This window comes from Eurosta solidaginis, chromosome 3 (genome assembly GCF_040869045.1).
Source record: "Eurosta solidaginis isolate ZX-2024a chromosome 3, ASM4086904v1, whole genome shotgun sequence".
Classification (NCBI taxonomy): Eukaryota; Metazoa; Arthropoda; class Insecta; order Diptera; family Tephritidae; genus Eurosta; species Eurosta solidaginis.
This window is the reverse complement of record NC_090321.1, coordinates 235,018,893-235,163,071: the sequence shown is the minus strand read 5'-3', so window position 1 is coordinate 235,163,071 and position 144,179 is coordinate 235,018,893.

The following is a 144,179-nucleotide window of genomic DNA, read 5'->3' as shown; positions in this document are numbered from 1 at the left end:
TGTATGTGTGCGACACCATCAGGTGGTAAATGTTTCAAACTCATTTAACTAAAGTGTATTGCAGCGGCAACAACATTGGCGACATTCGCTGTTTACTTACTTACTCTTAAGCATTTGTTTAAGTATATCTCCCACATATAAGCATACACACATATAGGGAATTTGTATATGTGTATGTGTGCGTGCTTGTTAACTCGTTGAAAATTTTGTTAGAGAAATTCTTGATTTTGCAAAACTACCACAAATACGCAAATAAGTTGATTTGCTTTTTGCATTCATTGCAGTTGGTGATGGTGGTGGTGGTGTAAAGAGTCAAGTGCAACACAAACACAGGGATGTTATGTACGCTTATCAACTGAAATTCGTTGCATGCAACGAATGATTTATTCTTTTTTGCTTTACTAAAATAAATGTAAAAGTATGCAGTTTACGTTCATGTTAAGTGTTTAGTTTAAGTATTTTGTGTTTGTATTTGTTGTCGTGTTCAAACATAAAAATGGTGGGGGGAAAATTGCTAATGGAAGATATGCTTTGGCATGTAAACGCTTTTTGGGTCAAGGTAAAAAGAAAGTGGCCGCATGCAATACTTTGTTGATATTATGAATTTATATTTCTAGTATTCCACTTGCACATGTGACTGAGAGGAGTTGAAAGTTAAAAAAAAATCAACTATTCTCACTTGGTCTTCTTTAGTTGGCGATTTAAAATATTTCGACTTAAATTAATAAAGCGCAAGAGTCGTAATTCCTTTAAGATAAAATAATAACACCTGGACGACTATGACATATACTGGAAAGTCAACATATAAATTTGTAAACTTTTTTAAAAAATACAGCATTAGCATAGTGTTCAAAATATCGAGCAATATAGGGCGAAAACCAGGAACTAACATTAACTCAGAGGACCCGTTTAGCAGCCACGGCGTATACAAGCTAACCTGCGGATGCCAACATAGTTACATAGGACAAACAGGGCGGCAAATAAGAACGAGGATCAGAACACACATTAGTCTAACTTCAGCAAACATCAATATAACAGTTAGGGTCTTTCACATACAAGCAAGAGACTGCCGTCTCAACGTACTCGAAAGCATAAAAACCTACAAACAGAAAACATTCGACGGTAGAATAATAAACGAACAGATAAACACAATTCCTGACACAATATCTGAGCCTTTAAAAGTTGTTTACAAGATACATAGAAATCACCCAGTTAAAACAGATAAACATACAATAACAACTAAATACAAAACAATAAATGCACCAAAACAACAAACACACAAAGAACGACTAGAATTTTAGCTGCAAATTGACCAGTAAAAACCACCCTCGTTTCTGAATGAACACATACACATATATATACACATCAATTTTGACAATACCTGCTTATGGACCTACGAACTATAAATGCAAGAAAAACTACAGCAATAGATCAGAACGAAAATTGACACTGAGGATGACACAACGCCGAAACCGGTTTGTCTCGAAACCAAATTTGACAATGGATGACGGAAAATCGTTCCCATATACAACATTTAAGATAACTTACGCTAGTCATAAATAGCATTGAAAATCACATCAAATCGTAATTGGGGGCTCCTATACAGCTATGAAAGAAGTTTAATTCCGAAATATTTACAAATCGAGCAGACCAGGTTCAATATGAGCTCCATTGTGTCCGTACCCGTAGCTCAGTAACGGTTCCAGCAGGTAAGGTTAGGCTGAGTGGTAGCCACCACGGCAGGAGAAGCTCACTTGCCTCACATAATGGTCCGTTGTGATACCACCTTAGGTAATGGTTATGCAAGCTATAGTCATTTAAAGAAACATAGCTTGGCAATGATGTAGTTTCAAGACGATTCCTCGTTAGGTCTCTTGGAGTTCAAAGTAAGCCTAGACTGAAATAGCAACGCCTAGTTCTGGCAAAAGGTAAACAGTCAAGCAGGAAGTGCCTCGATGATTTGACCTCGCCATCCTCTATGCAGCCATCGCAAGAGAGTGTTTGAGACTCCCATTAAACAGTGACTCATCAATGACTTTGGCACACCGCTTGCCTACTTTTGGTTAAAGGGGTTTTGCCACCCTGCAAGATCTAAAGGGGAGCAAATATTAATATTAAAATTGTTCGACGAAAACGAGATCCCTCATTCTCATACTAACCACGATTTCATCGCAGTTAAACTTGAAGTTTTAATGGCCACTTAGCTAGCAGAGTAGATATTAAGCTCTCTTACTGTAGTAGCGCTGGACAGCAACCCATCCACGGCATCTTTAGTTGTGTCAACCTGCGTATGGAAAATGCTATACTGATCAGGCAATTTAAACTTACGGCTTTCATCGAGTTATCGACAGAAAACAGATGAACTTTGATCCATGCGTTAAAGAGTAAAGAAATACACTGCACTTTACTTATCCCTTTCCCTACTCCTCTCTCGAGAGGCTCCTCCAAATCAAGCCAGTAAATTTGGTGAATGACGGAAAGTTTCAACGCCGGATTCATTTTCTCTTTGAGAGCACTTGGCAACACACATTAGGTACCAAGGCTAAACGACCAGCAATTAACACTATTAATAAGCACAAAATATCTGCGATTAAAAATCGACTCTAAATTCAACCGGCATGCATCGAGGAATGGGTACGGAAGATCTGCTTTGCTTTCTTCGCATGCGAGGTGGCGTTAGAAATGTGGTCGCAAGCCAAAAATGGTGGTATGGCTGTTTGAGGCAGTGGGGCGACCAGCGTTGAAGAATGGATCTATAGTGTGGTAGGAAGCTCTTGGTAAGAACAAAAATCTCACCAGCCTACAGAAAGTTTAGGGATTTGCGTACGCTGGTGTCACAGGAGCCTTCCATACCCGCCCCGGTGGCTTTAGATCCCATCTTAAACACGCTTCCGATAGACATGCACATATTATGTACGTCAATACACTGCAACGAGACTCAGGGAGTCTATGGGCCCGAGGGATACCTAGAAAGGGCTAAGCAGTATCTTTACCATACTTCCCCTAGGAATTTTTAGTTTTGAACAAGTAAGGAAGGCGAAGCTCGGGAAGCCCGAGATCGAATGGATGTTCCCTTATTTTTTCTGTTTTGTTTATTGATAATTTAATTTATTGTTCTGTAAATTGAATAGAATTTTGTACGCATATTTGGTGAAATTTTCTGTTAAAACATTTTATTCTTGTATTTTATTGTATCTTATTTTATATTATTGTATTGCTTTTACCGCTGATGATTGTTGCTTTGGTTACATTCAGAAGAAGCATGATTGGTGAACCAATTTTCAAAGTTGATATATGAGCAGGCATTCCTTTTGGTTCTAAGGAGTATAGAAATTCATTTGGATAATTCACAATTTTATCTTCATCTGTAACTGTGTCGATTGATTTATATTTAGTCACTTCGCCAGGAAATTGATTTTGTTAACATGATCATTTTTGGGAGCTAAGATAGTTCGTTCGCATAGCCAAAGCAAAAGCATTTAAATTTAAAATTCTTAATTCTGAAATATGAAAAACTTTCGTCTTGATCGAAGGAACCTCGAGCCAAAATTTGGTGATGATCGAAGTATAGCAAATACGTTTTCATAGGGAACACACACACAGAATTTGATTTTTATAGAAGTTGTAGGTAGACTGAAGCTAAACAATTTGTTTAACAGCGGCAGATTACTAAACGTCCAAAAGGCATAACAGCTAAACTCAACAATGCAGTCAAACTTTAGGTGTTAAAATAACTTAAGTTTGTACGGCAGCCATAGTTTTTCTTCATTGCGCATTTTACTGGAGGTTTTAGGATTTAACTTCACATAGCTCCTTACCAATTTTAATTATCCTACCATTACGACATCCAGATATATGCAGTATAATATATTACGCTTGGATGGGAGGTGCCACGCCCCCTTTTTCCCAATTCCATATTTTCTTGGTGGTGTTAAAGATTGAGCTCAAATAACTCCTTACTGATTTTCAATGTTCTGGCATGTATACCTTCAAAGGTATGCAGTACCAAAGATTCCATTTGTATGGGAGATGCGACGCCCCTTTTATATATCGAAATTCTTTTTAGCATAAAACCTTCCCGTTGTTCGAAGGAACCCATAACCAAAATTTCGTGATGATTGATGTGTGGGAAATACGATTCCATAGCGAACACACACACACGCAGAATTTGATTTTTGTATTTATATGGCTAAACCGGTTTGGGATTTCAAAATCAACTAACCATCATCTCTCGTTCCTGTATCTTTCCTAAACATTTCATGGCAATCAGTCGAGCCGTTCTCGAGTTATGGAGTGACAATCAAAATGTACACTTCTTTTTATATATATAGATACCACGAACAGTATTCCTGCCATGATTCCAAGGACTCTTGATTTCGCCCTGCAGAACTTTTTCATTTTCTTCTACTTAATATGGTAGGTGCCACACCCATTTTACAAAGTTTTTTCTAAAGCTATATTTTGCGACAAAAAACCAATCCAATCACCATATTTTATCCCTTTTTCGTATTTGGTAGAGAACTATGGCATTTTTTCATTTTTCGAAATTTTCGAAATGGAAAAGTGGGCGTGGTCATAGTCCGATTTCGTTCATTTTAAATAGCGATATGAGATGAGCGCACAGGAACATACATACAAAATTTCATTAAGATACCTCAAAATTTGCACAAGATATCGTGTTTACGGACAGACGGACGGCCGGACATGTCTAAATGAATTTCTTTTTTCGCCCAGATCACTTTGATATATAGGAGTCTATACATATATGTAATACTCCTATATTGCTAATAGAAAATGCTCGCAATATGTTTTGAATTCGAAATCAAACAAGACAGCCCATAAAATGTTTGTGATTGTAGCAGAATAAGTGTGACAAGAAAAATTTTTAATTTAGTTACATTCGATTATTGAATACAAAAACAAAAACGTTTCAACAGCAATATATCGACACTCTGATGTTTGGGATTGTACCTAGCCTTTTGTATCAATATAGGAGTATTACATATGTATGTATATGAGTGTATATCTATCTCGATTAGTTTATGCTGTTATGGATTACCGATATGTGAACAAAATTAATACACACTGTGAGTTCTGCTCAGCTCAAAGGGTGATCATCCGCGATGTCAGTACTAGCATTCGAAGTAGGAATGATGCATGGTTCTAACTGATAACGGCAAACCAAACTGCATGGATTGCTCAAAACTGGACTCTGATGTGAAAGCTGTAATTTATTCTCGTTCTCTAGAGATTGCCACATCATTCAAACATGCGTCATACTCTAGTGAGTTTCAAGCAAAAGTTCTCGCGATTTGGCAGACTTACAAAACTATGGAGTTCCGGAACCTAACTAGCAAATAGTCTATCTTTTTTGGCAGCCAGACAGCAATAAGGCACAAGTAGCACCGTAGGTTAGCTCAAAGCTAGTAGGGGCATGCAAGCAACATATAGCTGCCTTAACCGAAACTCTGTAAATATCCACTAGTTGGATTCTGGGACATAGGGGAAACGAGATGGCTGATGAGCTGGCACGTAGGGGCTCAGCGAAATAACCAGCATAGGAGTAGGGCGCGGCCAAGGAGTAGTTTCTAAATTTTAACCTGAACTAAGCTCAGCAAATCAGGAAGCAAATGAAGAGTACCACGGGCTGTACAATTTCAAGAGCTACATGGTCAGTATATGATGAGATGAGGACAAAAATTATACTAAGTAGATCAGAGTAGACACCCGTAAACTTGCAGCGGTATGCACCGGTCATTGAGCTTTAGGCACGCAAGCAGAAAATGATGGATATCCCGCAAAATTACACTTTTGGATAGCAAATCGATAACTTTTTGATAACTTGCCGATGCAGTTTAGATAAAAAATCCGTAACTTCTCGATAGTAAAGTCGATAACTTGTCGTTAATTTTTTGGTTGATCGCTGTTTTGATCTAAGTTGCGATATAGTACACCACTTCTTCAAACCATGATTACGTGTTCCCTCATATCCTGCTTACAATGTGTCCCCACATGACACCAACCATCTCTTCAATTGCAATGCGGAACTAACGCCTCTAACACCTCTCTCACTTTGGTCCACCTCTGTTGAAACTGCAAGTTTCCATGGATTCCCATTGATGAAAATTTGTGATTGGTCGCGCCTATTGAATAGGGCGATGATGAAGATGTTTCAACATCTTAATACTTAAGACATTTCCATCTCATAGCTGCATCTTCGTTAAGCCACTCATACTCAATATATTTATGTTCACATAATTCGAAATTGCACATCCCTTGTTCCAGTTCCAATTTTGTAATCTTACACTACTTTTTTATCATTTATCATTGCACTCCATCTTCTCATGGCATTCAAACAATCCGCATTTATAACAGCAGGGTGATTTGAAAAATGAAACATTTTACATCTGAGACTTGAGACACAAAGCGAACAAAGCCAAGTTGCTAGCACTGCAGGCACACAGAAAACCCACATACACACACAAGTAAGTAGGGATATGCATAAAAATATATTTGTCAGACGATTTTCGCATACATACATTAGTATATAAGTATTGCCAGCATAAAAAACGAAATTTAAATCGCTGTCGATGTTGGACATAATTTTAGCTTCTCTTACAAAAACACAAACACATTAGTGAATAAATAAATAAAATAAATAAATGAACGAATGCTCTCGAAAAATATAAGGAAATGAATAAAAGAAAAGTAATGTAAGAAAAAATGTCTACTAATGCATCGATGTGACAGCTGAGCGCATGACGCCGACGACTGTCAATGCAAATTGCAAAGAAAAGCACATGTGGATTTGCCCAATTTGAATTTAAATTTAAGTTTGAATTGTATAGAAGTGAGTGAGTGATAGTAAGGTGGTAGCTGTTAGACGACCTGACTTGACAACTAAAAGGCAATTTCCCTTACAAACGGAAAAATAGCAGGCGATTTCTATTTCAAATTCGTTCATTTAATTCTTCTATTTTTTTATACGATCCGGACCCGTGCGCATCTTTCGCAACAAATATAAAAGTCTCATATCAAATATCAACAGAAATCAGCTGTTCAATCAAACATATATAAGCTTACGTGCACTTGCGCTGCCATCTGGCCAATTTTAGCAACTGCCGGTAATGCAGTGTTAGTTCTAATCAAATATTCACAATAGTGCCATAGTACAAATAGATTTTTTTGTGTGCTCATAATCCTTTATTTTTAACAAATTATTTTAATGAAATATATCTAAACAAAAGCACTACGACTAATAATGCCCAAGGCACGAATTCCCATCTTTACAACCAAAACCGTATTTATAGATTTGGGTTACAAATAAGAGCAAAAATGGGACCTCTACATAAAAACAGCAATTGGAAATAATATATAAGATTCGGTTTAAAAAGAAAAGAATTTTGGGCAATAGTCTAGTTGAGGGGTTGACTGCTAATAAATAAAAAAAATAAATGTAAGGCGCGATAACCTCCGAAGAGATCTAAGGCCGAGCTTCTCTTCCAATTTGCGTCGCGCTCCTCATGATTTTCCCTACAAATTGGCCGGACGGGACCTACATGTTTTATGCCGACTCCGAACGGCATCTGCAAAGCAGATGAGTTTTCACTGAGAGCTTTTCATGGCAGAAATACACCCGGAGTGCTTGCCAAACACTGCCGAGGGGCGACCCCGCTTAGAAAAATTTTCTTCTAATTGAAAAATCTTATTTCTAAAATTTTGATGTTGCTCTGCCCGGGAGTTGAACCCAGGGCATACGGTGTGATAGGCGGAGCACGCTACCATCACACCACGGTGGCCGGTTGACTGCTAATACGCTACCAAAAATATCGAGAGAGGTTTCAAACGACGCGTCTAAACATCAGTATTAATAGTCCGAAGGTGGGAAATACAAATTTTAAGTCGTTCAAAACATATTAACGAAAAACCGAAAAAAGACCCGCGGGTACCTCCGAAATCGGGGGTGGTATCCATAGTATTTTTGCGCAGAACACATTTATGCGTTAGCGGCCTTCGGCCGCGCTTATACAAATAATTTAAATTATAATAAAAAATTACCTTGGGTGGGTCCAACACCGGTTTGGAGACCAAAAATATATGCGCGCAAAACAAATATGTTCACAGTTTTTTTGTGGGTTTCCGAAAATTTTGCAAGATATGAAAATCTTTGAAAAGTTTTATTTGGGTTTTTTCCAGTATATTTCAGTCAAGCAGGTTACTTGTTATAAGTCTCTTAAAATTCGATTTTTGATAATTTTGTTGTCCGAAGGCTGCTTGGATGTCCTCGGGGATGCGCCTTTTCGTGAGGATGACAATCTTCGTTTTTGCTCCTGCCAGCTTAAGACCATAATCAGCCATCCATCTTTTTACACTGCATATGACCTGGTTTAGTTTAAGCTGTCCCAGCTCGCATTTTCTTACATGTCCAATCGAAGAAGACTGTCATAAGTAATGCTCAAGATATCGCGGTCTAGTACCGAACCAAGAGCAACTCGGAACTTATATGTACAAAAAAATGTTGGTATTTTTGGGGCTTTTCTAGATTTCATGTTGTCTGTCTTGAAATTTTCTTCGTGAAATGGTTCCTTGTTGTGGTCTTCCTCGGTGACTTTTCCAACCTCTCTGAATGGCTGGGTGAGATAAACAACGTCCTTGATATGTTACATATTGTCCTTGCCCCTCTATATTCTTGCCCTCAGGGATCTCAACCCACTTCCTGGGAAAGTGCTTTCCAGCATCGCAGTTTGCTTTACTTGATGGCATCGCCTATAATTGGCACTTTGTTAGAGTAAAATTGATGGAGCTGCTCAACTTAATACTCAAAAAATTCCAGACAACTCTGTAGATCCTAAATCAGAATACGCCTCATTAACTTCGCATGCTAATTCAATTTTATGCAGCGGCATTACGATAGATTTTAGTTTGTGCCCTTTATGATAATAAAAACAGAAAATTTGGGAAATGCTACTCAAAAACCTGGGCATCTTAACGGAAATCTGATTGAAGAGAACCATCTCACAGGAACTTAAGAAGTAGTCGCAGTAAGCACAATTAAGGAATCCGGCACTTAAGAAATTAGCCGTGTGAAGAAAAGGAGATTAATAGGCCCGCAGAAACATACACAAAAGTCGTCGAATTATTATGCCAACAATTGCCCGGTGCCCCCGTTCCCAAAAACAAATACCGTGAACTTTCTGTTGAAGGAAGCTCTCTTACTTATGCATAACAAACCCCAGCAAACCCAATGTATGTGGTGCTCTTAATGTGTCTCCACATGACCATCTTTTCAATTAAAATGTGGAACCAACCACTCCAACAGCCTTATCTCTTTGGTCCAACCCTGTTAACAAGTTTTCTCAGAACTCCGTTAGAGGATATTGATGAAAATTTGTGAGGGAGCGCATCAATTTGATGGCGCGAAGCACTACTACAACAACATAACTTCACGTACGAACCTCAATCTATTGTAAGGCCGCTACATAAAATTAAATTAGCATGCGAAGTTAATGAGACATTTTCTGATCTGGACCCTACAGAAAAATCCGGAGTCCAACAAAGGTTTTGGAGAGTGTTATCGATGTGGATGGTCCTTGTCCGATATAGATCCGGTACGTTCCGGTCACACGTACCAATAAGGTACTAGCCCAACCATCTCAGGGACCATTAATATGACCACATGGAACCTTCTAGGCCATCCCGCCCTTCCACCCCCTTGGTTAGGTTAGGTGGTAGCTGCCCTGATAAGGATAGCTCACATGGACAACACGAAGGTCCGTTGTAATACCACATACACCAAAACTAACGGTGACTTAGATCTAGCTACTTAGAGAATCGTTGGGTAGCAACGATAGAGCTCCGAGTGATACCGATCTCCACTTTGGATAAATCCTCGGGAGATCCAAGTGAGTCGCGACCGAAGTTTGGTATTTTAGTCGCCTCTTACGACAGGCATACCGGCCGAGGGTATATTTTACGCCCCCTAACACGCTGAGGGTTGTTTAGGCATCGGCGTAGGACGCAATGATAACTCCTTCTGGCGGAGAAGGGAGTTCTATATGTAAAACTTACACAAAAGTCGGGATAGGACTCAGTCCGAAATTTATTTGTGTGCTGATAGCGTTTATGTCGGTTATGTGCTGATCATAGGTAAGTTGCAGGTTTGCTGTGGAATAAGGGAGCAGGACGGCTTCAAGTATCTTGACTACAAGCGATTGAAGAGCTATCGGACAGTTTGAACCTTCGACGTTAGCTGATTAAACAGACTTTAGTAGCTGTGCCACCCACGCCATTTTACATTTTTCATGAATGACGAAACTGGACAGAGACAAGTTAAAGACGAGCACCAGATATTTAAACCCTTTATAACCAAGTTTTTTAAGCATCGGCATGGCAATCCGTTCGAGCCTATTGCTTTATATGGCTTAGCAAGGTTTTATGGTTCCACTAACCTCTTTGGCGGTGTTGATAATAGGATCTGTGGATCGCTGTGGCTAATATCGCACATCTATATCAATAGGGAGCTAAGTCAAAAATTTTAACTTTGGAAGTTATGCATACTATCGGATTTCCCAATTCAATACCTAAAAATCTCTATATTAAATTATATTTTAGTTTTACTCATTACCAAGAGAAAGGTTGTCAAAAACTTAAAATTACTTTTATGTATATGGGGGATTGGCTAATCAAGCACACACACTGAAACTTGTAAAGAAGATGTACACCCTCTTTCTCTTAATTTTAAATACACAAGAAGCATTTGTACTTGCAAAAGTGCCCGAAACTTACCCTCTACATAAGTTCTATATTATATTTTTGTGTACATGCAAATGCACAGTCAAAGATTTAAAGTCAATCGGTTACCAAGTTCAGGGTTCAATTTACGGTCACAGTATAACGGCACTCAGCATATAGACAAAAGCTAAATGGATTATTTATAAAAAAAAATTCAAATGTGGCAGGTACATACAATTGTTGATGATCTTTGCTACTATTATTGTTGTTGCATACCCATTATATATGGATTTAACAGTTCACTGATGTCATTAAATGTCGACTGATGCAATCATACAAACAAACAAACAATGAACAGAGCACACCAGGCAATGAAAATAACAGCCAACAAATTTGAGCGAAGGCAGAATTGAAGCGGCAGTCAAATGACTTACGATCATACTCGCACACACTTAAACATATATTTTTTATCTCAGATCGCAAAAAACTGTTCCCGAAGCTGATATTTTCATTTAAAATAGTTATTTAATGACTACAATTTAAATAACTGTTAAATGCCGACACTGGTGGTACAACAATAACGCAGTTTTATGCGTAAATAATAGAAAGGGAATGGAAGAAAAAAAATAAAAGGAAGAGCAAAAAGGAGAGGAAAGGATAACAAATATTATGGACGAGTTATCGGATTGTTATCAACGGTTCGCGGGCGTAATATACATTTATTTTGGTTTGTTATCCAACTGCTATCGGTTTTATATCGAAATCTATCGATTTTTTAGCGAAGAGTTTCAATTTTTTATCGATAGCAAACGTTATAGATGACTTATCGGTTCAACATTGAAAAGTTATCAAAAATATATCGATATATTATCGAAAAAATATCGATTTTTTATTGAAAAGCTATAAATCCGTTATCGAACAAATATGGATTTGTTATCGAAAAGCTACCAATTCGTTTGCGCAAATATATCGATTTTTTATATACAATAATATCGATGATATTGAAAATTTTTGATTTTTTATGGAGAAACTGATTTCCTTTTCGATAACACATCGATAACTTTTAGATAACAAATCTATATTAAATCTATACTTTTGCGATAACAACACTATAACTTCTCGATAAATCCACAACACTTCGATAATAAAGCCATCATATACTGATAACTCTTCGTTACGAATTGTTATCGATAACAAGTCCATGAAAATAAATAGATAAAAAACACAAGGCCAATAACCTCCGAAAAGATTTATTGGCGGGAAGGCACCTACATGTTGCACGCCGATTCCGAACGGCATCTGCAAGGCAGATTAGTTTTAGTGAGAAGCTTTTCATGGCAAAATAACACTCGAAGGACCACGGCAGAGGGACGAGCCCGCTCAGAAAACCTATTTTCTCATTAAAAAAATGTGTTACTCAATTTTTGATGCTGCTTTGCTGGAGGATCGAACCCAGAGTATTCGGTGTGGAAGGCGGCCACCACACCACTGCCGCCGCATACTCCATAGTTATATCAAAATGGCTCGAATGATTCCAGGATGATCCTATAACGATTTCAAAATAATTCTCACATCATCCCGAAATAGTAACGAAATGCTCACGAACAAATCCAAAATAATCCTGAAATTATCTCAATATACTCCCCGAATTATCCCAACATTACGAAAAAAAAGTATGGAAATGATCACAAAACAATCCACGAACTGTCCAGAAATGATCTTAAAGAGGTTTTAGAAATAGTCCCTACATGATTCAAAAATATACGAAAATTAAAAATTTAAATTGGTTATTGAAAAAAACCAAAAAAACTGAAAAAATCTAAAATAAACATATCTCACTGAGCAAACCCTATTTTGTTCTTAGATATCGGTTGTTATCCGCGATAAACCGAATTGCTTTTTCTGGTTAACCGTTAAATGCAATCTCTGGGAAATGCATACCTAACTCACCTACAAATATAGTGCACATATGTATGTGTGTATAACTTATGCTACATATAGATAAGCTTCCTTTTTATACATTTGTAGATAGATAGATAGATAATTAATTGAGGATCGCACTGCGACCATTGGTCTATTGTGCCCTCAACTGCTTCACAGCACCTCATCCAAGCCGACTTCTCTGATGAACCCTAGCAGTTCACCTGGCTTGAGGGATTTGATGTGAGAGTGCTCTGGCCATGGTGAGCCCAAAAACTTAGCCCTACGTCTTGAGATTGCGTCACATTCCATGACTATATGTTCCGCCGTCTCCGCTGATCGATCACAAAATCGGCATGTGTTGTTCGATAGGATGTCCAGCTTCTGCATGTGGCTGTTCAGTCTGCAGTGCCCTGTAAGAATAGCTGTTAGGATCCTCAGGTTATCTTTCGACAGACCCATTAATGCTCTATATTGAGTTGTGTTGTAGCCCCCCAGCAGTAACTTAGATTGCCTCAAGCCTGGCATATTGCGCCAGTGTTCTTCCCTCTTATCCCTTTCTTCTAATAGTAGATGCCCTCTGATTTCCTGCGGGCCTACTGGCAGGAACGGCTCAGGACCAATAGGTCGTGTCATTGCTGCCTCCTTTGCCAGGCTGTCCGCTTGCTCATTGCCATCCACTCCCCGGTGGCCAGGAACCCAGGCCAACAACAGTTTGTTGTGTGCTCCTAGTCGATTTAGCTTTTCAACGCACTCAAGTACTAGTGCTGATTTTATTTCAGACGCCGAGATCGCCTTGAGGGCGGCCTGACTGTCACTGAGTATGGCAATTGTTTCGTTGGAGTATTCGCGCTGAAGGTTCAGGTCAGCACACTGGCTTATAGCGAACACTTCCGCTTGAAAAATGCTCGGGTGTGCTCCCAGAGGCGTTGATATCTTGGCTCTGGGTCTAATGACTCCAGATCCAATCCCCTCTGGCGTCTTCGAGCCATCTGTGTACCATACTATTTTATTTAGCTGATGAATGTACACAATTCTGCTTTCCTCCCACGTACCCTTGTCTCCCAATTCTACTTTGCACCTTCTCTCATAGACTATCTGCCTGAGGATATCATCTTCTCTCTCAATTCCTCCATGTTCCGGGACGATATAACTTTACCTATGCCCGAGCCCTCCTTAGCAATATTCAGGAGGGTTCTCTTGGCTGACTGCTCTATTGATATATGCAACGGGGTCAGATCAAGGATAGCCTCCAGCGCTGCTGTAGGGCATGTGCGCATAGCTCCCGTGATGCATACACATGCCAGTCGCTGAAGTTTTGACAGCGCTTGCCTCGTCGTCGCCCGAGTTGTTTTCGATGCCCAGGCTATCGAACCGTATATATATATATATACATTTGTAAGTCCCCGTTTGCAGGTCGCCCGCTTAACTTCACTCAACTTCAATTTCATAGTCTACTTAAATTTGGCTGTGGTGTCAATAATGTGATGTTGATTTCTCGCTGCCGCATTATTTTGGCCATTTATGCAGTTCGTTTGCTCTTCGTTCCTTTCGTTTGGTGTTGCTCGCGTGCATTTGTTGTAAATCACATTTGAATAGCATATAGATAGTATTGTTTTTTACATTCAAACCGCTTTTATGGCGATCTGTGGCCGCATCAGTTTTAGTTGTACTTGCACTTGCTAATGCCTTTAAATTCCATTCACACATACATGTGCATTTATGTATTTATGTGTCAGTGTGAAAATGGTCATTTTAATGCTATTGACAAACGTTTCATGTTATCTTTCGTCTGCATACATTAAAATAAGTCTGCTATCACAAGTTTCAATTATTTGCGGTTTTAAATGAGAAAACAAATGTATACATATAACAGGACCCTAACCACAAATTTAGTGTAAGCAACAAGAATAAAATTTCGCCAGAAAAAGGTTTTTAAGGAGCCACGCCTTATTTAAAACTCCAAAAAAAAAAATTTGGTTTAGCACATTCCTCGTGTAGTAACATAAATGTCAACATTGCCCTTTGACACTTTAAAATAAAATTGCTGCAACGCCTCGAGTTGTATTTACTTCCTTAATTATCGTCTAAGCGTTTAACCGGTTATAATCCTTCAACAAAGCGCACCAGTGCCTTCTTCGCTTTGCTAACTCACGCCAATACGTGAGTTTAAATCGGTTTCTACCTGGTCCATCCAACGGATTATGGGCTGCCCTCTTCCTGTGCTTCGGTAGGCTGATTCCGATAAAAATACTTTCTTAGCCGGAGCATCAGCTTTCATTCGCATAACAGGTTTTAGCCAGCGTAGCAGCTGTGTTTTAATTCATTTTGTTGCTGCCTGCGTGCAGCTGGTACAACTCGTCATTAAATCTTCTTCTGTACATGCCATTACCAACGCGTAGATGTTCGCAAATATTTCAAAAAACGTGTCTTTCGGACACACCCATATCCGCCTCGTTGTATTGTTGTTATCGTCCAAGCTTCGATAAATGCCTTGAATGGGCATGATTTTCGTCTCCAAGAGGGGAATTTACTTTTCAACTCTCTACCTCGTCCAAAGAAACACTTGTTAGCAAGAGTGGTTGAGGGTCCATAAGAGAAGAGAAAGTACACTCTATTGAAAACATCTCCCAGTCATAATTTTTGGCTCAGTTGTCCCTCCCATGTCAAGCCTGATTTTTTTATAATTAGCATTTAAACGTCTAAGCAATTTGGGCAGTGACGTAACAAGTCACACCAGTTATTTCGCTTTCACAATAACTTACGGCAATTGGGAGCACGAAGTGCTTTCAAGTATTCCTCCGCTAGCTCTTCGAGTTCAGTGAAAGTCTTCGTCTTCCTCTGCTTCCGATACGAATATGAATTTTTGAACAATTAGTAAAAATGTTCTACAAATCCTCTTCTAGTCTTAAACATTTTTATTTTTTACCCTCTCAAACGATTAGATTAGGGTCTTAGCAGTCGCGTTTATTTGCTTTGTTGTAAAGTTAGGTGCAAAATTGTATAGAAAATCTATCTATCTATCTATAAATCTTATAAAATAAAGTCGCTAAATGCCATGTATGCACATAACTTCACACAGAATACTCCGATTATAAAACGGTTTTTTTGCATTTGAAAGCTTAGCTACGTGAGATGGTACAGTTAATATAATTTGAAGATATATATTATAGGGGCGTGGCAAATTGCCAAAATGTAGCAAAAAATCATAAAATTTTTGTTTACACAGCTATAACTCATAAACGGATGGATGGATTTCAAAAATTCTACTTTTCAGTAAAACTTTGAAATATTTACCTTCGATCTGCATCAAAAAAAATACTTGATTCCTCTCTTATATCAGCCAAATTGTTTAAACAAAAGTAACATTTTTAGCAAAAAATGCGTATGTGTGTTTGTTCGCTGTGAACTGTCCGCGCTAATTTCTTTTGAGTGAGGCTTGATGCGACACATACATACATATATAGCAATCGCTACGTTATTTAACTTCGGGCGTAGGTTTATAGGCATGTATGAATGTACAAATGTATGTATTTTCATATCGTATCAGCTTGACATAGGTATGTACATACATATTTATGTAACATAAATGTTAATTGTTAATGCAACATAAATGGTTAAGAATACATACATCTATTGAAAAATAATCTTTCGTTAAAAATATTAAACATTTCCTTAAAATTCTTCAAAAAAGTTTTATTTTTTGGTATTTTTGCATGTATCAGTATCACTACATATTATAAAACAAAGTCGCTTTTTCTGTCCCATGTCCCGTTGAATGCTTAAACCTTTAAAACTACGCAACGGATTTTCATGCGCTTTTTTTTTAATAGATAAGATTGATTAAAGTTTGTAGATTGTATAATAACATCCATTAAAAAGTGGAAAAATACTGTTACTTTTGAAGTTTCTAATGTGATGTACATATTTATGTATTTATAACTCAAGAACGGATGAACAGATTTGGCTGAAAATTAGTGGAGGGGTAGCTTAGAACCAGGAGACAGACAGAGGATACTTTTTATCCCGTTCTGGATAGGGTCTAGAGATCACAACGTGGACCTGGGTAATCCTGTGATATGTTTGTAAAATGTGGGCATCAAATGGAAGCTGTTTATGGGTACTTTGATACGGGGTATTTTTCGTACCCGTGGGTGACTAGGGTCTCGAGATATGGGCCAAAATGTGTACCCGGGTACTCCTAGAATGTGTTTATAGAATATGGATAACAAATGAAAGCTGTTGATGAGTGCTTTAGTACAGGGTAATTTTCATATATGTTTGTGACTAGGGTCTTGAGATATAGGCCAAAACGTGGACCAAAGTAACACTAGGACGTGTTTTTACATTATGGGTATCAAATTGAAGCTGTTGATGTGTGCTTTAGTACAGAGTAATTTATACCGCTGGGTGACTAGGGTCTCGAGATATAGGCCAAAACGTGTACCCGGATACCCTTAGAATGTATGTGTAATATGGATATCAAATGAAAGCTATTGCTCAGAGCTTTAAAGTAATTTTCATTGTGATATTCGATTTAGTCGCATCAACCCGGCAAAACTGATAAATATGCATGCGAAGCCGAAAAAACCCATGAATTGATAATACCCACATACCTATTTACATGCGACCTATTCGATTTGTCTGAAATTTGGTATATAAATTTGCCTATATTAGTATTTATAATCCTTTTTTCTTGGAAGTAGCCCAGATACGGGCTGGTAATGCGATTAGGACTAGGATTGGGACTAAGACTCGGAGTGGGACTAGAACTCGGAATGGGACTGGAACAAAATACATACCACCCTGGGGGACTGGCAATAAGGGATGAAGAAGAATTGGAAAAACTTGAGAGAAGAAAAAAGGGGGAAGGAAACTGAGAAAGAGATAGAGTGAGACGAAGATATAGATAGATGAAGCGAAAAAGACGGATGGAGGAGTGAACAAAATGATTAAGAAGAAGTGAAGAGGGGAGGGCAGAGTTAGAGAGAAAAAGCTTATTAAAATGTATGCAGGTAGACCAAATTTAGGGCAGAACAACGTCTGACGGGTCTGCTAGTATTATAATAAAAGCAAAACTGACACAAAATTGTATTAAAAACAATGAAAGTCTACTAATATCGCTACTGAAACTTACACAATGCATCTAAATATTTTTCTGTGAATATTCACAAACACAAACATAAGCATATGATGCAGTATGTGCAAAAGCATACAAAGGGGGAATCCCTCCATCTTTGCATCTGATGAATGTATACAGATTTTTTGAGTAAACTATTTGTGTGTTGCATGATAACACATGCAAACAAAAATTTTTAACAAAAACAAATATATCTAATATATAGAGATTTATGTGCATTAGAGTAGAATATCACAACATTTTACAACAGACAGGCGTGTTGATTCAGTTTGACACTTAACAAATGGCAAACATATCCCGGTTGACTGGCTGCCTCATTGCCTCAATTTCACACATGCAAGTTCAATTTGGCTAACATATACATTAGGGTATTCATTATAACATAGAAGGCGAGCACTGGATGGAACGTGTCCCGAATATTGACCGGAATTGGTTGCTGAATTCGAATACCCTTCACCGAACAAGTATTCCTTCCTACATCCTTTCGGTTCAACCCCTTTCGGTTCAAACCCTATAGCTGATGCATACGATTAAGACCTTTGTCTCGCCTTGAACTTGCACTACAATCAGTGGGCCATTTTCCATAAATGTTTTCACTCATCTTTGATGGAGGCTTTTCGTTCGCCAACTATTCCACAAGTCCCGCGTGTGTGCCTTGTGTACCACGAGGTTTACCGTCGCGGTGATTATAGGCCTCGTCAGTTCCTACCAAAATATCGCGCAAAATAGTATCGAGCCGCTAACCCTTAACGGTATTGATCATTTTCTTAATTTTTAGCTTCCGTCAACGTCTTCTCATCATTATCATCATCATCAGCAACCTTTTTTTACCTTTAATTTTACCTTTACTGTGTTAGTAATACGCGTTACTGTAAACCATCTGGTACCTGTGCCTTAAGACAGGAAAATGTTCATTTTCTCGGACAACCAGACCGCGCTTAAGGCCTTGGAGTGATGTTCCGACAACACATAGTAGATCACTTAATGTTGCAGATGTCTCTACTGCATTTCAATATTAGCCTCGTACAGGTACCTGGACGCAGGAATACTGAAAGCAATCGTATAGCTAGCCATGAGGGGTATGACTTCCTTCTTCATCCTTATGATCTCGTCTGCTCTTCCTGAATGCGAGCCATATTCCCATCTATAAGGACGCACTAACACTTTTTTGAACTCTTATCAAGGATGGCGTCCCTGGTAAGCGTTCTCTCTGGTCATTTTCTGATTGGTACTCACACCGTTAGGGTGTACATCGAATCTTATGATTACTGTCACAGCTGCAGATATATTAAGGTGGATGAAAGCATGCAGAATTTTTTGTCCCACTGTCCGGCACCAAGTAGAAGAAGGTTTCTTGCTCTTTGTCAACATTTTTTTTTAATTAAAAGGCAAAGATTGCCAGTCCCGAAATAACGACGATGGTTATTGAGTCTACGAAGTTCGGTAGACAGTATTTGGTGGATTAGAGGTTACTTACTGTTTAGGACATCATAAAGGGGTATATTGGAGGCCATTAGTCGGTATGGAACTGGTATGGAACTTTACGACCCAGTCCTTACAACTTAACCTAACCTAAGCTTTTTGAAATTTGGAGACTTACTTTCTGAATAAAATTTGTATTAGAGAAATAGCTACCAAAAACAAGTAAGGAAGCCTAAGTTGGGGTATAATCGAACATTACATACTCAGCTGGGAGCTTTGGAGACAAAATAAAGGAAAATCACCATTTAGCAAAATGAACCTAGGGTAACCCTGGAATGTGTTTGTATGACATGTGTACCAAATTAAAGGTGTTGATGATTATTTAAAACGTAGTGGGCCTTAGTTCTATAGGTGGCCTTTTCGAGATATCGCAATAAGGGTGGACCAGGGGTTACTCTAGAATGTGATTGTACGATATGGGTATCAAATTAAAAGTATTAATGAGGGTTTTAAAAGGGAGTAGCCCTTAATTGTATATGTGAAGGCGTTTTCGAGATATCGACCAAAATGTGGATCAGGGTGACCCAGAACATCTTCTGTCGGGTACCGCTAATTTATTTATATATGTCATACCACGAACAGTATTCCTTCCAAGATTCCAAGGGCTTTTGATTTCGCCCTGCAGAACTTTTTCATTTTCTTCTACTTAATATGGTAGGTGTCACACCCATTTTACAAAGTTTTTTCTTAAGTTATGTTTTGCGTCAATAAACCAATCCAATTACCACGTTTCATCTCTTTTTTCATATCTGGTACAGAATTATGGCATTTTTTTCATTTGTCGTAATTTTCGATATCGGAAAAGTGGGCGTGGTCATATAGTCCGATTTCGGCCATTTGTTATACCAATACAAAGTGAGTTCAGATAAGTACGTGAACTGGGTTTAGTAAAGATATATCGATTTTTGCGCAAGTTATCGTGTTAACGGCCGAGCGGAAGGACAGACGGTCGACTGTGTATAAAAACTGGGCGTGGCTTCAACCGATTTCGCCCATTTTCACAGAAACTAGTTACCGTCATAGAATCTACGTCCGCACCAAATTTCACAGGGATTGGTAAATTTTTGTTCGACTGATGGCATTAAAAGTATTCTAGACGAATTAAATGAAAAAGGGCGGAGTTACGCCCATTTTGAAATTTTCTTTTATCTTTGTATTTTGCTGCACCATATCATTACTGGAGTCGAATGTTGATATAATTTACTTTTATAATGTAAAGATATTAAATTTTTTGTTAAAATTTGACTTAAAAAATTTTTTTTTTAAAGTGGGCTTGTTCGTCATCCGATTACGCTTATTTTTTTTTAGCACACATATAGTAGTAGGAGTAACGTGCCTACCAAATTTCATCATGATATCTTCAACGACTGCCAAATTACAGCTTGCAAAACCTTTAAATTACCTTCTTTTAAAAGTGGGCTGTGTCACGCCCATTGTACACAATATTTCTAATTTTCTATTTTGCGTCATAAGGTCAACGCACCTACCAGGTTTCATCTCTTTATCCGTCTTTGGTAATGAATTATCGCACTTTTTCGGTTTTACGAAATTTTCGATATCGAAAAAGTGGGCGTGGTTGTAGTCCGATCACCCATTTTCAATAGCGATCTGAGATGAGCGCTCATGAACCTACATACCAAATTTCATCAAGATACCTCAAAATTTACTCTAGTTATCGAGTTTACAGACGGACGGACAGACGGACGGACGGACGTACATGGCTAAATGAATTTCTTTTTTCACCCAGATCATTTTGATATATAGAAGTCTATATCTATCTCGATTAGTTTATGCCGTTACGGATTACCGTTATGCGAACAAAGTTAATATACTCTGTGAGCTCTGCTCAGCTGAGTATAAAAACAGCGTGAACAAAAGCAAACATTCCAATATACAAGCATGCGTACACACATACACACATTTATGCTTCCATTAGTGGCGTGACATGTATTTATATTTGTGTTAAAATTAGAATTTGCCAGTTGACAGCGACTGTGTAATATTTATTTTCAGCAAATGAAGTACAATATTAGCCTTAGCTTTCAGTGTCTTTCGCATGTCTGGATCTCTTCATCGTTTTAGTCATGCTGTGATCATTTACCTTATGTAGACACTGATATCTCTCCAGCTACCCTCTTCGTTTTACTAACACACTCGCCTACTTATATTTCTCTTATTTACATTCATACCCCCACACCTTTAAGGCTAACCGTTATCAGGCTACTCTACTCTTTACCACAACAAAATTTTTGACATCCTACGGCAAATTTAGTTTGGTTGCGCGATTTCATGCTGTGCAGCTTTTATTTTAAACTTTTTAACGCAAAATTTTTGATAAATTTCCTTTTTTAACTACACTAATAATAACAACAACGACAACATTGTGCAAAAAGTTAGCAATACAGTCACTTGTCTTTCGTTTAGCTTGGCGTTCGTGTGTGGTTTGTTTGTGTGCGTGTGAGTGAGTGTAAGTTGCATTGTGGCGTGAAAGTGTTACGTGCATGGCGTGTGAGCTTAGTAGCAAGAAAAGTATTTCAACTTTTTACCCTTTTAGTTTCGTTCATACACAGCAAGTCATTTTCATTTTCTTGAAACTTACATAAACATATATGTATGTATGTATGCATGAGCAGCATATATATATGTGTGCATATAAATAGCCATTTGTCATTTAAGAAAAGGCGAGTAGGAAATATGTATCATTACTTTTATTTTAGCGTTCTTCATATAGGGCCATGTAGAAGACTATTGAGGGTGTGGTCCATAGTAGAGATATACGCAGCCGATAAACACCGCCGCCGCCGCCGAATTTGGTCGTTTTTCGCACGCCGCTGCCGAATGTCTAAAATGTCGGCGGCGTCCGGCGCGTTACTATATTTTCTCGTTTAAGACTGTTTAGGCCATTTATTGCTCATGTCGAAAATTGGTCGGATATGGTCGAAAATTTTATCAACGGATGCGCATCACTGCTAGTTATAACTTCGCATCACCCAATTCACCAAGTTATTAAAACAAACCACTAAAAGAAAAGTTATATAATATTTTTATATGCTCAACTTACATATTTTTTTTTTTTTTTTTCAAAAAATTTATAATGAAGAATGAATTCAAATATAATGACTCACTTTTTAAAAAAAATCTATATTGCGATTGGCTGAAAGAATAAGCGAAATCAGTGATCCAAAATCCTTTAGTAGGTTCTAGGGGCATAAACACCCCTTTGAAATGTTCTTACCTCACACTTAAGTTGAGTATATATGTACGTATGAGAAGGCTTTGAAAATCACTTGGGCTTACATTAAAACATCTTTTGTTTATTTGCGAAACTATAGAAAGCGTCTGAAATGTTAATTTTGATTTTCACACTTCATCCTTCAACACCCAAGTCTCCCGGTTTGACATTTCCTAAAGTTGGCGGCCCTATCCAAAATAAGTCCCTTGGAGTGAATCACAGTGATTATAGCCTATCAACCAATATTAAATATCACCTACACGTTACGACTCCTTTTACAAAAGTGAATACGTAGGCAGATATATTTACCAGGTGAGGCTTTGTCCTTCGCAAGAACACTCAAAGTGGTGAAGTAAAAGCTTTCGCAAGACAGTCGAACTAATGACCGTGTGTGCTACTACCCTAACGTAGTGGACAGTCAAACTAGTCTGAAGCTACGCGGTAATCCATAATGACCTCTTGTATCATAAGGCCGGAAAACAACAGTTAACATCTTTCAATTTAAAATCGGTCGACTTTCATTTTAAAATATCGTTTTGATTTAACGATCTTGGTCTACATTTTAAAAATTTTATCCAGGGTCCTTGTAAATTTTATTTATGTAGATGCGCCGAGGATTATACGATTTTACCCATTCCGCAATGACATTCCGTGGCATCCTTTGCCGAATAGTCACTCCCTAACGTTTCAATGTGCTTCTCTGGTGTATCTCCGAGGCATAGCTCGACAAAAGCATCCATTGGAAAGTCTTCGGAGCTACGCCTAGAGCTTCTAGGAAAGTGAGTTCGGCGAAGGTACAAGTTCGAAGTCGCAGTCTTATAGCTTCTGTGCTGGCATATGGTGAGAGGGTCAGGAGGCGAGATTACAACTGGTAATCGGGATTGCTATGGTTCGCACATCGGGAATTGTAGCTCTTAAAAACAGCCGAAAAAACTGGAGGTGCACTGTGCCACGAGAGCTAGGAGTATTTATAGACCATTAATAGTAACCGTAAGTCGCCTTCGTGCGTGACCACCAAGGAGCCACAAATGACTGACTACGCTTTGAACCACATATACAGACAAAAGTGGGACTATTTTATGTATCTCTATTTCTTTTCAGCAGACGCAGCAGTACCAATTCCAAAGACCGGGGTTAGGTTCGAAGTCTCTCTGGCGTAAGTTAACGAGGGACAATCTCTCCGCAAGTAGCTACTCCTGAAAAATTTTCAACGGTCCCCGAGATCTTGAGGAAAAACCCCGGATTTTTCCGAAATGGCCAACATGTTGATTTCCTTAAATACATACAAACAAACCTTTCCTAAATATTATTTTTTTAAATAGAAAATCAAGCTTTTTAAAGTAAGTACACCGGCGTACGCCGGCCACGCTGCCGCCGCCGATAAAGTGATCGGCGTAAACCTCTAGTCCATAGACCCTTCACCATTCATTATTAATTGGCGTTTAGTCTCCAAATTTGACAAGGGATAACGGAAAATCGTTCCAATATACACCTTCTAAGCCCCTTTGCCGTTTCGCTTGCATGACTAGCTATACCTGTTTCGCAATAATTGGCGCCAATTAGGAGCACCAACGAAGGTCCATTCTTCCTACACCTGCCTCTCCCAAATCTCCCTTACTAACTGAGTTATCGACTGAAATATTTTCTTTGACGGAACGTCTTCGGCCATCCGCATAATATCACTTAGACAGTAAAGCCTGTGTTAAGCTCATACAGCTGATTATTAAACTTCCCTCAATACTCTTCGCCAGCTTCATGGACAGAATCATAAATCTTCTGGAGAACTTATTAACACTCCTCCTTTCTCGCCACTGTCGATGATTCTGGCCATATATCAGAACAGATACAATGAGCGACTTGCAGGAGGCGATTTTCGCTCGTCGAGAGAGGACTTTATATTTCAATTACCTACTCAATCCAAAGTAGCACTTTTTGGCAAAAGTAATTACCCGTTTGATCAAGCTAACATTGTTCCTGCTATCAATGCTGGCTCACAAATAGACGAAATCTCGAATATATATCTGTCAACAGTGACGTGGCTACCAAGTCGCGAATGGCCCGATTCTTTATTAAATGACAGCAAGTACTTTTTATTGTCCTCATTAACCGCAAGACTCAATACTCTTGCCTCTTTATCTTATCCAAAGAGGGCAAAACTCACGGCGCGTTTGTCCAATAATATCAATATGATCAGCATACGCCGGTAATTGTACGCTCTTATAATAGATTGTACCATCACGGTTATCTTCACTAGCATTGTGTTAAGGAACCTAGTCTGAATCTTTGTTTGGTATAGAAAAGTGCGGAGAGGAAGAATTCCAATATTTACGGAGCTGGTGGTGTTTCTAAGCGTCATTTGTCAGAGTGTTATAAACTTTGAACCTAAAGTTGAAACATTCAGGGAACTTAAATTCAGACAAAGCGGTTTCATTTCGCGCTACCAACGGCGGCTTTGAAGTTGACGAAAAGATGATAGTGCCAATTTACTTATCATGAATCTTCTCCATCATCTAGAGTATGGTCGATTGCAGATTAACCAGGTCTGAAGCCGCTCTAATAAGACCCAATCAGTTCGTCGACTGTGAGCTTCAGTACGCACAGTACACTATATAGAATCTTAAACCCGAAACTAAACAGGCTGATGCCACCGGTTCGGTTTCGGGATCACCATTCTTGTGGATTGAGTAGAGCACACCTAAATTAGCGCCTTGTAACTTGTCGGCCGGGATATTTCCATCCTCACTTCGTCATAGTCAGGGATAGGAATGTGTTTCCCATTATCGGCGATAAAAGTATCGGGTTTGTCTTCTCCCTCGCTGGCTAACAATGAGGAGCTGTGTTTCCACCACCACTTAGATACACTCTGCACCAGGTCGCCACAGTCATACACACAGAAATCTTCCCCGATCTTGAAACCTTTCGTCATCCTCCTAATTTTTTGTAGAATTTTCTTTTTAGTCAGTATCTGAAGCTCCTTGCACTCAAGCCAGACTAAAATTTTCTCCTTCCAAATAGGTGTGTCTCTTCCTTTTCGCCTCACTATAACACTCCATTAAACCGCACTTTGACGCGCTTGTACGCAGCATGGTCCTGCGGGCAGCATCCCTCTTCCTTCTTCGTCTCATGACAACGCTCCAGTGAACCTCGCGTTGCCGCACCCGCACCTAGCGTGGCCCAATAGGCAGCGTCCTTCTTTTCCGAACCACCACGACATTCCTCATACCAGTTGTTTTTTACGGGCTCGCTGGAAACCTAAGGTGTCAGCAGCGGCGGTACGTAATGATAGTGAAATATGCTCCTACTACTCGGCCACATCGTAAGGGTGGAAACTGCTCTTAGTCAGCAGGTATGAGAGCCAAGTGGAGTAATCATCATCTGTCTGTTTCGTGAGCAGATTTTCGACGGCAAACTTTCCTTGCGTCACTGCGCGCACTTTCTTCGCTGCACAGAGCCGTGTATGAATATTGGCTGCCACAAGTGTTCCGTTTCGATATTTGGACCTCATAGAGTGCGCACATCCATGACACTGGAACTATGCCTCCCGTCGATGATGACGTGATCGATTTGGTTTCGCGTTGTTCGATCATGAGACAGCCAAATAGCTTCATGCGTATTTTTGTGGCTCAATCTGGTACTGCAGATGTGGCGCCTAAATTTGTTTAGAGGCAAAGTTTTCTGACTGTAGGAGCAAATATTATTTCCCTACGCATTTTGGCCTTAACCCTTAGACTACTGGTGTCTTAAGTTGTCGTTAACCCTTTGTTGTTGTTTGACAGACCGCAAGGTAATGTATATGTGCCAAACACACAATTTGACTGAAAAGAAATAACTAATTTGATTTTGCATTCAGCTATTTGTGTCAGCTGTTCTTGAGATGCGACAGAGTTGCATTTATAACCAATATTTATAAGATAGGCACAGTTTCTACGCTGTGGTCTGACAGACCACAACCTGGAAAAACGCACATATAACACAAAACGATGTTATTCGCACAAAATTTGAAACAAACCATATTGTTCTATACTGGAATAGAAACTCCTCATAGAACTTTATAAAGTCATAAGACAGTTTGCGAAAAATGTTGGGGAACCCAAAAATTTTTATTAAAATTTTTGGAAATGGTATGTCAGACCACAACGCTAGTCCTAGGGTTAAAGTCACCCAGCATGATTTAATATCATGGTGGGGCAGTCATCGTATGCCTTTTCTAGTTTCTCATAGAAGGAGTCCTTATCCTTTTCGTTCGCATCGCTCGTTAAGAGTCGTGAACGTTAAGACTTGGCGGTAAAGGTTCTTTCCCACCACAGAATAAACACTTTGGGTCCATATTTTATTATATTAGTTTATATGGCCACTGTAGGAAGCGTTGCAAGACCATATCGTTCTTTCGCCTTGTCCCGTTTATATTGCTTGCTGTATGGCGCTGATATAGGCCGTTTCCTTGACAAGGACATAAACCAACCGAAACAGCCGGGTACCTTCTCCTAAAGTTCGGACATTCTAGGTGCATGCCCTCAAGCCCTGATCTTTAAAATCATAGTCTGTTAAATGTTTAACGTGGCCGTCATCACAAAAATTAGTTCTCACTTGGGACTGGTTGATATTATACTTTGGAAAGCATTTTTACATGGTAAGTCCCAAACCTAGCGCACAACCTAGGAACGGTATTCGGATTTTAGTCACCTCTGACGACAGGCATACCTACCGCGGGTAACCCCGAGGCCCCGTAACCCCAGGGGGTACCTGTAGAGATATAGTTAATCAATATGTAAGGTGCCACGTCCAGGTTCTCATTTTCCTGCAGGATTTGCTATTCGAAATTTAGTGTTCGTATTCTTGGATATGTTTGTAATTACTAACTGGAACTTTTAGTTGAGCTGAAATAAAATAATATATGAAATGCGTGTTTATTTGTCTACTTTCTTCATTCTAAAAAAATCGGATATGAAAAGTTTTACTGTTCAACACCAAAGATACAAAAAGAGACAGTGCGTAAAATAAAAATGACAACAACAACAGCAACATGGCATGTAATAAAAACCAAACCAGTAATGGAAATGCCAAGTGATTTTGGCCAAGAAAACCAAATGGCTAGGCTAAATAGAATAAGAAAGTAACAACAAATAAAACAAACAATATGCACATATGACAACAACAAATTAAAGAAAACTTAAGGATTGAAACAAGAATTAAAGTGTATTTAGATGAAAGGAAATGAGAGATGAAGGAAACATGCATGAGATGGTTATACTTGCCAAAAGTTCGAGCTCAAGTCGCACGCTAAAAGGAATATGAAGGAAGTTTTTGTTGTAAGTCCTCTGATGGAAAAGGTGATAAGAAGTAGGCACGAGTGAATGCAATGCAATGCTGCAGGCAGTCCAGCAATGAAATAAACAAGTAAAACTGGACTTGAGGAAAAAGCTGCTGTTAAGGTTTGTTAGGTGCATCAGGTCACACGTATAAATTAGTTAGGAACTAGTCTAGAAAGCGTCAAACTGGTTAGCGCTTGCAAATCTCTCACAAATTATCATTAATTATCATTAATTGGTTCACCTGGTCCTTCTCGAAGAGGGGGGTGCCCCTATTCCACTGCTTTCAAGGCAGATTTCTATAAGAGTAATATTTTGGGCAGCTGTTTTTTATTTCGCTATACTATGTTGGTGTATGCATAGAGCTCGTTTAGCTCATTATTAACTTTTCTTCGGTACACTCTGTCTCCAGCGCGTAGAGGCCAACAAATTTTCGAATGACTTTCCTCTGGATCACCTCTGCTGTGGACGCTGGTCATCAAACAACTTCTCAGGCGGTTCAATGAGGGACCCGGAAAACTTACGGCTTACGCAGATGATGTCCCCATTGTTATAAGTAAAACAAAGACTTCCACCGATTAGCTCTTTCATGGATCGGGCGCTTCAGGATATAAACACTTGGAAATCTAATGTCGGGTTGACAGGTAATACAGCGAATACGGATATAGTCTTGTTCACTAAGAGGTACAAGGTATCAAATTAAGACCAGGCCTAAGTCGGAAGAGGTGACCATATAGGCGATACCTTGCATAAATTGCCGTTGAAGCTCAACGTGGAGGAGAGAGTTAAGAAGGCCTAGACGGCACCTAAAATATGTAGAAAAGTGCTGGGGTGTAGGTTGGGTTTATAGCCCTCTCTCTCTCATTGGGTATTTACATCGATTTTAAAACCTATCCTATGGAGTCCCTGTTTGGTGGGGAGTCACACAAAAATTAACCACATTAAAAATTTTTGAAGGCTATAGCGTCATCAATTACAGGAAAAACAGACAACTTGATTGCTTATCTGCGCTTCGAGGGTGCCCTAAAAGCCAAAATAGAGGTAGATGGTTGGCGCAACTGGGCTCAAACGGCATACGAAGCGACGCATGCATTCCGGAGTAGTGTAAGAAGTAGGATCGTCAGTATACTGTGCTGATCCGGAAATAAAAAGATCCTACAAGCTGCCAGATCACTGTAGCGTTTTTCAAGCAGAAGTATTAGCCGTAACCAAAGCAGTAGAAACACTGGAAGAAAATAGTTTAAACGCAGCCGTACTAACTTTTATATTGACATCCAAACAGCATTAAGGCAACAATATCGCATAGCGCAGCATCTAAAAGTGTGTTAGATTGTAAGCAATCCCCGGAAAGGATCGGGACAGGGAAAAGCATACATATTTATTGGGTCCCAGGGCATATGCAAGTGGATGGGAATCAAGAAGCGGACGAACTATCTAAAAAAGAGGCATCCCTTGCAGCTTGCTCCGTAGACGTGCCAATCAGATTGGGCGAGATTGAAAGAAGACGAGAGGTATACATGATTGACCAAGCTAAAAAGGCGTGGGTCCGAGCGCGGGGCTGTAAAATGTCGAATATTATGTGTAGGTCTTACAACCTCAGACCAAAAAAGTTGATTCTATCATTAAAAAGAGAGGACTGTAGACTCATGACGGGTATTCTGATTGGACACAGCCTTTTGGCGCCTTGTGATTATTCTCAGCGTGCTTTGCACACAGAGTATATTAACATTGATTGGATAACGGTTGGTTGTACAGGTATAAAGGAATCGAGATAAATATAGACTTCCATATATCAAAATCATCAGTATCGAAAAAAAAATTAGATTGAGCCATGTCAGTCCGTCAGTCCGTCCATCCGTTCGCCCGTTAACACGATAACTTGAGTAAATATTGAGATATCTTCACCAAATTTGGCACACAAGCTTATCTGGACGCAGAATAGATTGGTATTGAAAATGAGAGAAATGGGATGATAACCACGCCCACTTTTTATATATATAACATTTTGGAAAACACAAAAAACCTGATTATTTAGTAAATAATACACCTAGAATGTTGAAATTTGACAGGTGGACTGACATTGATATTATGGATAAAAACTTGAAAACATTTTTTAAAATGGGCGTGGTATCATCCACTTGTGATAAAATAAATTTTATAAATATTATTAATCAAAAATCAAAAATCGTTAAACCTATCCTAACAAAATTCCGCGCAGAGGTTCCCTTTCCTATAAGGAATGCTTTGAAGAAAAATTAACGAAATCGGTTAGGGACCGCGCCCACTTTTATATAAAAGATTTTTAAAAGGGTCGTGGACGAATAAAATAAGCTATATCTTTGCAAAAAAGAGCTTTATATTAATTGTATTTCATTTCCCAAGTGGATTTATAACAATAAATAGTAACAACTTCAAATTAAAAAAAATGGGGGTGGCACCGCCACTTTTATGACTAAGCAATTTTCTATGTTTCGGGAGTCATAACTCGAAGAAAAATTAACGGATCATAATGAAATTGTGTACACATATTTTCCTTATAGCAGAAAATATGTCGAGTAAAAATGGACGGGATCGGTTAAAGACCACGGCAACTTAGATATAAAACAAATTTATAAGGGTCGTAGATTAGAATAATAAGCTATAACTTAGCAAAAGATAGTTTTGAATCAATGATATTTCACTTATCAAGTTTTATTGTTATATTTCTTTTAAACGGGTGGTGTCACGTGTTATGTAGAAAAGTGATTTATATATTTATTTACATATTTGTTTATTTATTACGACTCTTAGAGCCCAGATCAACAAGTAAAAGCATTAATTAACAATATGTACTATGTACGAAATTGAACTTAAATTAGTATCTGAATTTGAAACTTGAATTTGAATTTGAAACATGTAACACAAATTCATTCGAATCCTAATATTTATTTTATATTCATTGATTTCGCGTGAGCATATAATATTTTCTTAAATAAGTTGTTATCACAATTCTTAATATTTGCAGGTAATTCATTGAAGCATTTTAACCCTTTGTAAAAAAGACCATTTTCTCAGACTCCGTTTTGTAATTAGGTAATTTAAAATCATTTATCTGCCTCGTATTTCTGTCATTAAACTCGTAGTTAAATTTAATAATTATTTTTAGATAATCAGGCAAATTTCCGGTTTTTATGTTGTATATAAACTTCATACTGTGGAAAAATATTTGCTGTTTTACGCTCATCCAATTAAAATTTTGTAGCATATCTTTAATGGGGTATCAGAACGTTTACCTAATATAAAGCGCATAGCTTTATTCTGCATTTTTTGTACTTTACCGATTTGCGAATCCTTCAAGATAAAGAAAATAGTAGAACGATATATGAAGTATGGCTCAATTATGGACCTATATACTTTTGCTTTATAATAACTACTCAAGTTTTTACAGGTTCTTTGAATGAAATATATTTTTTTAGCTATTTTACCTATTATATAATCAACATGGCCATCAAATTTTAGTTTGCAATCTATTTGAATGCCGAGATATTTAATCCTCTGCACTTTTTCAATTTTAGTATTATTTATTTTAATAGTTTCAAAATGAGCAACATTCTTCCTAGTTATTACCATATATTTAGTTTTTTCAATATTAGTTTTTAGTCTGTTATCACACATCCAAATATAGAGAGCATTTAATCACTTTGCAGTTTTTCTCTTATTTCATGTTCATTCCTACCATTTATGGAAATTAGTTAGGCATCATCCGCAAATAATTTTATGGTACTGAATTTCAATATAGACTTAATAAATAAAATTGGAGCTAACACAGAGCCTTTATAATAGGTATATAAATCCTATATATATAGGAATATATAAGTAATCCAATCTTAACGTAAACTTCGTCCGATAATGCTGAACCAATTATTGTTCTTTGCTTACGATTTGTTAAGAAATTATCAAACCAATCTAATTCAATATCTTTAATACCAATGCTTGATAATTCTTCTAATAATATTTTCTGGTCAATAGTTTCAAAGGCTATTTTGAGATCAATGAAAACTGCAATGGTCGACTTTTTGTTATTAAGTTTTTCTCTCCATTCAGCTATAACCATGTTTAAAGCTGTTTCGCAAGAATGATTCTGTCGAAATCCTGACTGTTGTGGTATAAGTATCTTATTATTTTCTAGATATTGAACTAATTGATTTTTAACCACCAGCTCTAAAATTGTCTCATCCTCTGCTTTAATAGTATTTGCAACTTTTTCTATTGGGAATATAGTCGAGGTTTTCCAATTGGTTGGAAATATGCCACTGCTTAAACTTTCATTTATATTTGAGCATAGAAAAAACCTAAATATGATATTACATCTTTCACAACACCATCTGATAACCATTTTTTTTTTCACCTCTTTTGGATTTAAACTTTCTGACAGTTTTTACGACGTCATCCGTGTTAACTCGGTCAAATTTAAAAACACAATTAGTTAGACTAGGTATATTGGCATCCCTATCAAATACTTCTATATTGCTATAAATCTCTTGAATGCTATCCACAAAATATTTATTTAAATTGCTGGCAATTTGCGATTCATTATCATATATTAAGCTATTTATTACTATTTTCGTTATTGATGAAGTTTCCTTTCCCATACTTATTTCCTGTTTCAAATGTTTCCACATCTTTTTACTATCATGGCTATTGCTATTTATTTTATGTTCCATATATTTAATTTTTTTAATTTTCACAAGCTCTTTGTATTTTTTTGTTATGTTTCTGTACTCATCCCATTCTCCTGAAAATTGCGCCAGTTTTTACAGTTCAAATTTATATTTATTCATATTGGCTAATTAATTGTCATACCATTTATTCATTAATTTTAATTGAACAACTTTTTCATAAGTTAGATTTTGCATAACACTCAAAATATTGGTATTAATGATTGAAACTGTATTATCAAAACTTACTCTGTCAAAATTGCTAAAATCACATATGCGCAATTAATTTGTAAGTGATTCAATATTATAGTATTCCCATGACGTAATTTTTATAGAGCTACTCATTCTAAATTTAGGGCTTATTTTTATCTTAAACTAGCAGACCCGGCAGACGTTGCTGTGCCCCAAATTTGGCCTATCTGCATACATTTTAATAAGCTTTTTCCGTCTAACTCTGCCCTATCCCTCTGCACTTTTTCCTAATTTTTTATTCACTCCTCCCTGAGTCATCTCCATCTTCGTCTTATTCTATCTCTTTTTCAGTCTCCTCTCTTTTCTCTTCCCTCAAGTTTTTCTCCTTCTTCTTCATCTCTTATTGACAGTCCCAGAGGGTGGTATGTATTTTGTTCCAGTCCCATTCCGAGTCTCAGTCCCAGTCCCAGTCCGTCTTTGGTATACTTCCCGGAAAAAAGCATCATAAATACTTATATAGGCAAATTTATATACGAAATTTCAGGCAAATCGAATAGGACGTATGTAAATAGGTATGTGGGTATTATTAATTCTTGTCTTTATTTCGGCTTCGCATGCATATTTATCAGTTTTGCCTATTTGATGCCACTAAATCGAATATCACAATGAACTTTAGAGCTCTCAGCAACATTTTTCATTTGATATCCATAATACACACACATTCTAGGGGTATTTGGTATCCATATTGTTTTGGCCTATATCTCGAGACCCTAGTCACCCAGCGGCGTAAAACTTACTCTGTATTATAGCACACATCAACAGCTTCAATTTGATACCCATAATATAAAAACACATTCTAGGTGTATCCGTGTCCACGTTTTGGGCTATATCTCGAGACCCTAGCCTCCCAGTTGTATGAAAATTATCCTGGACTCTAGCACTCATCAACAGCTTTAATTTGATGTCCATATTGTATAAACACATTCTAGGGGTACCCGGGTACACGTTTTGATCTCAAGACCCCAGGCACGTAGCGAAAAAAAGGTAGAAGTTGGCCGATTCTCAGACCTACCCAATATGCTCACAAAATTTCATGAGAATCGGTTCAGCCATTTCGGAGGAGTTCAGCCTCCAAAACCGTGACAGAGGAATTTTATATATTAGATTGTATTGTTTCATGATCGGCGCGAATTTGGCGATCATCTAACTTTTCACACACTATGTCTTTAGTATTCGAAAAAAGTAAATCAATTTTTGTTTTGGATACATCGGTTATACGAGTATCAAAATCAATTGTTTAATACATACAGTATGATTTAAAAAGTTCAACTAATTGTATGCTATATGTTGACATATTATTTAAATTAATATTAAAATCGCCTACAAGAATGTTATTTATAGACAGCTCACTAGTACTACCTAAGACGGTACGTAAGTAGTTTATGAAATCCGCAGCGCTTGTGCTCGGTGAGTGATAAACGACACCGATTTGCCATTTTGGGTTAAAATGCTTTAATTTAATAAAAATACACCACATATTTTTGGCTATTGCTTTATTACACTTAATGCTATATTCGATGGAATCATGCACATACACCAGAACACCACCAGTATGCCTACTATGTGAATCACATCTGACTAGGTTATAAGTTTGTATGCTCAACTCCTGATTCGTTATTAAATTTGTGATAAATGTTTCAGCACACAGTATTACAGCTGGATTTTTAGTTTCAGTCAGTCTTTCCAATTCTGCTTTGTTCCCTAAAATACTATTCATATTGAGATACAGACAAATTAGATTGCTTCTATTTGATTGCTACTTTCTAGTTTTGGTTTTATCTGAAATGAAATGTACAAATGTTCGGTTACACCCGAACTTAGACACCTTTACTTGTTTTAAATTAGGCTTGGTCAGGGCTGGCGGACGTAGGAAGTACGGGTTGGAGGAGTAAATGATCGAGCACCTTTTATCCCATTCTCTGCGCTTGCAGGCTAAGACCCAAGCTATTAGGAGTGATGCAGCTGCCAGATCTAGAAGCAGCAAGTGGCATAAGTCCTAGAAAGTTCAATGCATTTTCCAAGAGGGCGGAGTTATCTTATAAAATAGGTCCTGGTTTTTGATAGGATTTGTCAGTTTGGTCGTTTAACAAACTTCCGGTAATCCTGTGGACTCATGCAGTCTATGTTATGTCCTCATGGACTGGCCAGTTCAATCTAACCTATCCTCTCTAGAACACTTCCATAACCGTCTCATCTATCCACGCTTCTGCCCCATATAGCAGGACGGCTATTATAAGTGATTGTAGAGCACGATTTTCGTTTGCCGAGAGGGGACCACGGTTTTCAATTTCTTACTCAGTTTAAGGTAGCATTTGCTGGCAAGAGTGACTCTTCGCTAGATTTCCAGACTGGAGTTGTTGTGTGTGTTAATTCTGGTTGCCAAATAAACAAAGTATTTCACCAAGGCGCATATGCGCTGACTCTTTGATTGATGACAGTTTGTACTTCGATTTGTTCTTATTGAGGTCACAAGGCACCACTTTTTATACCTCGGTAGGGCAGCGCTCGTCCCATCGGTGCGTTGACGCATATGAACGAGATACTAAAAAAACTGATTTTATTTTCACAGGCGTGAACGTCAGTACTTGGGCACAAGATCTCTCTCCCACCACGAATCTGACACCGAAACTGCGCTTTAGTATTTGCAAGGTCATTGCAGAAAAAGCCACAATTTTTAATCTTTTTTTTTCCTTGGACCAATCCCATTAAATTCCATTAAAGGAACTGACGTTCCTTGTGCATTCCCTCAAATAATAGTCCTTTAAACGTTTGCAGTGATAGTCATCAGTAAAGGGTTTTCTTTTTATGTGAGGCACTTTGTTGGTTGTCATTGGAGTGTAGAATTACATAACGGATCCCAAGCGCTGCACAAGGCCGCACAACGGGGGTGAAAGTATTACTTGTAAGGCGCGATAACCTCCGAAGAAATCTAAGGCCGAGCTTCTCTTCCAATTTGCTTCGTGCTTCTCTTGATTGTGCCTACAAATTGGCCGGACGGGACCTCCATGTTTTATGCCGACTCCGAACGGCATCTGCAAGGCACATGAGTTTTCACTGAGAGCTTTTCATGGCAGAAATACACCCGGAGCGCTTGCCAAACACTGTCGAGGGGCGACTTCGCTTAGAAAAATTTTCTTCTGATTGAAAAACCCTATTTATAAAATTTTGTTGTTGCTTTGTCCGGGGTGTGAACCCAGGGCAAACGGTGTGGTAGGCGGAGCACGCTACCATAACACCACGGTGGCCGCCTTGTATTACTTGTACGTTTATATATAGCGAGCCGCTTGGTCCAAAGCAGACGCCCGCTTGCAGACGCATTTTATGGTGTTCAGATGCTGTCACGCCAGGTTGTGGCCTTCTCACATTAGCTCACCACTAAAAGGATGTTCAGTGGCTACGCAGATAAAATTTATACCCGAGCTACCGGCAGTAGTGATCTGCTTAAACCCCATGCAAAATTTTGCTCTAGCCATTCTCTGGTGAATGGCGGTGAGCAGCTTTCTTCACTTGCATGGAAATACTGTTCTACTTTCCAATATTAATGGAAATTTATAAAGTCTGAATAGAGCCATAGAACTTGATATTTCTAGTTGGGCGGTAGTTTACAACTAGTATTTTTTGAATGCAAATATGGTCGAATATCTGTATGTATATATAAATATATAAGTCACTACGTGTATGTGTCCGGGATGAGTCGCAAAGGAGTACACGACCAATGCCAATTCCGAGCTCCTTGTATGAGTTGAACTGTTCCCTTTTGTTTTACCATGTCCCATGAAGAGACTAATTGTACCCATTTATACCTGAAAGGGATCGATAGGACCAATAAAACTTGGTACCCATATGGGAACATATAAAGACTAGTCTCTTTCCTTATCAAGAAGGAGGCAAATTGGTATTGTAGAAAAATATAACAAAAAGAAATTCTGCGATAATGAAACCTAGGATGCTGCTGTATTAGGCGCAGTATGCGGCAACGGATAGTAATGAAATAATTCGTTTCAATTCCATACAATTTTTTTCATTTTACCCATTCTGTTTCGTTTTTTTTATTGTTTCTTAAATTGTCTACATAACTTTCAAACTGACTAATCAAAAACTGTATTCAAAAGGGACTAGTGGGGATAAATTATGCCCCAATAAAGACAAAAGGGATCAGTCGCAGGGCACTCTATTTAGTTATTAATCACATGATTTTTTGCAGGGATATGTATACAAATGTACACACATTTGTACGTTTGTATTCTGCAAATTAAAACACAACAATTTCTTTTATACATCTTAATTTCACAAGAATGCTACCAAATGTTTGGCCATGCACTAACAACAAAAATATAATTAATGTAACAAATATTTTAGAATTGTGTTACATACATATCTGCAGATGAATTATCTGGCATATAGATTAAGCTAAAATGATAATAGACTCTGCATGGAGTATTTGAAGCTCTTTAAGGAAAACACTCACAAAACTTCCATACAAATGTAATATCACTTAATTTTGTACGCAAACATACATACACATGTACGTATATGTATCTACCTTGCAATTCACACATTTTTGAAGTTCTTTACATTTAACAAATTTTGTTATGTGAGATGTATATTAATTTAAATTTTCAAAAATATTTTTTCTCAAGTGAAAACATTGTTGAGATCTCAATTCATAAATCGGTTTATATGCAGCTGCTGGCCAAGTTAGTTAGCACTCAAGATTGCAAATTGTTATATGTACATACATACATATCTACACAAATATGAAAGATTAATTAAAATTTTATTTTGTATATATATTTGTTGTTATATTACCTTGTAGGTGGTTATATTTTAAATTTTTTGTAATGGAACTCTTAAGGAAGTAAGTTTGATGTATATTTATTTATACCCAGCTGTGCATACTGCACAGAGTATATCAGAGAGATATCCGAGAACAGAACGTGTATGATGGTTTCATCGTCCAAACCGATATTCCTAAATCTGCTATCACTGACGAGGCCTAATTTAAAAGAATATGGCGACAAAAAGCAGTCAGCTCCCTCTTTTTATTAAACGGTTTTACTTAGTTTGAGTTGACAGGCTGCACGGCCGCATGCACGGCCGCATGCACGGCCGTTGTGAACGAATCTTGTAATTGAAATTTAAGTAACTTCCCGATAAGCTACAAGCTTGAAACTTGGAATATAGTTCAGAACCCGATGACAATGCAATAATAAGAAAAAAATCGCCGCTAGGTGGCGCATGGATCGAGATATTCGCAAAATTCGTATTTGTGGTCCGATTTGGCTCATATTTGGAACACATAATACATGCAAGAATAGAAATCGACATGTAAAAAAATATCGCCGCTAGGTAGCGCATGGATCGAGATATTCACAAAAATCGTATTTGTGGTCCGATTTGGCTCAAATTTGGAACACTAATACATGCAAGAATAAAAGGCGACTTATGAAAAAAAAACGCCACTAGGTGGCGCAAGGATCGAGATATTCCCAAAAATCGTATTTGTGGTCCGATTTGGCTCATGCTTGGAACACATAATACATACAAGGATAGAAAGCGACCTATCACAAAAAATCGCCGCTAGGTGGCGCAAGGATCGAGATATTCACAAAAATCGTATTTGTGGTCCGATTTGATTTGGTCCATATTTGGAACACATAATACATACATGAATAGAAAGCGACCTATAATGCCCGATTTGGCTCAATTTGGAACAAATATTGCATACAGTCCAGTAAAAGTGACATTAAAATATTTTGGAGTTGGAGGAGGGACAAGCATACGTGGCGCAGAGTCGATTAAAGTCTTTAGGCTTATGTATTGAGGACTTAGGTTGTAACAAATTGTCAGGAAAGAGTCCTTGTAATAATGAGTCACTAAATGAACTAAATAGAATGAGAAATAATAGGCAATTAAATAAAGACTAAAAACTTGAAAATAAAATAATTTTAAAAAAAATTTTTAGTTAAACCATTTTATTGAAAACAATACTTACATGAAATAATAATAATACGAAAAGCTAGAAAATAATTAGGTAGGTCCTAGGTACTAGTCATCACACTCCTTATCAATCTAGGGCGTTGATCAGACAATTAAATAAAAGCGTTGCACCAGAACAGGTGGAAGGTGCAGAATGGCGAGCAGTACAGCATGCGTGGTTGTTTTGAAGGTCCCCGTTATTCTAAGCTTTGGTAGCCTGCAGACCCACTCCCTCTAGTTTTTTGAGGAAGCCTTTTCATCGTATTGTCGTACACCAAAAAACTCCATATTATAGAATGGCCATAAAAATCGGTGTAAGTATCCAACGAAAGAGATAGATGGCGACAGAGCCTATCTCCTCCACATTGAGTTTCCACGACAACTTACTATTTAAATTAATTCCTAGGCATTTGGTATAAATTTTCTCCTGCAGGGTTACCCTTCTTATATAAGTCCAAGTCCAGTTCGAGACCTTATATATCTTAGTCAACTAGACCGTATCCATCTTCTACGCATTGGTAATCAACCCATCATTAGCTGGATTTCGAGGTACATATGTATATCTTAAAGCGCTCGATCCATCAAACAGCTAATTTTTGGAAACCGTTTTGCATTTATGACAGCTGCAACGTCATTTGCGTACGCCGAAAGTATCACAGGGCCTTCGGATGACCGTCCTACCACTCGTAGCCTCACACACCCCCATTACTAGGTAATCTTCTTGCAATTTTGCATGCAGCGGATCCCTCTGTATAAGGTTAAACGTATTTCGGTCTTAATGAGACTATCCATGATAGTGTTAAAAGCCCCGGAAATGCTTATATTTTTAGGCTTTCTCTGCGTGCAATTCAGTGTCTACCAACTCGTCTATGGTGTACGAATGTTGAATGAATGAGATAAAAAAGCTTCTAAGAACCCACTTTTATTGGCGTAGTAGCGCCTTTTTTCAACAAATCATTTTCCAAAAAAATTTCTGGCGCTATAATACAAAAATAATTTGTCGAATCGAAAGGGTAACATGTAATGCAGTGGGGTATAATTTCCACTACCTAGGACATCGCCATGTTAACTTCGTCACTTGAAATCATGTAAAAGAGCCACAGGGCGAGTCTTTAAAAGGGCTCTGATGCACCAGTTCAGAACTAGACATTTTCCCCACAGGGTAGTTAACTCTCATTATTTCAAATACAATTTTGTTGCTAAAGTTAAAAACTGAGTATATAATTTTATGTTAAGCCCGAACAAAGGCTACCATAGATGTTGTTTAATATGCATTTGAATATTATCTAGCAAATTGGCAAACATTTTGTTACATATGTAGCATTCAAATCATTCCACTTATTAATTATAATATGCACTATGATATAAGAAATTTTCATTTGAAGAATTTCTGCAACTTTAATATGCAAGAAAATATATTCATCTAAAAACATAAATATGTATGAAATAGAGTTGTGTCGGATATCCCTTTATACTTTAGGTAGGGTTAGATTGAACTAGCCGGTGAATAAAGACCTCACATAGATGGAATGTGTTGACCTAGCGGGTTAAGTGGCTTAGAATATACCCGAAGTAGGTATGCCTTTTGTAGGAGGCGACCAAAATACCAAATTGATTCAAGAGGTTGTGTAGCGCAACCCTCTCAAGGGGTTGCCAGCGCAATATATAGCTTCTCCAACCCAATTGTCATCGTCACCTATCCATGGCGAATCCAGTTCTTTTAACAGCCGAGGCTCTGACGACGATGAACTCCTGATAGATCTAGGTGGTGGAAGGGCGGTATAGCCTAGAAGGTAGCATGTGGTCATACCCAATCGTTCCGAAGATGGTCGGGCTATGGTGCTTGTTATCGGAACGTACCGGATCTGCATCCAGCGAAGGACCATCAACATCGATAACACTTCACAAGGCCTTCGTGGGGAGTCCTTTTCGCTACAACAACAACAAAAACAGAAGGAATGTGTCCATAGTGTTATTAGAACTTGTTTGACGACTAAACAGAAAAATCCCATAACTCCGTTCTCTTTGCAAACACTAAAAGTTTTCTGAACCTAGCTTAATTGCTTCCTCGAGATCAGGCAACTCTGCTGCCTCTAGAAGTTTGAGCCTTGACCACGCGAGCGCAGGACATGAATACAGAACGCGTGCTTTACCGTATTTACCTGTAGCTCGGGCTTCCTACATCTGCTGTTACTTACTTAGTGTCCAGTTAGTATGCCCATCAAGAGATTTAAATATTCTTTTTTAGAGGCTTTACCGTAGTGGAGTTCGAACAAAAACTTATAAGTTTTGTAGCCACGCGTTCTGTTCACGAATTTTCTGCTCGATGGATAATACGGATTGCGAACTCTACCATCGATTCTTCTTGTGCTGCACACTCCTTTTCCAATTTATTGGCTTTTTTACTTTATATCCTTTTATCCTTCCGTTAATTTGTAAACACCGGTAAACAAACGTGTGATATGTTATGCCACTTCCGCTCACTTGCGCCAACCTGCGGGCTATATTAAGGCCCCAAGATCTCTTTCGACGCTCAGGCACGACACCATGTAATCCGTTCGCCCTATATTTAATAGCGCTATACAGTCATGGCCTGAAGCCTTGTTGCAGTTACTAGCATTATGTTTTTAGCCATAAGGTCTGCAAGTGGGATGTGCAGAATTGTATGCAATGCTGCAGTCATGATAGTTTTTAGGGTTCCCATAATATTTATAATTTATAATCTGCATACCCCTGTCCCTGGCTGTCCACCAAACAAGGATTACTTAGTAATTTATTTGCTTGACAATTGCCGTAAATCCCCAATAAGAGAAAGCTTGGGCGTTGGGCTCGCGTGCATTCTCGTATCCTCTTGCACACATATAGTGCTACGGAGGCTTTCTTAGCTCTCTCCTCCACATGGAGCTCCGATCACAGCTTACTGTCTAATATAATTCTTAAATATTTTGTGCTATAATTTTCTTGTCGTACTACTCATCCCAGCTTGGGCTTATTCCAATTGAGGACGGAATATGCGGTTTTTTCCGCATTGGTGATTAACCGAACTCCAAGGGGAAGGGGGCATCTTGCCCCGGGAGCTACTCACAGGGGGCGCCAAATGATCCGCAAAGCAGAAATTCCTCGATAATTTGTATTTTTATTATAACTGATTTCTGGAAAATATTGTTTTCTGGAAAAAAATTTTCTATACTAAAAAATGCATGCATATATCCGGAACACTTGCTACAGGTTGTGGAATAATCGATATATATATTTTTTTCTCATGTTCAACGTTACGATGGGAATTATTAAAAATGCTGTAACAAAAACTGTCAAACGTGAATCTGAAACACTATGAAGCGCCAGAATACAAGCGGTTAGCGCTATCGTCGATAGGCTAGAGAATGTAGTAGAACAATTAGTAGAGGACACTTACACCACAATGGACACCAGAGGCGAAGCTATGATCCTGTTGCGAAATAAACTGTGTTTTAATTTCATAACATAAGTTCATTTCTGGTATGAAATCCTAAGGAGAATTGATCGTGTGCAGCTCAGACTACAAGATCCAGGGATGAATTTTGGAGAAGCGTATGATGATCTTAAATCATTATCGACTGAACTATCTGAAATTTGAGTCACTCTCTGTGAAGAAGCAATAGAAAAAGCGAAGTCTCTTTGTGAAAGATGGGATACTGATATAGTAAAACGTGTAAGAAAGCGCCCAAAATGCCCGGAGAATCGGCTTGAGATGTTGGTCTTTCAGCAGAATATGAAATTTGTAGCGTTATGAAAAGTATTCTCAATCATCTCCAACAAGAAATACGCACAAGATTTACACGACTAAATGACCTTCATTTTAAATTTGGAATTCTCTTAGTCGTTGGAAATTTGTTAAACAAGGATAATAAAGATTTCGAAAGAAATTGTAAGAACTTGGGTGAATTTTATAATACAGATTTCGATGGAACAGAACTTCTTATAGAAATATGTGACTGTAAAATATTACTTCGCGGTAGAAAATAAATTGAACGTAAAACTCCGTTAGAATTACTTACTTTTATAATCTCGTATGGAGAAGATATTTTTCCAAACTTGCCACTAGGACTTCAAATGCTATTTACTATCTCAGTATCAATTGCTAACTGCGAACGTTCATTCAGCAAATTAAAACTGATTTTGACATATTTACGATCAACGATGGGGCAAGATCGTCTAGGTGACTTAATATTTTTAAGTGTGAAAAAAGAAAATTTTTGAATGATAAATTTTGGTGATATCATTGATATATTTGCTTCCTCAAAGGCAAGGAAAATCTTAACATAAATTTGTTATAATCATATTATTATTAAATATGTATTTGAGTCTACTTATAAATGATATCTTTAGCCTACGACTTTATTTCTTTATTTATTTTTGAATATATAAATTATCGTATTTGGAGTTTAAATGTTGTAACACAATTCTTCCGCATCATTTCCTAATGGGAAAATTAAGTTAAGTTGCACCTCAAGGTACTCTTCACCAATTTATGAGCATTTTGCGCTTATAAAATTAGGATTTAAGGGCGAATTAATGGTGAATTATAACCATAAAGCCGCCAACGTGGTGTGATGGTAGCGTGCTCCGCCTACCACACCGTATGCCCTGGGTTCACACAACGGTCAAAACAACATCAAAATTTTATAAATAAGGTTTTTCAATTAGAAGAAAAATTTTCTAAGCGGGGTCGCCCCTCGGCAGTGTTTGGCAAGCGCTTCGGGTGTATTTCTGCCATGAAAAGCTCTCAGTGAAAACTCATATGCCTTGCAGATGTCGTTCGGAGTCGGCATAAAACATGTAGGTCCCGTCCGGCCAATTTGTAGGGAAAATCAAGAGGAGCATGACGCAAATTGGAAGAGAAGCTTGGCCTTAGATCTCTCCGGAGGTTATCGCGCCTTAAATTTATTTTTTTTTATACTCAGTTGAGCAGAGCTCACAGAGTATATTAAGTTTGATTGGATGACGGTTGGTTGTACATATATAAAGGAATCGAGATAGATATAGACTTCCATATATCAAAATAATCAGGATCGAAAAAAAATTTGATTGAGCCATGTCCGTCCGTCCGTCCGTCCGTCCTTTAACACGATAACTTGAGTAAATTTTGAGGTATCTTGATGAAATTTGGTATGTAGGTTCCTGAGCACTCATCTCAGATCGCTATTTAAAATGAACGATATCGGACTATAACCACGCCCACTTTTTCGATATCGAAAATTTCGAAAAACCGAAAAAGTGCGATAATTCATTACAAAAGACCGATAAAGCGACAAAGCTTGGTAGATGAGTTGAACTTATGACGCAAAATAGAAAATTAGTAAAATTTTGGACAATGGGCGTGGCACCGCCCACTTTTGAAAGAAGGTAATTAAAAAATTTTGCAAGCTGTAATTTGGCAGTCGTTGAAGATATCATGATGAAATTTGGCAGGAACGTTACTCTTATTACTATATGTACGCTTAATAAAAATTAGCAAAATTGGAGAAGGACCACGCCCACTTTTAAAAAAAATTTTTTTTAAAGTAAAATTTTAACAAAAAATTTAATATCTTTACAGTATATAAGTAAATTATGTCAAGATTCAACTCCAGTAATGATATGGTGTAACAAAATACAAAAATAAAAGAAAATTTAAAAATGGGCGTGGCTCCGCCCTTTTTCATTTAATTTGTCTAGGATACTTTTAACGCCATAAGTCGAACAAAAATTAACCAATCCTTTTGAAATTTGGTAGGGGCATAGTTTTTATGGCATTAACTGTTTTCTGTGAAAATGGGCGAAATCAGTTGATGTCACGCCCAGTTTTTATACACAGTCGTCCGTCTGTCCTTCCGCATGGCCGTTAACACGATAACTTGTGCAAAAATCGATATATCTTTACTAAACTCAGTTCCCGTACTTATCTGAACTCACTTTATCTTGGTATGAAAAATGAACGAAATCCGACTATGACCACGCCCACTTTTTCGATATCGAAAATTACGAAAAATGAAAAAAATGCCATAATTCTACACCAAATACGAAAAAAGGGATGAAATATGGTAAGGTAATTGGATTGTTTTATTGACGCGAAATATAACTTTAGAAAAAACTTTATAAAATTGTTGTGACACCCACCATATTAAGTAGAAGAAAATGAAAAAGTTCTGCAGGACGAAATAAAAAATCCTTAAAATCTTGTCAGGTATTACATATATAAATAAAGTAGCGGTATCCAACAGATGATGTTCTGGGTCTCCCTGGTCCACATTTTGGTCGATATCTGGAAAACGCCTTCACATATACAACTACTACCACTCCCTTTTAAAACTCTCATTAATACCTTTAATTTGATACCCATATCGTCCAAACTCATTCTAGAGTCACCCCTGGTCCACCTTTATGGCGATATTTCGAAAAGGCGAACACCTATAGAACGAAGGCCCACTCCCTTTTAAAAATACTCATTAACACCTTTCATTTGATACCCATATCGTACAAACAAAGTCTAGAGTCACCCCTGGTCCCGAAAGGCCCACTCCCTCTTAAAATACCCATTAACTCCTTTCGTTTGATACCCATATTGCACAAGCGAATTCTAGAGTCACCCCTGGTCCACCTTTATGGCGATATCTCGAAAAGGGGTCCACCTATGGAACTAAGGATTACTCCCTTTTAAAATTCTCATTAACACCTTTCATTTGATACCCATATCGTACAAACGCATTCTAGAGTCAACCCTGATCCACCTTTATGGCTATATCCCTAAATGGCGTCCACCTATAGAACTATGGCTCACTCCCCCATAAAATACTCTTTAATGTCTTTCATTTGATACCCATGTCATACAAACACATTCCACGGTTTCCCTCGGTTCATTTTCCTACATGGTTATTTTCCCTTATTTTGTCACCATAGCTCTCAACTGAGTATGTAATGTTCGGTTACACCCGAACTTAACCTTCCTTACTTGTTTATAACCATAAAGCCACAACCAGATAAAACAGTTTATCACACCTACCTTATGGAAATCAATGTAATCGAGTTAGCGTTATGGTATGGCACCTTTGATCGATTACATTGATTTCCATAAGGTAGGTTAGATCAGCTGTTTTATCTGGTTATGGCTTTATGGTTATAAGTCACCATTAATTCGCCCTTTATTTGGCGAAGCTTAACAAACATTGTCAATGCGATTCTGTATGCTAAATTGGGCATGCAGCAGTGGCAATTTATAAAGTTGTTTAAGTGCATTTTATCATCATTACACATAATTAACTTTGTAGGATATTGCAAGCGGGATAAAAATTAAATTTTTGTCCAAACAATACTTTCACTAGCTTATGGGTATCACACTTTTCCTACTTTTATTGGTAGGAATTTTCATGCCTCCACATACGTACTCGCGTGTTTATAATGCGTTAAGCTGAGCTTTTTGCAATGTAGCTTTTATTGCAGTTTTGTGATGTCGAAAGTAATTTAGTTTTATTGCACTACTGAAATGAGCGTATGCAATATTATTTGATTTTTAGTTTGGAACACTTTGTATTTATGTAGGTGCATGTCCTTGACACTTCGATAATGAATGAAAATGTCAATTTTCCAAAATTAGTTTTGGGCTAAACTACAATCTGATAAGTACTTTAGTTGACAATTTTTTTGTCTAATTCATCACTACAGCCTTATTGCGATGACCTCTAATTGCAATGCTGTTTATTATTTATTTTTATTATTTCAATTAAGCAGTTATGAACATGAAACTTTTCGCAGTTTGCTATGGCCGCCGAGCCTAAGGGTTTCTCACTGAAAGAAAATACAGGTCTGTCAAAACACCGCTCTCAGAACCGATACGGGCTGTTTGTTTATGCCCCTGCATAGTAGGGCGAGAGTACCCCCCATTAAGGCGAGAAATGAAATGGTGAACAAACACTTTCTGTAAAATACACAGAAACCTGGGCATCCCGACTGACATCTATTAAAGGACTCCACCCACGTGTAATGCCATATAAAGTACTTGACGCCATTTACCTCCGAGGAGATTAACAGCTTCTCTTCCAATTTGTTTCGTGCTACATATTGCGTGACGATTCTGAACGGCATCTGCAAGGCAGATGTATTATCACTGGGAAGCTTTTCATGGGAGAAATACACTCAGAGTGCTTGCCAAACCATTGCCGAGGGGCAACTCCTCTAGAAAAATTTTTTTGTAACTGAAAAACTTTTTTTTTTAACGCCATAAGTCGATCAAAAGTCTTTGAAATCATTTAATGTTCGTGATATTTCTCTTTACATGTATCCCTAAAATATATGTCCACAAATTGGTATATAATGTTCGTTTTACTTCCTTACTTGTTTTTTATTAAACTCAAAACATACGATCACATTTAAAACAAAGTTTCTTCACTTTTGGTAAAAATTCCGAAGTACTCACTTGGATCGAGTATAGTCAATACCTTTTACTGAGTATTAGTACAAGCATCGATACTTTGATTCGAGTATTTTTTATGAGTACCGGTATCGATACTTTTTCTAAAAGTTCTATCACACCCATGGCAGTTCTGAGTACAGTATTTTGGCAGGCCTTCAGCCTTTTCCAGTGTATGTTTTTTAGACCAGCCGACCAGACTGACGAAGCGTAGCACATGTGCAGCTGGTTTCAAGCCTTGCAAGTTATTAGAGCTGTTCTATATCTTTTCCCCAAGTGCTGCCGGCAAGCGACCTGAGAATTTTCTTCCGGCTTTCTACTATCCTGTGGCGCCCCTGTTCAATTTCCTAGGTTTTGATGTTTCATTCCTAAATTAAACAGACGCTTGCGAACCATTCAGATTATTTGCGGCCTATATTTTAAGACAAGGAGGAAGGGTGAACTTTGTATGTCTTGAAGTAGTCGACCGTGGTTGACTGTGTCAAAAGCTTTTCACGGGTCAAGTGCTACAAGCATCGTCCTATGATGGGGGTTTTTGCCAGCTTAGTCTGTAATTTATCTAGTTTCAGGGAACCATGCTGACGGATAACTAAGAAAAGACTCGCAGTGAGATAAGAAAGTAGTATGGTGACGGTAACGTCTGATAACTGTCGATAAGATTGATTTATGAAAGTTTTATAACCTTCAGCATTTGCTTTTTTGAAGTTAATAAAAGTCTGCCATTCAGAGGTGATGAAGGGCAGGTGGTAGATTCTAAGGTAATTATTGGCTGCCTTTCAAGGTAGTTAAAACGTCCTACTCTGACGTTAAATATGTATGGCTGTGACAGTTCCCTCCGATTCGAGTGGGGGCATCGCTATTTATCAAGCAGAAAGTCGTATTGTTTATTTGCTGTTCCAGCTTCCTGCCCTTGGTGTCCACTGGATGGCCGAAATGCCAGAGGTAGTTAAAATCGCTAAAAATAACATGGCTTTCTCACAAAGTAGCGCACTAATATCAGACCGATTGCCCTTTGAAAAGCAGGTGGCTGAAAATATACAAATGTTACTTATTTCTAGTTTAACCTCACCTGACTTTCTAAGGTTGTATCCCTTCGGCTGATAAAGGTCAGTCGACACTCCGTGGGTTGGATGCCTTGTTGGATATAGGCCTTGTCTTTCCCGCTGTCCGACTGCTGCTGATGTACCTGGTGTTGATGAGTTGGTACATGTGTTTTGGTAGCACAGTGCTACGAATGCACCCATTGAAAGGTTTTCATTGCTAAGCCCAGAACCTCATTAAAGGTGGAAGCGGCCAAAGCATGAAGTACATTGGACTGATGTCGCAATCATAAATATTATTAGCTGGCATGCGGATCATATGGGGTGAAGGACCAGGAGTTGATGACTGCGTGTGCCGGAAAAGCAGTAATAATCCGGGGGCAGGTGCTGGTATCCGGCACTGCTTCTATCCATGCTACGTAGATTGTAGCGATGGCTTGAAGCAGCTGTGTGAGCTAGAGGCGCCATTTGGCGCGACGAGCAACAGCACGCAGTTGATGTGGCCTGCTGGCCAATATTGTTGCTAGAAGGTGGTGGAGGTACGCTTAAGTGTGAGTCGCGTGACGTTCTTGGACACCAGAGAGTCGCAAAAGTTTTGTACTGCAGCTGTAAAATGAATATTTCATTTTCCAAATAAAAAAAAAAATATCTTTGTTTTCTTTTTCAAATTTTACGATTTTTTATTGAAATAAAAAATATGTGTATCAGTTTTCTTGCTTTCTGCGTAATGAGTTTTTTTTTTCGTTTTATACATATTAATTAAACATAATCTAAATTACATACAATAATGTAATAATAATTAGCATTTTGCAGCTGCTTTTGATTTGTGTTTGTGAGACTTTATTCTATACTATATTATATAAGAATTAGAATTTTAAATAAATATAATCGATAATTAATCAAATTATTTTTTTTTTGTTTGTTTTTTTTTTTTTTTTGAATTATAATGTGACTAAATAATATTCCATTTTGAAATGTATCAGTATTACCATCACCGTATATAAGCTATTTGGTTTTTCACTTTTTGGGTACTAGTTTCTTTCTTCTATTTTATACTCTATATATAGTTTTTAATTTTTTTATATGCACAAATTTAAACCTTTAATTTTTTGCTTACGCTAGTTACATCTATGTTTTCCCGTCTTAGCACAATTTGTTGTTATCTCATCTCACTTTTATGTATTATCGTAAACACATAATTCACCATATTCACTTAACTATCTTACACACTTTAATATTTAAATTTTTATTTGTTAACAATTAGTTTAATTATATTAATTAATGCACAAAAAGCAGCAACAAACAAGCAGAAAACAAATTTCTTTACAACAAATTATTTGTTGGCCTTACAATTAAGTGTTAGTCTACAAATTTCAATTCAATTGGTAATTGGTACTAATTCATGTTGCAACAAATACTTAGTTAAAGAAAAAAATTACTTACACAACATATAAAATTTATTTTACATAATTTTCCATGCATGAGTTTTGATTTCATATAACACTGAATTGTAGTTAACAGTATTATGTAATTAGTTTTAATATTTATGTAATGGAGATGTGTTTTTTATGTGATATTTTTATATATACCGCAACGCAGCAACTATTAAATTATAAAAAAATTTGTATGAGAATTCTTAACCAAAATTTACTCACATAAATAGATCTATCTGGGCTACAATCGGTTATAGATACATAATTCATATGTAAGCATCGAGAACTAGATAAAATCCCCCGAAATCCCAAATACATATAAAGAACTTGTAATATAATAATGTTTTCAATTACGGTATTTATAATAAACAGCAGTTTTCAGAAATAAAAAATTTTTTTTTCAGCTCAATATGGATACACCCCTAAATATTCGTCGATCTATTCCTACTAGGTAGCTTGTTAATTAAACGGTGGCAGTACTATAAATACGCCTATGCCTAAAAGTATGCAACGAGTTTCCATACGCTGACAAAGAAATTTAACAGGCATGCTTAACCAACGAAACGATATCATTTCGTTACGATAATCAACGTTAATAAACGAAACGAAGTCATTTCGTTTCGTTTATTAACGTTAAGATCGTCAAATTAACGAAATGATTTCGTTTCGTTTTCTGCCATATCAAAACGAAATCAAATCGTTTATGTTGATTATTAATTTCAAACTATGCTGGCAAAGCTGATTGATGGCGGAGTCATTAAAGGTGAAAGCATTAGCCAAGCTGATTGCAACTTTTCTCATGAATTTTGACAGTACGAACATTTCTCAGAGTATTTTTGACATTACCACCAACGAATTACACAAACAAATTACATAGTGTTTGTGTGTGTATGTGCGCTCGTTGTTACCACCTTACGGCTTCACCATGGCTATAGCATTGCCAGCACAATTCAAACATAAAGTATCACGTTTTTGTTAACGTTTTTAACGTTAACGAAAGCTTTTCGTTTCGGTTAAAAACGAGATACAATTTATCTTGATAATTTCTTTATCGATAATATTTCGAAGTGTTTCAACGGAAACGGTGGAAATTTTTTGATAAACGATTAGCTTAACGTAAAGGTGCATCCCTGAAATTTAAGTAGGCTCTTATATGTGAACCACGGTTGCCAATTTCGTTCATTTGCACCAAAAATGGTCCTTTACCACCCCATTTGGATTGCGGTCCCTTTTTCCAATTTTGGTCCTTTTAGGGCAGTAACCAGGAGTTTGGTACTTTTCTTTCTTTTTCACTGAGGTCAACATTTATGATACTGCCCACAACATTTGCCACATTTTCATTAACTTCCATGGAATTCTTACCACAAAACTTGCTAAGTCAATAAAATATAGCAGAACAATGACATTTTACCTAGCAGATAATTTAGTAGAGGCATTAAAAAGAAAAGTGTTGGATCTTAGAGAAATTGCACCGACTAATCAGAAAACTGTTTTAGTGGCTAGTTATTCTAATAGGTTATCAAACACTTTTCGTCAGAGATTTTTTTTCAAAAGTCGTGCTAAAGAATTTTTTTTCAAATGCGCATGTGCCGCTAAGAAATTTGCCAGAGTTTGCCATTGATGGAGCGATTGATGGACGTCGAGTTAAATGAAATGAAAACTAAGCATAATAGTGAAACTAATCTGTTTTATGTTTGGTGTACTTGCCACTCACTTAATTTATGTTCAAACATAAATTGAAATATTGAGAGTTTGTTAAGAAATATGTCAACGCGCCAAACAAATTTAATTTTTTTTCTCTATTTAAGCATATTTGAGCTACACCAATAGTGTTTGGTACCTAGGTCATATACATATTGATATCTAAAGAATGTTTTAGATGTGATTAGTGTCAGCCACCCCTTGCTGCGGACTATTTGCGGAACTTTACGGGATCTCTACTTGTCTGCTTCGAATCTTTACGGCAGATCTTTGAAATCATGTTTTGATAAGAATGTTTTCGAAATTGATTCGGCTCAATTTATGGAATGCTTCTGACCCGTTTTGAGATGCTATGGGAATCATTTTGGAACAATCTTCAGAATCAGTCCCCCAGAATCTCAGAATCAGTCTTCAGAAACTGTCTCAGAAAGATTTCGAAGCTATTTCAGAATAATTTGCGCAATGTTTTCCGGATAATTTAGGCACTATTTGGGGGATCGTTTCGGCGACTTTTCGGGACTATATCTCGAACATTTCGTGAATTTTGTTTTAGTATTCGCGCAAAACAATTAAATTTAATAGCCCAATCAAATATTAAAATATTAAAGAATTTTATTTATGGGGAATATTCATTCAAAGTAAAAGCCTTACTCGTGGTAGAAACAAGAAGTATGTCCAAGTCTGTTGCTTTTATTGTACAGTCGTCTGCGTAGGAGGCTTGCGTGGTTCCGTGAAAAAGAGTTTGGGGTTTCGTTTTCTGCTCACTGTGCTATATATAAAGAAATGAGCGATTCAATTTCGCATCATTTGAAAACTTCGAATGATAAACATGTATATGATAAATCAATATAAACAGTGCTCACTTTAAAACTCTTCAATTGCCCGTTCATAAATGAGCCATATAATTATAAGTGAGGATGGATTGTGAAAAAAAAAAGATAAAAGTTGTATGACAATGCTCATGAGTTTTTAAAAAGAGAAGTATATTTTGAAATAAATAGTCATTCGAGCAAAAGCTTATTTCGATGATTTTCTGAGCCCCAATTTAAATCAACGAAAAAGCTATACATCTTAAAACTCATGCGAAAGAGGAAATAAATTCAGCTTATGCTTAAAACGTGTATATGCATTAGAAAAGTTAGACCATAAAATTTTTAAATTGTAAAAAACAAAAACTTATTCAAGTTTATATATATTTGTTGATCGTAGCAATAGTTGAGATATATACATACTTTGTTATTTGAATTATGGTGAAAAATATTTGGTATAGGTTATTTTTAACAAATAATAATAAATTTGCAATAAATATTTATTTAATATGCACCTTAAATTCACGTTATAATTTTTTTTTTTAAATATTTTGTCAATAAATTTTGAATTAGCTTGAAAGATGTATATGATTATCTACTACTTACATATATAAACAGCTTTTAAATTGTTTTCTAGATTTACTTAAGCATAAACAACTCATTATTCAATTTTAGTTAAAAACTATTATACAAGTATTTTTACATTGAAACTTACTATGTTACATACATATATATTTTCATTTTTACTTTATAATTTGCTCATTCCTATAAATATATATATATATATATATATATATATATATATATAGCAAATTTTTGCGCTAAAATGTTGTTTTTAAATGGTTTTTCTTATAATTATCATTCACAATATTCGCCACTTTTTTTTTTTTTCATTCAATTGCTATTATATTTTGATCTTTCCATGATTTCTTTGTATTTTCATTTCCTTTTGTATCTCTTATATGCCGTTAAAACTGTTGTTGTTTTTCTATCGTAATCTATATACTTTTTGTTTTCTTTCCATGCCTACACCACATTTGCTCGCACTACAAAAATAATCACTTCATTTTTATCACCTTACACTACCTCTCCCATTTCCTAGGAGTAGTTTTTAATTTTTTTTTCTTACTTTGTTCGGAAAGTACTCATCATCAAGTATTTAAATCTAATGTCTTATACTTCTCATATTCTATATATAAAATTTTAGAAACCCTTCAACTGTAGGATCTCTATCAATTATACAATGCTTTTTCTATTCTTAATATGCACATACATACTTAATTTACATTTCGCTTAAAAGTTAAATATATATATATATAACTTTTGCCTAAATTTACCTCATTACATTGAGTTGTTAATTTTCTTTAAGTAAATATTTTTTTCTATTAATCTTTTGTTTTAAATATTCCTTCTAGCATAATAATTCAGTTTGTTTTTGTAACATTTTTATTTCACATTATTTTTCGTAAAATTCGTACTTGTGGAAATTGTTTGATTACGTATCTCTGTGTGTCTTATCTTTTTTATGTGAGTACATACGTATGTTTTAAATATTTTTTTACCGTAAGTATGTATATATGAGTACATAAGACAAACACGAACGAAAGCTTGGGTAGATACTTATGTATATCTACCTCCGAGGTGCTATCACATTTACACAGCATCACATTTCCGAAAAGACTCACATTTCATCGTGTTCGGCCGGGGTACGTGTGCTCCTGGAGGTAGGTGGGCGCACCGGGGTCGATCTCAGTGGGAATAGGTGTATGGAATAGAAAATGAGCAAATAGACGAGATTTCTCGTTATAATATATGTGGTTTATTGTATAACTATATGAATTAGTTGGTTACAATATTACCTGAATTTATTGTGATCAGAACGGCAGAGATCGCTGGCAGCAGATGTGTACGCGTTGGCTGTTAGAATCCAAGAGGCCGGTTGTATAGCAAGCTACAACCATTGACCCGCAAAATCCTCCGTTTTGGAGGGGAAAGGCACCCACACATCAACCCCGACATGCATATGAATGAGTGATGACAAAAAGCACACATACACGTGCATGTACCTGCATGCACATGCATGAGGGTGATGGTGTGGGTGGTTGTAAATTAAGTCGAGTATCGAGTATCGATTTGCAGAGTTGCATTGGGGGGTCGCAATCAGATGCGGAAAAGTTAGGCATCCTGCCTAAACACATCGCATTTGGTCTGCATTTGCAATTCACACATCCGACATATGACATTTTCCTACCAAAGAAAACTCGGCAAGAACACAATCGTTAAACAACGTATCAAAATCTAAGTGCTGTACCAGAGTTATAAATAGCAGTTTCCACTAATTTTTTAAAGCAAAACTGACAGTTCTACTAGAAACTGCTTTGTACTTTTGATATTCTTCTCTTTTTTTATCCTACTATTGGTAAATCATTTACGTTAGTATCTTTTTTGGCAATGAATTGGTGTTCCCGCAGTTGAGTCTTGCGAAATGCGAATGAGATCAGTGTAAACTCTGGCAATTTATTTGACGGAAATCGCGTTGAACTGAACTGGGAAAAAATGTCATTTTTCATATAAAATGAAACTACTTTCATTTCAAATGAAATTAAAGTTTTTTCAAATCTAATGAAACTTTTATCGAATAAAATAAAACTTTTTTCGCTTCAAATAAAACTGCTTTTGGACTTAATAAGGTTTTTAACCATGCTTTTACATCCATCCAAAAGCTGTTGTTCTATTTAAAGTGTACTGCGTTAGCTGCATATATCGATTACTGTGTGGTATATAACCCTATCTCGGCTATTGAAAATAAAATATTTCAAATAAATTGTTTTTTAAATGCAACCCTTTAGACTTTCATTCAAAAATCGTATATCTCAGAAATTTAAAAAAAATCTATGTATCTAAATAGCCTTAATTCAATTGATTTTGACGTCAGATAGGGTGACAATGACACAAATTCTGTGACGGGGCTTTTTTGGGAAAAATATTCTGAAAGGATCCATTTTCCGACTGGCAGCAAATATAGGGTAATATTCTACGCAGCAGGCTTGGTATTAGGGTGGACCATATAAGAAAAAAATTTTCCGATAAGTAACAAAAGCTTCTTTGTATAAACATTACAGTGGCTATCAAAATACATAGGTATTTAGCAACCTAAAAGTATGCTACTGCTTTCAGCATAATCAGTTGGAAAGAGCTGCCAGGCATTTACAAATTTACATTACTGGTGGATTTATAAAAAAGAAAATCACTAACTTTTTTCGAATAATATTTTTCAAAAGAATGGAACGAGTCAATAAAAAATAAAAAAAAAGTATCAAAATATGTCAGCATTAAATGGTTAGGTATCCCAATTGAAATGTTGTCACACAAATACACATAAATACATACGTATACCTATAGTGATTTCATAGCTATACTAAATTTTTGTACACAGTAAAAACTCTTTAACTGATGCATAGTTGGGCACATCGCAAAAAATTTTTTATTTCCATTAACCTTGAATTTTAAGTGATAGTGGAAAATTTCTTTTCAAAACATTTAAGTTGCATTGTGCCCGAATTTGAGTCTTTGTTTGCTTGTCATAACAATTTTTTTTTTGTCTTGAATTTGTTTTTATCACTTTTTTGGGCTTATTTTTATAATTTTTTTTTTTTTAATATTTTATTAATTTTTTTTTTTGCATTTATGCGGAACACCTCGTTGACCAGTCTTTGAATTGTGTATTCTACAAATATAGTTTTAAGCTTTTTATCTTAAATTTTAAAAACACTTCCTTGTATGCGATTGTAAAAATGTCCTACCAACTGCGGCAATATATTTTCACGAAACACGTTTGATTTTATATTTTTTTAAATTGGTTGCATTTTGCTGAAGTGACTTTTTCGTAGTTGCCATGCTTTTAATTTAGTTGTATTTTTACCTGCCTAAATCTGAATATTGTATTACAGTACTTTTGATACTAAATACATATTTTTTACGTTCTTTCTCAAAAAAGTAGTAAATTTTTTATTTTTCGGTTTAAAAAATATAAGATGATTGTAGTTGTTATTTTTTTTTTTCAATTTTGACACATTTTGAAGATTTTTGTTGCTTTGAGTTGAAAGTTTTGTAATTTTGTTTTAAATAACTATTTTCTATTTATAAAAATGTTTGTTATTTTTGCATCAAAAATTGTTTAAGGTAATCAAATATAAATCTTAATTTTTTTCCAACAAAATTCGTTTTTGATGCAAACGTTAAACTAGCTCCAAGTAAATATTTTTTTTTTTTTTTCATTTTATTGTGAAATGCTTAGCGGTTTGACTTTGTTTTGTTTATTTGCAATTTGGCAGCAGAAAATTTTTTGGAAGTTTGCGAATAATAGCTATTGAATGCTATGTAAATTCTACACTCTTTTACTTTATGAAAAAGGAAGTAGAAAAATTCCACAAAGCACCAAATACTCAAAATTTTTATGGAAATAAAAAAAACATCAAATTTACATAAAACAATATATTAAGTCAATATTAAACTTTTACCTGGCAAAAAGTTTTACAAAATTTTCATTTACATACATTTATCGTTTATCTTAAATGTATACGCACACATACACATCAAAGCTTCAAAGCACTTTACCACAATTAAAAAAAAAACACACACATTTAACATTAAGGCAATGCATTATAATTTGTTTGTAAATTAAGCTACATAAATTTTTGGTTAAATAATTTCATATTACTATAATTAATAAATGCATTAATGCATACATACATACACACTGTGAATAAATGTCTACATAAAATATATTAATAAATAACCCTAAACTTACAGAAGCTCCTCTAATTGTATAGTATAAGTTTATTTTTTTTAAAATTATTTATGCTATACATTCTAATTGCCAGTTTGCATACACGTATCTACAAATATGCATAATAACAGTACTAACTTTTTATATTTCTCCATATCCAGCATTTTCTAAGCAATATTTTTTTCTAAATTTGTATATCGCTAGTTAAAATTTACGAATCAATAAGCTTTAGCAATGCTACTTAAATTTAGGAAATTTTTTTTACTATTTATATTGTTATTCACGCTCTATTAATACCTCAGTGGTGGCCAGCTTTTTGTACTTAAGTGGTCAGTAAGAAAAATCACACTTCAATGAAAATACCTGCCAAACACGAAAAAAAGGAAAAAGTAATGTTTTACACCTTTAGAAAAATGTTTTTTTCTGAGTGTAGACTCTTACACGGTTAGAAATATAAGCCTAAATTTAAAAAAATCATCAATTTAACCACTTTTTTTAAACATTTTTCTACTAAATTGGAAACCTCTCAATTACTTATTTGTTTTTTTAATTTTAACGATTTTAATTTAAAACTTATTTGAACAATAAGTTGTAACTATTAAAATTATTTTGAAACAAACCCTAAAAATAGAAACTTGTGGTAACTTCGTTTGGTTTGAACCAAAACCAAAAAGTTTTAAAAATCTTAAAATAAAAATTTGTATAAACTGCTGTAAACAAAAAAAAAAAATAAAAAATTTAATTTAAGTGATGCAAGTCACACTTTTTTTTTCGATTCTTTTTCTTTATACAGATAAGGTATATTTATATGAGTTCTTACAACTCAGCTGAGCAGAGCTCACAGAGTATATTAATTTTGTTCGCATAACGGTACCCCGTAACGGCATAAACCAATCGAGATAGATATAGACTTCCATGTATCAAAATGATCTGGGCGAAAAGAGAAATTCATTTAGCCATGTCCGCCCGTCTGTCTGTCCGTAAACACGATAACTTGAGTAAATTTTGAGGTATCTTAATGAAATTTGGTATGTATGTACCTGGGCACTCATCTCAGATCGTTTTTTGAAATGAACGATATCGGACTATACCCACGCCCACTTTTTCGATATTGAAAATTTCGAAAAACCGCGAAAGTGCGATAATTCATTATCAAAGACGGATAAAGCGATGAAACTTGGTAGGTGGGTTGACCTTATGACGCAGAATAGAAAGTTAGTAAAATTTTGGACAATGGGCGTGGCACCGCCCGCTTTTAAAAGAAGGTAATTTAAAAGTTTTGCAAGCTGTAATTTGGCAGCTGAGTGTGTAATGTTCAGTTACACCCGAACTTAGACGCCCTCACTTGTTTTGTTTTTGGAAGAGTTCTCTTGTTTAAGATTGAAACCCATTTCTGTGCATTCTCTTTTAGGAAGACCGGTATAATGTATATTTCAAACAAAACTTTGCTTGGCCATACTTATATGTAGTACAAGAAAGTTTTAATATTTAGGCTCACACTAATGACGGTGTAAATTCTATAAAATTTTCAATCTGTTTCACAAGCATGGCCACCATTGACTTTGTTGTTTGTGCACCTTTCTTTAACTCAAACGTATGTATAATTAAATGAAGCTTTTAAGCACCTATGCAACTCTTTATCGTTAAATTTTAAAATATATACACTACGATTACATATCTATATATAATCAACGTCTAAGGGCCGTTTTCACCATATTTGATTAAGTTAGAATTTAACTGAAGGGTGGCAGTACTTCCGATGACTGCATTAGACATTTTTAATTTCACTAACACCGGGTGACCCACCCTTAGCAAAAATAGATAATTATATAAGTATAAATAAGTATAAGAATTTCAACAAAACAGCTGACTTTAACTTACCTTTTTCTCCCGCATTTAACGGACAGTTATGCTTTAGTTAGCATGGCGAACACCGGAATTTCTATAACTAAACAAGTGCCTAACTGAAGATAGCGAAACGGCCTTGAATTAAATATATGTAGCTTTATCTCGATTGGCGGTCAGTACATTTAAGAAGAGCGCCATATATCAGAATAATTTGTTATTTTAGTGATTTGTTTGTTTTATTTTTTTTTAATTATATTTATTTTAATTGATGTTTCTTTGCTATTTTTTTTTATTACTATTTTTTTTTAATAATCTATCTTTCATTCTAATATTTTTCTTGTTATTTAGCTGGATCACAGAATTTAACATCACACAAACGATAATCGAATCGCTTTATCAATGTATACCATGTTCTGTTGGTTTCCATTCATGCAGCAAGGCGAATTCAGAATCCTATCAGCTGATTGCTTCTTCTTGATAATTTCGCAGCATGACGTTGGTACAACAAGGAGTCAGTTAATCGAAATCAATTCTGGTTTTATTTTGACTTGACACTTTTGTGTTCGACGAATTGGGTGGAATTCGCTTTGCCATCACTTTGTATAGATTTGCTTGTTCATGCAGTGAAGTGAAGCAAGGCGAATTCAGTAGAGGCGGTGTTATCCCAACAGCTGATTGCTTCTTCTTGATAATTTTCCATACAACGCCTTGTACTGCAACATGTCAGTTAACCGAAATCAATGAAAATTTTCTTTTGACTTGACATTTTTCTGCACGGCGAATTGGTTGAATTCGCTTTGCCACCACCTGGTATGGATTCGCCTTGGAAGTGAAGTGTACAATAGAATAATATAGAAAAGAGAAATCTAGAAAATAAATTAGTTAATAAAAAGCTAAAGCATTTGAAGAATGCCGCACAGTGGCTTTGATTGCACTGCAGGCGGAAAGAAACTCAATATGTAAAACTTTTTATAGGGTACAACTTTAACTTTTTTATACATATTTTTACAAAAGTATGTAGATGAAAGGAATGCAAAATTTTCTTCCAGAAAATTAAAAAATTTACCAGAGAGCTTTTTTCTAACTTGTTCAGCTACATTGATGCTTTCTTAAGTTAAGATTTGGCAAAACTACTACGAAAATTAAATTTTTACTTCAAAAAAATTAAAGGGGTATGCAGACTAGACTATTAATGCTTAGCATTACGGGAGCCCTGAAAACATTCCCGACGTCTGCACTGTATGCCATTTTTCACATTCCACCTGGAGACCTGGTAGCAAAGAACATAGCATTAACAACTGCAACCATGCTCGGTGCCTCGGTGAGCGCCGACCATACGGCCATAGTAGTATAGCGTCATCAATCACAAGACGAACAGAATACCTAATTCCCTATCTGCGCTTCGAGGGAGATTTTAAGGTCACAATAGAGGTGGAAAGTTGGCACAAGGGTGCTCAAATGGCGGACGAGGTGATACATGTGTACACAGATGGTTCCAAAGTAGCGGAAGGAGTAGGGTCTGCGGTATGCTGTGCTGATCCGGAAATATACAGATCCTATGGGCTGGGGGATTGCTGTAGCGTTTTCCAAGCGGAAATAGTAGCCGTAACCAAAGCAGTAGAAACCTTGGAAGAGAATAGCTTAAGCTGCAACCGTGTTAACTTTTATATTGACAGTCAAGCAGCAATTAAGGCATTAATCTCGCATAGCACAGCATCTAAATGCGTGTTAGAGAGTAAACAGTCCCTGGAGAGAAACAGGACAGGCAGAAGCATACACCTATATTGGGTCCCAGGGCATATGGGAATAGATGGGAATGAAAAAGCGGATGAACTAGCTAAAAAGGGGGCCTAACTTGAAGTGTTCTCCGTAGACGTCCCAATTAGACTGGGCGAGATTAAGCGAAGGCGAGAGGTGGACATGATCGACCAAGCAGGAAAGGCGTGGATTTAAGAGCGGGGCTGTAAAGTGTCAAAGATTATATGTAGGTCTTACAACCTTAGACTAAAAAATTGCCTCTCACATTAAAAAGAGAAGACTGTAGACCCATGACGGGTATTCTGACTGGACACTGCCTTCTGGCGTCACATGCCTTTAAATTAGGCTTGGTCAGTGATAGCAGATGTAGGAAGTGCGGGCTGGAGGAGGAAACGATCGAGCACGTCCTGTGCTCGTGCCCTGCGCTTGTCAGGCTAAGACTCCAGCTATTAGGAGTGATACAGCTGTCAGATCTAGAAGCAGCAGGTGGCTTAAGTCCTAGGAAGCTTCTAGTATTCGCCAAGAGGACGGAGTTATTTTATAACATAGGCCCTGGTTTTTGATATGGTTTTTCGGTTTGGTCGTTAAAACAAACTTCTGGTAACACTACGGACTCATTCAGTCTATGTGTGGTCCTCATGTACCGGCCAGTTCAACCTAACCTACTACGATTTATATGGCCATTTACTATATTTTTGCTCTATAGTAGTTCTATCAGGCCAACCTATTAACACGCATTGCCTTTGCTTAACTCACGAACACAAAGGACTTTTTTTTTGCTCTAAACGAAATAAGTGAGCGTTGCGACAATGTACAACATGTATGCAAACATCAAACCGAAATGTCACGGAGAAAAAAAAATTGAAAGCGCGCTAGCTCTTTACGCAGTAAATTAAATTTCGGTTACTCTCATACAATTTGTATGTGTATGAGACTATTTTGACAGAAAACTGTCGCATTGCGGTTTTATTAAGATGGCCTGTAAGCAAAGGCCTTTTGCCTGTATGCAAAGCAAGCAGTGAATCAGTATTCCATTGTGTACGCATACGGCCGAGTGATAGAAAGAGATACAGGATGAAACTTAGGGCCTCATTCTCTATTACGAAACGAACGCTCGTTTCGCCACAGAGACGAATGGCTAGTGTATTTTTACTGTGTTAAACGATGGCAACATATCATTTGACAATTACTTTCGCCCTCCTGTTTGACATAAAGTAAGAAAATTAAAGGCCGAACGCAAATGACAGACTATACCATTGCTAGACGAAATCGTTTGAAGGCGACTCGTTCGTCTGAGTTATCGTTCGTAATACAGAATGAAGCCCTAAGATAGTCACTTTAAAAATCATGTGATCGGTTCTGTTCGCTATTTTGACATCTATGTCGAATATATCTACTTGTCTTATCGACAATGCGGTATTCGCTGGTACCTCAAGCAGTAAACATGTCATGCGGAAATGCTCTATGCCGAAAGTTTTCTCGATATTCTCCATGCATACACATGCTACTACAAAAAATATTGCATTTGTGTTCGAAGCTCTACTGGCGTTGTGCATCTCGAAATTTGCAATCAAATTTTCTTTCTTTTGAAAACACGAAACGGCAAATGCCCCCAAATAAAGATCATGAAATACTCTAGAGGGCCTGGGTCGACGACAAAAAGATTGTACTGACGACAAGTGGCATATATTTTTGAGAGCCGCGCTGTTTCTTCATTTGTCAAACACTGTCACTGTTTGTGAAACAAGTCACTTATCGTACCCGTCTTGCTATATGGTGCAGAAGCATGGCCCATAACAACAGCAGATGAAGCGGCTCTGGGAGTGTTCGAGAGTAAAGTTCTTCGAAAGATTTATGGACCTCTACGCGATGGCGAGCTATACGCAGACATCAACATAGTCCAGCGAATTAAAACGCAGCGGCTGGGCTGGCTAGGCCATGTAATGCGAATGAAAGATGACGCTCCGGCCCTCCGGCGACTGGCGCGCCTTGTTGGATGGCAATAACCGTTTAAACGGTTAAGCGCCAATTAAGTAAGTAAGTATTTGTTCAAAAAAAAAAAAACAAAAACAAAATGTATAGAATAAATATGTATGTTTGTTTGCATGTATGTCACCCTGCAGTCTCCCTGTATAGTTCCAGCCTGGTGTAAAGCAAGCATAGCTCAATTGAGCTAAAGCGATGTTATCTAGCTTTCAAAAGCATGACGGACTTATAAAACAATGTATGCTTAAACAAAATTAAACAAATAAAACGTTGGCTGTAATTTGTGTTTTCATAAATTAAACTTTTATTTATTTTAAAAAATTTAAACAAATTAATAATTACAAGCAAAAAACTTTATAATATAAAAACTACAAATTACAAAAATACTATTATGTGATAAAAAAAATTAACATATATAACTGCGTCAATTTAATATGCAATAAAATTTAGTAATTTTGTGAGAACAAAAACAAAGTACCAAATTTTTTTTTAATTTCTTTTTTTTTTTTTATTTTAGAAAATTTTTGGACTTTTTATATTAAAATATAAAATGCAAAATATGCACCCATATTAAATTTTTTTCACGTTGCATATAAGAAACAGAAAAATAGAATATAAGCGAAAACAAAAATATGAAAAGAAACAATTGTTTTTGCAGTATTTTCAAAAAATATTTAAGATACTAAAAATCCAAAATTTTGATAATTAGTTTTTTTAATTTTTGAGTTTTGCAAAATGCAAATTCCACCACAGAGTAGACATTTTTGAAGATTTTCTGCTTTACAAAAAAATTTTTAAATATGTTAAATGTTTTTCTCAACGAAAAAAAAAAAAAAGAAATATTATTTTTTGTTTATTTTTTATTTCTTTTTATTTGACAATTGATTTTGAAAAATAAATATGCGCAAAAACTTCAAAAAATATCAGGGCCATTGTGTACAAAACAAGTGTGATTGATATCTTATTATTCAACTGCCTGAAAAGATGGCTACTTTTTAGCGTTTTGGCCGCGTTTTGACAAGACGTTCAACATGGCGTCGCATACGGCTGGCTATCTCCAGCCGGTGATAGAAAGAGATGCAGCATGGGACTACGATGGTATCCTTGAATATCAGGTGATCGTGTCTATTTGTTATTTTGACAACTATGCTTAAGATATCACACTTGTCTTACCCACAATGCTCAGAGCAGATCAGAAGAGCGAACGGCTTGTTAATTTTTATTATGATTTTTTTTAAAACATCGAAAATAAATGTCACTGCTATTTTTTCGCGCGCTGCTGGTTAGATTTTTTTATAATGAAATTTTAATTACAAACTGAAAAGTATGGAGATGAGCATATTTAACTTAAAAATAAGTATTTAATACGAAAAGGCAAAGTTGTTTTTAATTTAGATTTTAGGTGCAATTTAATCTAGCTAAAGGAAGTGATTACGTATGTAAACATTTTTTTTTCGATTTTGAAAAACGTTTCATATCTAAAAAATTGCTTTGTTTTAAACAATAGATATATGCACTCTTGTAGTTGTAATTATTACAAAAGCATAGTAATGAATGTTGAAAGAGAAATCATAAAAACTCATGCAACTAAATATACAATTTTTGTTGTTGCATAAATGTGTATTTATGTATGTTTTTACTATATCTTAAGTCAGCCTATGAAAATTTGAACTTTTCAATGCGCAATTTTTTTTTTTTTATTTTTAATTATGATTATATTAATGTTTTTTTGTTTTTTTCTTTTTTGTCATCATTCAAACATTAAACGCCGACTCTAAAGCTAATGCATACTTATTTATTTCTAAGCTTAATCTAAATGATAAATATGTATGCATGTGTGGGCTCTCTTAATTTTTGGCAGTGTTCTCTTATACAACAATTTATACAAAAAGCTTTAAGCTTGCGCAATTTAGCGAAAGCTTATGAATTAGCCTAAAGCTTTAGGAGGTTTAATTGCACATGCAAAAGTGACAACTGCATGTGAGATTTGAGTGAATGCAATTTACGTTTTGAATTTTGAGAGCTTTTATTAGAGAGTTTTGTTGTTAAGAAATTATAAAGGTTCCTTCAAAAAATGAGTTAGCCTAATAAACTGCAGCACAACAATAAGCTCCAAAGCTTGGCCAACAAATCAGCTCAAATTCATGACTAGTGAAATGCTCTTTTCACATTTGACTAAAAGATCTAACAGCTTGCTAAAAGTCAAGTCCAAAGTTTCTATTCTACCCAATAATCAAACCAATGCTCATTGTAATTTATTCTTTTTTTAATTATGTCTTAAAGCAAATGGGAAAATATTACAGCTTTTAAAAGCTTAATTTCAAGCTTTTGAAACTACCGAACGCATTAACAGGTAATATGGAAGGCCACGATAGAGCGCAAAACCTTCGCTTGCTTGTTGGAAAACAGGTGAATAGTAACTTGAGCTTACTACCCTACACTTTTTACATATAAAAGCTCTGCCCGCAGTAACGACTTCCTATATTCTGAAGCTTTTGAAATTTACAGATTTTAACATTAAAAGTTCAGTAAAAAATATGGTAGAAACTTATTCAAAATATGCTCTAAAATATTTAAAACATAAAAGCTCAAAAGATAAAAAGCTTATTTTATGCTTCATATTTGATTTTCTTATATGGTACTTAAGAGCTTCGCAATGAAATTAGCTTTAACATATTTGATATATGAAAGCTTGAAAACTTATTTATTGCTGCAGTTGTGATTATTTGTGTTAGAATAACAGCAAGTGCTGTCAAAAATTCTAAAAATATATATAATTTAATTAGCTTTGGCTTTTCTAAAAATAAAACACGTTAAACGATCCTTTTCTAGAGTACCTATATTTGTTTGCTGAGCTTTTTGGTTTTAAAAACAGAGCAGTTAGCGCAATAAATTAAGAAAACAATAATTTTTGCTTCAGCTTTAAGGAAAGCTCTCATATCAATAAATTATTGCATACACTCAAAGCTTTGGAATTAGTAAAGCTCTCACTTTAAGAAACAGCTCGATGTCTCGGTTTTTCTAACTAAATCAGCTAACGACTGAATTATTATTTATATATGTATATATGAACAACGAACATTACGAAAACACACACTCTGCGTATTACCTATATTTCTATATGTACATATGCACATAAAGAGTTATATACATTGGCGACGTGGACAGTTTAAATATACTTGAAAATGTTCGAAATCACTTTTTTTGTAGGAAAAGTAGAAGTGGGTAACCGTATATGTAATATGTAATAGCATATGTAAGTTCAAAGCTCCTCTATACTCGAAAAGCTCTAATATGCAGAAACTACTGCTCTAATGATGATGCATGAGATAGAAGTTTGGCCAACACCAAAGAAACGAGATTTACTTCTATGTAGGGCCTACGTTGGGCACGCAAATACCATGAAAATGTACTGTAGAAGTTGTACAGACTTAACTGCAAAATCGACCCTTAAGCATTTTGTGTGAAAATGCACGACTCAAGCTAGAAGATATTTAAGATCCTTGGGAAGCCGCTTTTTGAAAAATCTGAATAGATAATCGGAAATGGGTATTCCAAATATTCTTGATTTTTCAAACTACTTGGACTAGTTGTAGTGTATATCAAATGTAGTAGTCAAAAGGTTTGAACGAGTTTTATGGCATCAAAACGGCTTTTCATTAGCTTTTTGGGCGACCTGGGTCGCAGCCATTAAACCAATCTACGTACCAAACTATCGAAAAATATTAAATTAAATTTTTTGTTTTCTCCTTATACGCTGGCCATGTTGAACCTGCAAATAATATTTAACATAACATCATATACACAGTGTGGCGGGAATACTCCCAATAAAGAAGAGAAACGAAATGATCAGTTTCTGCGGCTCAACCTCTCAGAAGCTAAGACGTCATCTACGTAAGCATTGTGAAGAAATCCGGCATTTAAAAAGCCAGCTATATGAAGAAAATGAGCACGAAAAGGCCCTCGGAGGCATATAAAAAAACCGTAGGTTTATTATGCCAACAGCTGCCCGGTGAGCCAAGTTCTTTAAGACAAATACCCCAAATTCGCAATTGAGAAAAGCAACCTGTCCAGTAAGACGTGCGTCACTCTAGCCCAATTTTGATTTTAATACTGTAAAAAACGAGATCAACCTCGACATAGCTAATGTATGTCCTGCTTGAAACGGGTCCCCACAAAACACCAACCATCTTTGTAACTGCAATATTGAATCAACGCCCCTAACAACGTTACCTCATCCAGCGCCATTATCTCAAAAAGCAAGTTTCCTTAGACCCCTATTAGAGGATATTGATGACAATTTGTGAGTAATCGCACCTATTTATCGGGCAAAGCACTGCTACAACAACAATAACAACAAAAAAGATTGTAAAAAAAGAATTTATAATTCGAACTTTGGAAAACGGTAATTTGCAAAATGTGGCCAGTGTTAGGACTTCTCCGAATCCGATGCTTAAAGATGCTTAATGCTCAAACGAGCATGAACACTATATAGTTAAAATTATTATTTTTTCTTAAACCTGATCGTTGTTGCAGCGCGATACCCTCAAGTGGTCCTGTTCATAAAATTGGGATTTTAAGTGTTAATCACTCAAATTGTAATTAAGTGTAGAGGGGTTTTTAATAGAGAGAGACCTGAGCTTGCAATGGCTGGCTATATGAAAATCACGAGAACAAAAATCTAACTTCGTAATTGATATTAGAGAAAAATTTCCACATGGCGATGGTTACTAGGACATTGTAAGGTACTTTTATTGTACTGTTGTTGTTATTTTAAATTTACTACAACATAACTCATGTTTCACTTTGAATTGTTTTAATATTTATCAAGTTATTTAAATACTTATTTTCAAATTTTTCTTTCAACAATTTTCATTGTGTGGTGAAACTTAAGAAATAATAAGAAATAAAATGACATAATTTTAGGAGTTGTAAAAATAAAATTACTTTTTATTAAAATAAATTAGTGGTAAATTTTATAACCATATGAACGCCCCGCTTCACTCTTGGTAATTTGTGTCTAAGTGTTGCTTCTTTTGTTGCTATGCTATTACTTTTGTATACATATACTCTATGTTTTTAATCCAAATTGTGTGGAACATTTTAAGGCTCGTTTAACAGAACTTGATAAAGGACATTGTATTATAATTTATGTATATGTAAATAATATAGATATAATCGGGAACAGCCGAATCGTTGCTAATAGAGCACTGCTAGAATCGCTAATGTTTCGGTTCAAGCTCTGATGAACGTGCCTAAAGATATTCCCCAAAAGTTTTAGTTAAAAACATATAGTATATATGTACTAAATTGTGTTTTAAAGTAACAACAATAAAAAAGCTAATACTTAGAGATAAATAACAAAGAATACCACGCGGCATTTATATCGCTAAGAGGATAGAGACGTTTGCACTTACACCAGTATTAATGCAAGAGTTCTCGAGTTCAAAACTCAGATCCCGAAAAGCTAGCTGTTAAAGAAATGAAATTCAGAAATACGTATGTCCTAATAACCATCGCCCTCTGCGAATTTTTAAATTTTTCTCTAATATCAATAACAAAAAAAAAATACATAAAGCAATATGAGCCTATCATTCAAATTAAATACATACACATACATTCATAAATCGAATTTCTCGAGCATATGGTCACCTTAACCGTCCTTGCCGCATATGTGCATTAGACTGGGTCGAAAAAAAGTTCGCCCCTGAATTTAAAGATTATGTCGAGAGGGAACCGGAAAAATTTTTTTTATTTATTTTTTTTTTTGATCCTTGACGTCCGATTTTTAAAATTGATATGCCATTATTTTGGCCTTGGGAAGCTTAACATTTCCGTTTAATGTTCTTTTAAGCTACGAAGTCGTTTTCACATGACTAGGTCAGCTAACAAAGTTGTACCCCTCCCTAAAGTATTCTTTTTTTCTTACCAAACGAAAGTACTTAAAAATTCAAGAAAATGTTGCTTTTAAACCATATTACTAAAATAATAAACAAAGAAGTTATAGCACTTTCAACATTTACCGCAACTGTTATTTTACCTAAATCTTATTATACTTAAACCTTAAACTCATGGTATTTTTGGAGGAGAAATTTGGGCTTGCATTGAAAAGTTAATAAAGATATGCGAAATATCATGAATAGGGGAAGTCAAAGTAAATAAGCGAGTCAAGCCTGTTGTTTCGTATTTATAATAATAACACTATGCGACAAAATCAACTTTTTTTCTGGGTATTGGACAAAACCCACTTTTTTGTAGAGATTGAGGCTTTCGAAGTTCAAAATTCTACATTTCGAAATATCATTTTTTTTGTTAACGCGTTCAGCAAATTGAAAAAGTATAAAAGGGGGCGTGGTCTGCTATTTTCCCTTATTTGAAGGGCTGAATTGTTTTTTTGAGAAATTTGGTATAACAGCTGTTAAACGAGGTGAAAAGTTAGACTCTGACTTCTAAAATGTAGAATTTCGAACTTCGAACTTCGTAAGCCAATATCTATTTTTTGGAGACTAACTTCGAAAAACGGAGATAGTACTTTGTTTACTTAGGCCTTAGTCTCTACAAAATTGGGTTTTGTCCAATACCCAGAAAAAAGTAGATTTTGTCGCATAGTGTTATTATTATAAATACGAAACAACAGGTTTGTCTCACTTATTTACTTTGACTTCCCCTATTCATGATATTTCGCATATCTTTATTAACTTTTCAATGCAAACCGCGCAATTTTTCCTCCAAAAACATCATGAGTTTCAGGTCTAAGTATAATAAGAAGCAGGTAAAATAACAGTTGCAATAAATATTGAAAGTGCTATAACTTCTTTGTTTATTATTTTAGTAATATGGTTTCAAAGCAACATTTTCTTGAATTTTTAAGTACTTTCGTTTGGTAAGAAAAAATAATACTTTAGGGGGGTACAACTTTGTTAGCTGACCTAATCATGTGAAAACGACTTCATAGCTTAAAAGGACATTAAGCAGAAATGTAAAGCTTCTCAAGGCCAAAACAATGACATATCAATTTTAAAAATCGGACGTCAAATAACCAAGTTACAACGAAAAAACCTTTTCGGCTGTATTTCGAAGGATGAAAAAAAATTTAAAAAATGTTCCGAAACCCTCTCAACATAATCTTTAAATTTAGGGGCGGACATTAGAAACTTTTTTTTTGTATGGGGACCAACCCAGTCTAATGTGCATAAATAACTCAAAATATTTTCTATTAATACAGTGTTTTTATCTATCTCCTTTACAACTAAAAGGCTAAATAAATATATCTAGATTTAATAACTATTTAATAATAAAAATATTGATAGTTACTTGCATATCAATATTATAAATGGTACTTCATAAAAGCATTAATAATTTGTAATATAAGTAGTAATAAAAAAATTGCTTTGCTTTGGTAAACTTCATTATTTGTTCTGTGCGCTCAAATAGTTACAAAAGCTCTTTACTTTTAAAAAAAATCTTCACTATTGAGCTTTTTATAAACTTAACCATTTTTATGCTTAAGGATAAGATTGGTAAAAAAAAAATAGAAGCCAATTACGACTTAAAGGCGAAAATTATGTCTAAGCTCTATTTGTTGAATTAGTTTTTGATTTCTTTTAGCAGTTGAACATATTTGCGTGGGTGAATTAAAGCAGCATTTCAGGCGTTTGGACTGGTATGTAAAAAACAAATGCGTTAAACACCGCAAGGCGCACGTTGCATTGTCAACATAAAATTAATAGTTAGATACATTTTTACATATTACAATTTCTAAATATGTATAATAGATTTTTTTTAAACTAATTTATTTTTAATTATAATAAATATACATTTTTATACATAACTGCATAATTAATTCTAAACACACAAGAAGCTAAAGCTTTTAAAATTTAAATTAAACACAGTTGTGTAAAAAAATTCTATATTATTTCAAAAAAACTTTGAAAAAATAGTTTTGTATTAGATTTTTGCGTAATTTGCGCGTAGAGTTTACTCAAATGCAATTTAGTTAATAATTTTTTTGTAGATGTGTGTATGCGTTTTTTTTGTAATCTTTTTATTTTAATTTGACTTTCTAAGCTACGTTTTTTTTATTTTTTGTTTTAAGTGTTTTTGCATTTTGATGGCACAATATCATTTTAGATTTCTCACATACTAAATATTAAATAAATTTGCTTCACATTTTTTTTTTAATTTCTTCACTTTCCCAACTAAAATTAGGGTGTAAGCTTTTCCTTTTTGTTGTTGTATTTTTCTTTACCTATTATCTACTATAATTTTAGTTACGCCGCTATATGTATATATATATATGTGTTACAGCTTCTCAGCTAGTCTCAATATATTTGCACTTTAGCTTGTTTATATTAACGCCAACATATTTCGCATTTACTCTACCAACACATTTGGCTTTTCTCTTCAATTTCACACATTTTTGTATATACTCCCTTGCACACATTCAGCGTACATTAATTTGTTGTTGTTGTTCATGTATTGCAAGCTTTACATGTGACGCTTCATATGTAATGCCAAATGATCGGAACGTGAAAAGCAACGATCGCAGTTACGACATTTGAACGGTTTGGCACCCGTATGCTTGCGATAGTGACGCGTTAATTCATCGCTACGTGCGAAACGCCATTCACATCCTTCCCAAGAGCATTTATATGGTTTCTCACCTGGAAAGAGAATAGAAACGTAAAAAAAGGTTGTACTAATGCATTTTAATTGTGTTCGAATGAAAATATATATATACACACACGAATACTATTACTATACCAACGGTCATCAAAATTGAAACTGTAATTGTGTTGGTAAGAGTAAAACCTTCGTAGTGGTTTTAGTCGTTGATCAACGAGCTACGATGCAAAACGTATGCACGCATATTTTTTAACACTCACAAATCAATCATAGTATAAAAATAGTATTTTATTGCTTGAGTCCAAAAAAAAAAATTAACAAATTATATTGCTAACATTAAATAACTAAAACATTCTCCACATAAGCGTTTGTTTGCAAAATATGTTTTTTGAAATGCGACAGTAAAAATAGTCTCCTTCGATGTTGCTACTCTGCTTGTTCAGCGACTACTTCTTGCTTAGATCAGCACCTAAATTTTGGCGAACATGCAGCCGCAATTATACCTTACGTCTAGGGTCGTAACAAAGATAAAATAACGCTCGTCACCATTTATAAAGCAATTGTCCGGCCGCCTATATGCTACCCGTCCCCAGTATAGTTGCAGAGTCTAAAAGAAACATAGTGGAGTAAACTGTAGGCCTGTCAAAACACCGCACCCATCATCATCTATCCAGTGAGGCGAGAATACTATCAAGAGATATGTCATTGAAGAGGCGCCTCCTCCGGAACTTAAGATGTAATTTCTGTTGGCACTATGAAGAAATCCCGGTACTTAAGCGTTCTGCTGCATGATGCATCCACAAAAAGTTGTGGGATTATTATGCCAGATATTGAACGTTGAACCCCGTTTTAAAACACAAAACGGCTTAACTCACAATTGAGCAAAGCAACCTCCCCAGGGATACGCGCTTCACTTCAGCTCAACTTTGATCTGGATATTTTAATAGGTGAAACTCTTAACTCAGCCCCGACATACCCAATGTATGTCGTTCTTGTAACGTGCGCCCTGTGATACCAAGCATTTTTTCAATCGATATGTGGAACCAACGCCTCTAACACCCTTATCTCTTTGGTACTTCCCTGTTAAAACAGTAATTTATCTCGGACTTCCGTAGAGGATATTGATGACATTTTGTGAGTGGTCGTAGATATGGGATAAGGGGAAGCCCTGCTACAACATGAACAACAAAAGCGACTACTAATCGAAAGAAAATAATGGGATATGTATCGTGAGCTGCATAATTATTTCACACTATGATGACCTCTGAACTACTAATGGCTGAGACACAATGAAGTTTTTCATACAGGTACGTTCAACGCAGTCTTATGCATGCCAGTTACAACGCCACAATCCCGCAAGATGTTGCGCTTGTAAACATGAAGGAACTTCAGACTTGTCAAATTCTTCTTATGCTTTGGTGGCAACAGAAATTGGTAGATGGCTAATTTTCCATGTCAGATGGCACTATTGTCACTCGATCTGCCGTTCTCCACAAAAATACGTGCATTCTACTCATAATGCATAAGATTGTGTTAAACGCATCTATATGAAAAACTGCTTATGTGAGCGGGATTTAAGACACAGAAACCTGGCTCTTTAAGCAAGAGCAACAACAAAAAAGCAAGAGCATGACCAATTGTTAAGATATGGCTAAAACGAATAGATATTTTTACGATTGGGGCAAAGTAACGTAAATCAAAAAATTTAAACGTGAACTATAAAACAATAATTGAACAAAATGCTATTATTCGAAACACATAAAATCTGTGTTCTTGGAATTAAGATGGTATAATATATTGGTTATGACTATTTCGGCTCCGGTTTTCGTTCAACTTCCGAAGTCTTTTTAAATCTCGATTGCGGATTTCGTTCAGGTAATACTACGGTTTCATGAACTCCGATTTCGGGTTCTATTTTGGTTTCATTTCCAGTTTATTTTCAGGGTTATCTTCAAGATCTGACTTCCTATCCACTTCAGGTTTTAGTGCCAATTGTATTTTAAGTACCGGGTTTCAGATTTGGTTCCCGTTCTTTCTTCGACTATGTGTTTAGCTACTCCGGTTGGGTTCAGTTTTCGTTAGCAGTTCTGGTTTCTTTCCTTAACATCAATGCTATCTAGAAAATTAATCAGTTCTATTCGGTCTACATTTTTAGTTTTTTTTTTTCAAGATTCAGTTGAGGTTTCTATTCCGGTTTTAGTTCAGGTGTGGGTTCCGGTTTCGACTCCCAGCTTCGTTAAATTTTTTACCCGATTTTGGCATCTGCTTCAGTTTCGAATTCGATTTCGGTTTCGATTCCGGCTTATTTTTCGAGTTCTGTTTAAGATTGTGTTCCTTCTTATCTTTAGGTTTCAGTCACGATTTCGCTTCTGGTCCAGAATCCGATTCTGGTCTCGGTTCTAGTTTTGGTTTTGTTGTTGTTTTGGTACTAGTGCTTTGCCCTATTCAACTGGTGCACCCACTCACAAATTGTCATCATGGGAGTCCAAGGAAACTTCCAGTTGAGACAGGTTTGGATAATAGAAATGCTGCTGTTGTAGGTGTTGATTCTACAATACAATTGAAAGGATGGTTGATGTCATGTGGGGACGAATCGCCTACAGGGCAGTTATATTACGAATGTCGGGGCTCATTCAAGTAAAGTAAGAGTTTGATCTACTACGGTGTCTAGAATGAATTTGAGCTAGAGTGACTCTTGCCTCCCTCGATAATCTGTTTTTTTATTCTGTAAGATTTAGATAACGTATATTGATAACGATATTCACCGGGCGCAACCTGGCAAATATGTTCACTCAGTGTGGATTGGGCATATGACCTTCTCTTGATTTTCGAGTTCAAATGGTTGAGTTGGTACGGAGATGCCTCCTTAACCCCCTTGAGAGGTAGAGCTAGATCATCTTGTTGCTCGCTTGGATGACACGGTTTGTGACAATTCAGCAAAAGCTGTCTGCTCGGCAAAAGCTGACTTTCGCCCCAATATTGTTCTCTGAGGCTTGCCTCCTCCTGCCTGATCTTTTTCCATAATGTATGTGACATATCGCCATGAGGAGCTCGTGCTCTGTTGGCTGCTGCTTACCCGGAGAGCTCACCCGCTTTCTTGTTTCCATCTAATGCTCTGTGGCTTGGTACCCAAGACAAACAAATGTTGTCACTAGCAGCTAAACGATTTAGTCTCACCACCCACTCAAGGGCTGTTACAGATCTCATCTCAACTGAATATATTGAGGCGCGGCCTGACTGTTGCTGAGTATAACAATTCTACGTCGATGCAGGTCTATCCTTGACAACCAGTTTATGGCGACTTCCTCGGCTTTGAAAATGTTTGCATTTTTTCCAGTGGAATTGAAATTTTTGCTTTTGCGTCGAAAATCCCGCTCCAAACCCTCTGGCGCCTTCCAGTCATCGGTGCACCATATGGGAGTGTGATTGATCCTATGTTCGGTTCCAGTGACGGTTTCGGTTTGAATTCCGATCCAGGTTCTCACCCCGTTGAATTTTGGTATAAGTTTTTGACTTGATCAGTGTTCGATTTAGGTTCCGCTACCCATGCAATTTTGATTCCGGTACTTATGTCCTGGTTTGGGCAAACCAAACGTTTTAATGTTGCGCCTCTTATAGAATATGACGTTTGGAGTATAATTTGGCAAATTTTCTTTCGCTGGTGTAATGATAGCCTGCTCCGTCTACCACATGGAAGGGCCTGGGCTTAAGCCCCAGATAAATCAACAGCAAAAACTAGTTACAAGTTTTTTCAATAAAAAAAGGGTTTTGCTAAGTGGGGACGCCCCTCGGCAGTGGCTTTGCAAACATTTCGAGCTTATTTCTGCCATAAGAGCTTTCTCGGCCCTGCAGCTGCCGTTCGAAGTCGGCATAAAACATGTGTCCCCAGGCCCGCTAGTTTCCAGGAAAAATCAAAAGGAGCACGACGCAAATTGAAAGAGAAATTCGGCTTTAAACTTCAGGTAGCGGAATCGTGCCAATTATTTTTTATTCGCTTGAAATATGATAAAAAAAAACCCTGCAATACAATACAATGCATGACACTAATTTCGTTGGCATGAACATTATTAGATTTTAACGTCGTGTTGAAGAAAAAACTCTCTTTCTACACCGAAAGAAATGTAACAGGTGAAATCAACAAATCAGGGCCCGTACAATTTATTACGATTCGTATCGAAATCAAGTTTTCACTCAAACATTAAATCAAAATAGCTCTAAATTTGTGAGTTCCAATAACGACATATGTGAATTAGAGACTTGGGGTACTAGTTGGTTTTATAATTTATCATAATTTGTATAAATAGTTGGCAGTTTCATATTTACCAATTCAGTGAAGAATGGATTCCGATACGAACCGTTACACACGATATTGGCCCAGGTTTGTTTTTCTTGGATTAACTTTTATTCAGTAAAATTAATCGCTTCAACCGAGTTTTTATCTAGAGGACAAGCTCATATAGTCATTACAACAGAAGAAAAAAGATTGTTGTCAAGTAAACAAGATTCTGTAAAAATTACAGATTCTCAATCAATTTAGCTGACGTTTTTGTTAAAAGAACTGAACTTGATAATTTCAACAACGAATAACTATCAATGTTATGAAAATGCATCAGCTACTTTCGAAGAGAGAGACTAACGATCACGGCGCTCAATACTTTGTTCTTATCGTGCCATAAAAATATCTGTAATATCAACATTCACTGTTATATTTCAAAAGCTTTCATTGGTGTTTTTAGCGTGACCTTAAAATTAATAATTTGGTTGATTTCACCAGTCCTTTTATTGCAGCGTAACACATCATGGTATAACAATGCGAACTCAAATATTTTAACATATCAAATTTTAAAACTTTTTATGTAGACAACCATATTTTTCTTTTAAATGTTTATCTCTTTCGTATGACTTACAAATGCAATAAACTAAATACAAAAACAAAAATTGAATAAATGCATGTCAAAAACAGCAACAAAACTCATATAACTCAAAATGAAGAAAGTTTTCGCATTTCGCTAACAAAATATGCAAAAGTATAAACAATAAAGTAAAGTAAAATAGAAACTCATCATTCTGCTTCAGTAGTTACATTCAACGCAAATAGTTGAAGAAACAAAAGCGAATTACAAAACAAAACAAATATTGAAAAAGAAAAGCAAACGAAATCAAGAACTTATAAAAAATCTTAGCACCAACAAAGGGAAACTTTTGAACAAAAGCTACATAACTAAAATACACAAATGAGGCCAAAAAATATACAAAAATAAATTAAATTTTGAAACAGATGTTTAACAACTGCAAAACAATTAAACAAAACAAAAGAATTATTATTATTTACAAGAAAGTTAAATATTTCAAAAAAAAAAAAGAATACTTTCGCAGAAACTAAGAAGAGGAGTAGTTGTAAGTGTGTCCTTATGTGACAAAAAGGCTAAGAAATATGAATTGATGTATGTATTGAATATAAAAACTGCAGTCAGCTAATTTAAAGAAATGCTCCGTTGAAACGGCGAGACTGAGGAAAGTCCTACCTAAGGAAAATATGTCCAAAGAATAATAAAACGGGACGGCGGGAAATGGTCACACTGTAATGAAGAGGCCTTTGGGGTGCTACTTAACATAAACTTCTCTTCAGGATATGATGGGGAAGAGCTGTGTAACAAAGTATGCACTCCATCGGGTCCAGATGGAAAACTCTCCTCTTTGTTGCAGATGGCAGCCGAAACGATTGCAGAATGGTATCTTTGAGGGTTACATAAAACTGAACTACGTCCCGAAATTTTCGAGAATTGCTCGAACAGTCTTTATACCGGAAGCTGGAAGACCTAGTCATCTGCACCCGAAAGAATACAGGCTTATTAGATTGACATATTTTCTGCTAAAACCCTAAAGAGATTAATAGATACATATATAGATCAAATCAAATATGAATGAAGCATTATTCTCTTCAGCACAACATGCTTATACCAAAGACAAGTAAGTCGATACTGCATTGCATAGGGTGGTCATGGAGAACCTGAACACCAGAAGTATGCTCTAGCTGTTTTTCTGGATATTGCCGGGGCTCTCAAGAATGTTTTAAAATAAGCAATCATCGCCAGTCTCAGCTCGGTTGAAGTACATCTGGACTTAGCGAATAAGTTCGGCTCCATGTTAATCTGCAGAATGATCTAGCGAGGACACAAAATCTGTAAACAGAGGAACGCCACAGTATAGGGAATTATTACAATTTCTGTGGACCCTGGTTAACAACCAATTGCTTATGAGGCTAGACAGAGGACCACTTAAACTTACGGCGTATTCACATGGCGTTACAGTCATCACAAGCAGGAAATATTTACCAGCAATAAGCTCGCTGATGGATTGCGCTTTTCAGGATGTACATGCTGGGCATCTGGAGTCGGGTTAAACGCCAACACGGAAAACACCGTCTAGTAATATTTACTAGAAGATATACGGCCTTGATTGGAATAAGCCTAAGATGGGACAAGCAAAACCCAACAAGGAAACTACAGAACAAAATATCTAGGAATTATATTAGATAGTAAGTTATTATAGAAACTTCATGTGGAAGAAAGAGCGAATAAAGCCTCCTTTGGATTGTATGCATGCAAGAGGATGCTAGGATGTACGTGGGGCCTATCGCCTAAATTCTATCATAGGGAATTTGTGGCATTTGTCAAGGTTTACTTGTTATTAATTTTTATCATAACGGGTGCTCTGAAAACTACTTCAACAGCGTACAAGGCTTAAGACCTCAGGACAACCTGATTGCGGGACATATGGCATAATGACATTAAATTAAGCGCGAATGAACTAAATTATCCCGCGTCTGAGCTTCGATGGATATATTGGGGCCACTTGTATACCGATGGTTCGAAATTGACCGAATAGTCGGGCCTGCTGGTTACTGTGTAGATCCAGAAATAAGTTGATCCCACACGAAATCAATGCAGTGTCATTCAAGCGGAAATTGTAGTCGCGAAGAAAGCAGTACAACTTATGGAGAAAGCGTGCTTAAGCTTCAGGCACGCCAATATATATATTCAGACGGCGAGCAAGGCAGTTATCTCACACAGTACTTCATCACAAAGTGTCTTGGAATGCAAAGAAGCGTTGGAGAGACTTTGATCAGGCCGGTCCTTACATCTATACTGGGTTCCCAGTCATAAAGGGATAGAAGGTAACGAAAAGGCCGATGAGTTGGCAACGTAGGGTGCGGCGGTCGATATATCCGTTTAGAAGAAATCAAAAGGAGACTGCAGTTTCATACAATCGATCAAGCAGGAAAGGCGTGGACAGAAGCATTAGGCTGCAAAATCTCTTAGATCATGTGCAAATCGTTAAACTCACAAAGTTGCATATATCTCTCTATAAAGAGGGAAAACTTATGGCTCACGGAGGGCATACTTACTGGACACTGTTTTCTGGCGTGACATGCTTATAAGTTAGGCTTCGTCAGTAAGTCAGTAAGAGAAGACGAGAAAGTGCCAGCTGCAACAAGAAACGGTTAGGCACAAAGAGTATAACTTCTATTACAATTGATTGTCAGTACAGGTTTGTACTCTCTGCATATTTTTGCGCTATTTTGTATAAATGGGCCTTTAAAACTCACATTTTTTCTGGATACAGAAATTCTAATGAAGGTGTTTTTTTTTTTTTTGTAAAACAGACTTGCTCTCAACTTAATCACCAAAAAAAACATCTTCCCAAAATATTATTAAGCTATCAAACAAAAACAAACTGGGCGTAAATTAGAACTAAGGATTAAATGCTACTTTGCCTTCAAGCAACACAAATTTCTCCTAATCTAAGTAAAATAATTCGGTTTGGAAAAAACAAAGATTGCCGCGTTTGAATTGAAGCCTACTAAAAAGCTTGTCAAACCGCAAAACTTACTTAAATTCCATTTTAAAAGGAACTTTATTGCCACATGCCAGAGAATTAAGGAAACATAAAAAATATACAATTACGCCGATTACAACTCACATAAACGCATCCCTGCCTTTCGCTTTCCCTTCTCTCCCTCAACTCATGTTCACACACAATTTATGGACGAAGACTCAAACATTTCATGTTCATTGGATTTTGGCTATTTCAATTACTTAAGCGTCGAAGCGACCATAAAAATACCAAAAGGAAACATAAAAAAATGTAAAGAAAATATCACAAATGAAGTCAAGTGAAAGGACACAAAGAAACCATAAAAAAGCATAGCAAGAACAAACCGCGGCAACTGAAAATACACAATTGATAAACCTTACTTCATATAAATATTTGCCATTTACGGCAAAGCTTGTGGAAGGAGCTAACACGAATCAGTGCATAAGAAACAATAAAACAATGTGGCTACTAAATAAGTTGGAGCATTTTACAGCCACGCACTTTCAAGCCAAGATTTCTTGGCAATAAAAGCCAAAATGCGCTCACTACAAGCAAGGTTGTGATTAAGGAGAGCAATTTTAGGAGGGGAACATTAAGAATGTTGTAAAGCAGGATATGAAAACAGAAAAATAGAAAATTAACTAAAAAAAAATTAAAAATTCGTTAAGAGCTTTAGACAAAAGAAGGTATCTGCTTTAATTTATTAGGAAAAGAGGCATGAGCAGAGGAAAGTCGGCAGAGGCGAATGTGCGCGGTGTAATGTATTGTATAAAATATTGACATTGCACAGTGATGCGAGAAGTTCTTGGGCTTAAGGAAAAGTAAAGACTAGCTACAAAAATAATCACCAAAAAGTGGGATAAAATTGAAAAAATATTAAGTATACCTAGACCAAAATTTAAGCAAATATTAGACTTTTGCCTGAAAGACAACAATTACTTTATGTTCAATGAAAAACTATATTGACAAACGTTTGGTATGCCTATGGGTAATCCCCTCTCCCCAAACATAGCCGACATAGTCATGGATGACTTGCTGAATGAGACTATGTCTGAACTTAAACAAAAATATAACATTAACATACAATTTATAGTCAAATACGTGGATGACATCCTTGCAATAATTAAAATAAACGATTTGAACATTATATTAGACACATTAAATAAATACCATAGCAAACTAAAATTCACTTCTCAAATAGAGCAGAACGGCAATATTCCCTTTCTAGACATAAGAATCCACAGAATGTAAAAGGAATTAGTATTAGATTGGTTTACGAAACCAACATCATCGGGGCGCCTCATAAATTTTCTGTTAGCCCAACCGTTCAAATACAAAGTCAACACGGCATCCAAATTAATCGAAAAAGTGCTAAATATTAGCCATAAACAATTTTGGAATGTCAACATAAATAAAATCCGTGAGATCTTAAAAAACAATAACTACCCGCGTACCCTAATACAAAATCTTATACAGCAGAAGATATCACAAATAGAAAACAAAATTAGCAGATTCTCAACAACAAACACTGCAAGCCAAACGAAGAAGTTATTCAGTGTGACTTACATACCAAAATTAACAGAGAACTTCGGCTCTGATATACCATACAACCAAAATAACACATGCTTGGCTTATAAATCAAATCGAACTCTACAAAGTATTTTCACTAAAACAAAAACCCATAACCCCCTTTTACAACACAACAATATAGTATACGAAATACCATGTGAAGGAACCGAAAACGAAAAATGTAAAAAATATATATAGGACAACAAAGCGCACTTTGGGTATTCGACTCAAAGAACATGAGTCGGATATAAATAAAAAGCAAAATAATGCAGCACTATCGCAACACACAACGGAAAGCGGACACTCTGTTGATGTTGGTAAAGCGAGAATATTGGACAAGGAAAGGCGGGAAAAAGTGAGATACACAACAGAAAGCTTAAGAATTATGCAAAATAGAGAGAGAACTGTTAATAGAAAGGAAGACACAGCTGACATCTCCGCCGCATATCATTTATGTTTATAAAGATTTTGTTAACATTTTCACATTCTTAGGTATTCACCGAACCCACCCTTTCATACATACGTACATATGTAAACAAAACATACCAATTATATTTGATGATCAAGGAAAGGCGGGAAAAAGTGAGATACACAACAGAAAGCTTAAGAATTATGCAAAATAGAGAGAGAACTGTTAATAGAAAGGAAGACACAGCTGACATCTCCGCCGCATATCTTTTATGTTTATAAAGATTTTGTTAACATTTTCACATTCTTAGGTATTCACCGAACCCACCCTTTCATACATACGTACATATGTAAACAAAACATACCAATTATATTTGATGATCAAAGTCCAGTTTAATGACAAGTGTACTACATATTACAAGAACCATTTTTATACTTTTAATTTTCATGCATAAATTAGTTTATACTAAAACTGTGCAATTTGTGACGCCTAATGTAATCTAGGGATACATACATTTACATATGTAAGTTTTTTTTACTAAATAATCTGTTTAATTAATTCTAACCGAAATTTCTTTTAATAACTTTCTTTTATGTACATTGTTGTTGTGATAAAATTACTGATTTGTGATAAAAAATTTACAAAATAAATTCAGTTTCGCTCCTGAAGAAGCTAAGTTGCTTAGCGAAGTGTTGAGCCGAAATAGTGGAGTTTAATTTAGCTTTGCACTAAGCAAATAATGGTCAAAAAGCCTATTTATACTGCTGAAAAGTAAAAACATTGGCCTCTGGTAGCTATTTTACCAGAGGACCGCATTATGGCGGCGTGTTGTCATCTCTTCTTTTGATACAGGTAATTAATACAATTTTAGAAATACTTAGGGCTGAAGGAACGAGGGTAGTCGCATGGGCAGACGACTTATTGATTCTGATCCCTACACCCACTGCCCAAAAATGGAAAAGGGGACTCAAACTGGAATATTCACAAAGCATATGCGGGTAAATCAATCGTACCTTCAATCTGACTCATATATTGTCTTCCAGGCGGAGATCTGTGCCATAGAAAAAGCAGCCAAAAAAGCTTTTGGATAGTACGGTCCCAGCGATCAATATTATGGTCTTTGTCGAAAGCCAGGCCTACTTAGAGGCATAAGAGTCTAGCCTGATAAAGTTAGATATCTTGCAGAATGTCTCCCTTTTCTGGGTCACAGGCCACAACCATATTGAGTGGCATGAATCTTGAAATGATACGGCCAGCAAAGATTCCCAAATGAGGAGTCGATTAATCACTTTCTCTACCAATGTCCAGAACTGCAATCAATACTACTCAGATTTTAGGTGCAAGGTTTTTCGACAATCTTGCAGAAATTGGGAAAGCGGGTCCTTCACTCGTACTTAGGTTCATCAGAGAAAGAAAATGGTTTAATGAGGACCACTACGAAGTAATTTAATTGAACGAATGAGTCGACACTCGGCACTCACTGCGGCCATTTTTGAAATTTATATGTATCTAGTATGCTTTTAAGCGGAAAGGCAATCCTCCTAGCAGAGGTCAATAGCAGACACCGTTTTTACAAACACCAGTTCAAAAAAACACTTAAGTAGGTAGTAAACCTAGGGGTTCATAAACGCAATTTTCAGCTTCCGCAACCCAAAAGTCAAACTCACTTTAGCGAGGGGAATCCTGTAACAAATATGAATGTATCATACACATATTAAGCAAGTGAGGCTCTGGCGACGCACATTTCCTCGCGGAACTAGAGGATGAGGCAGGTGGGATAATCTAGAAGGCTCAATGTGGTCATATTAAGTCGTCGCCGAGATGGTCGAGCTTATACCTTAATGGTGCTTGCTACCGGAGCGTACTGGATTTATATACGGCAAAGGACTATCAACATTGATAACACTACTTTATCGCTACAACAACAACATCTTACGTTCCTCTGTACATTAGCTGATTAAGCAAAATCATGCAACGCGGTGCAGTGATGTAAAAAGCTGCGATTACCAACGAAACGGAAATAGAATAAAAGTAAAAAAATAAAAATAGCAAATGCAGCGAAAAAAGAAGACAAATGAAAATATAGCGACTTAGCTGTATTATGTGGTATAAAATAGAGAAGTTGTCACATCAACAATAAATATGTGCAAATGTATATGTATATACGGATGTGTGAAATACATGCGTGCCAATGTAAGTGAGCGTTTAGTGGCCTTACGATGCTGCTGCTACATCCACTATTAACCAAAAAAAAATATAAAAATAAAATATTTAGCAAAAAAAAAAAACAAATATACACTATGAGGATAAGCTTCAAGGAAGTAAGCAGACGTAGTCGGTGGCTAAGAAGTGCGACGACTATCGTTGAGAGTGAGTTAGCAATTCACAGCATGACGACAGCTGCTGCTGATAAAGCGTTGAGGTTACATTTTATCTGCGATTTGGACTATAAATTTTCGTGTAGTTTTATGGCTGCACTTTTAAAAAATGTATGCAACGAGCAGCAGGCTTCTGAAAGGAGATGTAGCTCGTATGAGTATATTCACCGGCGTTGCTAAATTTTTAAATTTGTATCCCCAATATCTTTTTGTAAGGGCAACCAACCTGCAACCACATGTAACAGTTAAGTGCAATCAAAATGGAAGAATAGTGGCGTTTAAAAATTTAAAAAAATAATTTTTAAATATTTATTTAATATACATATATAATTTTAACTTTATTAAAAATAATCTGGAGTTAGTAAAATAAATTTAAAATATTTTTTTCTTAATATTCTTCTTTCAGCAGAAATTTTTGAGTTGTATCTTAAAACTTTTTTAAATTAAGATCGCGCATTTTTAAATTATATATAAAATTGAAAACAAAAACTAAATATTAAAGAGTTAGAAATTAAATAAAAAAATATTATCTGAATTTTTTATAAACTTTTTATAAGGTTGTATACTTGAAAAATATTGAAAAAAAATATATTAAAAAAAAAAAAACAATGAAAATGAAAAACGGGAAAGTAAAAAGTAAAATGTCGTTGATGTCGTTATTATTTTATTTTTTTTTATTTTTTTACTTTTCTTAATTAAATAAAAAAAGATATCAAAATTTTTTTACAAATTACTTTTTGCTTCTTAAATACTTGAAAAATTACGTATTTTAAAAGATCTTGCTTAAAAAAGTTAAAATTAAACGGAAAATGAGCAACTGAAAAAAATTTTTTAAGAATAGGTTTAAGTTGGTAAAAAAAATTTGAAACTTCTCTTTTTAATTGTTCTTGGTAATTAAAATTTTATAATTAACTTTTCTTTTAAATTTTTAAACCATAATTTCGCATGCAAATTTTTAAAATGGCTTAAAAATTTAAAAGAAATTATATACTTGAAAATTTTAAAATTAATCAAAAAACGTATCGAAATTTTTCATCAATTGTAGATAGTGTCTATTTAATAAAAAAAAAAAAAACTAATAGTTATGAAATATCGATATAAACATTACAAATTTTAAAAGATGTCAAAAAAATTTAAAGTAAATGAAAAATTGGGAAAGAAAATTGTTAAGAAAAATCCTAAGTTGCTAAAATAATTTTGATTTTTTTTAAATTATTTTTGTTATATATATTTTTTTCTAACTAAATTAAATTAAAAAAAAAATCGGATTTTTTTTATAAATTACGAGCCTTTCGAGTAATTGAAAATACATTGGAAAAAAAAATGTACACATTTCTAAGGATTTTGCGCAAAAAAAATTTGTACTTTTAAAAATAATCTTTAATTAATAAAAAAACAACAAGAATTTTTTAACTATTTTGTTATAATTAAAAATTTTGTAATTAACTTTGGTTTTAAATTTTTAAACCATAATTTGTCTTAAAATTTTTAAATTACATTTTCAAAACTTAAAAAAAACAAATAGTAACTAAAAAAATCTAAAAGTTTTATTAAAAAGAAAAACGAATGGGAATTGGGTCTTTTAATAAAATAACATTCGATAAGGTAAGAAATATTGAAAAAAACCTATATTTTGGAAATATAAAAAAAACATGAAAATTAAATGAAAAATCTGGTATTAAAAAAAAAATGTTGATAAAAAAATGGTGCACAATTTGCAGACCACAATTTGTTTAAAACATTAAAAAAAAACTTTTTAAAACTTAAAAAAAAAAATTATGATAAAAATCACCGAATTTCAGTTAAATAATTGTTTTGTTATTTTTTATCAACCTTAGCTTCTTAACTAACAAAAATGGATTAATTGCAAATTGTTGGGAAAAAATTGTTTTAAAATATTTTGTTTAACAAAAAATTAATGGGTAAAAAGTAATAAGTTGTGGTTAAGGAAAATCTTGAGTTAGTAAAAAAAGTTGGAAAGAAGTTTTAAGAAATTATACTTAAGATATTTAAACGCCCATTTGCTTTCAAGTTTTTTAAATATAGCATAAAATTAAAAAAAAATCTTAATATATAAAAATGTAAAAAAAAATTAATTAAAAACTATTTTATTGAAAATTTTTCCACAAATCCAGTTTTTTTTATTAAAGAAACGTCAAATATTAAACAAAAATTATAAAAATTTGGTTATGCGATCCGTAGAACATGCATAAACGAAATTAATTATTTTATAACTTTTGAATAGATTTTTTTATTTACTTATTTTTTTTTATATTTTTCATTCTAATTTTAATAATAAAATTTTTTTCAACGAACAAATTTATTCAAGTTAAAATTTTTTCTAGAAATAGTTTGTAACCAATAAGAAAAATAAATGTTTTTTGCAATATTTAGTTTTATACGTTTGTTTTATAAAAAAATAAAAATTATAAAATTATAAAAGTTGAAATCAACGGGAAAATTAACCTTTTCTTTTAACTAATTTTGAAAATTTTTTATCAAGACTTTTTTAATTATTTTTTAATTATATTTTTTTACTAAATCTTGCTTATAATTTTTACTAATTGATAAGGAAAACATTACTATCAATTCAGAAAAATTTACATATATTTTAAGATTTTTTGTAGTTAAAAATTAGATGGTTAGAAATTTAAGTACAACTATTTTATGTAAATATTTCTTGGTATTATTTTTTGTTGTTAATCCCTTTTATGAGAAAAATTTTTTCGATTAAATAGCCATTTCTAAATAAATAATAAAAAAATTGGTGTTCAAACTTCTTGTATAAAAAAATGTTTGTTAAAAAAAGTTACGAAAAAATTGTTTGAGTTTACTAAGAAATTTCAAAAATTTGTATGTTTCGAGCCACTTTTTCTTTTCTAATAGCTTTGAAATTCATAACATACATAAGCAGCAGAAATATATTATATACGTTTTTATGCGAATATATTGCGAACAAATTTAACGAAAGCTGTCAAAAAGCTGAATATCCCATTTTTATTGCTACCGACTGTCCGACATATACTACCAAAGTGCTGCAGCAAAAGCAAGGCATGTGACCATTTGGCGCTCTTACTTGTCGTCACTATTAAATTTTGTACGGCATTGCCATTATTTACAGACTCGAATTTACAATTTCCTTCTTATGTTTTGCACCAACTTACGCGTTTGTGTGCCAGCCACTGCAAAATCTTTTCAACTTACTGCTTTCTTATTCCAATTGTTTGCTGCAGATTGCTGCCAATTTTGTTCGAATACCTGCGTATGGATGTGTGTATGTGTCCCGTTTGCAAATTTATGTAATATTATACCTCTTTCACATTACGATTTGTTTCTTTTTTTCTTTCTTCTTGGCCTCATCTCATTTCTCATGTACACTACATTCCCCCTTTTTTATGGTTTTAACCTTAAGCATAACAATCGTTTTCACTTGCAGTTATTCTGGCTCCTCCTTTTGTACACTTTTCGCTGCATCTATTTTACTTATTTCCGCATAATTTTCGTTTTCTTTTTTGATTTTTATCTAAATTTTTTTCTTTTTGTTTTTTTTTTTTCAGTTTTGAGGAAATAAAAACTCATTCATTCGGGGTTTCAGCTGCTTTTGCTATGTCCTGCCAAATGCCAGCATATATGCTTTTATACTTTAGAGATAATACTTAACCTACATTTCGCCGACATCTCATTGGGCAGCAACTTGCCATAGCGTCTCGTTGCTTCTTTTCTGTCTAATAGTAACAAAATCGTTTTGTGGTTGAGAGTAAGAGTATGAGTATTGTAATAATGTAATGACTTTCATATAGCTTTTCCCATGGTGCGATTGAATTTCAGTGCTTGCAGAACTCAATGCGAAATGCGAAAGGTAGAAAATGTTTTAAAAGCAGTGCAAAATTTTAAATGGGGAAAGGTGACAGCGGGAAGTAAATCTCTTAAGTGGCTGACATGTCTTTATTTGTGAAATATATTTTTGGGTTTAAATGTTTCAAAAAAACTGTATTCGATATGAAATACTACAGGCTTCTAAAGTATGTCATGAAATGTGGCATTCATAAATAATGGAGTGCCATTATGTACGTATTGGTTGAGTTTTTGCTTAAAAAAAATTTGCTACTTCGTTTAATATCTGCGGTTGCCACATTTTGCTTGTAAAGTTTCTGCTGTTTTTAATATTTTTTTATACATTTATGTTACCTAGGGATAATTTGTTTTTATTATTACATAGTTAATATATATTCGCTTCGGTGCAAACATTTATCCTTACTCCTAAAAAAAAAATCGGAAGTGACCTCGAAACAGCTACGAATATATCCGGAAAACAGTCTTAGAAATAACCTAAAGAGGTCTTTTCTTGTTCCCGAAATAGCCCCGAAATAATTTCGAAACGGTGCTGGAGTGATGCCGAAGTAGTGCCAAAAAAAATTTTGAAACAGTCCTGGCAAGGCCCAAATAAAATAATTAAATAGTCCCAAAATGATGCCGAAGTAGTCCCAGCATCATTTGGAAATATTCGAAAACCATACCAAAAATAATCTTGAACTGTTCCCGAAATAAGCCTGGAGTGATCGTGAGATAGTTCCCAAAGGCTTCTGAAAGAGTTCCGAAATTAGCGCAATGTGGTTCCAAAATAATCGCGAAATTATAACGAAATAGTCACTAAAAAAATCCCAAATAAATAACACCCTCATTTTTTTGTTAAACATGAGGAAAATAACTTTTTGCTTGATATTTACAAAGGCACTAATTTATTTTTGAGTTTTGACTTTTATTTTTCACTTTTATGTTAATAGTCAAGTTTTAACTTTCACCTTTTACTTTTATAATAAAAGTCCAAATTTATAATTTACACATATTGTGACCTTTTCAAAAAAAGACAAAAAAAAGAAGTAATTTCAGATATACATTCCCTGCATACAACAACCTCACATACACATACAGAAACATCCATTTTGACAATACATGCGAACTATAAATATAAGACAAATGACAACAACATATCAGGTGTCACAATGCTGAAACCGGGTTGTCTTCAAAGCAAATTTGCCAAGAGGTGACGGAAAATCGTTCCAGTATAAAAAAAAAACTATTTTACAATACTGTGGCCTTAAAAAGGGGCTGCAGAGAATAAGTGAAGAGTTTAACCCGCCTATAGGGCCCATTACTGATACTTTGCATAGACTTGCCTTGACTTGGCGTAAGCTTGGCAACTTAGCCAGGATTATACTCCACTTAGCGCATACAATCTGGCATCATAATCTGCTTTGAAATTTATTTTTAAATAAATGTAAATTTGTATGACAAAATGTCAAAATGAAATGGAAACAATCAAATGGCATCTCAAAAAGTAAACGTCACTTAGAACTTTCATAGAAAATCAAATTTCAACAGACTTCTAAGTCAAGTTACGTGTTACCAAATTTTGAGTAATCAGTAACACGCAATGTTCATTTAACAGAACTGTAGGTGACAGTTCTCAAGTCTAGTCAAGTCCATGCTAAATATGAGTAATGGGCCCTTATGATTTCGAAAAAATGGTCTTTATATTTTTCTGCCAATCATCAGGGTCATGTTATGAGACTATAAAAATGAGACTATTGTCACTATGTGAAAATAGTAACTACATTTTCTGATTATTTCGAAACTCAAAACTATTTTCAAATTATTTAATTTAGCCATTAGCTTTTATAACTCACAGGCAACGAAGCGATATATCAATAAAATACTTCCGTACAAAATTTATCACACAAATTAATGTCATGCTTATGAGATAGCGACAATGATGAGATAGCGACAATGGCTTCATAACAAAAAACAAAAACAAAGCCGCATCACGAACAAAGTACAAAAAGTTGCTTTGAAAAGTTGTGGGTCACGTCAGAAATGATTTGATGAAATTAGTGTGTACAAACAAAAAGCACAGTTAATTTTCAATTAAATTCAAAAACAAAAACATCAAAAAAGAAAAAACTGAAATGTTCTCATTAAATTAACACAAATTTCTCTTATCCGCTACGCTGTGCTTAGGAATGCGTTGCGGGCAAAAGAGGGCATTTTTTTTGCACATAGTGTATGGTAATACAAAAGTATTCCTAAAATTATTTGTATGTTTAAGTAAGTACTTGATTACAAATAAAAAAAAAAAAACACCAGAAAAAATCGAACGTCGTTCCGGACTCAACGTTACACCGTCAACCAATACGAAAGGTTAATGACCCTTTTGAAGGCTTTCCAGACAGTGGCTATAACTAACTCTCAGCAGCGGAGAAATTACACTTCCTTACAAGCTTTTTCTACGCCATCCGTTTGTGTTATTCTTTCAGTCTGAATATGTAGATCCCCTACTTTAGGGGTTACTGAAATCGTACTGATGAACTAAAGCGTGCTCTCTTGCTACAGCTAGCACGTCTGAAGAATATCCTACCTGAAGGAATATCGCAAACGGATATGGAACGAAGTAGCTTTTCTAACTAAAGTGGTGCAATCTGAACACTTTTATTTTGCCACGTCTTACCTTCTATATTTTCTTCTATATCTCATCTTATTTATATTATTTTTAGAACGAAAATGCAAGATGGAGTCAGTGTTAAGTGAAAGGTGTCATACTTATAGATAACTGGTCTAGTTTTTCCTCTTTGCTTATGTTGTTTTAAGCACTTTCTGCAGTCTCAAGTAACTCTTATTAATACGTTTTTGAACGTCATAAACCTTTGTGACACTCCTTCGAGTTTTTCGCAGCAGTTTCCTATCTAGAGATAACTGACTTAAATTGAAAACACCAATCAAGTCAATCTTCACATGTATATTTCCCTACCGGAGGCAAGCGTCATCTACGCTTTAGCGACTAAACGTTTCTGTTAAATCGCTATCCTTCTACCGGCGCTGTATACAGATTAGCTTTTAGGGCCTAATTTGGAGCTTAATTGGAAGCCAGAATTTTATCTTTTTTATATTCAATCTTTCTAGTTAGCTACAATGATAGATATTAATTGGTAAAAGTTGTATTGTACCGTGCAGAACGTGTGGTGAGCCACATACATATGTGCACTTGTAGAACAAAAAGCTTCGACAGCTAAAATGCCAAGCTAGGGGCGGTTTAATTGTTAAAAAGCTCCGGGAAGTAAGAATCCATGCAGAATCGCTTTAACATCTTACAGAACTTAGGCGATCTCAGAGGGCTACCTCGAGATAAAATTGTGAGAGCATTAACGATCTTCCAAGAACCCCTCTCTAGAGATCACCAAAATATAGTTGGAACTCTGAAAAATATAGATGAGAACTACACTAAGCCACCCGAAGAGACCTGTAAGCTCCTACTGAAACTAAATTTTCGGACTCATAGCAGGCTACCAACACTCAGTGAAAAAAGTCTAGCAACAAAGTTCACTACCGGCAACCGAGCACAGCGGCCTACAAGAACCACGACCCGCTCTGTTACAGCACATAATAAACCACAGATTTTTCAAAGTTATATAAGGCATGTCTACTGCTCGGCTACATTCCAAACAGGTGGACAGAAGTTTAGTAAATATTCATATTAAAACCAGGGAAACTTGAGCAGTTTCTTTCGTATTATCGACAAACTAGCCTCTACGTCGTTTCTCCTAAAGCGAATGGAGAAAATTTTCGATAACACAAAAATCAAGCTATCGAATAAGCTGTATTGCTAATGATCACTTTTTGGATGCTTTTCATGCTTAAGAGAGGAAAAATCAGTCTGCAGATAGTAAGGGCAAGTGTGACCATTAGACGATGCCCTCAAGGGGATGTACTTTATGCTTTGTTGTAGACACTAGTCATATGTAGATTATTTCCTTCAATTACTGAAATACAATAGGTTTGTTACAATAGAGTATGCAGATAACTTAGTAATCTGCATCACAGGGATGCACGACGAACCAATATCTAATCGCAAGCAACAAAGCTCTGCGCATCATAGAAAGGTGGTGTGAAACCAAAGAACTGTCTGTAAATCCTAACAAAACTATCCTAATCCCCTCTTCCCGTGGACGTAAAGTATCTCCGCCTTCCCTAGGGTTTATAATGGATAGAAAGTTAAGTTAAGGAAAGTGCATCGACTACCTTGTATTGGCTTTATCCTAATAGAGAAGGAGGCAACTTTTCCTGCAGTAAGGCTTCACAGTAGTTCTGAGCTAAAGATCTGAAACTTGACAGGAAATATGAAAGTAATGAGAAAATTCGTAGGAAGTCTCGTATTGCAACTATGTGATGAAATGGTCCAAACGCCCAGAATCTTACGTAACTTTGAGGTGTCCATTGTGATTCCTTTGGAAAATAGGGAATCTCAGAAACCTATTTCAGGGATGGATAAAAAAATTGATGACGCGAACTTGTATCTATGCGCCGAACTTGAAGAAATCGATACTTATGATATGCTACCCCACTATTTTTAAGCAGAAATCCATGCCATTGAAGTTTACGCTAGAGAATAGCTACGGAGAGGCTTATCCGCGAGGAATATCCTTATTATGTCAGACAGAAAAACAGACTTGCAGTATTTTAAAACTACTTTTAAGCTAAATGATCTGGGAGCTAAAAACAAGGTTTTATTAGGATTCTATGGTGCAGAGCCTTTCTGTGGACTCGCGAAGGCACACTGGCAACTGGAAAACGAAACAATTCAGACAACGCTGGATTGAATTCCCTGGGAAACACAGACTGCATTGTTTATAATCCAAGCAACGAAAGTGTAAGTCAAACACATCAATCTAAGCAGAGAGAACCTACGGACTCTCATTGGGTACTTTGCGAGACGCTGTTGTCTACGTTATCACCTAAGTAAGATAAATATATCCGACACACAAATTTGTCGCTTTTGGGAGCTGGAGGATGAAACGCTGATTCACGTCCTCTGCGAATGCGTCGCTATGGCAAAGCAGAGGCTATCGCATCTACTAGCCGTGACTTTTGCTCCCCTCGTGACATTGAGTAAAAGGACTTATTTCAATACCAAATATAGCAATAGACTGATAGGTCAAGCAAAATATATCTAATAAGGAAAGGTCGAAATGCATTGAGCCCTAATAGTAAAAATAAAGATAATGTGCGCGATTGGTGAGATACATGGGTCGGCGGAAGGGAAAGAACGCTCTAAAGAGAGGAGAATGAGGCAATTCTCCTATTCGCCGACTTATACCACAAGCGTGGGAGCTAAGTACAGCTGCCACCGAAGATCTGAAAAGTTGTATTTAGTTGCTAAAAAATTTAAAATTTTCGAAATTGGCCTGACGGAGTAGACACGCTTAAGCTGTTGCCATAGATTTTGGGTTATTCCTCTATGTAAAACCGGAATGCGAATGTTCTTCAGTCGAGAGTTCGCATTCGGCAATTGAAAATTATAAGCATCTCAAAAAAAAAAAACTACTTAAAATAAATTTAGTGTAAACGAAGACAATTTTAAAATTTTCAACTCTTCCATACGGCTCAGATAGCTCATCAAGAGTATGCGCTCCATCTAGGCAAACAATTATGAACAGCTTCACATCTTTACGCTAATGCTGAGTAGAACGAACGAGCGATTGTCGGTAATCCTCAGCAACTAACGAAATCACAAAATCCACTGAAAGCTGCCGTAAAACCCCAAACTAGGCGAATATTTTGCAAGAGTTTTCAACAACTTTGCACTTTTGCACTTTCATCACAAGCACACACACCCAATAAAAACAACATACACATACTCGCACTAATGCACTGCTTAACAGATGCGGTACACAGCTTACCACATACACACATACACGCACACACGTAGATACACATATACATAAACGTTTAGCTGCTATCTGATGCAGCAATCGACGTCATCACCAGGCAGACATTTACTGGCATGCAATAGTATGACCCTAACTGCAACTTTAAAAGTAATTTCTATTACTGTCTTCCCCGTATATATTTCTTAATTCCCTCCCTAATGCTTCTTCTTCTTTTTTTGGTTCGTTAGGAGCCACAATGAACTCTCGCCTGCTGCTGGCTGGCTTGGTTGGTTGCCTGAATGAACAATCGTTAACTTATGTCCGCCAGCAGCTTTCTGTAACGAGCGGCGTTGTTGTCTGTTGCCAAGCTGATTCTACACAACCGCATACACACATACATAAATTAACACACACACACACACACAGTCCATGCATATCCAGCATACAAGCATTATACAAATCCAGTAATGTCGTTTGGGAGATATTCAATCGTTCAGCAGTTTGTTTTTGTTGTTACTGATTTCCGGTAGCATATTGATGTAATGTTTTTGCTATTAGGCTACAAAAAAAAAACATTAGCAACAAAAAAAACAAGAATAAACAAAAAGATTTCTGTATTAGTTGCCGTTTTTGTTGGCAAAATTTCAAAAGTGCTTTTGCCATCAGCATCGATGGCAGAATCATAAATAACGCACCGTGCAATAGAAGAAAGCAGCGAACGGCGACAAAGAGCAATAAAGAAGGGCAAGAGGGAGTTCGGAAGGGAACAAGAGTTGAACAGGCCAAATCGCCAATGGCCGTATTGAATTTCAAATGCGCATCGCCAAACAAGGGTATCAGATAAAATGGAGCAGGACAAGAGATAAGCGATATGAAGCCAGAGCCAAAGGAGAAAATGTCGTGGAAGGGGAGAAAAGAGGTGTAAAAAATTTAAAATATTGGCAAAGGAAAATTAAGTAAATCTGAAGTAAAAAAAAAGAAAATAATAAAAAAGTTGAAATCCAAAAAATTATAAAAGTAACAAAATTACTCCTAAAAAATGTACTTTTTTCTAAACATGAAAGGAATGGAGCATTTAATAAAAATGGAAGTTAAATAGTTAAATTTTTTAGATTATTCTGCTGTATCTAAATATGAGTAGGTCAAACTGTAACTCTAAGGTATAAAAAATTGGCTATGTATGGATGGGTCTTCACAAAAAGAAGTGCGTGCCATTAAAAAAATTTTAAAAAAGTTAAATATAGCGCTAAAAAATTAATTATAACTTTATATCGGTCTCAATGCCAAACATATATTTAAACTATGAATGCATAGTGCACACAAATTTATTTTGTTGGAGGTGTCAGCAAATATGAGTAAAAGTGTAATTTCCTTTGCTGATATTCAAAAGCAGTTGTGTTTACAAAAGAAGTTGAAGTACTTATTCGTAATACAATTTTGTGTACTACTTTCTTAGTTAATAAAATAAAAATAACTAAAATAAAACGAACAAAATAAAATAAATCAAAATAAAATCAAGTAAAAATAAAATAGATTAAAGTTATATAAATTAAGTAACACAAAATAAAATAAAATAAAATAAAATGAAATAAAATAAAACAAAATACAACAAAACAAAATTAAATTAAATAAAAATAAAGTAAAACAAAATAAAAAACTTTTAATAAAATAAATTTTACTAAATACTTTCTTAGTTAATAAAATAAAAACAAATAAAATAAAACGAACAAAATAAAATAAAATAAAATAAAATTAAACAAAATAAAATAAAATACAATAAAACAAAATTAAATTAAATAAAAATGAAGTAAAACAAAATAAAAAACATTTAATAAAATAAATTGAAAATAAATAACAATAAAATAAAACAAAATAAATTAAAATAAAATAAAATCAAGTGAAAAAATAGAATAAAATAACATAAATTAAGTAAAATAAAAAATAAAACAAGTAAGGAAGGCTAAGTTCGGGTGTAACCGAACATTACATACTCAGCTGAGAGCTTTGGAGATAAAATAAGGGAAAACCACCATTTAGCAAAATGAACCTAGGGAAACCCTGGAATGTGTTTGTATGACATAGGTTTCAAATGGAAGGTACTAAAGAGTATTTTAAAAGAAATGGGCCATAGTTCTTTAGGTGGACGCCATTTCGGGATATCGCCATAAAGGTGGACCAGGGGTGACTCTAGAATCTGTTTGTACGATATGGGCGTCAAATGAAAGGTGTTAATGAGTTTTTTAAAAGGGAGTGGACCTAAGTTCTATAGGTGGACGCCTCTTCGTGATATCGCTACAGAATGTGTTTGTACGATTTTAAAAGGGAGTGGGCCTTAGTTCTATAGGTGAACGCCTTTTCGAGATATCGACCAAAGTGTGGACCAGGGTGACCCAGAACATCATTTGTCGGGTACCGCTAATTTATTTATATATGTAATACCACGAACAGTATTTTTGCCAAGATTCCAAGGGATTTAGATTTCGCCCTGCAGAACTTTTTCATTTTCTTCTACTTAATATGGTAGGTGTCACACCCAGTTTACCAAGTTTTTCTCTAAAGTTATATTTTGCATCAATAAACCAATCGAATTACCATGTTTCATCTCTTTTTTCGTATTTGGTATAGAATTATGGCATTTTTTTCACTTTTCGTAATTTTCGATATCGAAAAAGTGGGCGTGGTCATAGTCGGATTCCGGCCGTTTTTTATACCAATATAAAGTGAGTTGAGATAAGTACGTGAACTGTGTTTAGTAAAGATATATCTATTTTTGTTCAAGTTATCGTGTTAACTGCCAAGCGGAAGGACAGACGGTCGACTGTGTATAAAAACTAGGCATGGCTTCAACCGATTTCGCATATTGTCACAGAAAACAGTTATCATCATAGAATCTATGCCCCTACCAAATTTCACAAGGTTTGGTAAATTTTTGTTCAACTTATGGCATTAAAAGTATTCTAGACAAATTAAAAGAAAAAGCGAGGAGCCACGCCCATTTTGAAATTTTCTTTTTTTTTTTTGTATTTTGTTGCACTATATCATTACTGGAGTTGAATGTTGACATAATTTACTTATATACTGTAAAGATATTAAATTTTTTGTTAAAATTTGACTTTAAAAAAAATTTTTTTTAAAGTGGGCTAATTTTCCATTTTTCGTCATAAGGTTAACGCACGTACCAAGTTTCATCGCTTTGTTCGTTTTTGATAGTGAATTAACGCCCTTTTTCGGTTTTTTGAAATTTGCGATATCAAAAAAGTGGGCGTGGTTGTAGTCCGATATCGTTCATTTTAAATAGCGATCTGAGATGAGTGCCCGGGAACCTACATACCAAATTTCATCAAGATACCTCAAAATTTGCTCAAGTTATCGTGTTTACGGACGGACGGACGGAAGGACATGGCTAAATGAATTTCTTTTTTCGCCCAGATTATTTTGATATATAGAAGTCTATATCTATCTCGATTAGTTTATGCCGTTACGGATTACGGTTATGCGAACAAAGTCAATATAGTCTGTGAGCTCTGCTCAGCATCAAAATAAAAAAAGGAACGAGAAAGAAAGGAATGGAAGGGAGAGGAAAGGAAAGGAAAGGAAAAGAAGAAAAGGAACGAAGAGGAAAGGAAAAGAAAGGAAAGGAAAGAAAAGGAAAGGAGAGTTAAGAAAAGGTTGAACTTCAACCACTGGGCTTGCACTGGTCCTTATAATTTTTATAATTCTAAGCGAATAAAATGTCCTTGAAGAATCAAAATAATCATCAATTGCAACTATAAATGCAAGATTTACAACAAAATCATGTACAGCACAACACAAAAAAACGTGACTACTAAGTGCTCGAGCTGTTCGATTTGTAAACATGCGAGTTACTAATGGCGAGTTATCGGTTTATTATCGCCTTTTTATGATTCTAATCGGTTTCTTATAAACATTTTTAAGGACGGGTTACAGATGTGTCATAAATTTAAGTGCTTTCTGTATCTGTTTCATAACATGCGCACTAGGCGTCGATAACAAATCCATGACATGCCGATAACAAATTGGTAACTCTCCGATAAGAAATCGATAGCTTTCTTATAACAAATCGATAACTTTTCGGAAAATTTTCTATAACACATCGATAGCTTTTCTTGCAATAATGGCTAACTTGCAATAATAAACTGATATATTTTTAACAACAATCCGATAACTTTTTGACCACAAATCTATAAACAATTTTATAAGTTATAGACAACTTTTCAATTATTGTTCGTTTAAATAACAAAAAACAAATTTTTCAAATGATAGGTAGTAGGTAAGGATGCTACCCAGGTCGTCCAAACAGCTAATAAAATGAGGTTTTGTGGGAATTTTTCTGCCTTCCATCGGCTTTGAATCAGTTGAAAACTCTACTAATTGCAAACGCATTTTAAAGAAAGTTCTAATAGAAACAAACCAACCGAATCATTGCCAATTTAAATCGAGCAGATAATAATAATTTTAATAAGTTAGAATTTTATGACATCCATTAAATTATTTCACAAAAATATGTGTGCAATGATAAAAAGTAAAGGTGTCTAAGTTCGGGTGTAACCGAACATTATATACTCAGCGTGAGCTTCAATTGTACATTTCATTTCAGATAAATTACTTTTCTACATAACACGTGACACCGCCCGTTTGAAAAAAATATCTCCCCATTTCCTCTTACAGTAAAACTATATAAGTGGAATATCATTGACTCAAAACTATTTCTTGCTAAGTTATAGCTTATTATTCTAGTCTACGACCCTTTTAAACATATTTTATATCTAATTTGCCGTTGTCTTTAACCGATCCCGTCCATTTTTACTAGAAATATTTTATGCTATAAGGAAAATTTGTGTACCCAATTTCATTACGATACTTTAATTTCTCTTCGAGTTATGGCTCCCGAAATATAGAAAATTGCTTAGTCATAAAAGGGGCGGTGCCACACCCATTTTAAAAAATTTTAGTGTTTTCCAATTTAATGTTATAATTAAATTTAGAAAGTAAAATTCTATTGACACAAGGCTATTTTTCGCTAAGATAAAGCTTACTATTTTCGTCTACGACCCTTTTAAAAATCTTTTATATAAAAGTGGGCGTGGTCTTTAACCGATATCGTCCATTTTTTCTAGAAATATTTCCTGCTGTATGAAAAATTTGTGTACCCAATTTTATTACGATCCGTTGATTTTTGTTCGAGTTATGGCTCCCGAAACATAGAAAATTGCTTAGTCATAAAAGGGGCCGTGCCACGCCAATTTTTTTAAATTTGAAGTTTTTCCTATTTATTGTTATAAACCCACTTGGGAAATGAAATAGCATTGATACAAAGCTCTTTTTCCAAAGATATAGCTTATTTTATTCCTCCACGACCCTTTTAAAAATCTTTTATATAAAAGTGGGCGTGGTCCTTAACCGATTTAGTTAATTTTTCTTCAAAGCATTCCTTATAGTAAAGGCAACCTCTCTGCCGAATTTTGTTACGATAGGTTTAACGATTTTTGATTTATGGTTAATAATATTTGCAAAATTGATTTTATCACAAGTGCGCGGCCCATTTAAAAAAATTCTTTTTTTTAATTTTTATCAAGAGTATCAATGTCAGTCCACATGTCAAATTTCAACATTCTAGGTGTATTATTTACTAAATAAACAGTTTATTTGTGTTTTCCAAAATGTTATATATATAAAAAGTGGGCATGGTTATCATCCGATTTCGCTCATTTTCAATACCAATCTATTCTGGGTCCAGATAAGCTCGTGTACCGATTTTGGAGGAGATATCTCAATATTTACTCAAGTTATCGTGTTAACGGTCGGACGGAGGAACATGCCTCAATCTAGTTTTTTTTTTCGATACTGATGATTTTGATATATGGAAGTCTATATCTATCTCGATTCCTTTATACCTGTACAACCAACCGTTATCCAATCAAAGTTGATATACTCCGTGTGCAAAGCACGCTGAGTAAAAAAAGCGTTTAACAATCCAGTAAAAACAACACATTTTTAAGAACTTTTACAGAATTTACGTAACGTAAGTTTCCCACGCACTAATTGAGCTAATAAACCACGGAAACCTCACCTCATTAGCCACAGTTAATATCGAAAGTTAAAAATATTTAAAAATTACTTATATTCATACACTGAAAAAGAAGGTAAAATTAGCCGAATTACGAATCAATTCAACCGATATTTCTGTAAATTTTTTATCAATCGCACTTCGCATAATTTCTTGATGCTGAATTGACCGTTTAAGCAGTCAAATCAACAAAAAAAGTTTTTCAAATGTAAGCCACAGCTCTTTTAAAACAGAAAAATACAACAAATAAAAAACTATTATTCCAGGCTTTTTAGTTTGGTACTACCATCACATCACGGTAGTCACCTGGCTCTAGTGGGTTAACTAACAATGTTTAATATCACTTTAACAATCACAGCAAAAACTGTTAATGTGTTACACTGACTGTTGATATTAGAGAAATTTCTAAGGCACTATAGTCATAAGACTAAACTATTGAACGTCGTGAGAGTAAATTTCTCTTCAAAAATTAGCTAAAGCGTTTTCATAATATTGATAGTTATTCGCTGTTGAAATAGCCAACGAAATCAGTTCTTTTAACAAAAAAGTAAAAAAAATTGATTGAGATCCTGCAATTTTTACAGAATATTTTTAACTTGGGACAAACAATTTTTCTTATGTTGAAATGGCTGTACAAGCTTGCGCTCTTGACAAAAGACTGCATTGAATTGACTTGAATGTGAACAATTTAGCTGATTAACTGTTGATTCAAGAACAACAAACCTCCTTTGTTGGTTTAACGATGTTTTTTTTTTTGTACAGATAGTGCTTCGCCCCATTCAATAGGTGCGATCACTCATAAGTTGTCACTAAAGTCGTTCTAAGGGAGTCCTAGAAAACTAGCAGTTTCAACAGGGGTGAACTGTATGAATGTTGCTATTAGTTGAGTAGGTTCCACACTAAAATTGAAAATATGGTTGGTGTCATATGAGCACACATTGCATGCAAGACATACATTAAAATTGGCGGGGTTGATTCTGGACAAGTAAGAGTTTAAACTGTTGCAGTATTCAAAACGAATTTGGGCCAATGTGACTTGTGTCTCCTTTGGTAGTCTGCTTTCTTCTTCTGGCGGGCTAGGATAGTGTACATGTCCGTTTTCACCGTCGCGACCCAGCAAAGGTGTTTACTGATGCGGTGTGGATTTAGTTTAGGGTCCCCTTACAAAGAAGCAAAAACTGTCTGTTCAGCATTTCGTTGTGCTCTTTTATTTGGAGCTTTATTGACTCACTATGCGCTCAGGGGCGGCAACCGTGGCGTGATGTTAGCGTGCTCCGCCTACCACACCGTATGCCCTGGATTCACACCCCGGTCAAAGCATCATCAAAATTTTGGAAATAAGGTTTTTCAATTAGAAGAAATTTTTTCTAAGCGGGGTTGCCCCTCGGCAGTGTTTGGCAAGTACTCCGAGTGCATTTCTGCCATGAAAAGCTCTCAGTGAAAACTCATCTGTCTTGCAGATGCCGTTCGGATTCGGCATAAAACATGTAGGTCCCGTCCGGCCAATTTGTAGGGAAAATCAAGAGGAGCACGACGCAAATTGGAAAAGCAGCTCGGCCTAAAATCTCTTCGGATGTTATCGCGCCTTACATTTATTTTTTTATTTTATGTGCTCAGGGGTTATAAATGGACATCCTGTTGCAGTTCAGAGTGCATCGTTATGGCAGACCTGCAACCTTTTCCAGTGTGTGCAACGTCTCTTTATCTTTTCCGGAAGTGTTGCCGTGGAGTGAATTAAGGAGTTTGGTGCGATTTTGTACTTTGGATACACTTTTGGTGGCATGAGACTTGAAGGTGACTGAGAGTCGGCAGCGTAACACCATCCACGTGAACGTGCAATATTTGTGTAATCTGTTGGTTTCGCATCGTAAACAGAGTGACCTTGGAGTTGGTAGGTGATAGTACCAGGTCGCGCGAGTTTAAGAATCCAAGCAGACTAAGCAAATAGCTGTTTGTTCTAGAAAGTAATTTATCTATTGGTTTAAAAAAACCTGTTACCATTATCGTGTAGTACTCGCGTAGGAAATGATAGTTACTCCTTCTAGTTGCAAGGGAGCTCAAAAGCGGAAATAGGACACCACCCCGTGGAATTCTCTGTTTGATTCTCATAGATTTTGAGATTGCGTTCCTAAATTGAACCAACGCATGCTGACCATTCAGATAAGTTGCTGTCCATCTTGATCCTGAACCTTCCATGTCTTGGAGTAGCGTGCCGCGTTTGACTGTCTTCATTTCTTTCGGTGTATATATGAATCTTTATATTTTCCAGAATGTATAAGATACAGACTTATTTACGTAATATATTGACCCCTTAGTACTTATGTATGTAATACATTTATGTAAGTAGCATTGCATAAAACATAACTATATACATACATACACTTCAATTTATTTTACTAAATTCATTCTATACATACATACATACATATATAATTACTTCTTTTAAAAATTACAAAGTTTCAACAAAGCTTGTGGAGCTTGAGATTGACTGTGGCACAAAACCATGAATGAACCACCAACCAATATCAAACAGTTTTTATATAAAGGTAAGGGTGGCCGAATTTCAAATAATGAAACTGGTTTAGGGTAATGAAACAACGCTAACAACAATTTCAGTTGAATCGACTGTAAGTGAAATGAAAAATATGTGCTACAAATTATTTAGGATTGTAAACAACAGAGTTCATTTTGAGTGGCTTATTACTTAAGTTTGTATCAGACATACATAAACGAAGTTGAGAATAGTGAGGATGAAATTGCGCAAAAAATATGTACAAGTATTTGAGAGCAATCGGCGAAGGTCATAGTTTATTGGGATTATTAATGAAATGAAATTATAAGCGCAAGCTGAAAACTAAACCAATATATATGTATACATTAGACTGGGTCGAAAAAAAAGTTGCTTATGACCGCCCCTGAATTTAAAGATTATGTTGAGAGAGTTTCGGAAAAAAAAATTTTTTTTTTTGATCCTTCGAAATACAGCCAAAAAGGGTTTTTCGTTGTAACTTGGTCATTTGACGTCCGCTTTTCAAAATTGATATGCCATTATTTTGGCCTAAGAAGCTTCACTTTTCTTTCTAATATCCTTTTAAGCTATGAAATCGTTTTCACATGATTAGGTCAGCTAACAAAATATACATATATATATGAGTAGAAGTAGGGAACTTATAAGCAATGTTAGTCGTTTGAAGTGATGTTAAGAGTACGAACAGAGGTGGTATTGTTGTTGTTGTAGCGATAAAGACACTCCCCGAAGGTTTTGGGGATTGTTATCGAATGTTGATGCTCCTTTTTCGGATATAGACCCGATACGTTCCGGTTCTAAGTACCATTAAAGTACAAGCCCGACCATTAGCAAATTGGAAGAAAGTCGAGCAGTCTAACTGTCAACGGATATGTGGATGGGAATGAGCGGTGACTGACTGCATATACGGGCGCATCTCATTCCATCATCCGATCTGATTTGTTTAAAAGGGAGTAAACCCTTTTCATGGAGAAAAATTGTGTACGGACACTTGCAAGTACAACCAAGTTCAGGGATAAGTTGAATGTGAATTCGTAATTGGGAAGATCAAGGTTATACGCAATTTCATAGTGACAGAAATTGTTGATGAAATCACACTGGGAGTGGACTTCTTAGTTCACCATAGTATCAAGATCGACATGCAAAAAGGATTATGCGATATACGTAGGAATAAGGATGTGACACTCATCTTCGGCTATGGAAAGAGGTTCAGATATAAACGAGTGCGTATGGAGGAGAGTCGACAAGGGCCACAGAAGTCGACGGCAGTAGACAGGGCAAAAAGGGTTTTCATCAAAAAACGGATCAGCAATGTCGTCCACTGCATACGAAAAATAGGGAAACCAAGAAATATAAGATAGGTGGAGGGCAGTGAAGCGAGTACTTGCAATTTAAATACAATACAATTTAACAATTCCGCTAGTAAATAATAGCTGTAGATGAAACAGAAAATAGCCACACACACATGTAAACAGCAGCTAAGAGCATAAACGATATTACTCACACATATGCACAGCAAGTAGGAGCGCAGAGGCATTACTCCAGTGGCCGGCACGCCATAGCTCAATTGAGCCAGACTTGCTTCACACATAAGGGCTCATTACTCATACTTAGCATATACTTTACTTGACTACAGAACTGTCAGTCTGTTAAATGAACATTGCAATGTTACTGATTACTCAAAACTTAGCAACACTTAACTTGACTTAGAAGTCTGTTGAATTTTGATTTTCTATGTAAGTTCTAAGTGACGTTTACATTTTAAGATGGTAATTGTTTGCTTCCTTTTCATTTTGATATTTTGCCATAGAAATTGACATTTAAGTCAATAAGTTGAGTATAATCGTGGCTAAGTTGCCAAGTTTATGCCAAGTCAAGTCAAGTCTGTGCTAAGTATCAGTAATGAGCCCTATATACTTACTCTACATCATTCAGTCGTTAACGAGACAGCAACGAATAATCACTGCGAACGCCTGTCGCACTAATTCCCTGTGAGAAATATTATAATGGGGAAAAGCAACTGGTAAAATGATCTTTCATTAATTAACTCATAGTCCAAAAATGTTTAGGATTGGCTTTTTACCATTTTGGATATGTCATTGGTAATAACCTTTCAAGTCAATGTGATTTTTTTCTAATTACTTAAACAAAAGTAGAAATTTCATTCTGGACTAACTTTTTTCTGAGACAAAAAAAAAAATTTATAATTTAACTGAATTACTTTAGAATATTTAAAGTAACTAAACAAAATAGTCAACAACATAACCTGAATATATGTATGAATTTTTTATTTAATTCAGCCACATATTTTTAAAATATTTTGTACTTTTCTGGTTGTGGCACCTGTAGTTGTTTCGAAGATATAACTTTTTAAGATCGCCACTATTTTTTGCGCCGATTGCTATGTGAAGCCAAGCTCAATTCTATGTGCATTTACATCTAAAACAATCGGTTACTTTTCGAAGCGAGTACAACTTGATGACTAATTGGACTTGGGAATATTTCAAACTATTTCTGAATTAAAAAACAAATTTTCCAAAAATGTTGATGCATGTAACTGTTTTAAGAATATGCATCACCTGCATGTTGCATTGTTAACTTTGATTTTCTGCACTTTTTCGCTCTCACCAATACACTTACATTTTAATTTTTGCCGACCACTGCATTACTTACACATAAATATAGAAGACAACAGCGAATATGAAATAGAGCAGATGATAAAAATAAATAAACAACTAATCAAGAGAGCATAAAAGCAGCGCAATCTAATTAAGATTGAGTTCAGTTGGACATTATAAGTGAAGTAAGCGAATAAATGTTCTAAATGTTCTACTACCAGAGTAGTGTTGTAAATAAAGAGAATTTTATATACAGGACATTTGAGTGTCTTTATTCGATAGTTCGGTGATTCGAAGAGCAGAACGCGCAGAGAATTATCGAGAATTCTGGAAACTTGCAAAGTTATTATAATTTTTTGAAAAATAAGGTTGTTAGTAAAAAAGACATTTCAAATATTTTGTTTTGCGATAATTTTGCATAGTTTTTAACCATTACATTTATTGCTTATTAAAAACCTTATTCGAGCTCTAGGCTACACAAATATATATATCAAAATTTCCAATGCTTATCGAAAATCATATGTTCCTGAAGATGACTTCAAACTGAGTTCGAAATATCGACATCAATTAATATAGTATATGCAAAATTAAAATCGCTTTTTTGAAATTTTGATATATATTTTTGTGTGGCCTAGACCTCGAATAAAATTTTTTAATAACAAACAACACTAAGGCAGGTAATAAGGTAATAACTACAAAATAAAGCATTACGTCTTTGTCTGATTTTTCAAACCCCGTTCATTTGATTTTTGATTTATCTTTATGCATTTGTTTTTTATATAAGCACTTATTTGAATGCATTGTAAATGCTCGAATATTTTTAATTTCTTCCAGTGATTTGTTTACATATTTTCAAAGTCTGAGCTTTGTTTACTTTCAAACTTGCTTTGACGCCTTAAAAACATTTGTTTACGCTTTTAACCACGCTACGTGTTATTAGCCGCAATATTTTTGCTTTGTATTTACTAAGCGTATTAAAAGTTTATGAAAGCTAAATGCGGTCAGCAAAGTATTTATGGGATTTTAAAAGATTATTGTTAGCTTATTTTTCGTGATATAGTGTGCAGTGGATAATTGAGGAGATATTGTTATGTAAGAAGTGAATTAAAAAATCAAAATCATTTTAGTAGGCAAATTCTGTATTCCTATCTACGCTCGCCATACAAAGACTTCAACTATCAGCATTGACACAGCTCTTGAAGCAGCAGGTAGGGAAGGTCCTAGAAAGTTTATAGTTTTCGCCAAGAGGATGGAGTTGTTTTGTAACATAGGTCATGGTAAGAGTTTTTCAACTTAGCCATCGATCAAACTTTTGTTTAGCGACATGGACACATTTAGTCTATCTGAGACTTTTACAGTGGCATATTAAATCATTCCAGCGGTGGTCAGACTTGTATCTTAATGGTACTTGCCAGAACTATATCCGGCAAAGAACCACCAACATCGACAACCAGTGGAGAGTGTCTTTATCAATAAAATAACAACAACTTATGATGAGCTACACAGTAACCTCATATATCAAAGGACAGCGTTAAAATATGCCAAACAAAGGAGTATGAGAGCGTGGTTCAAGGAACTAATGCAGATTGTCAATTTTGATCCTTGGAAATTGGTTTATAGAACGGTGATGGCAATCAGAGCAACCTATTAAAGTGAAGATATTCTAGGCTTAAAAATTCAGGATTATCAGAGCAGGAGATACTAGATGCCACACATAGAGTTGCCAATAATAAGTCCCCAGGTTACGACGACGTATTTCAGGGATCCCTTTTAGGTCCAACTCTACGAAATGTGTTGTATGACGGTATGCCACAAAAAGACCTAACGCACACTATGTCCAACATTGGCAACCCAGGCGAAGCTTCCAGTAAGCTATTGTTCAACGTAACCAACTCGATAATATTATACGTAGCCCCAGTGTGGTACGAATTTATAATGAACCACCAGCAGCTTTCTGAATTACTGTTATAGGAATAATAAGTGCTTATCGCACGATGTCCGACGAAGATGCCAAGTCAAGCGCTAGGTCACGAACAGTAGCTAGGTGGCAAGAACGGTGGGAAGAATCAAGGAAAGGGAGTTGGACCTTCACGTTAGTTTGAAATACGGAAGAATGGTATAAGCGGAAGCACAGAGAACTTAATTGCTAACTAACTCAAATATTAAGTGGGCACGGTATTTTTACATAAACGTAGGGAGAAGACGATGGTTTTTGACCACACAATTCCACCGAATTGAAAAGTGCAGAACACGTAATGTTTCATCGCCCTCATTTTCCCGGTGAAAGACTCATACACAAAATTGTTGGAAAGGTACCTTTTATAAGGAATTTAGTTTCCCTCATGTGCAGACACATAGATTTTTGGACTGCTGCGAGCAAAGTAGTTTTTTAATTATGACGCGATAGATGCATGCTCAAAGGGAGTTCCGAACAATGCGTATGCGAAGCAATGTAATCGCGTTTTCCGTCCTGACCTTATACCTAACGGCGTTCCCACTGGTTATGCACATATACTAGCTTGGTTTCATTGGGCACTTGAGGGCAATGCGCTACCCCAACGACTAAGTAAAAAAAAGGACTTTTATAGACCAGGTAGTTCAATCGATCCGTTCCATTTAACGCGCGCTTTTATGAAAGTTTAAGGTATTTCCTAGTGTAAGTAAATTTTGTTCTGAACAAACATAGACATGTACTTCATAGAGTGTTTCTTTTTTGTCTGTAAAAAACTATATTTTTTATTGCATTCATTCACTAAAATACTAGTCTATAAAAGCACCACTCTGTTACTATCAAAAATTGTGCAAAAATGTATGACCAATGCACTTGACAGCAAAACATTAAAAATTTCCACTTGAAAACACAAAACTTCAAATATTTCATCAACATTCACTTACACATACAAAGCGAAGTAGTGTGAGTGCAAAGGCCTCATAGGAAATGAAGTTTTGTAACAAGTGGGAATTGTGTTTTTTTTATTCGAATAACGAAACAGTGTATAAAAAAAGCTTTTTCATATGTAAACATCTTCTTTTACGGATTGAGGGAATCCGGAATGTAAGCGTAAGTGTAGTTCCTACACTGTAGCGTAATGTGGGGACACCAAATGATCAAAAAGTTATCGATTTGTTAGTGGAGTGTTTCCGCATTTTTATAGGCGTGTTATCGATATGTTATTGAAAAGTTGTAGATTTTTTATAAAAAATTATGGAAAAGTTATCGATTTGTTATCAAAAAAACTATCTATATGTAAAAAAAAGTTGTCGCTTAGTTATCCAAGAGAAAGCGATTACCTATGGCAGTTTTCGATAAGTAAGCTAATAGTTATCGACTTTTTATTGAAAATTAATAGATTTGTTATCAACAATTTTTCTATTGATGCTGTTGTTGTTGTAGCGATAAGACATTCCACGAAAATTTTGGGAAGTGGTATCGATGTCGATGGTCCTTTACTGGATATAGATCCGGTACGTTCACCTTCTAGCCTATACCGCCCACCCCATAGTTCCATGCGAAACTTGGGTCGCCACCAAATCCTTGGCTACTAAGAAACCGGATTCGCCACGAGTAGGTGAGGTTGAGCATTGGGCTGGAGGAGCTATAAATTGTGCTGGCAACCTCTTGAAAGGGTTGAGCTACACAAGCCCTTGAATCATTTGGATACTTTAGTAGCCTCTTACGACAGGCACACCTGCCGCGCGTATATTCTAAGTCGCCTAGCTCGTTGGGAGTTGTTGCCGCAGTGTTATAAATATGTTATGGAGTTTATGCAATTCTTCGATAACAACCCAATAAGTAGCCAATAAGAAACCGACTAATTTATAATACTATGTTTGAATTTAAATTAGTTGCAAAGATTCATTTGCAACTAATTCGATTCCCTACCGGATTTGTGGGTATAACTTCGTATACATATGTATAGGTATATTATTTATATGCAGGTACTGACCATTTGAATTTTCATGCATTACCTCATACCGTTCGACAATTTTCCATCATAATTTTGATGAAATGACTGATTTTTGTGTTGAAAATTGGCATATTTCATATTTCAGGAATACAAAAATAAATCTACATGAAATTTTCCCGAAGAACAAAAGTACAAAGGCATATGCAAAATACGCTGCAAAAAATCGCGCCCCTAGTGCCTCCAGAGAGGAGGCCTGCGCTTAATGGCTTTTGTCTACACTGAGGTATAATTGATATCCTCTGTTGTTGTTGTTGTTGTAGCGATAAGGACACTCCCTGATGGCCTTGAGGAGAGTTATCGATGTAGATGGTCCTTTGCCGGATGCAGATCCGATACGTTCCGGTAACAAGCACCATAGCCCGACCATCTCGGGAACGATTTAGTATGACCGCATGAAACCTTTTGGGCCATCCGGCCCTCCCATCCCCTAGATACATCAGGAGTTCGGTGTCGCCAGTTAATGAATCAGAATTCGCCACGTGTAGGTGAGGTTGCCAATTGGGTTGGATAAGCTATATATTGCGCTGGCAACCCCTTGAGAGGGGTTGCGCTACACAACCTCTTGAATCAATTTGGTATTTTAGTCGCCTCTTACGACAGGCATACCTACCGCGGATATATTCTAACCCCCACTTGGATCCCAAGGACAGGAGATGATACCTATATACAAGCATCATGTGATACATTATATACAGGTCACAACTGGCTTTTCCTGTTACCCGCGGTACAGTTTATATCGACCGTGATAGGGTCGAGCAAGTGATACACGTCCCCGGCTCCCTTTCGAGTTGTCATCACCCAGGCTTGGTTAGCTATGAGTCATGATGTTTTATTCGCCTTTAACTATCGGTATACCCACCTCGGACATATTCTATTACCCCTTACCCACAGGGGAATAAAGCGGACCAGTCCGAAATTACACTTTCAGACATAAATAGCAACAGTTGGCGCCTACATAGCTTGGACATGCTCAAACAAGGCAGACTACTCCAAGCCTTATAAAGAGATAGAAACTCCCAATATAATAACGCATTCATCCTTGACTAATCGCATTTTTTGCAGGTAGTTCTATACGTACATATGCACTTTTCAAGCACGCATCATCATTCTTTTATATGCATTTATGATGTATGTATGTATGTATATTGCATGTGAAAGCAGTGTCAAAATTGTGAAATGTTTAGAAATTTATTGATTGCTATTGGTTTATTGATATTTTTTTCCATGTTTGTGTTATATCATGGTTCAACTATATGGTTGGCTCATCTGTACAGTAATAAAATATGTCTGTTCAAATTGTAAAAATCTGTGTATTGGTGTTGGTGCAAATGGTATGGACCCAATATGCACAAGTACAACTTTTTTCCAACCTTTGAGAAATATGTAGTTCTCAAATGGAAATCAAATCGTTTTTCCAAAGAAACTTCCTCGGAAGGCGATTCAGAAGAGATTGCTGATGATTTGCCCAACTTAACTTATGAGTTAGCCAGTGTATTTTAATATTACAAATGCAGCTGCCAATAGCCTTTTAAATATATTGGGTATATATATAAACTATTTTATTTATATATTCTATTCTACTGTATACTTCGTACTCTCTTTTTTTCTCTAGGTTGTTGAACTCCAAACTATAGTTTGTGGCAATTCCATACGCTTCATAAAAATGGTGTGGTGAAAAGTGATGAGCGATGAAGCTGCCAGGAACTTCATTTGGAAGGGTACGCCCAACAAGAAAGCTATTAGAGTGCTCAGTACAACGGGAGCCCTGAGGAGTAACTATTACATGTCCATTATTATTTTAATTTATAATTGAAATCTTTTTTTATTTCAGAGGCTTACAATCAAACAAATTTGCCAACCCTTCCGATGAGGACTTTGAAAGGACTAATATGTCCTTTCATCAAGCCAACAACCGCCTGGTGGAAAAAATGTAATACAGCATGAAGAGCTAAATAAAAATAAGATATTGATTTATTGCATTAATTTAATGTTTTTAAAAAAATTTTTAACTAATTGTAATTCATTAATTCGATTCTTACAAAATTTTAAAATTCTTTGCACTAAAGCTGAGATATTTTTGTTCATGCTTAAATCACCGAGAAACATAGAAATATGTAAAAAAAAGTGGGGGTCAACCGGAGAAATTCTGAGATAATTGAAGTTAAAAAAAAAAAATAAATGTAAGGCGCGATAACCTCTGAAGAGATCTAAGGCCGAGCTTCTCTTCCAATTTGCGTCGTGCTCCTCTTGATTTTTCCCTACAAATTGGCCGGACGGGTCCTACATGTTTTATGCCGACTCCGAACGGCATCTGCAAGGCAGATGAGTTTCCACTGAGAGCTTTTCATGGCAGAAATACAATCGGAGCGCTTGCCAGACACTGCCGAGGGGCGACCCCGCTTAGAAAAATTTTCTTCTAATTGAAAAATCTTATTTCTAAAATTTTGATGTTGCTTTGCCCGGGAGTTGAACCCAGGGCATACGGTGTGATAGGCGGAGCACGCTACCATCACAACACGGTGGCCGCCACCTAATTGAAGTTATGTACGCGAAAAACGGCATTTTTTTCCTTCTTTTGAGGTCTTTTACAGGGTACAAAATTTTTTGGTGATTTCTTTCTCAAATCATATCATTTAATACTACTTACTTACCCTTCAATTCACGATATCACGATCTTAATTATGAACTCTTTTCGTAAAGTTATGGCTATTTTAAGTTATGTTTTTTGACGAAGTTGTGTAAACAGTATATTTGACACTTGAAAGTGCATTTAAATTGGAAAAAAATATCTCAGCTTTGGCGCAAAGAATTTTTAAAATTTTGTAAGAATTTAATTAATGAATTACAATTACTTAACATTTTTAAATACTTTTAATTTATTTTTAAATATGTAAAATTAATTACTATTTATTTTAATTTTTGTTTATTCTATTAAATTGAAACCAAATTTATATACAACGTTGTTATTTTTATTCAATTGGGATGGAAATTTAATTCTTGAAGTTTTCTTTTTCATTTGAATCCAATTGGAGATCGATGTTGGAGTTCAAATTTATATCAAAGAATATCTCAAGTGGAGAACTAAGATTATTTACATATCAAAAATGTGCCGTTTTGTTTGAGAATGGGTTCGTTCTCCAATGGAGGTACAATGGATATTAAACATTGGAATTTGGAAAACGAGTTGGATTTCCATTTGACCTCAAACCAATTTCCAACAAAAATGTTGATTGGGGAATGGAAACATAAAACTTAGCAGTTTTTGTATGTGTAAGGAAATGTTGCCAATGTGTTGGTTGCCTTTTGAGTTTGCCATCTCCTCGAATCGACCATGCAATGAAATAAATAAAATCAGCTGATGAGATGAGCCAACCCTATAATTGAGCCATGTGTTAGTTGTAACCTTGGTACTTTTTTGTATATATTTGATGGACGACTAGATTAAAATTGTAAATTTATAGGCTTTTTCTAAATATAAGATATTTGCTTTCGTGTCTATTGATGGGTTGTGCTTTTAAGCTTTGATCAGAATTGAGGAAGTTTAAGAAATTTGATTCACCTAATCGTGTATGTATGTAGTACAGGGATCAGAAAACTATCAAAATACGATTTTTCTCCTATGAGTATTTATTAAAAACAAATATTCATCATTTTAAAACTCATGAGCATTTCATACATTTCACAATCTACTCCCTACTTATATTTCTTACTCATGATCGAGCTTTTGAAGAGTTTAAAAGTGAGTACTGGCTCGGACTTTTCAAATGACGCGAAGTTAAAGTGCTCACTACATTATAGCACAATTAGCAGAAAGCGAAACAAATCAAGGAAGAATATGCAATGGCTGCCATATGGTGCTTAAAGAAATGGCATTTGATTTTTTTCATAAACACACATACTTTTTCACCAGAAGAAGTCGCCATAGCCATAGCCTCATAAGCAAGCAATTATTTTTAAAATTTCCCCAGGGTTTGTCTGCGTATACAAAATGAGCAAGGCTACTTATTAAAATAGCTTTTCGTCAGTTTTTCGCAGCTATACCTTCAGAACGGTTTAAGTTATGGTAAAGTGACGAAATTGCATCGCATGCATCTTTTCGTATGAAAGAGGATCTGCTTTATAAAAACACAAAATTACTCTTTGAAGACACATAAGACGTGATATCTTCTAAATTATTACTTTTAATGTTCTTTCGTTGATTTTAATCGATGAAGGCAACCGAAAAAATGCTAAATAGCAAATGGGCATACTTAACATCAAATTCATGCTGACTTGTCACCGACCGGGTAATGCTATCAGACAATTGTTTGATGCTGCTATACCTCTAAGTTGAGTAAGGCACCGCATATAACTCAGCCATTTGATGTAATCCATAAAATAATTTCCAAATTACCCCATAAAAATTTAAAAAAAATGTTCCTAACCAATCCTAGTAAATCGAAAAAAGAAACCGAATTGATAGTCCCGTAATCATAAGAAAGTGGTCCCCAAACGCTCCCAAAGCATGATTTCAAAGAAGTTCCGTCAGTATTCGAAGCATGCAAGAAGAAATCCTGAAAAGTTCCGAAAATTGTCCGCGAAACGGAGAAGAGGCTTGTCACTGCTCAATTTTTCACAACCGTTAGACCTCAATATATTACATTAAAATTCCAAATACCATTAGGCTAACTCATATACACTCGAATCTGAGAAAATACTTTAAAAATGGTAAAGGTTAGTAGTTTCTTAAAAATATTTACTTCGTAACCTTAGAAAATGCCTAGATGAGTTATCATTTTGAAAAAAATTAATTTATCAATTGAAAAATAGTTTAAAAAAATTTTTTTGAGTTAAACGTTTTTATTGCAAACAATACTTACATAAAGTAATAATAATACTAAAAGCTAGAAAATAACCAGGTAGGTCCTAGGTACTAGTCATTACATTCCTCATCAATCTAGGGCGTTGATCAAAAAATTAAATAAAAGCGTTGGACGCGTGAATTTTCTAAAAATGTGTGGCGTAGCACAACCTTATTAAGGTTCAGTTGGTCTTATATATGACTATCAATAGAAATTTGACGCGTCCAACGCTTTTATTTAATTGTCTGATACACGCCATAGTTAGATGAGGAGTGTGATGACTAGTACCTAGGACCTACCTAATTATGTTCTAGTTTAGTATTATTATTATTTCTCGTAAGTATTTTCTTCAACCGTTTAACTGTGGCACTGTAACTTTAACTCTTCACACCTTATATAAATAAATTGTGTGTTCATAGAAATTGTTTTAAGACAAGACTTCAAATGAAGAAAAAATATGTTAATTAGGAAAATATAGAGTTCGAGTAAAAACATATAAATATATTACGTTATTTATAATGTCGAAAGCTACTACAACTTCAGAACAACTTTAGAAGTGGTCACGAGCCAGAATGACGCGGAAATTTTAAAAATTTTAAAAACTTATACTGTTGCAAATTTAAAATCTTGTCTAGAGAAGCTTGGTAAACAAACCAGCTGTAACAAGAATGAGTTGGTTATTCGGCTGTTTAACTTGGGATATCCACTTGAATTTGCATTGGACGATATGCAAATTCAAGATTGTCATGGACAAACAGAATCTGTCGTTGCAGAAACAGGGTCAATAGTTGGCGGCGAAATTGTGGATGTTATTGGTGCAAATGCATGTGAGACAAATCAAAATCTCAATGGTTCGTCAAGTAAGTGAATTGGAAATAATCAAAATGGGATTGAATCTTATAATGCGAGAAAATGTGGTTCAAAAAAAGGAGATTGAGTTATTGAAGAGAGAAATCGCTATAATGAAATGCAATATGGAGCATAATTAAAATGAATCTTCATCGTTAATTTCGGGAAATGATAGTTTTATTTTTGCGAGGAAAATAGTACCATATATTACGGGCGATGGTGAATCTTTTCACCATTAGCAAACGCAATTTTATAGTGTACAAAAAGCTTACAATCTAAATGAAAGTATTATGAAAGCGCTTATTTCAACAAAGTTAAAAGGGCGTGCTTTACGCTGGTTTCGTTCGCGCTCGAATGCAATGTCACTTACTGTTCGAAATCTACTTGAAGAAATGCAGTTACTGTTTGAAGATCGGTCTAGTCGTTTGGTGCTAATAAAATCATTTGAAGCAAGAAAGTGGCAGACGAATGAAAGATTTCAGGAGTATTTTAATGAAAAAATAATACTATCAAATAAAATTTCATTGAGTGAAGTGGATTTAATAGAACATATCATTGACGGTGTCTCCGATTACGTTTTACGCTCGCGAACCAAAATGCAGCGATTCAAAGATAAACAAAGTTTGCTCGAAGCATTCCAGGGACTAAAGTTGAGAAAAAACTTTCCGGTTAAAAAAATGATGCAGTTCAACAATCAAAATCTATAAGATGTTTTCATTGCAATTCTGTGGGCCATTTAGCAGTTGATTGCAGCAAACGTAAACGTGAAAAAGGAACTTGCCATGCATACGCACAGAAAGGGCACTATGCTGCTGAATGTCCGACAAGAAGTATCAATCACGTTGATGAAAAAGTTAATGGTTATGACGATGATTATGTAAGAACTATAAAATATAGTTTCATTAAAGATAGTTACATATTTCCATCAACACTAAGTACCTTAATTGACACAGGCAGCTCAATAAGTTTTATTCGCCAAAAGTTCGTGCCCGATATACTTTTAGTTACAAACATTAAACCTAAAAATACATTTTTCGGAATCAACAAATGCCAACTTAAAATAATTGGTCAACTTAAATGCATTATTTCATATAATAATTGTGAAAGCGATTTATGTTTGTTTGTTGTGTCAGATGAAACTATGACTTACCCTGTAATTTTAGGTAGGGATTACTTAAATTTGGCTAAATGGAAATTTAACAAGTAAGGAAGGCTAAGTTCGGGTGTAACCGAACATAACATACTCAGTTGAGAGCTATGGAGACAAAATAAGGAAAATCAATTTGGGGTAACCCTGGAATATGGTTGTATAACATGTGTATCAAATGAAAGGTATTAAAGAGTATTTTAAGAGAGAGTAGGCCATAGTTCTATGGATGAACGCCATTTAGGGATATCGCCATAAAGGTGGACCAGGGCTGTCTCTAGAATTTGTTTGTACGATATGGGTATCAAATGAAAGGTGTTACTGAGCATTTTAAGAGGGAGTGGGCCTTAGGTCCATCGGTGGACGCCTTTTCGAGATGTCCCCATTAAGGTGGACCAGGGGTGATTCTAGAATGTGTTTGTACGATATGGGAATCAAATGAAAGGTGTTACTGAGCATTTTAAGAGGGAGTGGGCATTAGGTCTATAGGTGGACGCCTTTTCGAGATATCGCCATTAGGGTTGGCCAGGGGTGACTCTAGAATGTTTGTACGGTATGGGTATCAAACGAAAGGTGTTACTGAGCATTTTAAGAGGGAGTGGGCATGAGGTCTATAGGTGGACGCCTTTTCGAGATATCGTCATTAGGGTGGGCCAGGGGTGACTCTAGAATGTGTTTGTACGATATGTGCATCAAACGAAAGGTGTTACTGAGCATTTTAAGAGGGAGTGAGCATTAGGTCTATAGGTGGACGCCCTTTCGAGATATCGCCATTAGGGTGGGCCAGGGGTGACTCTAGAATGTTTGTACGATATGGGTATCAAACGAAAGGTGTTACTGGGAATTTTAAGAGGGAGTGGGCATTAGGTCTATAGGTGGACGCCTTTTCGAGATATCGCCATTAGGGTGGGCCAGGGGTGACCCTAGAATGTGTTTGTACGATATGGGTATCAAATGAAAGGTGGTAAGGAGTATTTTAAAAGGGAGTAATCCTTAGTTCTATAAGTGGACGCCTTTTCGAGATATCGCCATAAAGGTGGACCAAGGGTGACTCTAGAATGTTTGTACGATATGGGTATCAAACGAAAGGTGTTACTGGGAATTTTAAGAGGGAGTGGGCATTAGGTCTATAGGTGGACGCCTTTTCGAGATATCGCCATTAGGGTGGGCCAGGGGTGACCCTAGAATGTGTTTGTACGATATGGGTATCAAATGAAAGGTGGTAAGGAGTATTTTAAAAGGGAGTAATCCTTAGTTCTATAAGTGGACGCCTTTTCGAGATATCGCCATAAAGGTGGACCAAGGGTGAGACAGGGGTGACTCTGGTATGTTTTTGTACGATATGGATATCAAATTAAAGGTATTAATGAGGGTTTTAAAAGCGAGTGGCCCTTAGATGTATATGTGAAGGCGTTCTCGCGATATCGACCAAAATGTGGACCAGGTGATCCAGAAAATCACCTGTCGGGTACTGCTAATTTATTTATATATGCAATACCACTAACAGTATTCCTGCCAAGATTCCAAGGGCTGTTGATTTCGCCTTGTAGAACTTTTTCATTTTCTTCTACTTAATATGGTAGGTGTCACACCCATTTTACAAAGTTTTTTCCAAAGTTATATTTTGCGTCAATAAACCAATCCAGTTACCATGTTTCATCCCTTTTTTCGTATTTGGTATAGAATTATGGCATTTTTTTCATTTTTCGTAATTTTCGATATCGATAAAGTGGGCGTGGTTATGGTCAGATTTCGCCCATTTTTTATACCAAGAAAAAGTGAGTTCAGGTAAGTACGAGGGCTAAGTTTAGTAAAGATATATCGGATTTTGCTCAAGTTATTGTGTTAACGGCCGAGCGGAAGGACAGACGGTGGACTGTGTATAAAAACTGGGCGTGGCTTCCACCGATTTCGCCCATTTTCACAGAGAACAGTTACAGTCATAGAATCTATGCTCCTACCAAATTTGAGAAGGATTGGTCAATTTTTGTTCGACTTATGGCAATAAAAGTATTCTAGACAAACTAAATGAAAATGGGCGGAGCCACGCCCATTTTGAAATTTTCTTTTATTTTTGTATTTTGTTGCATCATATCATTACTGGAGTTGAATTTTGACTTAATTTACTTATATACAGTAAAGATATTAAATTTTTTGTTAAAATTTGAATTTAAAAAAATTTTTTTTAAAAAGTGGGCGTGTTCCTCATCCAATTTTGCTAATTTTTATTTAGCACATATAAAGTAATAGTAGTAACGTTCCTGCCAAATTTCATCATGATATCTTCAACGACTGCCAAATTACAGCTTGCAAAACTTTTAAATTACCTTCTTGTAAAAGTGGGCGGTGCCACGCCCATTGTCCAAAATCTTACGAATTTTCTATTCTGCGTTACAAAGTCAACCCATCTACCAAGTTTCGTCACTTTATCTGTCTTTTGTAATGAATTATCGCACTTTTTCGGTTTTTCGAAATTTTCGATATCGAAAAAGTGGGCGTGGTTATAGTCCGATATCGTTCATTTTAAATAGCGATCTGAGATAAGTGCTCAGGAACCTACATACCAAATTTCATTAAGATACCTCAAAATTTACTCAAGTTATCGTGTTAACGGACGGACGGACGGACGGACGGACGGACGGACGGACGGACGGACATGGCTCAATCAAATTTTTTTTCGATCCTGATTATTTTGATATATGGAAGTCTATATCTATCTCGATTCCTTTATATATGTACAACCAACCGTTATCCAATCAAACTTAATATACTCTGTGAGCTCTGCTCAACTGAGTATAAAAATGAAGTATATGCTTGTGATTCTTATGAAAATATGTGTTGTACTTTAATGACAATAGATATAAATAAGGAGGATTCATATATTGAAAATAATGAAATAAGTTGGAAAACAAAACAAAAATTTGATAAAATATTTAAATGTCTTTAATTGTACTGCGAACGCCCCGATGAACCAAAAACTGATTGCAAAATGAAGCTTTTTTTTAAATAATGAAAAGCCTTTCCATTATCCTACGTGGAGATTAGCATTTAATGAGAGAGAAAAAGTTCAGGAGATTTTAGATGAGTTATTAGAAATGAATGTAATCAGGCCAAGTAGATCAGAATACTCTTCTCCAATAGTGTTAGTACGGAAAAAGACAGGAGATATACGACTTTGTATATACTGTCGAACATTAAATAAAAAACTTTGAAGGATAATTTCTAATTGATGAACTTTTAGACAGATTAGTTGATAAAACTATATTTTCGCTTTTGGACTTGAAAAGTCATTTCTATCATGTGTGAATGTATGAAGATTCTATTAAGTATACTTTTTTTGTAACTCCATTGGGGCAATATGAGTTCTGCAAAACGCCATTTGGGCTTAAGAATGTTCCATCTACGTTTCAGCGTTTCGTTAATTATGTTTTTGATGATTTAGTGCATGAAGGTAAAGTTGCCATTGATTTAGATGACATAATGTTTGCAACTAAAAGCGAAGATGAGCATTTGGAAATTTTAAAGGATATTTTTGATAGAGTAGTTAAAAATAAGTTGGAATTAAGAATTGACAAGTGTCATTTTATGAAGTCTGAAATTAGGTATTTAGGATATTGGATCACGAAAGATGGTATTAGACCTGATAATAGTAATGTCAATCCTGTTGTGAATTTCCCAATTCCGAGAATTATTAAGGATGTTCATAGTTATTTAGGACTTTGCTCATACCTTAGGAGGTTTATTAAAGGATTTTCTGTGGAAGCCCAACTATTATATCGTTTAATTAGGAAGGATGTTAAATTTAAATTTGATGAAGTTGAGATGGATTGTTTTGAAAACCTAAAAGCTACGTTGATAGCGGCACCATCGCTAGCGAAATACAACCCGAAGGATGAGACCGAATTACATTGCGTTGCCAGCTCCCTTGGTTTCGGAGCTATTTTATTACAAAAGAAGGAAGATTGAAAGTTCCATACAATATTTTATTTTTCAAAGCGGACGACTGAAGCAGAGTCTAAGTAGCATAGCTTCGAATTAGAAATATTAGCCATAATATATGCGTTGAGAAGGTTTAGGTTATATTTGCAGGGATTAAAATTTCGAATACCGACGGATTGTAATTCTTTAAGGTTAACATTAAATAAACGAGAGATAAATCCGAAAATTGCTAGGTGGGCAGTGGAATTGGAAAATTTTGATTACAGTTTAGAACATCGTGATGGTTGCAGAATGCAACACGTGGATGCGTTAAGTAGGGTTTCAAATGTGTTAGTTTTAGAAGGGAATACGTTTGAGCAAAATCTATCAGTTTGTCAGAACAGGGATATACAAATTTCACGGATTCGGGAAGAACTAGAAAACACAGATTCGAAACATTGAGACTCGAAAATTTGAAATGAGAAATGGACTGGTGTACCGGAAAATAGGGAAAGAAATTTTATTTTATGTGCCAAAGGAAACGGAAGAAAATGTTTTACGTTTATATCATGATGATGGGTCATCTAGGGTGCGATAAGGTATTACAGGTAATATCAAAAACTTATTGATTTCCAGAAGTCAGAAAGAAAATAAAATTGCATATTGATAATTGCTTGAAATGTATAGCGTTTTCTCCAAAACATGGACGAAATGAATGGTGTTTGGATAATATTCCACAAGGTAATGTACCTTCTAATACTATTCACATAAATCACTTTGGCCGATATCACTTAAAAATTTGTAAAGTTTTACAAAATTTGTAAAGCTATACTCGACAAGATCTGCTGGATCAGGTAAAGTTTTCAATTGCCTTAAGTTATATTTTAACATTTACAGTCGTCATAAAGTTCTAATTTCTGATAGAGATAGTGCATTTACTTCAAATGAATTTCAAACATTTTTAAACTCAAATAATGTGAAACACATAAAAATACCTTCGGCGTCTCCGCAAGCAAATGGAAAATTAGAAAGAATTAATCGAACTATGGCGCCAATGATTGCTAAAATAACTAATGCTGGGGTAGTGAATAACTTAGACAAAATTTTGCCGAATATAGAATTTGCTTTGAATAATACAGATCATCGTAGCATTAATACAACACCAAGTAAGTTGTTATTTGATATTGTACAAAAAGGATATGTGATAGAATTTTTGAAAGAATTTTAATTGGAAGAGTTTTTCTTGCATGAACACGTGCGAGATATGGACAAGGCACGTTCAAAGGCAGCGTAGAACATTAAAAAATTTCAAAAATACAATAAAAATCAAAAGCGTCGCAACAGAGTTTCGAAGATTTATAGAGAAGGAGATTTCGTGGTTGTTAAAATTTTCGTTAGTAATTCGAAGGCGTGTAAGAAAATGATTCCTAAATTTAAAGGGCCGTATCGAGTATCCAAAGTTTTGCCCAATGACCGATATTTGGTAACTGATGTTGAAGGGATCCAGGTTAGTCAGATACCGTACGAGGGTGTGTGGGAAGCGGCGAATATGAAATCAGGATGGCCGAACGGTGGCACTGTAACTTTAACTCTTCACATCTTAAATAAATAAATTGTGTATTCATAGAGATTGTTTTTAGACAAGACTTCAAATGAAGAAAAAATATATTCAGTTGGAAAATAAAGTTTGTTCTAAGACAAGACTTGAAATGAAGAATAAATATATTCAGTCGGAAAATAAAGAGTTATATTGCGTTATTTATAATGTCGAAAGATACTACATAACTTAAAAATTTAGCTAAAATTTTTTTTTTAATTATTTTATTTTCAAGTTTTTAGTCTTTATTTAATTGCCTATTATTTCTCATTATACTTAGTTCATTTAGTGACTCATTATTACAAGGACTCTTTCCTGGCAATTTGTTACAAGCTAAGTCCTCAATACATAATCCTTCCAATGACTTTACTCGACTCTGCGCAACATATGCTTGTCCCTCCTCCAACTCCAAAATATTTTGATGTCACTTCTACCGGACTGTATGTAATATTTGTTCCAAATATGAGGCAAATCGGACATCATAGGTCGCTTTCTATTCATGTATGTATGTATTATGTGTTCCAAATATGGACCAAATCGAACCACAAATATGATTTTTTTGAATATCTCGATCCTTGCGCCACCTATCGGAGTTTTTTTCTTATTATTGCATTGTCATCGGGTTCTGAACTCTATTGCAAGTTTCAAGCTTGTAGCTTATCGGGAAGTTACTTAAATTTCAATTACAAAGTTCGTGCCGGCCAGCCAGCCAGCCTGTCAAGTCAAGCAAAATAAAACCGTTTAAAAGACCACTGAGCGATGAATTACAAGCGAGCTAATAAGCTGGAAGCTCTTTGTATCTGAATTTTATTTTGAGGAAAGCGTGAGTATATAAAAAAATTTCATGTGGCAAAAGTTATAAATATTTACACAACTTTTCAGAAAGGAGTATTGGATTTTTTGAACTCACAATTAATGACACAGAAGTAAATTTATCTTGTTTACAATTTAATGTTTGATGTAAATTTTGAACTTGTTAGTATTTTAAAAGCTCTATAATTCACATTGTTGACTTCGCAATTTAAAATTACTTATAGTTATTTTGAAAAATATAAATCACATATATTTTTTCAGATTTTTATCTTTTTGATTACTTACCGGTATGCGTTCTTTGATGCGCTTTCAGGTGTGAGCTTTTTGTATAAACTTTTTTGCAACCCAAAAATTGACACTTGTGTATCCGACGCTTGGCATCTGGACCATGTTCATGTAGACGCTGGTGGTTTTTAGTGGTTACTGGAATTTTGAAGAAATATATTATATTGAAGATTATTGCAAAAATGAAAATCAAACTACAACCATTCAGAGTTGGATTACTAAGTAGTTACTAACAAATTTCTTATTTGCCAAGTTCATGTCAAAATATACTAAAAAGAAAACCTTTTCCTGATTTGGGTACTATTGTAAGAGCTTTCACATAAAAATAACTTCTAATACTAGCTATAAAAGATTACAAATATTTCTGTATCGGTGAGACTCTAAAGCTGAAATGAGCAAACCACTCCACACGAGGCACAGCTCTGTTGAGCTTTCTCACACACATATGTTAAAAAAGTTTTTTACAAGAAAACAAATTTCACTGCCTCGAATAATATTGTAACGAATTTTGGGGAATTCTGCTTATTTTACACTTTCTTCTAACGTTCATATCTCTAAATTGTTGAATAAATAACTGCAATATTCAATAATGCAAAATTGTCTTTAGTAGACTACTTTGAAAGTACTTCACAATAACACTTATACTTCGCAACCAATAAATCAAACTGCTTAGCCATGCCTCAGATTGTACTGCTTTTATAGTCTTCGGTTTCATCGTTCACCCATTTCTCCTAAGGTCTAGTAATTTCGTGAATTTGATGCTTGTTTACCAGCTATGCACATGTATATTTGTAATTTGTATCCATACGCGTGTGCATATGTGAGTACTACTGCGGCTGATGATGACATGCGTTTGTGAGTATCTCTCAGTTGCCTTGTATGTATGTGTGTAGATGGTGATTGATTTGTTTATGTACATACTGCTTAGTATCGGCTTAGTGATGGGAGTATCGCTTAGTGATACTAATATTCGTCACAATATTTTAGTAGATATTCAGCGTCTGAGAAAGGATGTTGATTGCTGCTGGTGTAATCCCTGAACACTTATATATATATGAGGTGATTCTGTTGTTTTTGTTTCCAACTTATGTTGTTAGTGTAAAGTCGTTAGGATGCATTATTTTATTTAATAACAAAAAAGTAATACTTATCATATATTTATACCAAAATCCGTTTTTTGAACGCTATAGAGCCGTTTTTAAAACCCTAACCTTTTTGGAATTAAGTATTCTTAAGATTTTTGAGTGAAGCGAAGCTTTTAACATATTCGCATTTTGTAAATATACATGGGTGCCAATTACTGCTCCAAAGCCTTTTATTGAAATTAATTCTAACTATGTTTCTAGGTAAAATTTTGACCCGAATTGAAGTTCTCCTATTTATTAAATTGCTTTCGCTATGCGTCCGGAAAATTTATTTTCTCTCATATTTTCTACATTGCGGAGCAAAACGAAAATTCTGCACTAAAAGCCACTTTAATTTAAAAAGTATAATACAATTTGTTGTTATTATTAAAGTTAAAGACTACCTGAAAGCTAACAGGGAGCTTAATATAAATGATATAATAAACTTTTCATAAGTGAAAGCTTCAGCCAACCTGACTTCCAATAGAAGGCATTAAGGCTTTTATGTATGCTTACGAAAAGTTACTTTGGAGTGGGGATTTGACAAATTTATATTCTTTAAGCATAATGTACTTAAGCTGATCTCTTCTCACGGTCATTGTAAAGGTGTTAAATAACCTACAAGAAAAACAATTTAGACAAACAGTGTTTAGTTATGCGTTACCTGGTTGGTGTCTACTCTAGTTTCCATTTGTTTTCTTTCCAATTTTATAGAAGTAATATCAAATCATCAAAGTTAGTTCTGTAAAGCTTTACACTAAGGAGCTTTTAATTTTAACCCTACATCACCTAATGGTATTAGATTAAGAAACGTTGATTCCATAACTTTTAATTAAAAAGAAAATCGCATTGTTGTTGTTGTTGTTGTAGCGATAAGGTTGCTCCCCGAAGGCTTTGGGGAGTGTTATCTATGTGATGGTCCTTTGCCCGATATAGATCCGGTACGCTCCGGTACCATTGCACCATTAAGGTGCTGGCCCGACCATCTCGGGAACGATTTATGTGGCCACATTAAACCTTCAGGCCATTCCCTTCCTCCCCACCCCCAAGTTCCATGAGGAGCTTGGGGACGCCAGAGCCTCGTCTATTGGTGAAACAGGATTCGCCGCGGATAGGTGAGGTTGACAATTGGGTTTGGAGAAGCTATATATTGCGCTGGCAACCTGAATGGTTGCGGTACACAGCCCCTTGAATCTGGTATTTTAGTCGATTCTTACGACAGGCATACCTACTGCGGGTATATTCTGATCCCGTAACCCGCTGGGGAAATCGCATTCAAATTAGATTATTAAATAAAAAACATAAACTCCCATAACACTAAAAAAAGTACTCACATGTAGTCACTTGCGGATTTTGCAGCTGCGTACCGCGTTGTGCGATTTGTGCTGCCTGCACCGCCATATTCATCACATGTTGTTGGATTTGTTGCTGCTCCTGTTGCTTTGACATAGCCGTCGCATTAAACATCGCTGCTGCTACGCTCCCACTACCGCTATTTTGCATTTGTATTACACGTGCCAAACTTATAGCACCACTCTTCGTACCATTCGCCGAAGTTAAACGAACTATGGTGCTGCGCGGGATGTTACTATGCACCGAAGACGATGATGTGAATGATGACGATGAAGAGGATACGCATGATGTTTGGGGCTGTGTTGTTGTTGCTATTTGTGGCGGATGTGGATCGGTATTTGTGCTAGCACTGGCAGTTTGTATGCTCAAATGTGAATTTTGTTGTTGTTGTTGTTGTAACAGAGGAACTGTAGTCGACGTTAATGTAGGATTCTTACTGCTATTTACCAGAGTCGTAGCGGCACTCGAAAAGCGTAATATGGCGGTTGAAGTAGGAGTGGCGGCAGAGAAATGCGTTTGACCGAGACGCTGTTGTTGTTGAATTAAAGCAGCCAGTTCGGTAGCGCTGAGAGTGCTAGCATCAATTGGCTGTTGCTGTTGCTGCTGTTGGTGTGGTTGTGTGATATTCGCGATGCTGGTGCGTATCGATTCGGGTGATGATGGTGGTGTTAATGTCGGCAGCATATAATCCTGCGGACTTGTATTACTACTCGTGCTACAACTGCTGCTACATTGCAGATTACTATTATGGCCGCTACTGATGCTAACATTAATGGCGTTACCACGATTAACGACGCTTTTATTATGCGCTTTGGCAGCAATCACACGTAATTTAATACCTTTTTCCTTTATCGTAGATATGGTAGCACCAATTGTGGTGGCAGCATTAATCGCAGTACCAGCGAACGGCGTTGGCGTACTAGCTGCCGATTCACATGGTGAATATGAAAGCGATGTTGCAGCTGCATTACAAAGCGATGTTGCTAACGCTGAGGCGGTAAATTTTTCTTCACAACTATCTGAATGCAATTCATCTTCATCATCGTCGATGCGTTCTTTTTTCACGACAACCGAACAGCTGAGTGCTTGTGACCCACTGCTATCCCATGACATACCCGAACATGTCGACGATACCGATGATGTGGTCGAAACTGAGTCGAGATTTTGTTCTTTGATTTTGAGCTCTTCGAAAATGCGCGCTGGTGCTGATAACAGATCCCATGCTGTATCGATTTCGGTATGAATTTTTTTGTATGACTGCAATTTGGGTTCATCACGTAAATAACGCTCCAGCTCATACCAAGTCTGAAAAGAAATAAATAGGGAAAGAGTTCATTAGTCAATGAAGTACTAAAACACTCATCTTCTTTATTTTCGATATTTTAAGAAAAAACGTTCCTGAGCTTTTCAACTGAAACTATGCACACCAATCGTAAACACTTTTTCGAGAAAAAACTGTAAGCAAATTTCGAAATTTTTCTTTAATGAAAGTGCGTTTCTCAGAAGTGATGAATTTGGCTGATCGAGGAGGAGCGAGAGGAGTATTGGTATGTAGTCGGACGCCATTTTTACCATCAGCTGCCAATTGATGCATTTTACTAGCCCTGTGCTTACGATGCTAATATCTGGCGAGCTATGACAATTTCCTACCATACGTGTTTGGACGTTCCTGTTTATCTCGCTGAGCTCTGTATCCTTTACTTGATCTGCCAACATCCCATCCCTGCTTCCCCCTGTGGGTTAGGGGTTAGAATATGCCCACGGCAGTTATACCGGTCGTAAAAAGCGACCATAACACCATGGCTTACCAATCCATGAGTAAGGTGACTTTACTCGAAAGGGAGCAAAGTGGACGCGGCGTATCATCTGCGGGACCCTAAGCATGGTCTTTAAAAACTATCACTGCGGGCGCAGGAAAAGCCAGTTGTTACCTGAATATATTGCATTATATTCAGGTCTCACCTTCCTGTCTATGAATTCGGCTCCCTTGGGGTAGAATCGCGGTGGCTGTGGTTTCAAAAAAGAGTTAACTTTATGACACGCTCTGAGTAGACTAGTTTTCCCTTGGGGACGCAAGACCCAAGGGAATTCGATCTCTTGCTTGTCTCAATATACCTAATTTCATTGAAAGCAGCTGAGAGGCAGACGAAAGAGTTGATCACATCCCATAATTGTGACAATCGGAAGGAAAAATGGTGCGTAATGGATAAACGTATGCCTATCGTCAGCTGAAAACAATCGATAATTGTACTAGCGGGCCGATGCTCATCATGTCTTTTGAGATGTTTGCAGCTGCCTTAGACTGCGTTGCGAATAGCAGGCGTTCGCAGAACGGATGGCCACGTCCAAAGCTGTGGCAAGATTTGACGTTGTCAGATGACAGCAGTGAGCGAGCTGCTTTGGAAAGGTATTGCTGAGGCGGGAAAGCATTCCCACACAGGTCTATGGTTGAAAAGGTTGATCACAGCCCTAAATTGTGGATAAATGGAGCGCAAACGGAGTGATACTGGAGTACAAATTTGAGTTGATATTGAAACAAAGATTGATAGTGATATCTGATTGGAAGTGAAGCGCGAAAGTGGTGCATAGCGTAGCAAATAATGAAGGTAGCAACATGATCTTGAACGTACTAGTATCTGTGACTAATGAGGTGTATCTTGTTGTGCAAGTGGGCTAGTACCATGTTTAACGAAAATGTATCTTGTGAGTGTGTTTGTCGAAAGTATTTGTGAGCATCACTGTCTGATAAATGCAAATACCAGATAGTTTTATTCACAAGGAATTATATGACGCTCTCACTTTATAGAACACTTAAGTAGTTATTCATGCTGGAAAGACATTTGCACTGATAGATGGCATCGGTAGTTCACAGCGAACGGGCGTTTTGAATCATAATAAGATGGCGCAAAGCGTTGGAGGGAGGTGCCGCCTTAAGGAATGTCTAAGCAAATGCAGATCATTTTCAACAATGTATCGTACATTGTTGCTACGGCTGGGCAGAAAAGGTTGGTCACATTTCTTAAATTGCGACAAAACACATATCTCATGCTGATTAACATGTTAATCAGATATTGAGAAAACAAAATCAACGAAAGAGGAATACTGTGACAAGCACGGAACTTGCGGTGGAGTTGCCGTGCAACCAGGTGCCATTAACCCGAAATGAAATGGCGGGGTTAGATAGTCCTCCCCGGCTATACCAAGGCTGGTTGACTTGAACACCCAATTCAGCCGATTGGTACCAACTTGTTGGGCCGCCGATCAGTGTTTAAGTTACACCGTGGGGTTGGGTCTTCCATTGACAGGTACCCACGTAACTTCTACACTCGCATTCCACCCCTACTTTCTGCTTGTAGTTCAGATATGGCAAGCATTAAAATCTCCAAGTATAATCCGATTTTCATCAGTGAGAAAAGCACTGATATCAGAGCAATATTTACTGAGGCAGCAGATGCCCAGGGAGATGTATCGCACAGATAATCCTTGACGGTCCAGTATACTGTTCCTGTGGCCGGTGTCTGGATCTAATAGATTATTCTGCACAGAGTAATCATTGGTCAATGCGAGTACGTCTCCAATTCTTCTTGCATGATATTTTCTATTGACGTTGTTAAAAGAACAGTTCTGCAAAGAAGATTTTGCATTGAGTTTAGTCTTCTCGATCGCAGCTATGCAGATGTTATGCCGCTTTATGAAGGCGACTAGCCTAGTTTACCTATTACAGTTTAAGTACAGTATTCTGAACGAAGTGCAGCGGGGAAGACGTCGTCACTTTGGGAGTAAGAGACATTTGGGCACGGCTAGGGCACATGTGTTGTTTCGAGGGATTAGCGTCGCTGAGCCTAGAACATCTAAGAACATCTGGCATCGACATAGGCAGGACTTGTAATGGGCAGATATCATAAACGTTTATATTCTGTACTGTAAAACAGTGCATAGGGACTAAGGGGCAGAGGCTGGTGTTCGGAATTACTTCTACGGAGATGTAGTAGGGGGAGGGTGCTAGTGTGAAGACTACGGGATGCCAAAGGGCGGGAACAGCAAAGTGCCACACAAGATTTTAAGATATGACATGTGACACACAAGTACGCTCACACTTCCTAAAAAGATTAGTTTTCGGCAAACTTAATAAAACCATTTCTCTGAGCCGGGGTTATGTTCAAAACCTTCCCGGAGCAAAACATTATGGAGCAGTCCCTCTGCAAGGATCTATTCTGAAGATGACAGCTTGTGGTAGGGAAGGAACAAATTAAAATCTTGGGTCGCTAAGGTACATAAAATCGGCTGTTTCGGGCAGCGCTAATTTTCTTTTCGCTGAATTTAACGTTTTTACCCTTTTTCCAAGAGTGTAGATTCATTTCAATAAGAAGGCTCAAAATTTGTGCTACCCTTACCTTTATTTGTAAGAGTGTCACTTGCTGCAGTACTGCATTCGGGCTATACTTCGGAAATAGACCCAGTTTGGGTTTTATTGCCCGGCGATACAGTTTTTTGATAAGAGAATAGTAAGATAACTAGCATACAGAAAAACTCCAATGAAAAACGAGGACATCTTTTAAGACCAAAGGTTTCGTTTTCAAAAATTCTCATCACACATGTATTGACGTGTAGGTCGGAAGCAACAATGTTGACACAAGAAGGCCAGGTGAGCATTGTGGTATACAAAAGGAAAGCTTTTCGGAAGATTAAGCTTAGAAAGTTATCCTATGGTCAGCTGACTTCGGAATCGGAGCAATAAGGAGACCAAACATGAGTTTCAAGCAAGAGAAGAACGAATTGACCAACACATTTGTTAGAGAAACTGAGGATAACAACAACTGTTGTTATTGCTTAAGATTTGAATAAGCACTATATTTCCTTGAAGAAGGTACGAAATTTACAAAACGCGTAGGTTCATAACAGTAAAGCAATGTTTTCCCTTAAACTCCACCGGGAAGAAGCTCAAGTACCAGGGACGAGAAAAACGTACTAAAGGACATTCAAAAACCAACAAAAATTAAACATATCACTAAACAACGCTTGAATGTTCATTTCTTTGCATATCAAGTCCAAGATGTAAAATATAATCAAAACAGATAGACAAGTAAATTACTTTGGTCAGAGCATCATTTGCAGTAAATCATTTTAATTGGGTAATTCAGATATGAACATTGCATATTATAAATCAAAGTGAAAGCTAAGCATATACATTAGGCCGGGTCGATTTGTGGGGAGGCAAAAAAATTGCCCATTGCTCTGTTAAAATCGTATTCTAGGGATCAAAATAAGAAACTTTTCCGAAAGAACCATATCTCTAAAACGAATTCTGATGCCCCTCCCCCACTTTGGGTCGTAGGGGCAAATTTTGTAAAATCCCACTTTGAAATGCCTATGTTTTTTCTTTTTGGAGTTTATTTTGCTCTTTAGAAATTTATTTAGTCAGAACATATGTAAATGAAAAAATGAATTTAACTTAGTAATAGAAAAGAAATTAAAAAAAAATATTAGAAATTAGCGTTTTTACAACCCCCTTTTAAAACCAAGGTATCACTGTGATGCATTTGCATGTCGTAAACATAGCTGTGTGGGTTTTACAAAATGAAGGTATCACTGTGACACAATTGCAGATCGTAAAATTGCTTATGTTGTTTTTTTAAGCCACCACAAGACACAGCAGGTAGAATTGAAATGGCCCCTACCCAAAAGTTCGACACAAAAAAAAAGGGGGGGGGCATCAGAATTCGTTTTAGAGGTATGGTTCCTTCGGCAAAGTTTCTTATTTTGATCCCCGGAATACGATTTTCACAGAGCAATGAGCGATTTTTAAATCGACCCGCCCTAATATACATACATACTCCTATAAAAATCTATAATAAAAATCTACATAAATAGCATTCTTTTCAAACTAAATATCAACTTGCGCACACATACATACATATATACATCCAGAAAAAAAAAAGTAATGAACGCGAGTCCTTTCCGAGACTTGAAAAAGCTTTTTCGCTAAAAATATCTCATTCTAAAAATCTTTCGCGTTCGTTCAAACTTTGGTTGGGTTTATGAATAGATTTAATGATTTATTGCTTGAAAATTTATGTACATATTGTACTGAGTTTTATGTAGATACACATAGATACCCAAAAAAAAAAATAGCATAAGCGATTGTAAGTAATACATAACCGTGACTTTTTTTTAAATTGCGTGATGCAATTGCTCCCATGCTCAGAATCATACGGAATTTGGAGGTATTCATTGCGAACAGAACTCTTTGAGAAAGAAGAAATCCATATACTGGCCTTGACTTAGAGGTCTGGTTAACAGATAGATCAAAATTTGATGACAGCAAAACGGTAGCTGGTATCTATGGGCCGAACTTCAAGAAATCAACATGAATGGGCTGCTTCTCCACTATTTTGCAAGCAGAAGTCCATGCCGAAGAAGCTTGCGGAAGAGAAGGGGTCTCGGGACAGCTTGATGAAGGCCATATGGTCATGGCAGTAAAGCGTCATCTGATATAGGGCGAACGTACTGCATTGTTCCGGCCTGCGCTTCCAAGGGATAACGCAATGGTGCGGAAATGGCAGAACATACTATATATGTTTATACTGTTGGTTCTAATTTAATGAAAGGGTTCGGGTCTGCTGAGATAAGTATATATATCCTACAGGCTGCCAGATTACCGCTGTGTCTTTCACTCGGAAATTGTAGCTGTAAAGGAAACAGGAGAAACTTTCCAGGAAGCATGCTTAGGTGCAGTTATCTCAATGTGCATATAGATTGATAGCGGCGATCAAACCAACCATCTCACAGACTAAGTCATCCAAAAGTATTCTGGAATGCACAGAGGAATTTGAGAGATTTTTCTCAGGCCAAACCATACATCTTTACTAGGTTTCCGGTCATAAAGGGTTAGAATAAAACGAAAACGACGATGAGTTGGCAAAGGAGGGTACATCACTCCATGAATCGACGGTAGACGTCCAAATCCAATAAATCAAAAGGAGACAGGAGTTGCATGTGGTTAATCAAGCAGGAAAGACGTGGACAGAAGTTCGGTGCTGCAAAATTTCTAAGATAATGTGCAAATTTACTCATATCTCTAAAGAGCGAAAACTTAAGGTTAGCGATGGGCATACTAACCGGATACGGCCTTCTAGTGTCACATGCTTATAAGTTAGATTAGTAATGGCAGATGTAGAAAGTGCAGAAATGAATGGTTGTGCACGTTCAGTGTGTATGCCCTGCGCTCGCGCAGTAAAGGCTCCAGCAACTACGAGCGCCAGAGTTGCTCGATCTTGAGGCAGGTATTAAGCTAGGTCCTAGAAAAATTTTAGTATTTGCCAAAAGGATAGAGTTATTTTATGACGCAATTCCATGTGAGGTTTTTATTGACGGTCTTGTTCAACCTAACCTTCCTTAATATGCCTGATATAAATAATAATTTTTCTAATACTTTTGTGTATGTGTATGTATGTGTATAACATGTTTAGCACAAAGGACCTACTTATTTAATGTAATATAAATCAAAAGCAAAGCAATTTCGTTCCTTATTGTGCAATGGTTAATGGCTAGTGCTTTATTTTAGTGGTTATTTATTAGAGTACAATGCAATTAATACACGATGCCATATTTCCTAAAAAAATATCTATGATTGTTGATCTATGTGAACAATACATACATACATATATGTACATCGTATACAATATAGTATTCGTATACAAGGATTTTCCTCTTACATTTTCTTATTCGACGAGTAGAGCCTTAAATATTCACGGAATTATCTGTGTATGCACTAATAACAACAACACATGTAAAAAACAGTATCAACAGTGTACAAAATAAAAAATTTCCCTTTTACTCTCTACCAAATAGCCTGCACTCCTAAAATTGCAAATCCCTCATGATTGTGTGTGCATATGCCGACCAATTTTGGCGCTTTTATTTAGCAAACAAAAATTTTTCTAAAGAAAAAGTAGTCTCATCTTTGTGAGCATTTTATATATATATATATATATATACGGGTATGTGTGTGTGTGTGTGCGTGTATGTGTGTGTGGAGTACATGTATGTATGCATGTTAAATATTTGTTTATTGTCGCTTCGTTGACGTGGTTATTGTTATAGCCGAGACACAATGAAGTTTTCCATACAGATGCGTTCAATGCAATCTTATGCATGCCAGTAAAATCTCCATAATCACGCAAGATGTTGCGTTTGTAAATTTGAACAAAATTCAGACTTGGCAATTGAAATTCATTTCACCTTGCCCATTTACATGCAAAATTTCGCGAAGCACTGTTATAAACACGCTCTCTACACAAGAAAAATAATTGCTTATATATTTTTTTTTGCAGTTTTTAACGTGGAAAAATACTAGTAAAGTATCAACTAGGGGGAAAAATAATTTCACTTACAAAGTGTGAAAGCAACAAAAGTTGGAAGATGGCTACTTTTTCATGTCAGATGGCGCTAGTGCCGCTCGATCTGCCGTTCTCAATAAAAATACGTGCAATCTACTCATAATGCATAAGATTCTGTTAAAGGCATCCGTGTGAAAAACTGCTTATCTGACGGGGCTTTTATTGCTTTTGCATAATTTATATTCTACGTCTTTTTCTACTTTAATTTTGTTGTTGTTATTTTTATTTTTGTTATTATTATTGCTATTTTTATACTCAGCTGAGCAGTGCTCACAGAGTATATTAACTTTGTTCGCATAACGGTAATCCGTAACGGCATAAACTAATCGAGATAGATATAGACTTCTATATATCAAAATGATCTGGGTGAAAAAGGAAATTCATTTAGCCATGTCCGTCCGTCCGTCCGTCCGTCTTTAAACACGATAACTTGAGTAAATTTTGAGATATCTTGATGAAATTTGGTACGTAGGTTCCTGCGCGCTCATCTCAGATCGCTATTTGAAATGAACGAAATCGGACTACAACCACGCCCACTTTTTCGATATCGAAAATTTCGAAGAACCGAAAAAGTGCGATAATTCATTACCAAAGACGGATAAAGCGACGAAACTTGCTAGATGCATTGACCTTGTGACGCAAAATAGAAAATTAGAAAAATTTTGGACAATGGGCGTGGCACCGCCCACTTTTAAAAGAAGGTAATTTAAAAGATTTGCAAGCTGTAATTTGGCAGTCTTTGAAGATATCATGATACAATTTTGTAGGCACGTTCCTCCTATTACTATATGTGTGCGAAATAAAAATTAGCGAAATCGGATGACGGACACGCCCACTTATAAAAAAATTTTTTTTTAAGTCAAATTTTAACAAAAAATTTAATATCTTTACAGTATAAAAGTAAATTATGTCAACATTCGACTCTAGTAATGATATGGTGCAACAAAATACAAAGATAAAAGAAAATTTCAAAATGGGCGTAACTCCCACCTTTTTCATTTAATTCGTCTAGAATACTTTTAATGCCATAAGTCAAACAACAATTTACCAATCCTTGTCAAATTTGGTAGGGACATAGATTTTATGACGATAACTGTTTTCTGTGAAAATGGGCGAAATCGGTTGAAGCCACGCCCAGTTTTTATACACAGTCGATCGCCTGTCCTTCTGCTCGGCCGTTAACACGATAACTTGCGCAAAAAACGATATATCTTAACTAAACCTAGTTCACGTACTTATCTGAAGTCGCTTTATCTTGGCATAAAATATGGCCGAAATCTGACTATGACCACGCCCACTTTTCCGATATCGAAAATTACGAAAAATGAAAAAAATGCCATAATTCTGTACCAAATATAAAAAAGAGATGAAACATGGTAATTGGATTGGTTTATTGACGCAAAATATAACTTTAGAAAAAACTTTGTAAAATGGGTGTGAAACCTACCATATTCAGTAGAAGAAAATGAAAAAGTTCTGCAGGACGAAATCGAAAGCCCTTGGAATCTTGGCACGAATACTGTTCGTGGTATGACATATATAAATAAATTAGCAGTACCCGACAGAAGATGTTCTGCGTCACCCTGGTCCACATTTTGGCCGATATCTCGAAAACGCCTTCACATATAAAACTAAGGGCTACTCTCTTTTAAAAAACTCATTAACACCTTCCTTTTCATACCCATATCGTACAAACACATTCTAGAGTCACCCCTGGTCCACACTTATTGCGATATCTCGAAAAGGCTTCCACCTGTAGAACTACGCCCACTACGTTTTAAATAATCATTAACACCTTTCGTTTGATACACATCTCATACAAACACATTCCAGGGTTACCCTAGGTTCATTTTGCTAAATGGTGATTTTCCCTTATTTTGTCTCCAAAGTTCTCGGTTACACCCGAACTTAGCATTCCTTACTTGTTATTTTTGTTACTATTATTGTTATTTTTCGTATTGAAAACTATTCAATAAATTACAGCTTTAAATTTGTTCAATCCTCTACACTTTACGGCTTTCAGTGCATATATCTTTTGATTGTTTTTTGTCGGAATGACTAAGTAACTATGTATCAAACCTGTTGTTCGCCTTTTTTAATTTTAATTATTAATTTATTTTTTTCGCATGACCTAGCAATTTAATAAATAGTAAATTAAAAACATAATCAAAAATAATCGAGATTATTGGTAATTCAAAAATAATTTAAGGAAGATGCAAAATTAAATTTTATCATATATCATTCTTTTGTGTGTGTGCATTTCTAACATGTTATTGTATCTAACCTAGATTGCATAGATATATCCTTTTGTCTTATCAGGATCATACGCAGCTACTTTGAAGATCGACTGCTAGAATAATAGACATTAACTGGTACGAAAAACTCCAGGTCATAGACAGCGTTCCTTAATGGTGTGTGTTCGGTCCTCTTCTCTGTATGGTGGAATGCAGCCACTCAAGGTACGCATTAGAGGTGAAAATTATTGGATTCGCGGATAATATAGCTTTTGTTGTTATTGCCAAACACTTCAGCAAAATATGCAAAAAACCCAACATAAGCATAGTCAGCGTTCAGTCGTGACTTCTGTCGTGGGAATCAGGATTACAGCTCGCGAAGCAAAAAACAGGGGCAGTACTTATATCAACTAAGAAAAAAATAGAGCAAATCGTCATTAAAACCGGCAGCTGTGACACAGACCGCGACTAGGAGTAAAATATATGGGGATTATTATAGACAGGGAGCTAACATTCAAAACCGACTAAGAGTATGCAAATGAAACGCATTGTCAAAAATAATGTTAAATGAACGAGGGCCAAAGAAAAGACGGCGCCAATTACTAGCAGGGATCATGAAAAGCTTCACGGTGCTTCTGTTTGGTATTTGGCCACAGAAAATTCATAGTTCCGCGGATTGAGGTCAACGTACTCCGATGCGCGCTCCGAGTATGCAGTGGGTTTTGAATCATCTCAAACGAGGCAGCGCTGGTAATAGCAGAAGTATATGCAATCGATTTGCTGTCGAATAAAGCAGCTATTATTTCTAAGAAGGAAAATGCGCGCTCCGGAGTACAAAAAATCTGCAAACAAAACTGGCAACTGAGATAGAGTAACTTTACAAAAGGACACTGGTCAGATCGGTGAACCCCAGGCTTGTATCGATGGCAGACATGAACGCACAGCGAAGTTGATTTCTATCTAACCTTACTGGACGCAGATGTTTTAAGGAATACCTCCAGCAATGCAAGCAAAAAAATAATTGCGGAGGAATACCTGAGGTCCTGTAGCTTAAGATATAGACTGCGCAACATATTTGTTGAAAATTATACTCCCGAAACAATCGTAGGTCATTTGCAGCAAGTATCGAAAAAAGGAAGAGGCATGCGATTGTCTCGTAGAGACAATGAGGTGATTAAGAAGTTTGGAAAGGCTCCGCCATGGTTATAGCAATTAGGTAGTAAAGCGAAATATAAAATCATAGGCACGGATTGAAGGCAATCCCAAATAACAACATCGCGTTTGTATAGATACTCCAGACTGAGGCACGGATAGGACACTACGGCCCCTCAACCGTCCAAATAAGAGCATTGGACACCGATGGGTCATCGTTAGTAAATCGATAAGATGCCGATAATAAATTGGTAATACTCCGATAAGAAATCAATGGCAAATCGATACATTTTTGATAACACAATGTAACACTCTTCGCTAACATTCCGGTAACAAATAGATAACACTTCGATAAATAATTTATAAGTTTCCGTAAAAAATGTATATCACTAACCTGGCAGCAATTACTTATTTTTATTATATTTTACTTTATGTGGTTTTATTTTAATTGAATTTTACTATATATTTTATGTGATTTAATTTAATACTGTTTTATTATATTTTTAATTATTTTATTTTTCTAATTTTATTTTGTTTTATTTTGTTTGACTTTATTTTATTTCATTCTATTTTATTTTGTTTTATTATATTTTTTTAATTTTATTTAAATATGTTTTACATTCTTTTTTTTATTTATTTTTTTTTTAATCTATTTTTTTGTAATTTTTTGTATTTTATTTTATTTTATATTATTTTAATTTAGTATATTTAATCCATTTTTTACTTAATTTAATTTTATTTTAATTTCATTACTTTCTAATTTATTTAATAATTTGGGAAAAATTTAAACAACGTGACATCAGGACGGACAAGGCGACAGCTGTTTCGATTATACCTTGTAAATCTCTTCAAAGCCTTTTCTCCCGGGAGTGGGAGTCGAACTCGCACCCCTACGATAGTTGAAATGGTTGTAAACGCATTCAGCTACGTCATGCCTGTTGTGAAGTCTTTCCCAATTGCCTTCTTTATGCATATTTTAATCTTTTACACATTGCATACTTCGTATGCAATTATGTGTTAAAGCTATGCTTGGTACGGCGGTTTTCAAAGAAACTTTGGTTTTTGTTGTTGTTTTCGTTCTATTTATAGAACTACAACGAATTAACCAATTTTGTCTGTTTGTATGATTTTTAATAATCGGGGATTGCCCATATTGCTTTTTTTTTAAATGTATGAAAACATTTATTTGAAGCAATTTTTTTTTAATTTTATAATTTATTTAATAATTTGGGAAAAATTTAAACAACGTGACATCAGGACGGACAAGGCGACAGCTGTTTCGATTATACCTTGTAAATCTCTTCAAAGCCTTTTCTCCCGGGAGTGGGAGTCGAACTCGCACCACTACGATAGTTGAAATGGTTGTAAACGCATTCAGCTACGTCATGCCTGTTGTGAAGTCTTTCCCAATTGCCTTCTTTATGCATATTTTAATCTTTTACACATTGCATACTTCGTATGCAATTATGTGTTAAAGCTATGCTTGGTACGGCGGTTTTCAAAGAAACTTTGGTTTTTGTTGTTGTTTTCGTTCTATTTATAGAACTACAACGAATTAACCAATTTTGTCTGTTTGTATGATTTTTAATAATCGGGGATTGCCCATATTGCTTTTTTTTAAATGTATGAAAACATTTATTTGAAGCAATTTTTTAATTTTATAATTTATTTAATAATTTGGGAAAAATTTAAACAACGTGACATCAGGACGGACAAGGCGACAGCTGTTTCGATTATACCTTGTAAATCTCTTCAAAGCCTTTTCTCCCGGGAGTGGGAGTCGAACTCGCACCACTACGATAGTTGAAATGGTTGTAAACGCATTCAGCTACGTCATGCCTGTTGTGAAGTCTTTCCCAATTGCCTTCTTTATGCATATTTTAATCTTTTACACATTGCATACTTCGTATGCAATTATGTGTTAAAGCTATGCTTGGTACGGCGGTTTTCAAAGAAACTTTGGTTTTTGTTGTTGTTTTCGTTCTATTTATAGAACTACAACGAATTAACCAATTTTGTCTGTTTGTATGATTTTTAATAATCGGGGATTGCCCATATTGCTTTTTTTTAAATGTATGAAAACATTTATTTGAAGCAATTTTTTAATTTTATAATTTATTTAATAATTTGGGAAAAATTTAAACAACGTGACATCAGGACGGACAAGGCGACAGCTGTTTCGATTATACCTTGTAAATCTCTTCAAAGCCTTTTCTCCCGGGAGTGGGAGTCGAACTCGCACCCCTACGATAGTTGAAATGGTTGTAAACGCATTCAGCTACGTCATGCCTGTTGTGAAGTCTTTCCCAATTGCCTTCTTTATGCATATTTTAATCTTTTACACATTGCATACTTCGTATGCAATTATGTGTTAAAGCTATGCTTGGTACGGCGGTTTTCAAAGAAACTTTGGTTTTTGTTGTTGTTTTCGTTCTATTTATAGAACTACAACGAATTAACCAATTTTGTCTGTTTGTATGATTTTTAATAATCGGGGATTGCCCATATTGCTTTTTTTTAAATGTATGAAAACATTTATTTGAAGCAATTTTTTAATTTTATAATTTATTTAATAATTTGGGAAAAATTTAAACAACGTGACATCAGGACGGACAAGGCGACAGCTGTTTCGATTATACCTTGTAAATCTCTTCAAAGCCTTTTCTCCCGGGAGTGGGAGTCGAACTCGCACCCCTACGATAGTTGAAATGGTTGTAAACGCATTCAGCTACGTCATGCCTGTTGTGAAGTCTTTCCCAATTGCCTTCTTTATGCATATTTTAATCTTTTACACATTGCATACTTCGTATGCAATTATGTGTTAAAGCTATGCTTGGTACGGCGGTTTTCAAAGAAACTTTGGTTTTTGTTGTTGTTTTCGTTCTATTTATAGAACTACAACGAATTAACCAATTTTGTCTGTTTGTATGATTTTTAATAATCGGGGATTGCCCATATTGCTTTTTTTAAATGTATGAAAACATTTATTTGAAGCAATTTTTTAATTTTATAATTTATTTAATAATTTGGGAAAAATTTAAACAACGTGACATCAGGACGGACAAGGCGACAGCTGTTTCGATTATACCTTGTAAATCTCTTCAAAGCCTTTTCTCCCGGGAGTGGGAGTCGAACTCGCACCCCTACGATAGTTGAAATGGTTGTAAACGCATTCAGCTACGTCATGCCTGTTGTGAAGTCTTTCCCAATTGCCTTCTTTATGCATATTTTAATCTTTTACACATTGCATACTTCGTATGCAATTATGTGTTAAAGCTATGCTTGGTACGGCGGTTTTCAAAGAAACTTTGGTTTTTGTTGTTGTTTTCGTTCTATTTATAGAACTACAACGAATTAACCAATTTTGTCTGTTTGTATGATTTTTAATAATCGGGGATTGCCCATATTGCTTTTTTTAAATGTATGAAAACATTTATTTGAAGCAATTTTTTAATTTTATAATTTATTTAATAATTTGGGAAAAATTTAAACAACGTGACATCAGGACGGACAAGGCGACAGCTGTTTCGATTATACCTTGTAAATCTCTTCAAAGCCTTTTCTCCCGGGAGTGGGAGTCGAACTCGCACCACTACGATAGTTGAAATGGTTGTAAACGCATTCAGCTACGTCATGCCTGTTGTGAAGTCTTTCCCAATTGCCTTCTTTATGCATATTTTAATCTTTTACACATTGCATACTTCGTATGCAATTATGTGTTAAAGCTATGCTTGGTACGGCGGTTTTCAAAGAAACTTTGGTTTTTGTTGTTGTTTTCGTTCTATTTATAGAACTACAACGAATTAACCAATTTTGTCTGTTTGTATGATTTTTAATAATCGGGGATTGCCCATATTGCTTTTTTTTAAATGTATGAAAACATTTATTTGAAGCAATTTTTTAATTTTATAATTTATTTAATAATTTGGGAAAAATTTAAACAACGTGACATCAGGACGGACAAGGCGACAGCTGTTTCGATTATACCTTGTAAATCTCTTCAAAGCCTTTTCTCCCGGGAGTGGGAGTCGAACTCGCACCCCTACGATAGTTGAAATGGTTGTAAACGCATTCAGCTACGTCATGCCTGTTGTGAAGTCTTTCCCAATTGCCTTCTTTATGCATATTTTAATCTTTTACACATTGCATACTTCGTATGCAATTATGTGTTAAAGCTATGCTTGGTACGGCGGTTTTCAAAGAAACTTTGGTTTTTGTTGTTGTTTTCGTTCTATTTATAGAACTACAACGAATTAACCAATTTTGTCTGTTTGTATGATTTTTAATAATCGGGGATTGCCCATATTGCTTTTTTTAAATGTATGAAAACATTTATTTGAAGCAATTTTTTAATTTTATAATTTATTTAATAATTTGGGAAAAATTTAAACAACGTGACATCAGGACGGACAAGGCGACAGCTGTTTCGATTATACCTTGTAAATCTCTTCAAAGCCTTTTCTCCCGGGAGTGGGAGTCGAACTCGCACCCCTACGATAGTTGAAATGGTTGTAAACGCATTCAGCTACGTCATGCCTGTTGTGAAGTCTTTCCCAATTGCCTTCTTTATGCATATTTTAATCTTTTACACATTGCATACTTCGTATGCAATTATGTGTTAAAGCTATGCTTGGTACGGCGGTTTTCAAAGAAACTTTGGTTTTTGTTGTTGTTTTCGTTCTATTTATAGAACTACAACGAATTAACCAATTTTGTCTGTTTGTATGATTTTTAATAATCGGGGATTGCCCATATTGCTTTTTTTAAATGTATGAAAACATTTATTTGAAGCAATTTTTTAATTTTATAATTTATTTAATAATTTGGGAAAAATTTAAACAACGTGACATCAGGACGGACAAGGCGACAGCATGACGTAGCTGAATGCGTTTACAACCATTTCAACTATCGTAGGGGTGCGAGTTCGACTCCCACTCCCGGGAGAAAAGGCTTTGAAGAGATTTACAAGGTATAATCGAAACAGCTGTCGCCTTGTCCGTCCTGATGTCACGTTGTTTAAATTTTTCCCAAATTATTAAATAAATTATAAAATTAAAAAATTGCTTCAAATAAATGTTTTCATACATTTAAAAAAAAGCAATATTGGCAATCCCCGATTATTAAAAATCATACAAACAGACAAAATTGGTTAATTCGTTGTAGTTCTATAAATAGAACGAAAACAACAACAAAAACCAAAGTTTCTTTGAAAACCGCCGTACCAAGCATAGCTTTAACACATAATTGCATACGAAGTATGCAATGTGTAAAAGATTAAAATATGCATAAAGAAGGCAATTGGGAAAGACTTCACAACAGGCATGACGTAGCTGAATGCGTTTACAACCATTTCAACTATCGTAGGGGTGCGAGTTCGACTCCCACTCCCGGGAGAAAAGGCTTTGAAGAGATTTACAAGGTATAATCGAAACAGCTGTCGCCTTGTCCGTCCTGATGTCACGTTGTTTAAATTTTTCCCAAATTATTAAATAAATTATAAAATTAAAAAATTGCTTCAAATAAATGTTTTCATACATTTAAAAAAAAGCAATATGGGCAATCCCCGATTATTAAAAATCATACAAACAGACAAAATTGGTTAATTCGTTGTAGTTCTATAAATAGAACGAAAACAACAACAAAAACCAAAGTTTCTTTGAAAACCGCCGTACCAAGCATAGCTTTAACACATAATTGCATACGAAGTATGCAATGTGTAAAAGATTAAAATATGCATAAAGAAGGCAATTGGGAAAGACTTCACAACAGGCATGACGTAGCTGAATGCGTTTACAACCATTTCAACTATCGTAGGGGTGCGAGTTCGACTCCCACTCCCGGGAGAAAAGGCTTTGAAGAGATTTACAAGGTATAATCGAAACAGCTGTCGCCTTGTCCGTCCTGATGTCACGTTGTTTAAATTTTTCCCAAATTATTAAATAAATTATAAAATTAAAAAATTGCTTCAAATAAATGTTTTCATACATTTAAAAAAAAGCAATATGGGCAATCCCCGATTATTAAAAATCATACAAACAGACAAAATTGGTTAATTCGTTGTAGTTCTATAAATAGAACGAAAACAACAACAAAAACCAAAGTTTCTTTGAAAACCGCCGTACCAAGCATAGCTTTAACACATAATTGCATACGAAGTATGCAATGTGTAAAAGATTAAAATATGCATAAAGAAGGCAATTGGGAAAGACTTCACAACAGGCATGACGTAGCTGAATGCGTTTACAACCATTTCAACTATCGTAGGGGTGCGAGTTCGACTCCCACTCCCGGGAGAAAAGGCTTTGAAGAGATTTACAAGGTATAATCGAAACAGCTGTCGCCTTGTCCGTCCTGATGTCACGTTGTTTAAATTTTTCCCAAATTATTAAATAAATTATAAAATTAAAAAATTGCTTCAAATAAATGTTTTCATACATTTAAAAAAAGCAATATGGGAATCCCCGATTATTAAAAATCATACAAACAGACAAAATTGGTTAATTCGTTGTAGTTCTATAAATAGAACGAAAACAACAACAAAAACCAAAGTTTCTTTGAAAACCGCCGTACCAAGCATAGCTTTAACACATAATTGCATGCGAAGTATGCAATGTGTAAAAGATTAAAATATGCATAAAGAAGGCAATTGGGAAAGACTTCACAACAGGCATGACGTAGCTGAATGCGTTTACAACCATTTCAACTATCGTAGGGGTGCGAGTTCGACTCCCACTCCCGGGAGAAAAGGCTTTGAAGAGATTTACAAGGTATAATCGAAACAGCTGTCGCCTTGTCCGTCCTGATGTCACGTTGTTTAAATTTTTCCCAAATTATTAAATAAATTATAAAATTAAAAAATTGCTTCAAATAAATGTTTTCATACATTTAAAAAAAAGCAATATGGGCAATCCCCGATTATTAAAAATCATACAAACAGACAAAATTGGTTAATTCGTTGTAGTTCTATAAATAGAACGAAAACAACAACAAAAACCAAAGTTTCTTTGAAAACCGCCGTACCAAGCATAGCTTTAACACATAATTGCATACGAAGTATGCAATGTGTAAAAGATTAAAATATGCATAAAGAAGGCAATTGGGAAAGACTTCACAACAGGCATGACGTAGCTGAATGCGTTTACAACCATTTCAACTATCGTAGGGGTGCGAGTTCGACTCCCACTCCCGGGAGAAAAGGCTTTGAAGAGATTTACAAGGTATAATCGAAACAGCTGTCGCCTTGTCCGTCCTGATGTCACGTTGTTTAAATTTTTCCCAAATTATTAAATAAATTATAAAATTAAAATTTGCTTCAAATAAATGTTTTCATACATTTAAAAAAAAAAGCAATATGGGCAATCCCCGATTATTAAAAATCATTACTTTCTTTTTTTTAATTTTATTTATTTTACTTATATTATTTTTTTATTTTAAACACCTTGAGTATCGGTAATAAAAAATAACGCATTTGCTATTGTTTTTTATTTTATTATTATCTCTTTATTTATAACTGTACATTTCCAGTGTTTACATCTCTTCGTGCACTTGCATGCATAAAAATTTTGTGTATTCTCAGAGACTTTAATTTATATTTAAGTGACGGGTTTGATTTGAGTTGCTGTGTGATTTCGTTAATAACAACCCTACCATATTAATTGTTCTCACATTACGCTGTGATTACATTCTACACTACTCCATACAGCATACCAATACCACGTAAAACACCTGCATTTACATTCTACAAAAATTGCGCTTACGCTCATATATTACGCCTACATCTGAAGCTACATTCAGGACTTTCCCATACCATGAGCAAAGATGTTTAAACATCAATAACTAATATTCACCTCTAATTATAATTAAAGCTTGAAAAAAATATCTATCGATTTCCATTTGATGAATTAAAACGCCCAAAAACCTGTCACATATTATAACTAATATTTACAACAACCTTCAAAGGTATTACCAGGTATTATCAAATTGCAACAAATTAGCGTAATTTGTAAAACAATAAATGAAGTAATAAATAAACATTAATCCAAAATAAGAACAAACAGCGTACCATAACAACCAAATCAAACCATGACAGCAATTCACATCATTATCATCTTTTTATCATCGTTTGCTAAATCAGGAACAAAAAATCACTGCCTTTGACATGGAGTTGTGAAACAA